Consider the following 122,594-nt stretch of genomic DNA (forward strand, 5'->3'; position numbering starts at 1 on the left):
TCCGAAGGTAATATGAACCCTCAGCAGTCTTAATTAGATAAATTAAGCTTCCAGCTTTGCAGCTGTTTAAGTGCCAAATTTTCTTATTATGTTTCTCTCTTAAGTTGCAGGAACAAGCAGAAGGATTTGATGTTCCTTGCTGAGACTGCTGAACCCTAATATTAATTTCACATAAACTTTTGAAACCATTTTGGAATTTAATAAGGACTGTGTGTTTTGTGTTTATCACTTGCACTGAATGTCCAGGATGAACAGAAGGGATGATTGGTGCAAGGAAATCCTTTCATGATGTCCATGAGAGGAAGTGACTGATGTTTAACAGCCAATTTACATTGTTTATGTTTTAAAGGGAAACATAGTGACTTTGGGTGAAATGTGGTTACAACTGGTAAGTATAAATAATACTGTTTTATAATGTTTTCTCATCTATGAGAGAAGAGCTGATCTGACTGAAGCTAGGTGGGAAAGTAACCTGTGGTCTGACCAATCAAAATTTGAAATTATTTTGTGGATATTGTTAATAAGGCCAGAGACTTTCTAACCTGTTACCAATGCCCAGCTCAAAACTCGGCATCCGTGAATGCCCTGTTATATTCAACAACACATGCAGGTTTTAATTCAATTCAATTCAATTTTATAATACATACAGAGAAAAACCTAACAATCATATAGCCCCCTATGAGCAAGCACTTTGGTGACAGTGGGAAGGAAAAACTCCCTTTTAACAGGAAGAAACCTCCGGCAGAACCAGGCTCAGAGAGGGGCGGGGCCATCTGCTGCGACCAGTTGGGGTGAGAGAAGGAAGACCGGATAGAAGACGTGCTGTGAAAGAGAGCCAGAGATTAATAACAAGTATGGTTCAATGCAGAGAGGTCTATTAACACATAGTGAGTGAGAAAGGTGAATGAAGAAGAAATACTCAAAACATCATGGGAGCAGTCTACACCTATTGCAGCATAACTAAGGGAGGATTCAGGGTCACCTGATCCAGCCTTAACTATATGCTTTAGCAAAAAGGAAGTGATCTTAAAAGTAGAGATAGTGTCTGTCTCCCAAATTCAAACTGGAAGCTGGTTCCATAGGTTCCAGTATGTTGCTTTAAAACATACAGGTTTTAAAGCAACATATGCAGCCATCCAGATAACAACTATTCAGGGATGGCAAGACAATGTCAAACCACATCCTGCTCCATAATCCAGCACCATGCCTTCATGGTATTATGACAAAAGAGGCCCCTAAAGTGCTGAGCAGCTCAAGTGAGAATGGGAAACCGTTTCGCCTTTAAAGCAGCACCAACAGGTCTCCTCAACTCTGAAACACTGCTGTTCAAAGAAGAGTTGCTTTGGTACTATTTTAATTAAATGTAGCCAAAGATGCCAAACCATGGAAGTGGGATGTCGAGGATTCGCGGACCAATCCCTTTATAGGGCATACAAAATGCTAGGCATCATAGGGGCTAACCAGCGAAGAGCTATCAAGTTGGTCACCAACACAGAAGCAGCATCGAGGTGGCTGTGGATCAAAAGAGGAGAGGCATGGCATGTAGGGTAGCGCTACCTGGACACAAGCCGGGGCTTGATCCTGGGAGAGGGGGTCTGATTGTTGAAAGACCCGAAACCCCCAATGACCCCAGGTTACATCACTGATGATGTGTCCAGGGGCACCAGATGGTGTACCATAAACTATGTATTGAGTGATCTGCTGATCACTGGAATCTACTGGAACTTACACTTTATACAACATCCCAGTTGTTTTGGGGACATTATTAATAGCTTTAATATAGATTTAAAGCTTTAACTGAAAAATACTTTTCTCTTTGATCTTTTAAAGCCAATGTTTTTTATATAGATATAGTCAAGGATTTTTGTAAAAGACATTATGTAAATAAATTATATATATATGAGATAAATGTAAACACTTTTTTTTAAAGTAATAGTTTAACATGAGCCGATAAGATGCTAATATGTTTAAAGGTTTTTGTTTTAGAATAAGGTTTAAGGAAAGTGGAACAGGAAAAAAATAGTTTTTGCTTTCAGTAGGTGGCAGTGTGCACATTTAATGTTGGTGTGTAGCATAAAAACTAAAGAAGAAGAACAAAGCAACAAGCTGCTGAACTTCTACTCAGGTAAATGGCTTCTGATTCCTCTTTTACAGCTGAGATCAAACCTGTGAAATGTTTTTTAGTTTGTGAGGGTGGCATTAGGTCACTGAGAAATTTAGAATTTTATAAGAAGACATCTGCTGTGGAAAACCAGTATGAGAAGAAATGTCCCAATGGTAGCTTTCAATCTCTATCCTCGAAAAAAGTTTGATTAATTATGTGACAGTGTTGGTCTGAGGTTACCTTCCCTTGTGTCTGAGTAAACTGTCATCTTTATTATTAGAGAGGTCACGTGATCACGTACCACTTTCTGGCCCTCGTTTATCTCCTGTTGATTGGCTTCCACGTCAGACTACACCTGTGCTCCCGTTTTCAAATGTTTACCTCATTGCATGAGTTTTACTGTAGCGGCCTGTCCTTCTTCCCCTCATCGTCTCTCCTCCGTCTGCTTTGTATTATTCAGCTCGCTGTACTAAAATCCAAATTTTGCCTCCGGTCAAAGCGCAGAATAACATACTGATTACTTCAATAATTCAATACTCTAGTGGTTCACTACAAGTTGAAACAAGGAACACTAGAATATTTAACTCGCAATCAGTCAAGTCTCCTCCATCCCTGGGGTTTTAGGGATGTTGCACGCTTTTAAAATCTAATTTTAGACTTTTTAAAACTTAAACAGAAACAACTTAATACATGTTGATAAGAAGAACAACACCAAATTGAATAATTTACCCTGTTTTATTTCTAACACAAGTAAACATCTGTTCACATTCGGAGTCAGGAGGTCCAACATGCATGTCGTTGTGCAGAAAAACCTCAATCCTCCGTCTGATAGGCCTGTTGAGGTTTTTCCATATCACATACAGTCATGTGAAAAGGATAGGTTTACAAAGGATAGCAGAGATTCTTCTGAAAACACAGTCCATTCTTACTGCTTCTGTAGGAGTTAAGGGATTACGTTTAATTAGCACCCAAGTGCAGTTGATCAAATACATTCAGTTAACTGATCATCAGCAAGTGTGAGCGCCTCTATAAAAGTATACAGAGTGTATGCTAAAACAGTGCCACAGTCTTCGTCCTAGGTGTGGACATCTCACCAAATACCCTCCCAGGTTCCCTAAAATTGTATTCTATTTTAATGCAAAATGAAAAAAGTAACATGAAATTCTTAGTCACAAAAATAAAGGAAAAGCTGTTTTCATTCATGTTTCATGCTTGACTGCGTAAATAAGCCAAGTCGTACAAAAATGAAAATATCAGTAGATGGTTGAATCCGAACACAATTTATTTAATTATATGCATATTTTTCCTTTTTGAGACCTTTTTAAATGTTTCTTCTCATTGTTTTAAAGTAATTTGATGGTCAGTCTTATTTAACCTGTAATGCACCCTTTTATGTGAAATGGCCGGGGTCTCGAGCCACGTTATCAACACTGCACATTGTACTGGACTCATTTCTTTATAGGCGATTACTAAATATCAAATAAGCTGTATTTAGTGGTTGCTGTCTGTTTTATTCAAACTGAAAACCAATGAGAATCATATTTGAATACTAGATGATAAATTGTATGTGTGTCTTATGTCATTTTCTTGCTTCGTTTAGGTCCTTCAGGTTGATGTCTGCTTAAATAATCCAAATTTTATCATTTTGAGGTTTTTTTCCAGTGGTCTCATGCTTGATTTTCAGAAAACTGGTTGTGGGGAGAAATCAATCCCCAGTCTCATGCGGATGCTGCCCAAAAATGTTTAATTCCCAACCCTCAGTTCTTCTTTTTTGATCAAATATTAATTAAGAAAAAACTTTTTTTTACCTCCAGAAGTACCTCCAAAGTCTGTGCGAGGTTAGGAGTAGTCCAGAGGACTCCTGGGCTCTTTAGACTCCGAATCAGAGCAGTGTCACAGGTGAAGCTGCTTGTCGAAGCAATGTTTTGAATATTATGATAAAAACAACATCGGATTTGAGCATTTAAACAGTTCAGTCAAACAATTGCTAAAGGTAATTTTAATCATTTGCTTTTGCTTTTTATTTTTAAGCAGAAACTTTCAGGACTTTGAGTGGTGAGATAAGATGCTTTGTGATTTTGTATATATCTTCTACTGCGCTTTCTGCCGTGGCTCAGGAGGTTGAGCCATTCAGTAATTGATAGAGGAGGCCCTGTTTATCTACAATGAAGAAAGAGCGCTGTATGAATGTGTGTGTGTATGAATGGGTAAATGTGGCTTGGAGTGAAAATCTCTATATAAATGCAGTCCATTTACCCTTTTGTACTGATTAGTCAACTGGATGAGTTTTATAGTGACAAAGTGGTTGAACTGTGAGTCATTTGTCAGTTTCCTTTAAGAAAAAAAATACTTAAATTAGCTTTTTATATTGTGTGTTTTTGTGTTTTACCACCAGGAGTCAGGTGGGAAGTGCGCAGGAGATTGACTTCCTTTTTGTTTTTCTTGTCCAACCAAAGTGTGATAAATATAAATATATAAGGCCAGTTGCTTAATGCTGAAGCAAACAGGTCATTGTTACAGTCAGCGTGGTCAGGGTCTCAACACTTTTCCTCCCTGTTCACGATAATGTTGAAATTTTCACTGCACTGCAAGCTAGATTGGTGCAAATAACCTCAGTGGCACAGCCTGAGAGATCGGTCAGCAACCTCGCAACTACCAAATCACAAGAGAAAAATCTGCATTTCCTCACCAGTTGGCAAGTGGTAGCTGAAGGTTATGGGAGTCTTAAGGTAATACTGGTCACAAAGAGACATTTGGTGTTGCACCAAAATTGTGATTGCTTCAGTTGCTAGCAGATTGCCACAGTAGCTGTAGTTTGCAGTGAAGACACCAACTTGTGTGCAGAAATTCAACAACCATCTCCAGGCAGTAGCGAAACTGTGAGGAGTGCAAATGCAAACTGGAAATGGAAACCATTTTTCTTCAAAGTAAAAGTTGTTCCTCTGAAATGTATTGGCTGCGGCAGTGAGACACAACTTTTCCTTTGAAGGCAACTCCTATATTGCATTTTTAAAAATGTCTCCTGCTGTTTAGCCAGGGGTTAGCATTTCCCCGCAATATTTTCCATGCAAGCTATAGACAACTACGGCAATATTGACATTATGACCATTGTGTGGCTTTAGATTCTGTACCTGTGTGTGCATTGTCTTTCAGATACAGTCTGTGACTTATGTCAGTGCAAAATTCTCCAAGTAAAATGAACAAAGTCTCATCAATTTTCTGTTGAGGAGACAATCAGTGTTTTGTTTTTGTGTGTTTTTGAGTATTCATTGGCCATCATTTTAACTTGTAACATTGCGGCAGACATCGCACCACTTCCTGAGCCTCGTTCTGCTGGAGGTCTCTTCCTGTTAAAAGGGAGTTTTTCCTTCCCACTGTTGCCAAATGCTCATAGGGGTTTGTCCAACTGTTGGGTCCTTTGCCTTACAACATTAATTGCCTTAAGGCGACTGTTGTTGTGATTTGGGGCAATATAAATAGTTGAATGGAACTGAATTATTGCCAACTTTGCTACTATAACTACTTTTCTTACACCCATGAATTTAGTGAGAAGTGTGACTAAAAGCTTTATTTACATTAGAGTTACAAATCAATTCTTGTAGTTAGTTTCTGCATCATATACGATCAGTTTATAGGTCTGCATTCACCCTAAGTGCTAAATTTACAATGCAATTTACATTATGCATAAGCTGCTCTTCAAAAGCGCCTTTGTTTCTGTGGATGAATCTGACTCCTAATACAGGTCCTTCTCCTTCCCTTGTTTAAGCCTTCCTTCTTTAAAATACAAGTGACATGTCCCCTTTTATAAGTCCTGTGCTCATATTTCTGCCTTCCTGTGATAACATTTACTGAAAAAATAAGCAGTTTCTGGCAGCACAAGCTCATAGCATTCACATTTGAAAATGCTTCCAATCATCTTAAAGCATGAAAGCGTCCACACCCCGTTGCTTTCAGCCTCTGTATTCAGAGTCGTGCTCCGAGGGTATTTTTGGAGCGCTCGTCAAGGACAATCCTACAACTGTGGACAAATACATGATCTTCGCAAACATTTTCAACATGTTTAGGATAAAAATACTTTTTTGTGTCTCTGATAAAGAAAAAGATCAGTCATCTCTGACCGTCTGAATGGAGGGTACAGTCACTATTATGTTGTGATTGCACAAAGCCGCATTTTTTGATAAGCCTTCCACTATATCATACTCCACACTGCCCTCTTTCCAGTCATTCTGGAGTGAAGTGGGTTGTCATGTGACTTTGCTATTGATGAAATTTTGGAAGGTGTTGGGCTCAGTGCAGTCTGCTACTGATGCTCCTGCTTTTACTGTCCTGCTGCAATTGTAAAATTGATTCCAGTGTCTGCTGAACAATAACAATGCAAAGCCAGGCACACAGATTGGTTGCTTAGCTTCCCACACAGGCAGGGAGGAAAGCTCCCAGATCTCATCTCATTCAACAAAGAAAGTACCGTTACATTTGCAATGTATGGGAGAAGGGAGACACCGCAGCAGCAGAAATGAGAGCACTGCTGCACCTCGGGGATTATTGAGAGCAATGGATGGAAATAAACAGCCTTAATATAGACTGAGCTGTCAGACAATAATCCATATGTACTGTAAATGAAATCTCTGGAGAGCTGGGAGGTTCTGATAAAGGGTAGGAACACACATATATGTACTCACATTCACATAAAGCTTAGATATATGCATGAAACACATTCCCAAAGCATAGTGAGTAATCTATGACAACTCAAGGGAGTGCTGCGTGTTTATACTTTACTATCTCATCATTTTAATAGACTGCACTGATCCCTCCTCGGCATATTTATACAGCAGAAAACATAGATTGAGTTATAGTTTGCACTCCCTCTGCACAACAATGGTAATCTCCAGCTGTAGAGACGAGTTGAACATAAGTAAAACTGACAATTTCACTAAAGGGAGGTTCACAAAAAGAGAGCATCAGTTTAAAACCAGATAAGTCTGCACGCGGCTGTGCTCCCAAAGTGTTTTAATAGTAATTGCTGCACCGTGTTCATCAAGCTCTTCCTTGCACACTTCTTTATGTACAAATAGTATTTTTAATTCGCACATATTCAACATTGTGAGTGACATCCATTCATCCTACTAAAATCCCACATTGCGCACCACTTGTTGGCAAAATACCATAGCAGTGCAGCAGTGTGCTGCAGTTTTCTTCCTGTGAAGACTACACAGTAACAGAGGACTGCTCTCAGACTGCGGGCTTACTGGTGGTTCCTAAAAGCAGAATAGAGGGCGTCGCCTTCAGCCATGAGGCCTCTCTACTATGGAATCAGCTCCCAGTTTGGATTCAGGAGGCAGACACTCTCTCTGCTTTTAAGATTAGGCTTAAAACTTTCCTTTTTGATTAAAGCTTATACTTGGGGCTGGATCAGGTGACCCTGAGCCATCCCTTAGTTATGGTGCTGTAGGCTTAGGCTGCTGGGGGGCTTCTCCTCTCTTCTCTTTCCTCTCATCCCCAACCAGTGGCGGTGGATGGCTGCCCCTCCCTGAGCCTTGTTCTACCTGAGGTTTCTTCCTGTTAAAAGAAAGTTTTTCCTTCCCACTTTCACCAAGTGCTCTTTCTAACACTGAATGGTCTTTACCTTACTATATAAAGCATCTTGAGGTGACCGTTGTTGTGAATTGGAACCATATAAATAAAAATGAACTGAAAACCACAAGAAGACGCCTAAGAAAATGAACTTTCGAAGTAAAACAGTAAGAAGACAACAGACAATTAGCAGTGAAATTGGAAGACTTACACTAAAAATGAACCAGCTCTCACTTTGGATGCAGGAGACAAACAAACTTAAACCCTTTTTTGTTTTTCATTAAAGCTTACAGTTAAAGCTGGATCAGGTGACCCTGAGCCATCCCTTAGTTATGCTGCAATAAGGTCTGGTTGCTGGGGAGCTTCCCATGATGCACTAAGCACTTATTCTACATTCATCTTTTCTTTTTCTTTTTTTTTTACTAAGAACAGCAGTACATGACACCCCATAATTTCACTTATCTAGAACATATGCAGTTTTTCTTCAGTTAATTTCAAGCTTTTATTTGTTTTGTTTAACTCCAGCTCTCAGCAACAGCACAATAACCCCACTAACCTTTTCTTTCCATCTCTCTCTTCTCTTCATCCACCTTCTCTCCTCCTTAATCTTAACCCCACCAGTCTGTCCTCAGTCTACAACAGGGTCTCCTCTCAGTTGGACATATCCAAAATACGTCACTTACAACAAGGAGTCAGACGCCTTAACCACCTGAACTGGCTCATGTTGATGTGGAGAAGCAGCAGCTCTACTCTTAGCAGCTCCCAGGTGACCAGTCTTATCAATCCATGTTTAAGGCTGAGTAAGACAGCCTTCCAAAAAAAGCTTTCCACATGTATCTACTATCTACTTCTCCTTTGAAGCGTAAATGAATGAGGTCATAGAGGATGGTGATTGTGTGCACATGCACTCAAACTGTATCAAGTCCATTAAAGTCAAATTTGTGGCTTCAAATGTGCAGATACTGTGATACAGTGTTTGTCACTGAGCTACTCGTGTCAAAGCTTTGTTATAGCACACAAACAATGTTTTCTTCTAGTAAAGTTGAAAAAGTTGCAGATGTTATGATCGGCTCTGGATGACAGCATCAGCTAAATGTTTGAAATGTAGATGGAGAGATTGTGTCTGCAGCATGATGGACGAGGGAGCAGAGAGACAAACACAGACAGATATAGACGGAGCGAGCCTGGGGAAAGCTGAACTCGGCACAGCCACAGAGGGACTCGTGACAGACAGACTGTTTCTCCCTGCTTGGCTGCTTTAATGACAGGCAGCAAACTCATTCTGCAGGACAAACAAATCACTGGGACAAACCTCGGCAGGCATCTGCTGTTACACACTGACACATACTAACAGTGCTCCCTACTGGAAAACCTGTAATTCTGCTGGGGTCTTCAATTACGCTGAAAAACCGAAAGGTTTGTCCATTTCACGGCACCCAGTGAGAGGGTCAGTGGGTCATAGTGAATGAATGGAGAGGAAAAAAGGAGACTCGCAGAGACGTAAGACACAGGTGGATTCTATGCGATGCTCTTTCCCCTGCTTCTAATGTCCATGCAGTCAATATACCTCTAAGTTATCTCACTCAGGGATGAAATTCAGCTTTTATGGTTCGTTGGGCTGAATGAGTTTTTCACCAACAAATCAAAATGAAACCGTGCAGCAGGAATGATAGAGGCGGTGAGCGGGCAGCCTGAAGCTTCATGAGAACCAACTTATCTTGAAATGCTGTTTGTTCCCTAATAGCTCTTGCTTATCGGCGAAAGTGCAAAAGAAAAGGTTAATATAACTGTTGCACTGACTTCAACATGTCATTTCAATTTATTGATTAATTGCTCCATTTAGGAAACTAAAAGAATCTTCAGAAAACTCCCATTACAGCTTCGCGGAGCTGAAGACTACACCTCAGAACAATATCTGTCTGCTCTGTGGGGGAGCCTGGATTAAACACTCTGAATTTCAACTCTGACTCAGATTCAGGGAACAAAGGTGGTTCAATAAGGAGAGATCATTTGCAAGAATTTAATATGATTTATTAAGATACAGAATTTGATTAATAAGCTATTTGACAATTAAACTCGGATTAACCAACATAGCAGAACAGAAATTATGACAGGACCCCTCCTCCCCGGAGTCCACACACTGGTGGTGGTGAAGGTGAAGATGGAGGCTTGGATGGGGATAGGGGAGAGTTGGGGAGGAGGCGGTTTGCACCAGAGTCTGGAAGGCAGAATGACAGAAGAGCAGTGAGATTTAAAACACACCGAACAGAGGCTGAGTTTGACAGCGTGAGAAAGAGGAAGTGATGTAAAGAATAGACTAGCTGCCTGGAAAGCAGGCGAATGAGTCCCTGCAGCCTTTCACTGGCTACCTGTTAGTTTTAGAATTGATTTTAAGATTTTATTGTCGGTTTTCAAAGTCTACACAGGCCTGCCTGTGTCTGTGAGATGCTCCATATGAGGCTGGCTGCTGCTTGACATCTTCTGGCGTGGCCTTGTTACTGATTCTGAAGTCTTTGCAGTACGGGCCCGATGACTTTGGACTGACCTCCCTCCTTGAAATATATTTTTGTCATTTGGCTTACCGCTTTTATTGAGTTTGAGGACCCCAGAGTGTATCTAGGTGGTTTTTTTCGTATTGTTTTGAATTTACATTGCAAATTTCAATTGTATTTATTTTTCATTTTAACTTGATATGTGTTGCTTGTATTATTGTTCAGCAATTTCTATCTTTAACAGATTGCCCCAACCCAGTGAGCCTGAGTGGAAATGTTTTAAGTTAGCCAAAGTATCCTATATTCTTGTATTACCTTTTAACCTTGAGCTGTTCAGTTTATCTCGCTCCACTTATGTTCATTACTTGAAAAAATAGTGTTTCTTTTTTGTTTGCCATAATATGAAACAAACTCCGGCTGGTCTGTCAGTACATGCAGAAGTAGCCAGCTGCATCATTATAGCCCTTTATCACCCAGAGTTTAATGCAGGTTTCATATTTTGATGGTATTATATGTGTAATGTGTGAACAAGCTATCCTATCTCTTGTGAATGTTTTTGTGCATTGTGCACATTGCACTAAACTATGTTGGTGTATAGCGTGGGATTATTTATTTACTTTTTTTATACATTCTGTCACAGTTTGTCACCCTGACCCAGAGAAATGGTGCCTTTTTGTGCCAGACCTGCTGGTTTACTCATTGGGCACTGGGCTTTTTTCCATCTTGTGATACAAAAGTCAGACCTTAGCATGTGCCAGAAACTTGATTGTGTTCATCTTAATGCAGGTTTGCAGTGTTGCCTCACAGTAAGAAGGTCCTGGGTTTGAATCAACTCTCTGGCTGAGGTCTTTCTATGTGGAGTTTGCATGTCCTCCCTGTGTCTGTGTGGCTTCTCTCCGGGTACTTCGGCTTCTTCCCACAGTCCAGAGACGTGCAGTTAGTGGGACTGGGTTAAATGGTGATTGGCTATAGGCGTGGATGTGAGTGTGGTTGGCTGCCTCTCTGTGTTAGCACTGTGACAGACCTGTCCAGGGTGTAACCTGTGTTGCCCTATGGCAGCTCCACCCACCACGATGGATGGATTAACTGACTGGTTGACTGATTGACCAATTAATTGATATGGGAGAAATGTTTCATCACTCATTCCAGTCTTCTTCAGTCTTAGCTGACTGCAGGTTTCCCAAACCTTAGCGCCTTTTCCTTTCTCCAGCATTAAAACTTTTGGCCCCTGCCTCAGTTTATCAATTGTCATTTCTTTTTTCTGCTCATCCTGGATGTTCATATCTTTATCACTGAAGGAGAGGCCACCATCTTTACGTGGCAGAGTCCTGGCCTGATGAGAGAGCTCTTCTATATTGTGCCCTCTGCTTAGCCAGTGGTTTGGTTTCCTCCAGTGTGTAATCCACAGCGATGCTCTTGGCACTTAACAGCTTGTGGAAACCTGCAGTCAGTTTAAGACTGAAGAAGTCAGTGGATGAGTTATGAAATGTTTCCCCCACTGAACAACTTCCTCTGTATCCAAATGAATGGAATACATTTTCTGGAATTTCCTTGACTTGATTAATGCGCATTTCCACATGTGGACTGTTTCTGCGTTTCCCTCTATGTAACAAGAAAATTTGTGAGTGGCAAAAGTATTAGCAGAATGAGAATGTGAACAAGAAAAGCAGCAGAGGGAGGTTTTGAATAGCAATTTACATATTCATAAGCCCGCTCGTGTTGAGACCAGTTTTATAGAATTACAGTCACATACAGTGTAGAAGATCGGTGTAGACTCTGTGATGTCACCCCCTGGTTGCTGTTGCCTGCTTGGTGTTTTGAAACGCATTGCGGTGAACAATGAGTGGATGTGGACATCACACGATCACTGGGTAGAGACTTGTGATTGTAAGCCAATTAGCAAATTCTGGATAATCCTTCTTTCTGACGTTAACAATGAGCACAATTTACAAACTGAACATTTTATTCAGCACGATGTGAAACTGTTGAATGAGCTCAAACTCATCAGGAAAGTGTTTACAGAGATCTTAATGCACAGCAAACAAAAACTGTTTTTTCTCAAAGATGTCTGTACCATTGACTGTAGAAAACATGGACGACGCCACAGCTCCCCAAAAATGAAGCCAAAACGTCTCTATCGCCCCCTGGTGTCTGGCTGCAGTATAGGTCATAAACCCCGCCTCCTCCATGTTAGTGGATGGGACTGGGATCAGACTAAAATAAATTTATTCTCCTTAGATAATTTTTTTCCAAAGATTCTTTCTTTTGTTATCAATAGTTCTCATCATGCTGATTGATGTCCAAGGGGTCTCCTTCCCCATAAGTTTGATTCTAATTCCTACCGCGGTGATGTTAAATCGGGGTGAAACGTCATCATAACAGCTTTGACTGGCAGCTGCAGTCACGGAGAAACTTGCGTATGTCTGTTCGGGAATAGCAGATAGAGCGTAGGCTCTGAGAGGAGGGCCAGCGTTTACGCTACGAAAACACGACCGAGTGTTTTAACCTGACAGCCTGAGGTGTTCTTCAGTAAACTGGACTACCTGACAGAAGGACCCGAGGCCCCGCTGCAGTTTTTCGGTAAGTTAATCGTGTTGGTAAGCTAATCCGTAACTACTGTCCTTAGCTAGGTCCTGAGACTTAGCTAAGGACAGTAGCTCATCTTAGCTAGGTCTAGGTCCTGAGACCTAGCTAGCTAAAATGAGCACTCGGCTATCGGGGTTCGTTCAGCTAATCTGTGCAGGTGAATGAACTTACTAAAGAAATCAAGAGAAACGTTCCGGGCTAATCAGTCACTAATTACTGCACTTTTATTACAAGTATTATACTTTAAAAACAACAGGCTGCACCCTGCTGCGGCTCCTGTGCAGAGCTGAATATTAAATATGTGCAAACAACAGCATGTTTTCAGTCTCTTGCCACATCTGTAAAGACAGCAACATCTTTTTTAAAAGCTTGTACTTCAGTAACTCCTCATTAATCAGGAACTATGGATTAAAGTACTGTAGTGTACTGTAATACTGAAAAAATGTAAGAGAAGAACTTCAGATCCTGAATGTGTGAGGACAGAAGAATCAGCTTTATTTCAATTTTGAGGGATAAAATTTATATCTGAGTTTGATGGTTCTGTTCTCTCTGCCCTCAGATTCAGACCTCAGCACCACCCAGTGACAGCAGACAGATCATCCAACATGTTCACATGTTAACTGCAAAATGAACTGATGAAAACAGTACAAAGGTTAAAGTGCCACATGTGCTGTAGTGAAAGCTGCAGCTTTATTGATAAAGTTAAAGACAAAAAAAACAAAAGGTTTAATCACTCGTGTAACTGTGTCACTATATATCACCATTAACAGGACCTCAGTTTGGTGTTTCACAAAGCTGCTGATCTCAGACCTGCACAGCTTCCGTTTTAAACACTTGATGTACTCAGCTGCATGAAGAGCATATGAGATTTTCTCTGACACAATTAAATAAAACCTGATGAAGGTCAAAAGTCGTCACTTGTATGTTGAACTACAAACTTGTCGTCTGGAATTCTTTCACAGTTTTTTGCAGATAGTGTGTTATTTACCATAAAGTGATTCAGAGTTATTCATACCAGAGTAACCAGAGAGGATCATATATTTTTAAATATATAACTTTCTACAGGACTGAATATAGGGCTGCCACGATTAGTCGACTAGTCACGATTACGTCGACTATCAAAATCGTCGACGACTGATTTAATAGTCGACGCGTCGTTTGAAGCTTTGTAAGATCACAAAAGACGCAGGAATAAGTAGTAGGATTTAAGAGTGTAATAACGGACTGATACAGAAGATGGCAGCACTGCATGTACAAGGATGCCAGCTGCCGTTACACTCCGAAGAAGAAGAAGAAGCAGTGTCCCAGAATTCATAGCGCGGCCCTGCTCAGTTTTCAACAATGGCGGCAGCTAGTTAGTTTTAATATTACTCTTATTAATCTTTCTGGGTCACAAAATAAACGTTTAACATATTTTCAGGAGAGAATGTAGCTGTGTAAACCTCAAATATCTGCTCAGTTTATCAAGACACCGCATATTTTCAAAAGCGCTCCGACGTTTTCGGAGACGTCTGTTACCCACTAGCTCGATAGCTAGCCGGGGGCAAGGCTCACTAGAGCCCGTGAGAACACCGGACTCCCGGCAAATCGTTTTCTAACCCACCACCGTCTTTCGCTACTCAGGTTAAACATATATAAGTCACTTAGATAACTTAAAAATGTTATTGTTTGGCCTTTTTTTAGTATTTTATTTGTTCCTGAGTAAATCGGTTTGGCTGAGATTAAAGTTATAGTTTATACACGGCTGACTAAACGTCAAGCAGACAACTGATTATCAGAAGTGTGAGATGCTCGAGAATATACTCCGGTGTCCCGTTATATTTTAGATAGCAAGGAGTTTATTAAACTTTACCGAAACAATCTGTAAATCTCATTAAATTTAATAAACTATCATCTTGTCTTTATTTTTAGTTAGCACATACCCTAAACACTTAAAACTGTAAGCTAATGTTATATAAGAGCAGATGCTGCTGGTGCAATAAGCTGTACGTTTTACGTCCAATGGATGCATGATCCGATTAGTCGACTAATCGCAAAAATAATCGGTGACTAGTCGACTATCAAAATAATTGTTTGTGGCAGCCCTAACTGAATATAATATCTTTTTGTAAAAGTCTGGAGCCTCTGGGGAGTATCCGAGTATTTATAACATTACACAAACCAAAGGTCTCCATCACAGTGTTCATGAAATGCTGGGTTTATCCATCTCCTGGATCGGGCCTACGGAGGAGTGCTGAAGATTTCCCTGTGAGGGAGCTGCTGGTGAAGATCATGAGTCCTGCTTGATCTATGCGATGAGCTTCAGTCTTCCTGGTGTTTCTTAAATGAAGTCTCCCTCAGTCGGTCAACAGAACATCTGGCACAGGACATCTGTGATGAAAGAAAAGGAAGAAGTTTCTCCAAACCTCTGGACCCAGGAAACCCAGCTTGGTCCTGGTGGTCTCCCTCACTAGTTTCTCTCCAGGGTGAATGTAGCTGTTGATAAAATATGGACTCTATTATTAAATGAAAAGAACAAATCACACTACACTACTGAAACGTTCTGCTGATGTTTTTAAAGTTTCCATGTTACCAGGCTGTAGAGGGCTCTGAAGATTTAAACAGTTTTAGATCCATTACACTCACAGTCTTATGTTAAAATCTCAAAGGACAGCATTATATTTTTGATATTAACAGTAACTCTGGGCTTCTGTGGAGTGTGCAGATGATCTCATCGCTGTCTAAAAATGGATTAAAAAAAAACAAGTGCTGAATCCTTCAATAACACAGACTATTAGAGTAACAGGTGTGTAGCATCGCTAACTAGCTAGCAACAAGCCTCCAACACAGTGCGTATGCTAGCGGCTAATCTAACTAACGAATTAACAGTAGAGTGATTTTAGAACTATAAGATGATAAGCTGTGTGTCTTTTTTTTATAACAGTGACATGGTTGTATTTACCTTAATTAAACGAGTTGTCAGTCGTGGTAAACCAGCAAAAAAAACTCGAGCAGCCGGGCTACGTAAAAAGTGTAGGGGGGCGTGTTTGCGGTCATGTCCAGCGGGTGTGTGGGCGGGAGCGTTACACAGTCGTTCCACCTCAAGTCACTACTGCGCAGACTCTGGCTCCAAATTTGCAAGATGGCAGCCTCCACAAGCGGGATATTTTGGCTTCATTTTTGCACGATGGTAGGAGGCGGAGTCGCGTCGTCCATGTTTTCTACAGTCAATGCTCTGTACCAAAAAGCTGTTTACAGTTAGAGAGGCTGCCCCCTGTTGGCCCTTAAAAGTAGTACAGGTTTAAGGCACTTACACTGTGGCTTCACTTTTCAGAACCTGAAGCTAGATATCTTCTAGCATGGTGGTAACATTTAAGCCACTTTTAAGGCATGAAGGAATTACTTTGATAGAAAATTTTCTAAGAATGTGATTTTGATGAACATACACACTTACACCGGTCAGGCATAGCATTATGACCACATACCTAACATTGTGTTGGTTCCCTTTTGCTGCCAAAACAACACTGAGTCATCGAAGCATGGTCTCCAATGGAGCCCTGAAGGTGTGCTGTGGTATCTGGAACCAAGATGTTAGCAACAGATCCTTGAAGTCCTCTAAACTGTAAAGTGGGGCCTCCGTGGATCGGACTTGTTTGTCCCGCACATGCCAGAGTTGTTCAATTAGACTGAGATCTGGTGGTTTTGGAGGTCAAGTCAAAACCTCAAACTCGTTGTTGTGCTCCTAAAACCATTCCTGAACTATTTTTTTTTTCTTTGTGGCAGGGTATATTATTCTGCTGAAAGAGGCTACAGCCATTAGGGAATACCATTTTTATGAAAAGGTGTACATGCTCTGCAGCAGTGTTTAGGTAGGTGGTACATCTCAAAGTAACATCCACATGGATGGCACGACCCATGCTTTTCCAGCAGGTTTTGCCTGAAAACCTCACACTGTGACCGCTTGCTTGCTTTCTTCCCATCATGCATCCTGGTGCCAGGTTCCCCAGGCAAATCATGCACATGCATGCTGGGCATGGTGCATGAAAACATGATTCATCAGACCAGGCCGCCTTCTTCCATTGCTCCACTGTCCAGTCCTGATGCTCATGTTCTCATTGTCACTTTGAGTGTGCACAGGGTTCAGAGTAGGCACCTTGTCTGCAGCTTGCATACACAACAAACTGACTATTCTGACATCTTTCTATAAGGACCAGCATTCGTTTTTTTGGGCAATTTGAGCTACAGTAGCTCGCCTGTTGGATTGGACCACACGGGCACACAAACAGTCTTCTCTCCCCATTGGGCACGTGGCACTGTCAGTGGTTCAGCACTGTTCCACTGCAGACCAGGCACAGTTTTGGAGATGCTATAGTCCAGTCACAGCCAATCCAGTCTGCCCTTTGTGAAACTTGCTTAAATCCTTTTTCTTACTTCTAACACATCAGCTTTGAGGACAAAATGTTCAGTTATTCCCACAATAATCAGTGTTTTTCATTTCGCTTGTCAGGGGTCATAAGGCCTGATTGGTTAGCTGATTTTTATCCTATTATTTCATATTGACGATGAAGTGAGTGAAAACCTGAGTATCAGCTGATCAGTGTCTGGAAAGGTTATGGGACTTACTGACAGGGACGATGTGCTTCTGAGGATCCTAACTAATTTTGACAAACAGCTCGATGTGTGCAGAATCACAAACTGCGGCAGTGTGAAATGAGCTTTAATTACTGCTTGTTATTACCGCTCTAACTTTATTTGCTTCACTCCGCCAAACACAGATTTGTTTGCAGAGGAACGGAAGAAGTTGTTGTCGTTGAAGGTGAACATCTGAAAGCATCTGTATTCGATGTGAGCAGGTGCATCAATTACTATAAAAATGAAGGTACTTGCGGTTGTTTCAGCACATGCTTGACCTCCTGAGTTTACCAGTGAATTTTAAGTACAGACATCATGAGATGAGCAGAAATAACAGCTCCTTTGTCTTGACATACTGGTTTCTTCAATTAAGAGCTATGTTTGCTGGAAAAACAAGAAACATTCTATAAGGGGGGGTGGTGGCAGTGATGGGATCAGCCCCTATGACTTCTGATCCAAATTTATCAAACACTTAATTAAAGCTTAATTAAATTGTCGCTACATTTTTTTTAATTAAAGAGAAATCTGCCTGAAATAAGGAAAATTAACAGTGCTTACACGCGTTTGAGAATTAAAAAACGCTAATTTAAGCTAACTGCTGCAGTATTCAAACATTTCCTGCCTTTACCTTCCTCTACCAGCTGATTGACAGCAAGAATTTGTCTCTGATGCTCCGTCAATTGTGCCACACTGAATAAGACACAACAATTATTGTTCAGTACTCACTTTAATCAGATGCTTAATAGATGGTATTGGAAGCCTGAGGAGTTTGCTAAATCAATATCGTTATCAGCACCAAACACTCTCAGCACGTCTTGAGATTAGCAGCTGACATGTAGCGCTGCAGTCTGGCTCAAACGCATCAGCTGAACCTATGACTTTAAAGAAAAACATAAAATAAAATAAATGAAAAAGCATGTGCAGTCAGTTTATGTCACTATAAATTTCATCAGTCTTTCATCGCTGCCTTGAACATGTTGCTCCTGAGACACAAGGTAACATCTCGTCTACACCTACTGGATCTCAGTTTATCTAGACAGTAGGGCTGCCACGATTAGTCGACTAGTCACGATTACGTCGACTATCAAAATCGTCGACGACTGATTTAATAGTCGACGCGTCGTTTGAAGCTTTGTAAGATCACAAAAGACGCAGGAATAAGTAGTAGGATTTAAGAGTGTAATAACGGACTGAAACAGAAGATGGCAGCACTGCATGTACAAGGATGCCAGCTGCCGTTACACTCCGAAGAAGAAGAAGAAGCAGTGTCCCAGAATTCATAGCGCGGCCCTGCTCAGTTTTCAACAATGGCGGCAGCTAGTTAGTTTTAATATTACTCTTATTAATCTTTCTGGGTCACAAAATAAACGTTTAACATATTTTCAGGAGAGAATGTAGCTGTGTAAACCTCAAATATCTGCTCAGTTTATCAAGACACCGCATATTTTCAAAAGCGCTCCGACGTTTTCGGAGACGTCTGTTACCCACTAGCTCGATAGCTAGCCGGGGGCAAGGCTCACTAGAGCCCGTGAGAACACCGGACTCCGGCAAATCGTTTTCTAACCCACCACCGTCTTTCGCTACTCAGGTTAAACATATATAAGTCACTTAGATAACTTAAAAATGTTATTGTTTGGCCTTTTTTTAGTATTTTACTTGTTCCTGAGTAAATCGGTTTGGCTGAGATTAAAGTTATAGTTTATACACGGCTGAATAAACGTCAAGCAGACAACTGATTATCAGAAGTGTGAGATGCTCGAGAATATACTCCGGTGTCCCGTTATATTTTAGATAGCAAGGAGTTTATTAAACTTTACCGAAACAATCTGTAAATCTCATTAAATTTAATAAACTATCATCTTGTCTTTATTTTTAGTTAGCACATACCCTAAACACTTAAAACTGTAAGCTAATGTTATATAAGAGCAGATGCTGCTGGTGCAATAAGCTGTACGTTTTACGTCCAATGGATGCATGATCCGATTAGTCGACTAATCGCAAAAATAATCGGTGACTAGTCGACTATCAAAATAATCGTTTGTGGCAGCCCTACTAGACAGTGAAATCAATCTTATACCTTGATGAGTATAAGTATGTATGTTCTGGTACCTCCACCAGAACATACACTCACCAGCCACTTTATTAGGTATACATTTCAATTAAATTTTATTTATACAGCTTCAAATCACAACAGCAGTCCCTCCCTCAAAGGCGCTTTATATTGTAAGGTAGAGCCTACAATAATACATACAGAGAAAAACCCAACAATCATATGATCCACTATGACATACATGCCAACCCTCCCGATTTTTCCGGGAGAATCCCAAATTTCAGTGCCCCTCCCGAAAATCTCCCAGAGCCACCATTCTCCCGAATTTCTCTTGATTTCCAACCCGGACAACAACAACAACAAAAATTAGCTCAGCGAATTCCAGTTTCCAACAATGGCGGCAGCTACTTAGTTTTAATATTACTCTTATTACTCTTTGTGGGTCGCAAAATAAACTTTTAGCATAATTTTTGGTGAGAATGTAGCTCTGTATAAACTTCAATATCTGAGCCGGCAAGAACAGCGAACTCCCGGCACATCGTTTTCACGTATAAGTCACTTAGATAGCCTATAAATGTTATTGTTTGGCTTTTTTTCAGTGTTTTATTTGTTCCTGAGTAAATCGGTTTGGCTGAGATTAAAGTTATTAGATTAAACAAAACTTTATTAATCCCGCGGGAGGGTTCCTCCGGGATTTTCACACAGTTGAATAAACGTCAAACAGAAAACTGATTAAACAGAAGTGTGAGATGGTCGAGAATTTACGCCAGCATCCGATTATATTTAGATAGCAAGGAGCAGACGGCAGAGCTTCACTCTACCGTGAGAGCTCGTGACGTAATTCTGAAGGCTAGACCGTCACAGTTTTTCAGAGAACCCGGCCCACTGAGGCCACAGTAATGACGGTGACATTTAACTTACTTTAAGTAAATAATTTTAAATAAATAAACACTGTCTCCCTTATTCTGAGGTCTCAAGGTTGGCAAGTATGCACTGTGAGCAAGTACTTTGAAACAGTGGGAAGGAAAAACTCCCTTTAACAGGAAGTAACCTCCTGCAGAACTAGGCTCAGGGAGGGGCGGCCATCTGCTGTGACCGGTTGGGGTGAAAGAAAGTACTGGGTTGGACCACTTTTTGCCTACAGAAGTGTTTTAATTCTTTGTGGCAAAGATTCACCAAGATGTTGAAATATTATTATAATATTTTGGTTGATAACATCACAAAGTTGCTGCAAATTTCCTGTTCTAGCACTTCCCAGACCACAAGCTGGTCTATTGGACTGTTGTGATTATTTGACCTTTCTGATCAAAAGATGAATACACTGTGGTTATAAAAGGATCAGTCATGGTCAGTGATGATACGTTGGTAGGCTGTGGTGTTTAAAAGACCCTATAGATGATTGTAGAGGAAAATCCCAGTAGGTCAGCTGGTTTGTAAAATACTCAGACCAGCCTGTATGGCACCAACAACCATGCCACTTTCAGAACTGTGTCGACTCTTTTAGAGGTCTTTCTTCTTCCTGAGTGTAACAGGTGATTTGCACCTTGTTGTAAACTCTTTGATCTTGACAGTGATACACCTTCATTCTTAGAATCTCAACTAGGCTGGATGTTGTGAGGCTGGATGTTGTGAGGCTGTTTTTCCCAGTCATGTGTATCTAACCCTAACCCTCATATTGAGAATTACAGTGAATCAGCTCCCAAGTACAAATCCAACTCTTTAAATCAAATCCAGATTGTTTATCGGATAGTTTTGTCATGGATTAATGAGGGAGCAGGCCTTACATGGCCAAGAAACTACTTGCCAATTAATTCTAAGCCTCTGAAAATGAAGGACTGTGCATAAAAATAGCAGTAATTCCAAAACAATTAATAGACACTTTTGTTAAACCCCTTGAATTAAAGCTAAAAAAAATCTGCATTTCAATCACATCTTGATTGGTGGATTTAAAATCCACTGATGTGATGTGGAGTTTTAATGTCTTAATCAAAGCAAAACTCAAATGTCTTTAATGAAATATTGTGGTTATAGTAACCTCTTGTTGGGATTCACTGGCAGAGTTTCACTCTTGTATGACAGCATCTGACATTGTGCTGTCAGATGCTGCTTTACTCGTCTCTGTTTAAGTCTTAATTCAGCATTCAGCATTCAAACTTATGTGTTTTCTTCCAACAAAGCCCATCAGCAGAGTGGTGCATTATATATATCTACAATAACTGCAGAAAACTGCTGTAGGACTAATTTGCACAAAAACAACCCACACTACATATTTATAATTTCATTGTGTTGTAGTTTGCTTCGGGTAAAAGGTTCATTATGAGAGCACATTTTCATTACCTGGACATTACAGTAGGAATCTCCTGCTCTCTAAAAACCAACTTCACCTCAGGCTGTAGTACTTTAAGAAAGTTATTTTTTCATTTCTTTAATGTATTTGTCCTTTAGTGCTGTTTTTAGCTGAGTGTGTGCTCCACGGTAAAGCTCTCCTGGCTCTCATACAGCAGGTTATTTTTCTCTGCTTCTCCCTCTCCCACCTCCCAATCTCATCACAGATTTGTCCTGTAATTACACATAATTGGTTTCCCGCACCAAAAATCATTCACGCAGATAATTTCTCATTTGTCTCAGTGAGAAAAATGAATGTTAGATTACGAAGAGTTGCATTTTAAATGCTATGTAGAGGCGGCTGTATGCACTTCTGCAAAATGTTTTAATGTTTTCAAATGACTGAAAACTAATCGCATATCCGATCAATCACAATGAGAGTGACAACATAAAGAGGAGTATGTTTCATTGTTTTAGGAATGTCAGAGAGATCCAAGAACTCAATTGTGTGGAAAAGATTATATTCAGTCACTTCAAAACTACAAAGAGAGGCTATTACAATTCACACAGAAAGATGCCGCAAAACTGAGGGGCAAGTTTAATTTGAGGCTTTGTAATTAGTTAAACAAAGGAATAAGTTTTGTTTTTGTGGGTTATTTTTTTCAAACATGATGAGATTGACAGTATAGGTGTCAAATTAAATTACAGCAGAATATGGTATAAAAATGCCTGCAAAAGGAAAAATGACACTTTATTTGATTTTGTTTGTCAAATGATTTGTCAGGATTGCTTGAAAAGTTCTGGATGGATTTTCATTACAGTTTTAGAGACTAAACAGTATATTTTACCTGTGTTTACCTGTGGATTTTAAATCAAATGATCAATATGAAAGTAAAATGCAGATTTTCAGGGTTTTGACAAAAACAAATACATCAACGGGAAATGAATCACAAAATTGACTGGAGAAACTACCATAATAACTGAACCCATGGATATCTAGAACCCATGGATAACACCAAATGCTTTCTTTGCTCCCTTGAGATGCTCAGCTTGGCCTTTACTGCAGCACCTTCAGTTGCTGCTTGTTTGTGGGTCTTTCTGCATTCGGTTTTGTCTTCGGACACTGAAAAGCATGCTCTACCGGAGTCAGGTCAGGTCAGGTGGCTGCGATTGTGCCATTTCTTTGCTTTAAGAAACTATTAGGTTGGTTTTGCAGTATGCTTTGAGTCCATTTGTGCTTTGAAGTACCGAAGTGCAGTTTTGCAGCTTCTGTATACAGTACAGCATCATCAATAAACAATAATTATATGTTGCCAGAATGTTGCCATCATCATGTCTCTCCTCCTCCATATTTTTCTCTTTAGAACTCTGTAGATCTGTTTTCTGCCAAGGTCTAATCTGACTTTCTTGTTGGTGACTGGTTTGCACCTTATTGTGAAGTAAGCAAAGCTCTTTTCACAGACTTAGTGCCAGATTTACTAATGCACCAAGTCTGCGAAAAGAGGGTTTTGGCTTAGAAAAAAAAGTACTGTTGATTGAATGTCAACGCGCAAAGTATGAGGAGGAGAACATTAAGCACACAAATGTTTGTGACATGCATTTAAAGTATTCCGTATTGTATCGGTAATTGTATCAAGTTAATTAAAACTCCCTCCATTCATGGGTGTGCTTAATCTTACCCCCCACACACAGAGTTAGAGGCGGGTACACCCCAAACAGGTCACCACTCCATCACCGGGGTAACAGAAAGAGGCACCCAACCACACACTCTCACTGATTAAACTTAAAAAACTCTAAATCCCAGGTGTCGAAACTTTGGACATTGCAAACATCAAGGGTTTGTGGTCCACGTGTGCGGTAAAGTCACAACCCTCGAGAAAAAAAACAAAATGACGTGTCGCCAGGTGGAGAGCCAGTAGCTCCCTGTCGAAAGAGCTGTATTTGCGCTTGTTGTCCCGTAGCGTGCGGCTAAAAAGGCAAGCGGTTGCCAGCCACCTGAGATTGGCTGTTCTAGCACTGCACCTACTGCTATGTCCGACGCATCGGTGGTCAATGGAATCTGCGCCAATGGGGATGGGTGGGCCAGTAGGGCAGCATTAATTAATGCATACTTAGCATCGGAAAGTGCCCGGATGGGTTCCGGGAGCCAGTCAACAGAGTCATTAACCTTATTTTCTCTTCAACACGCTGTACAGCGGCTGCAGCAGCTGCGCCGCTCTGGGGAGAAAGCGGTTGTTAAAATTCACCATCCCCCAAACTTCCTGCAGTGCCTTAACAGATGTCGGACACGGAAAATCTGAAACAGCCCAGACTTTGTCTGGCAACGGAACAGCACCCTCAGTGGAAATAAGGTGCCCAGGAAATCGAGAACCAGTGTTCTCACTAACCATCCTACTTTGGCAAACCATGGAAGGATGGTTTAACAAATTTTTCAGCGATGTCTGGTAAACCATCCTACCGGTAATTCTGGTAAACCATCCTACCGTTAATTCTGGTAAACCATCCTACCGGTAACTCTGGTAAACCATCCTACCGGTAACTCTGGTAAACCATCCAGAGTTACCGGTAGGATAATTTTTCAGCGATGTCTGGTAAACCATCCTACCGGTAATTCTGGTAAACCATCCTACCGGTAATTTTTCAGCGATGTCTGGTAAACCATCCTACCGTTAATTCTGGTAAACCATCCTACCGGTAATTTTTCAGCGATGTCTGGTAAACCATCCTACCGGTAATTCTGGTAAACCATCCTACCGTTAATTCTGGTAAACCATCCTACCGGTAACTCTGGTAAACCATCCTACCGGTAACTCTGGTAAACCATCCAGAGTTACCGGTAGGATAATTTTTCAGCGATGTCTGGTAAACCATCCTACCGGTAATTCTGGTAAACCATCCTACCGCTGAAAAATTACCGGTAGGATGGTTTACCAGAATTACCGGTAGGATGGTTTACCAGACATCGCTGAAAAATTACCGGTAGGATGGTTTACCAGAATTAATGGTAGGATGGTTTACCAGACATCGCTGAAAAATTACCGGTAGGATGGTTTACCAGAATTAATGGTAGGATGGTTTACCAGAATTACCGGTAGGATGGTTTACCAGGCATCACTGAAAAATTACCGGTAGGATGGTTTACCAGAATTAACGGTAGGATGGTTTACCAGACATCGCTGAAAAATTACCGGTAGGATGGTTTACCAGAATTACCGGTAGGATGGTTTACCAGACATCGCTGAAAAATTACCGGTAGGATGGTTTACCAGAATTAACGGTAGGATGGTTTACCAGAATTACCGGTAGGATGGTTTACCAGGCATCACTGAAAAATTACCGGTAGGATGGTTTACCAGAATTAACGGTAGGATGGTTTACCAGAATTAATGGTAGGATGGTTTACCAGACATCGCTGAAAAATTACCGGTAGGATGGTTTACCAGACATCGCTGAAAAATTACCGGTAGGATGGTTTACCAGACATCGCTGAAAAATTACCGGTAGGATGGTTTACCAGAATTAATGGTAGGATGATTTACCAGGCATCACTGAAAAATTACCGGTAGGATGGTTTACCAGAATTAATGGTAGGATGGTTTACCAGAATTACCGGTAGGATGGTTTACCAGGCATCGCTGTAAAATTACCGGTAGGATGGTTTACCAGGCATCACTGAAAAATTACCGGTAGGATGGTTTACCAGAATTAACGGTAGGATGGTTTACCAGACATCGCTGAAAAATTACCGGTAGGATGGTTTACCAGAATTACCGGTAGGATGGTTTACCAGGCATCGCTGTAAAATTATCCTACCGGTAGGATGGTTTACCAGGCATTGCTGAAAAATTACCGGTAGGATGGTTTACCAGGCATCACTGAAAAATTATCCTACCGGTAGGATGGTTTACCAGAATTACCGGTAGGATGGTTTACCAGGCATCACTGAAAAATTACCGGTAGGATGGTTTACCAGACATCGCTGAAAAATTACCGGTAGGATGGTTTACCAGAATTAATGGTAGGATGGTTTACCAGGCATCACTGAAAAATTACCGGTAGGATGGTTTACCAGAATTAATGGTAGGATGGTTTACCAGAATTACCGGTAGGATGGTTTACCAGGCATCGCTGTAAAATTACCGGTAGGATGGTTTACCAGACATCGCTGAAAAATTACCGGTAGGATGGTTTACCAGAATTAACGGTAGGATGGTTTACCAGGCATCACTGAAAAATTACCGGTAGGATGGTTTACCAGAATTAACGGTAGGATGGTTTACCAGAGTTACCGGTAGGATGGTTTACCAGGCATCGCTGAAAAATTATCCTACCAGTAGGATGGTTTACCAGAGTTACCGGTAGGATGGTTTACCAGAGTTACCGGTAGGATGGTTTACCAGGCATCGCTGAAAAATTATCCTACCAGTAGGATGGTTTACCAGAGTTACCGGTAGGATGGTTTACCAGACATCGCTGAAAAATTACAGGTAGGATGGTTTACCAGGCATCGCTGAAAAATTACCGGTAGGATGGTTTACCAGGCATCGCTGAAAAATTACAGGTAGGATGGTTTACCAGGCATCGCTGAAAAATTACCGAACTCTTTATAAAGGTAGAATACTTTGCAGAAGCAGTCTGCATGCCAAGGTCCTGTCACCATGGAAGTGATTGGAACACCTGAGTATATAAACTTTGACAATGAACTCACTCCATTTACTGAACAGAACATATCACCTTTCGCAGCCTCACTGTTTCGCAGATTTCTTTTAATGCAATTTTGCTTTTTTTTTTTTTTTTACTTTTTTTTTTTTTACAGTGCATTGTGTTCTGTGTCCTGATTGGCTATAGACCACAGGTGTCGAACTCCAGGCCTCGAGGGCCGGTGTCCTGCACAGCTGAATCAAGGACACAGATGTGTCTTTGATCCAACACAGCTGATTTAAATGGATAAATTACCTCCTCAACATGTCTCCAAAAGCCTGGTAATGAACTAATAATTTGATTCAGGTGTGTTGAAACAGGGTGATATCTAAAACCTGCAGGACACCGGCCCTCGAGGCCTGGAGTTCAACACCCCTGCTCTAAATCCTCTGACCTGAAAAAATAAATAAATAAATAAAATGCTCATTCACCTTTAAGCTGAATGAGCAGGATGCCTCTGAAAAGTCAGTCATTAATAGATGGGTGTAACAGCCAAACTATCGTTGGACAACGCTAACTATATCCTTTATTTTTCTAGTTTATTTTTCTAGTTTGTCACTTTGAAAATGTAGAAACTTTTTGAGGCGTTTGATAGATTTAAAGTTACCGTTACTTCCTGTTGGATATTTCCCTAAATAAGTTCATCTGCCTGTGACTCAGCACCTCATTAGGTTTGTTTTTTCAAATGATGCAACAGCTGCCTTGAAGGAAAGAAACGATTAGGAAAAAAGGGGGGGTGGGAGTTATTTGCTGGAGGATTTCTCAAGCAGTTACTGAAGCGTGGTAAAGTCCTGCTGATGTGCAGCTTGTAAAAAGTTGGGCAGGATGAGTGGCTGTGCAAATGATCAAAATCTTTGTACTTTCCAATCCATCTGTCAGACTTTCTTGTGACCTTGAATAGAAAGGAAAAACATCTCTTGCGTTTTAGTGCAGCAGTGGAAATGTAAAATATAGCATCAGAAAATATCTACAGGTTTTCCTTTATGAGTTTTTTTTGTGTTGCATTGTTGGAAGTGAGCGAGAGGCTGATGAATTCTACTTCCTAATCCTGTTGCACAGAAAATTGGCTGCAGTTCAGCCGGGAGAGCAGCAGTGGCGACTCTCAAGCTATTTCTCAATGAACAGGAATGGAACTAATCAGCTAAAATAATTATAAATATTTAAATAATTATTTATACAGCCCAAGCAGTCCACACTTCCCTCTCCCCGGACACCACTCGACATCTTTTCCTGAGGCTTTCCCAAACCAGCCAAGAGATGTCATCTCTCCAGTGTGTCCTACTGCCCCGGGGCCTCCTGCCTGAAACACCTAAAACCAAGGAGACCACTCCATGAATTGCCAGATTATCGTGCTGGAGGTCTTTGTGTGTCCTAGTTATCCCAGGAGCTATGTTGTCAGGGATAATTTTTGGGGTCTCCCAAGAGCGAACCAAAAGACTTCTATGAAGAAAATTAAAATGTGGACCAAGTTAGCTCCCCCAGACTGGGGTTACCCAGGCCCCACTTCTGAGACCTGGAAGCTACATCCATCTTTTATAGTGTCTGTGACAGGAAACTGCTGCTTGCTTCATGCCTGAAATCAAAATGTGGCCCTAAAGTGGCTCATGGTTCTGTAGCATACTCACAAAAAAGTATTTTACTACAATTGAAATGTATAAAAAAAACCTAATAATTGAACTAAATTTATTGTTAAAGCTCCTCTTTTTTTTAAATATAAATAACAATAAATAAAGTATGAGTTCAGAGAGAAGAAGCAGCAGAGTTCACCACTCATACCTTAAAGAAAATGTCCTCCTCCAGATGGCGAATATGGTTGTGTAAAAACAATATACTATGCCACAGATGTCACTGCGGCCACTTTAAAGCAGCCGGCCATGCACAGCTGCTGCATCAGCTCTGTAATTATGTATAATCACACTCAAGAACATCCTGTCTGCTGTTAGCATTCCTATATCAAATCCAGACACTGTCACTGAGTAATGGTGTCGCTCTCTGTGTCTGTGTGGGTGTCTCATGCAGGGAGAAGACAGAAAGGCAAAAGTATGTGAAAAGCTGTTGAGAAAGTCGTGATGAAACTTTTGGTTCAAATTTATTGGAAAACACAAAACCTTCAAGACACAATGTGTTTACAGAGTTGGTGATTGTTTGCCATTTATTGATCGATGCCTCGTTTGTTCACAGGAGAAACCGCACCAGTGCACCCAGCAGGAAAATGGCTCTGGGAGTACATATTACACGGGAGAGAAGCAGGAAATCCACTCGGGAGTCAAGCAGACTGAAGGTACTTTCATTCATTTTAGAGATTTTGCTTTGTTAACTCTTTTAAAACGCATCTGTCGCTCAAAATGATTTAGTGAGAACTGGTGTCCTCATCATTCTCTGCGCTCCCAGATTCTCGCTCTTTCGACCGTAAAACCATTGTATCCATTTAGACTGCAAATAAACAACCTAAATGGTTCAAACTTTTAGAATTTCTTCCAACTTAAGCATCTTTATTTGTTCTGAATAAAACTCAGGGTGGGGAGCTATTGCTTTCCTTGCTGCCATATTTGTTTGGGTCAATGAGTCTCATTTAAGAGATGAATAAATGTGGTTCATGAATACTTGCAAGTATTTACTTTGATCAGCAGCAGAGGTGCTCAATAAAAAGGGAAGCTTTCTTTATTGCTGTGGACACCGTTCCCTGTTTGTGCCCCACATCCCAGATGAAAAGGATATTTGCACTAAGAATATTTGAATTTCTGTTTAAATCAACTTTTTTCCCTAAAAAGTAAAAATCTTTTTGAGGAAAAATCTTATGCAGGATTCTTCAGGCTTGAACAAGCAAAACATGAAGACATTTAACAAATATTAGAAAAAGACAGCAAGTGAGAAACAATTTTGCTATACTTGTTATAAATAAATAATACTGGTTAAACATAGTGCAAATAATCTTACTGCTCAGGTCGATTTGACTGTATTTAATGGGGCAGAAATATGAACCTTTCATTTCTGTGAGCTGGGATAGGCTAGAGCATCGTCATGACCACGAATTCAAGAAGTGGTTTTAAAATAAATGTAATATGAGTGGACCTAAAATGAGTTTCAGCTGCATGCAGCCAGCACACACATCACGTGAATGTTCCTCATGTATGTTTTATTAATGCAGTTAAAGGGCATGCCCCCGCGTAAAGTCATGTTTCTGACTATATTCAGTTCAACGATCAGTGTTACACGCTGAACCAGCTGCTGATATTGAAAAACAAACAAAAAGAACAAAAAAAGTCATTTTAAGGGAGAAAACATTTTATTGACAGAAGCTACAGGACAAAACATGAACAGAAATGTAAACTGTTTGATAATCTGACAACTGTCGACACTCATGAGACACTGAGTTGCTCATCATGCTGCTGTCAACCTTTTTTTTTTTTTAAATGCATCCTTTTATTTTTACCCTTCTAGGAAACTTTTCTCTTAATTTCCTTAGACTTTACAGCTGATATTGCGAGTATTTACTTTGATCAGCAGTCCAGAGCGCACATTGTAGAGCCACTTCTTAATCTTTTGAACTCATAGATTTGCACCATATTCTGCTACAGTACCAAATTCATTTGTCTTTATCTCATAGGGAATAAAGATCTTATTATTTTTTAAAAAAAAAAAGCATACCTGTTATTTTTCTTTTAAACAGCAACAAATGTTTAGGAAATTATGAGAAAGTTTTCCAAGGAATAATCCATAAATCACAACAGGATTTTGTAAAATTGACGCCACTTTGTTTAAATTCAGGACAAATTAGATTTGAACTCTGGGCAAACTGCCCCGCCTATTGACTTGATGGATTTCTGTTTCAGAGGGAAAAAGGCTGTTTGTGTAAGAAAGAAAGAAAGACGGCGTCACCAGCGGCGAGTAAACACAGACACCGAGTGTGGAAAACCTCATTTCTCCTCATAGTTCTCAGAATCGATGTCGGTATCAGCTCTAAGCTGCGTCTGCTTCTCTCACAAGTTCAGACACCAAATAAAGCCAAAGTTTCAGAGTGCTTTATTTGGTGTCTGCTTTATTAATTTTAATAAAATAAATTGCAATTAGAAACAAAATAACTGAACCACAACCAAAACATTTCATCCAAAAATGTGAAGTTTTTAGGGTTGGGTTAAAGCGATCGACTGTGAAACAGACGTCACGAGGGATGGATGCAGAGGTGAAATGATTCCTGCTGAGCTTCGACAGCACAAACCTTATAAACAGCATCACATTTGGGTTTAATCGCCTAAGAAACAAACACTGCTGTGTTGACGTGATGCCATTTGCTTTATAATTTAATGCCAAGTTAGATCAGTTTCCCAGTGTGACTTTCACCGTGAATGTGGCATGAACACAGCACGTGTAACAGTGTGGGAAGGAAAACAAAGAAAATGACTGCCGCTGCAGAATTAAAGCTATTAACGACCGGCATCCTCGAAACGTGCTCATCGTTAGAAACAGCAAATTTAAGCAGTTGCACAAAGATTCCTCAAACAACAGCAGCGGGATTTAATCAGTTGCATAGCTGATGGCCGATAAAGTTTGCATCATATGCACATCAGAACAAAACTACATATTCTACCTCAAACAAACACAAATGCTGGTTTATCAATCAGTTCACATGAAAAGAAAAGAACTGACAAAAAAGAAAATCAACCCACCTTATTAGCTTATTTCTAACTCCAACTCAAAGATGTGGAGGTTTAGTGAGCCCCTCTGACTGTGAGAAGACACGACTGTGAAAGTTCCCCCTTCATAAGTTTTTATCAGTGCTGAGGAGATGCAGACTGCAGCTTTGAAACTTAAAGACGGAGCTGCTCTGCAGCAGAAATGCGTATCGCGCTGCAGTCGAAACGTATTAATCATCTTTCACAGCCTCCAATCATCCTCAGATCCCATCTTCTCTCAGTTTTAAACTAACTGCAAGCTGACTAACTCGAGGGCCATTTTACTCCAAATGATTAAACAGATAAACTGTGATTAAAAAAAATTAATAGCAATCCTGTTAATAATCTGATTCTTTGATTTAAATAGAAATTTATGTTTCACTTGCGTGAATTCTTTCAAACGGCAGCTCATTTAAATAATTTCTTTAATGAGACTTTAATGGGAAAAGCTTCCAGTTAAAAAGGCTGCGCTGAATGAAATGCATAATAAAGTCATAATTTGACTAATTACTATGCTTTTTGTTCCTGGCAGAGCAGGTCTGCCTCCAACAAAGCTTTAAAGCCGAATCTGCTAAATAAAGGGGGATTTAGGGTGTGTATTGTGCTAAATTCACAGTTTAGGAACAAAGGGTAGTGCGAAGTTACTCTCAGCACCTCTCAGAAATCTGTTTCTCATGGAAAAATGAATCTCAGACAGAATAATCGGGAGAAAAGACGCTGACATTTTTAGGCTTTCAGGGCCAAGTTGCAGTCATCCTCCTGAGTACGCCCTGGGAAGAAAAGGGAACATCATAATTAATCCTCAGTAAACAGACAATGATGCCGCGTCTGCTGTAGAGAGAAACCAGACTTATGCGTTAAGTTTTAGCTACTATCACTAAATGTTTTCAGTGGTTCTAAACAACTTTCTGATCCTGTTTGTTTGATGTTTTCTGAAAAAGCAGCGCTGCCTGAGGCTGCAGTGGCGTTCTGAAATGAAAAAATTAAAAAAAGCACGTTGTTTGTTTTGTTTTGTTTTTAAATCACAGGTGAGATGACCCATGAACACGGCCTCTGAAGAGCCTGTGAAGGCACGAGCAACGCTTCATTTCACATAGAAAATACAGCGACTCGGAGACGGCCGTATAAGAGTTAAGCTGAACCTCTGAAGAAAGCAGCATTTTAAATTCACAAATTAGTTTCAATAAAGTTTAAGTGGAAAGCTCGAGCAGCTACTCACCCAAATTTAAATCAGTTTGTCTTCTTCTTGGAAGATTTTTTCTTTTTCTGGAATAAGAAAAAAAATCATGATATTGCTTAACTGCTTCTTAGGGCTGCCACAAACGATTATTTTGATAGTCGACTAGTCACCGATTATTTTTGCGATTAGTCGACTAATCAGATCATGCATCCATTGAACGTAAAACGTACAGCTTATTGCGCCAGCATGCATCTGCTCTTATATAACTATCATTAGCTTACAGCTTTAAGTGTTTAAGATATGTGCTAACTAAAAATAAAGACAAGATGATAGTTTATTAAATGTTAATGAAATTTGCAGATTTTTTTGTTGAAGTTTAATAAACTCCTTGCTATCTAAAATATAACAGGACACCGGAGTATATTCTGGAGCATCTCACACTTCTGATAACCAGTTGTCTGCTTGACGTTTATTCAGCTGTGTAAAAACTATAACTTTAATCTCAGCCAAACCGATTTACTCAGGAACAAATTAAATACTAAAAAAGCCAAACAATAACATTTTTAAGTTATCTAAGTGACTTATGTATGTTAAACCTGAGTAGCGAAAGACGGTGGTGGGTTTGAAAACGATTTGCCGGGAGTCCGGTGTTCTCACGGGCTGTAGTGAGCCTTGCCCCCGGCTAGCTATTGAGCTAGTAGTTAACAGACGTCTCCGAAAATGTCGGAGCGCTTTTGAAAATATGTGGTGTCTTGATAAACTGACCAGATATTTGAGGTTTACACAGTTACATTCTCGCCTGAAAATATGTTAAACGTTTATTTTGTGACCCAGAAAGAATAATAACAGTAATATTAAAACTAACTAGCTGCCGCCATTGTTGTAAACTGAGCTGGGCTGCGCTATGAATTCTGGGACAGAGCTACTTCTTCTTCTTCTTCGGGGTTTAATGGCAGCTGGCATCCTTGTAAATGCAGTGCTGCCATCTTCTGTTTCAGTCCGTTATTACACTCTTAAATCCTACTACTTATTCCTGCGTCTTTTGTGGTCTTAGAAAGCTTCAAACGACGCGTCGACTATTAAATCAGTCGTCGACGATTTTGATAGTCGACGTAATCGTGACTAGTCGACTAATCGTGGCAGCCCTACTGCTTCTGCATGCAAATTTTTTGGAGAGGAAGCTTTAAGTTTTACTTTAAAATGCCTCGCAGCTAGATGAGTGCCAACACTTCTTCACAGATCTATAAAAAAAAATTTAAGCAAAGACCGAAGATTTCTTTTTCTTGTCTCTTCAAACTGTCAGTCAGTCTCATTAACGAGGGGGAAAACGTAAACGGCAGCGTACTACAGCTCTGAATATTTTAAAAGGAAGAATGAGAGTTTTCAGGAGTGTTTCTTACCCCAGAAACAGCTGGAGGAGTGTGTGTGTCTGCAGCAGGCTCCGCCTCTAGTTTCTCCTGTAGTCTGCTCTTCTCTGTGAATATCAGCAATTATGAAGTCATTTAAAGGAACTGCTGCACTTTGTGCTAGTGTGGTGTGTGGAACCCCTGCACGGTCATTTTTCCCCTCTCTGGATGATTGCAAGCATCATCTTGCGATAGTTTTCTTGCAATAGGAAAGCAGAGTTGTACTTAAGATAAACTGGGGAAAGCCAAAAGACATCTGGGCCACAGTTTCTTTTTTTTTTTTAATGTGCTGGTCATTCTTTACGGGTGGAAATATTTGCTTTTGGCTCTCCACATGGGACTTTTGCCTGCAACAAAAACCTCCTCAAATGCAATTGGTCACTAGAACTCTGACTACAAAAAGAAACCAGAACTAAAAATCTTGTCTCTTCCCCTTCTGTATATGAATACACCAGTTTCTCTTCAGAGGTTATAAATATGATTCAATATCATGTAACAGACTACAGTGAGAGGGAGTGCACTCTCAGCTGTGGCTGCAACAGCACAAATGTGCAGCTCTGAGCTGAGAGAGAAAACTACAGCAGCTACGTCTTTGTTTTAGACGGTGTATGTATGAACCGAGGGGCGACATTAATGCACGATATGTTACTAATAAGGATTATTTTGAACCCTGATTCATGCAAAGCAACAAAAATGTGAGGCGATGGCCCCACAGTGGACGATTACAGAGGTAGCAAGTTGTCCTTCTCAGACATTAATGCATCAAAAACTAAAGACGTGGTGATTTCGCTCCATCTCACCTGTGGTGAGGTTGTTGGGTTTGTGTAGCCTTGCACTGTGACTGTTAACAAGCTGACCTTTGAACTTTAGGTGGAAGCGCTGAAGAGCTCTTCTCTGTGGGAAAGCTCACCAGCCCATTTACTTTGATAGGAAGCTTTGTGGATTTTATGTAGACGGCATCTTTATGACAGTGCTTTATTACAGTTTAATGGAGTCTGTCCTGACACGCCCTTTTCTCAACCTGTGCAGGTCACTGAACCTCAAAAGCCAAAAACAGGCAGTGAGATATAGTTAAAGTCTAAAGAACTGCACACTGTTGTGACGTAGTGTCCTGAAAAACTATGCACATCCTGGCTGTCTGCATAGGAATTAAGAGGCTAAATAGCAGCTAGGTGTTGCTAATAAAATTGACTTAACTAATCAAAAGCAGTCGGTCTGGGGCATTCAGAAGTATTACTGTAATGCCACAATGTTCCCATGAGTGAACATATCCCAGCAAGTTACTTATAAGCTCCATCGGTGCAATGCTCAGAGAAACTGCAAGAGCTACAGCTCAGACTCTACAGGCCTCAGTTAGCATGTTAAATGTTAAATGTTAAAGTCAGCGCAACATGAATAGAACATGAACTTAGTAAGAAGAAAGTCTTACTTGTTTTCTTAGCAGGCACATCTTGGCTCACAGTTACAGTTGAATTTTCTGCAGCTTCCTCGCATTTAACTGCCTTCTTTTTCTTTTTCTTCTTCTTCCCTCCGTTTGAAGGCGCCGACGTATCGGCATCATCAAGAATCGCAGCACTCTGGTCATCTACCACACCGCTCTGATCCTCAGCCTGCAGCTCCCTCTTCTTCTCCTTCTTTGCCTTGGGAGGTTGGTTTTCCTTTGACGAATTTTCTTCTAGGTCAGCATGTTTTTTCATCTTTTTCTTCTTCTTTGGTGTTTCGTCCTCCTGAATGGGCTCAGCTTTGGGTCTTTTGCTTGGCTTTGGGTGAAGCACTTCCTCTGTTTCTTCTTCTATGTGTCTCTGTCTGAAAAATGAAAGTAATCCTTCAACTTTTACTGTGATCTTGGTATCTTAAGAACCTTCTGCACATACTAAAAAGCACTAACGCTAGCATGAACCTCTACAGCACCAAAACTGAAACAATGATAGCAGCACCAAGTTCTACAATCGTTTGGCTTCGCTTTTGTTTCACGTGTAGTTTTATGAAGAAATATGACAAAGATATGAAGAGCAGAAACTACTCACTTCTTCCTCCTCACGTGGTTCTGATCTGCAGGTAACTTGTTGCTCTTCATCAACCTCATCGCCATCTTCTCCTTCTTATGAAGTTTTAATCTCCTCTTCAGGCTGAGCTTCTTCCTGAGACGCTTTTTCTTTTTGGCCGAGGAGTCCAAAGAAGACTTTCCCTCTGCAGGAGCAGGCCAAAACGAAAATAAAATGCACAATTAAAGTTATCTAAAAATCACACTAGATTTATCACCACTAATGATTAAGAGTAAAGGCCACATGAAATACAAGTTCATGTCTTATTAAAGGACTTTCAGGAAAGGCTTTTCCTCTCTCTGTCTCTACCTGTGGCTTCCATTTTCTCCTCTGTGCCATTACTGCCCCCTGCTGGTTTTTCTTCAGATTGCACTGCCTCGTTCTCCTGACCTCCTTCCTTTTTCCTCTTTTTCTTCTTCTTCTTTTTCTCCTCCGTTGTCTCTGTCAGACTCGCAGGATTCTCAGCCTTCTCCTCTACTGCTCCTCCTGCCTCACACTCCTCCTCTTCCACATCTTTAGCCTTCTTCTTCTTCTTCTTCTTTTTAATTTTGTTTTCAGTGACAGTGTGAGTTTCCTCTTCCTTCTCTTCTTCTTCGTCTCTTTCCCTTTTCCTCTTCTTAGCCTTCTTTTTCTTGTCTGGTGGAGCTAACTGAGACGCCTCAACCTCATCCTCATTCTCCTGATCTCCGCCATCCTCTGTCACCTCCTCTTCTTGTATCTTTTTGTCTCTCTTTTTCTTTTTGGCAGACTTCCTAGGAAGAGGAGTGTCAGCAAGTGGATCTGGGGTGGATGCATCAGTGCTGCTGGGTGTGTCCGTGATCGATGTGTCTGCTGTTGACGTCTCAAAATCCTGTTTGCTCTTCCTTTTCTTTTTCCTGGGAATGCTGCGGTTTTTACAGGACTCGGCAGTCTCCTCAGGGGACAGCTGGCCCGTCTCTCGCTCAGCTGCTTCGTCATCTTTGACTGTGATGTTGATGATGATGGAGGCCTCTGGGTCCGATCGCTCTTCTGAAACCAACGTGACTTTGATACCAGTTGGAGTGGCTGAGAGATCACTGTGGATCCCAGTGTCCACGGGGATTTTCAACATCTCCGCGTCTCCCTCCAGCTCCGATGTAAGAGCTACGACCTCTGACGTCTGAGTGCAGAGATACATATGGGAAATAAAACATGCTGCATATACACAGTCATTACAGATAGTGCACCACCCCATCTGCTTCACCGTAAATAGTGTATCACCTCAGATTTCTTTGTCTCCTCCACGTCATCCTCCACCTCCTCTTTTGGATTTTGAGATTCACCATCAGGGTCTGAAAAAGATTATAAAATGCCTACGTTAGATTACATTTGTAGTCTTTTGTACCAGATCAGAGCTTCAAGATTAGGTACATGACATGAGACTCAATAAAATCATCTTTTTAAAATCAGTCGACAGTCTATTACAGTGGCAACTGTTTGCACAACACTGATGTGCAAACAGATATGTCTGAGCCAACAACGTAAAGTTAAGGCAGTTTTTTGGTTTGGTCATAAAAGAAAAGAAAAATAAGATAACGAGCGATTTTAAATTGTCCTGATGGGATCTCAGGATGGCTTCTGTCTGATGTGTTGAGGATTAAAGTGGAGAGCAGAGCTCACACTACGACATGTTTGTGATATATCTAACACTTATTTGATGAGCATCTCCAGTCGTATTTTTTTCTTGATAGCAGCATCAGAACACTCTCCCCCCACAGGAATCCAGCTCTGAAGCCTTTCTGCAGCAGATGTTTGGACTTGTCATAGCAGGGAGTTCAGGTCGATAATAATATTATTAACAAAAGGCTCCTTTCCAGGAATTTGTGCAGTTCAGTTAGTAAAATCCAGAGCTGCCTCCGTGTTTGACAGGTCAGAATGCGAAAACCTCCGTTTCTATTCAAACGTCATGTATCATTTTCAAATTTTGGGGTGAAAGATGCGATTGTTTTCCAGATGATTGCAACTCTCAGAGTAGTCATAACTCCGGCTTACTTAACAAGCTGTGACAAGCTTTACAAACTCCTCTGAGAAGTTACACAAGTGAGTGGCGTCGAAAAACAACTGCTGTTTCTCCGGCTTTGGCAGAAATCTGTCAAACTCTTTTACAAGTTTTGGCGTTGAATCCAGCTGCCTCGGGGTAAAAATATTCAAACTTTGTTGGTTTTTTTCCTTCAGTAAAATGGTCTAAAACGTCTGTGCTTAAACAGCCGGAGATGACGTGCTGTCAATAAAAGGAAAAAGGAAAAAACAGAATGCCTTTTTTCTCCCTTGCAAATAAATGGAAAAAAGTGAATCCAGAGTACAGTTAAATGAAAAGCAGCGACGAAGCTGTGCTTTGTTGGAAACCGCTCCAACAACAACTCCCTTTTTGGAACTGCTTTTTAATATCAGTGAATAACTTTTAGGTCAGTTCGTCCAAATCAGCAGCCATTAAATGAAAAGAGAGTCGAGCCTCACAGCTGTGCGCATCCACCACAACAAGTCCAGATAGAGCCAACATCCATCTCCCCTTCTGTTCCCGAGGTGTGTCGTCACATCACCACAAGAAACGTGTTGAGAGGCGGCTGGATTCTCACTAGATTTGCAAGATCACAACAACCTGGCGTGCTTCATGCTAGACGAACCACAGCTGATTTAATCAAATGAGTCTCCTGCAAGGAAATGGCGAACACCAAGGTCACAGCTACAGATGTGCTTCAGGTGTGACGATATATAGTTTTTTTTCCCGGTTAATTAATCTTTTGGGAAAAAAAGAAAACTGCTGAGCAAAGCAACAGGTTGAAATGTGTCTTTCTTCTTGATGCTATGAAATATCAGTGTATACACAACTGTGAGTGCTGAAATCTTTTTTATTTTTGAGTTTTTAGACCGTTTAGTCTTCTTCAGTTGAGAACGTCTGGTTTTTTCGTTTGCCTTGACTTGAGCACTTCGTGTATCACAGTTTTCAGATTCTTCAGCGGTGCAGCTGAATGAAAAACTGAAGACCTCGTGCCCATATGTTAGGGAGCGCATCCTAAAGCATATCCTACTTAACCTCAACTCTTTGTCATTGTGGCACAACAGCTTACAAAATGAACATCGAGCTGCCTGAGCTCACACTCCAAGTGAGAAGTAATGTTATACTTTTTTTTTTTCTATTGTTGACTTGTGACGAAAAAAAGATGTCCAAGTAATCATAAATACATATTCAATTCAATTTTATTTATACAGCTCCAAATCACAACAACAGTCGCCTCAAGGTGCTTCATATTGTCAGGTAGACCCTACAATAATACATACAGAGAAAACCCAACAATCATATGACCCCCTATGAGCAAGCACTTTGGCAACAGTGGGAAGGAAAAACTCCCTTTTAACAGGAAGAAACCTCCAGCAGAACCAGGCTCAGGGAGGGGCGGGGCCATCCATAACAATGTACAACAATAATTTTCACATATAAAGATAAGAAGCTATAAAGATCAACCAATTTTAGAGATTACATGAATGTGTGTAATATTTTTATAATAAATCATTTAATTATGTCGGTCATGAGCACGTGCATCTTCTCTTTGTCTTATGTAATCATATATAAGGAAATATGAATGTGTGGGTGCTCATAACTACAAATTTAGTGAAAAGTTTAAATCAATCAATCAGGAGAAACATTCTGATTACAGATACAACCCTAAGACAGATCTCACTTTTTTTCTTAAATCATCGACTTGCAGTGATTTTCATGCCTGAGCAGAAATGTGTAATTTTGAAACTCTTGTAACTGTGGAAACAAACCTGGACGGCAGATGTTATCAGATTGATTTTCATAATAAATAAAAGAAACCTGCTGCAGAGGCAGCCGCACTGAAGCCTCGGTTTCTTAACAACAGCTTGTGACTCTTGTCAGAGCAGTGAGAAAGAGACGGAAAAGATGCCATGCATTTAGGGGGAAAGAACAACCCGGTAATTAAAAATCTATTGGCTGTTCATACCTGCAGAGGGCGGGGCTTGACCGTCTCCTAGCTGGTCACTGGTTTCCAGAGCTGTCAGGCCAGAGGTGGTGGGCTCAACCAGGCTGGGCATCTGTAAGAGGTCAACAGAGTTCTTTCACCACCAGACATGACGAGTCAAGCTTTTACTTTTAAGATCTTTTGATCTTTTTACAGATTTGGTCCTTAGTTTAACTGAATTATTTAAATACTTTGTAATTGTAGTGAAAACATCAAAATATGCAGGCGCTTCAAGGCTGCACAATAAAAGCAATCACAGGTTCTGTACTCGTATCAATTAATATACGAATATGAATCAGTACTGCACCTCTCCTGCTGTGGCTTCTTCACCTTCTGGAGACTCGGCTTCACTGACTTCCTGAATGGGAACATCTGTCTGCTGTGACGCCGAAGCTTCTTCTATGACTTCTGAGGTGTTTGTGGTCGCTTCCTGGAGAAAAACAAAGCAGAAAGATCAATTTAACTTCTTTATTTTAATCCTACAAGAAAACAAAGGCGAATTAATACAGCTCATTTTTGTCAATAAAAGCTAAAATTGCACTCAAAGCCACAGTTAAGTCTTGGAAACATGGCTGCATCACTAAAGAGAAGTCAGATGGATAATGGTTTAAACGCTTCCAGCCTGGCGGCGCCGGTGCCAGCGCCGGCCAGTATCTGCTTTAAAACTCAGCCGGCACCATTTTCTGAAGTTTGCCAAGCATGGTGCACTCGCTGAAGAGGACAGCTGGGACTGCTGGGACGAAAATGAATGCAGTTTCATTTGTGTGTTGCATTTCTCGTGCACCAAATTAGATACCAGTGCAGGTGATAATCTTTAGTTTTAGGTCCAGCACACTCTCGGGCCTATGTTGATGTATGCATGCAGGCAATAATAACAACAAGAGGACTGATATTTGTTTCCAAATTTGCATTTCTGACGATTTATTGTTTTGCTGCTCTGGATTTCATGGAAGATGACAATTAAATTTAGATTTTTTTTTTACTAAAAAATAGTCTAAGACTTGATATAAACTAAACATCTATGGATGTGAGCATAAGAGGAACGAGCATAATGATCTCTGATGCATAGCACAGCAAGCATGCTGCACTAGTCTGTAAACAGAGCCAGATGTTTACAACAGTTTGGGCGACAATTAATTAATATTTGGCTGATCTGAGTTTTTGTTTACAGCTTTTTGATTGCTCATGTCCGATTTATTATTACTGGCGCTTCCATCTTCCCACATGCGAGCAATAAATCTTGCAAATACAACGCTATTTAACTGATCAAATAACATGAATTATTCATTGCTGGCTTTTAACAGTCCTGTTTTGACACTTGGAGAGATGAATGTTGCGAAATTATTATTATGGTAAAAAGTTGGCACCACAAATTCTCATCTTTATGCAAAAAAATCATAAATTTAATTTCTGTATGTTTTATTTGATCTTTTTCTTGTTGACAACTGGCACCAAATTGCTTGTTTAAACATAAATGCCAATTAAATCTGACGTTTCTGTTTCTGTTGGAGCTTCAGATGATTTAAACATGAATACAGAGATTTAAAGTGCACCGACTTGTTGCTCGCACTAATCAAGAGCAACATCAAACACAGTGACATTTAATCGCAATCTTTCACATTCCAGTAAAGTCCTAAAAAACTCACAATTCAGCAAAGAAAGGCTGCCTGCAGTGTTGACTACTGGAAGTGTAACAACACAAACAGTCCACTGCAAAATAAGTTTCAGCTGTGCAGAGGTGAGCTGAGGAGAAGGAGGCTCTGCTGAGCCAGGAATCAACAGCTACTCCCATTTTTTTTTATGAGTGTGGTTTAAGGTGATTAACATTTCTGCTCATTGCAGAGCGATCCAGTGCGCCAGGATGAAAATTAAACATCACAGTCGGCCTTTAAAGACATCAAGGTAGAGTGAGTGATGGATATGTGCTCAAGCGTCAGTCGCATGAAAAAAATTTGCGAGATATGATGAGATGAAAAGGAAAATAAATATCTGACACAAAGGTTTAAAATGAAATAGATGAACTAACCTGCTTCAGATCATCACTGCCCTCTTGATGCTCGTCTTTAAGGTCACCGCCTGAAACTGAGGCCTCAGCTGGATCGGGGGCCTCTGATTGGTCCTCAGCCTGATCAGATAACACCAGGCTGTTGTTAACCTGGCTGGGTGCAGTTATTCCCTCAGCGTCTGAAGAGGCAGAGCTCAGGCTTTCTGCCTCAGCGCACACTTTAGTTGGAGCCGACTGGAAAATATGTACAGGCAGTTAGAAGAACTTGCATCCTGCTGTTTACTCAGAATATCTGCTAGTTTCAGGAAGACAAATCCAAGACACTTGAGGATCTTTTTACTGCTCTGTATCCCCCATTTATTGGAGACTATATTTCACTGCAAATGAGGTGCTATACTGAGAACAGTGTACAGGCTTCAGTACAGCAGCGTGGCTCATTTGTGTGCTTTTTACGTTTGGGGGAAACAATGCAACAGAGCAATTTTAAATACTTGCACACAGACTTCAAAGTAAAACAATTTTTAACCTGTCGTGTCAAATATATTTGAACTGTATAGATAAAGACACCCTGTGTTTACGTCCCCTAGCATGCACAACAACAAACCCAGACATGCCTGAGAGCGATAGTCGCCTGTCAGCCTCCAATGATACTTACTACATGAAAAGCGAGCTACTTCAACAACCCCCAACAAACCACACTACTTTGCAAAGTATGCAAGACAATTGTTGCCATTAAATATGGAAAAAAACAAACTTGTTTCACCACTTTAGGCAAAAAAACACCATCAAGTACAAACAGGCTATGAAGGCACGTGAGGAGGAGATGCTAGCAACTCTTTATATGCAATCCAAAAGTAAAAATATGACTCCACTGAGTGTCGCTGGAGCACTTGCTAGCTCCGCTCCACATCACAGGAAGTCCATTTTAATCCACAGAGAGCAGATTTAATTCAACCAGCTGGAGAAAAACTACAACTAAAAGAAACTAGAAATTCTGCTGAGTAGAAACATCTTTGCTGCTAAGAATGTGATGTGCTGTTGTACAGCAAAAAGAAAGCCGCAGTGCTTTTACCATTAGACACAAAGTAATCAGGGTTTCGAGCAGCTGTCAACAGAAACCACAATGAATAGTTCGCACAGAAACACGCACGCACACAATTTGTCTCCGAAGATTACCGTTGTCACACACACACACATTCTGTGTCCACACGGCATTATCTGCTGCATCACTGGGCCAACACAAAAGACAAGACACACACACACACACACACACACACACACACACACACACACACACAGAGCAGTAATAACAACAGAGGAAACTAAGAGATACAGGACAGATGAGACGAGTGGAAATGTGTCCGTGTGTTTCACAAGCGTATAACAACAGCTACTGTCCATCTATCAGCACATTATTACAGTGGCTGGACAACAGCTATGTGTGTTCATGATGGCACTGCTTTCCTCCTCCTGTAACAACGCTCAGCACTTGATACTTACTCGAACGCTTTTTACTTTATGCTTTTAACTTTAATGAAAACTTTAAAACATAAAATCCAAGTAAAAATATTCCTACATTAATGATCATTAACATGTTGCAGCTTTATCTTTCCCTGCTTGTAGTTATTTCAAGAGTTGCTTCATGAGATAAGACTTAAATAACTTGTGTTCACTTCATGCTTAATCATACACATTTATTTATTATTAATTAGATAAGGTCTGCTGGAGATTCCTCGCCTACTTTAATTAGTTTTCAGATGCTACTATTTGAAAAATATGATTGTTATCTTCAGGGCATAGCTTATTTCAGATTATAAATGTAGTGTTTGGGTGTCAGAATGTCAATATTATTACCTGTCAAAGCTAATCTGCTACATTATACTACTGCAGAAGCAGAACGCATGGCGCCCCTTTGTGTCTGTTTACGCAGCTCTTTGGTGACAGAGCGAAGGATTATTAGCATGCAGACGTGCTGCAAAACTTTGCATAGGACCAACCACAACCACGCCTTCCTGCAGCTGCTGTTGTTGAGAAACCTCTTTTGGATTTAAGAAAACACATTTTTAAAGCTTAAGTCATGCCAGGAAATAAACTGTTAGCATCTTAGCTGAGAAAAAATATTCTCCTTCTTATCTTATCTTGTAATTTTTCCTGTGATTTTAAATGTACCATTTCAAGGCTACAGGATATCTTCTGGTTTTCTCGGTGCACGTGTTCATCAACACATCCTAAATACCAAACATTTACGCTGTGTTCACTGCGCTCATTGTTCAGTTTGGCTCTCTCATATGAAGCACACTTTAGCGATGATATAACAGGGCTACGCTAACTGAAAGTATTCCGTCTCCTTACTTTGAGAAAAAGGGGGCAAAGCTAGCACAGAAAAACTCAAACCCATTTTTCATGATATGTGAGATGTTCACCTCTTGCTCTGTTTTTGTTTCTTCCTCCTTTATCTTTTCTTCTTCCACTTCACTGTCAGAGGAGCCGGCGCTCTCGCTGTCAGAGTTTGTTGTTTGGGATTTATTATCAGCAGCCGGCAGCTGCTCACAGACACTCTCAGAGATGCTCTCTGCCTTCAGTGGCTCAACAACATCAGGCCCGGGCTCTGAAAGAGAAAATCAAATATATTTTAGACTGGCTTCAGTCACCGGTGCCAAGATTTGTAAAAGAAATAACAACAGAGTGAAAAAAAAAGGATAACTTATACAATGCAAAGTTCAATTCAGTTTTCTTTATGTAGCACCAAGTTTCCAACAACAGTTGCCCCAAAGAGCTTTCCAATGTAAGGTAAGAACCCTACAATATTAGAGATAACAGCCCAACAATCAGATGATCCTGTATGAACAAGTTACAAGACGTTACTCAGCAGCATTACTGAGGGATGTGTCAGGGTCAACCGATCTAGTAGTTACATTTCCTAAAAAGCCCAGGCGATGTGGGGAATAGAGATGGCACGATACCACTTTTTTATGTCCGATACCGATATCATAAATTTGGATATCTGCCGATACCGATATGAATCCGATATTGTGTGTTTTTTAATCAATAAAACTGTTTTTTTAATATCTTGCTGCATTTTGTATAAGTTCATACTCAAGTTTAAATAAACAACAACACTAAAGCTATTCTGTTATACCTGTATGTAAAAAATACACTGCACCCAAAATATTTCATAGTTCAGCAACACTGATCAATCTAATAAACTTAAACCTACTCCATCCTTCCTATTCTGGTATTTTAAAGAGTACTTAGCAGAAATATTAAGCAACCTAACTAATAGGGTTGCAAACTCCCAGCAAAAAAAAAAAAAAAAATAGGGAACCACCCCCCACCCTCCACCTCATGATGCTTAATCGATGTAATCAACTTTAATTTGATGCAGGGTGAAAAAAAATGCACAGAAATCAATTATTTTTCAAGAATAACTAAATAGATTCAACATCTTTCTTCAACAGAATTGCAGACTGCACAGATGGTATTTTCCCAAAGGAAGAAGTACTATAGCTTACTAGGGTATATTAGACTTAACAGTTACTATATACAGTAATGGACTTCTATACATTTTACATCAGATTAAAACTTTGGGTGTAAGATTCAGATAATTATTTATTAAAAGCTAGACATTTTAAATGAGAATAAGAAAGAAAAGTATGTCTTTGTGCCCCCTTTTCCCTGTTCATGCCCTATCGGCCCCCCTGGCTAAACTTTGCTAGATCCGCCCCTGCACAGTTACCAGCCGTCAGCTGCGTAGAAAAGGATCCTGGTGTAGAAAGTAATATTAAATAAATTCTAACAACAGCATATCAAGTTTAAACGTGCTGCTGTTGTTCAGCCGCTGGTTTCCTCTTTCTGGCGCGAAGTGGGTCAAAAACAAAGAAGAGAGACAGACTCGCCACAGAAAAGCCGATCAGCTGATCGTTAAGCAGTTTCACGATTGAAGTAGCAACAGCAGAGGGAGAGAGAGGCAGTCGCTCCATATATTGGTTGTTAAGCTTAACATGGGAACGCTTTACAAACATTCAGAGATGAACTTACACACTTGCTTTACTTCTCTCTGGGATAACTTCCTCAGAGATGAAATGCTGGTTTGGTAGCGAGGCTACAAATACACACAGCTGCTCTATCACGTGAGCACACTGCTCCGACGTGCTACGGTTATGAGCCGAGTTACACCGTGTCGCAAGTTTTGTGAGGTGTTTTTTGGATATTTAATGGATCGGATTACATTTTTTATTTCTCGCTGATATCCGATCCAGTAATTTAGGTCAGTATCGGACCGATACCGATACGTAATATCGGATCGGTCCATCTCTAGTGGGGAAGTAACAAAAAGTGTCCACTTTGAACAAAGAAGGCAAGAATCTAACAATAAACAAAAAGGGCAGATTGAAGACTGATCTTAAAAGTAGAGAAACGTGTCCGTCTCCTGAATCTAAACTGTGAGCTAGCTGCGCAGGAGAGGGGCCCGAGAGCTTCTGACCATTTACAGCAGTGAGGTTAGTAACAATAACTCGACATATGGGACACATTAGTTCAGTCATGGCAGAATTACACTGGCTTCCCATTTGCTACAGAATCCAATTAAAATTTGCACTGATTACTTTTAAATCACAGACAATCAATGGCTGTTACAGCTTCTCTGCAGTGTGTGCTCAAAGCACAGGAGCCATAATTTTACTGTTTTAGTTCCAGCGCTGTGTTAATTTCTGTTAAATTAGCTTTAAATTAGCATTAGATAAATAAATATCTCCTGATATTTCATTTCATGCATTTTCAGAAAACTAACTAACGAATCAGTTGTATGACTGACGGGTTGCTAAAATAATTAATTGCCAAGTTGTTGCTCTATTTATCTATAAAACATAAGAAAAAATAAAAATCATCATTCTCCAGAAATAGAGATCCACATAATTTAAACAAGCATTAATTAGATAATGTTTGACATTTACGTAATTAAATTCATTTCAGCTAGATGTGCACATATCAGTGGCTATATTTTATCTTAACTACTGCAATCAAACTTAAATTAAAAACATGAAATTTACTGAGTGGAGGGTTGGAATCCACATCATCTCCTCCTGGGACAGTGGAGAGTCTGCTGTCTGCAGCCTCTGCTTTGATGCTTTTCTTTGAGTAACTGGACTCTTGCGACTCCTGTTTGGCATGCTGGGCTAGGGAGTACAGTCTGAAAGACACACACACACAAATTAATTACATTTCTCTCACTGGCTATGCTTATACATCAGATAAAGCACCAACTGATGAGCTGAAAAATGCAGCCACTGCAAATCTGCAGTTCCTCCAGTGACCACTTGAGGCTGACTCTACAACTGAGTCTCAGACTCACAGATTCCTGTGTTAAAATGCCCAACTTCGGCCATGAAATTAACACGTTTACATGCTAGTATGAGAAGTATTTTTGGCCTCTGTGTATGTTTTCTCCCTTCATCACAATTGTACACAGGGCTAATCTTTATTATAAATCATTTAAATGGAATTTGCTGATGCTTAAAGTTATGGCTGTGGCCTCTTTAATTAGCAGATGTATAAACACAGATTGCTTAAGTTGATAGCAGCATGCCAAGTTTCAGCCCAGAAAGTCTGACATGAACTGGACCTCTGGACCATTTTAGTGTTTAGACCGTTTTGGAACATTTTAGTGGAGTTACATATAATAATGTAACTTTTTTTCCACAAAGTCTCCAGTTTTCAAACTGTTATAACATAACATATATCTGTATATCTCTAAGCGTCTGTGATGGAATCATTAAAATGGCGGTAAAAGCCATTGTGATCATACACTTTTGTCTTCAACCAATCTGCAACAGCCAGATTACAAAAATCAAAAGGTGCACAACCGGCCAAAGTGACATCACAACAGCAGCGCACACCAGCAGCTGATACATTATTTTTGGCATGTGCCACTGGCGACAGGGGGATGCGGTATGCATAAAAACACCATGAAGTATGATTGGCAAACTGCACTTGGCAATCATATTCAATACGTGATGCTGCAGTGGCCACATCCATCTTTTTATAAGCATTCAGGCTCAAAACATCCCAAACTGGTTTCTTGAACACGAGTTCACTGTACTCAGATGGCCTCCACAGATCTGAATCTAAGAGAGCATCTTTGGGATGTGGCGGAACGGGAGACTCAAGCCACGGATGTGCAGCTGATAAATCTGCAGGAACTGTGTGATGCTATCCTATCAACATGGAAAATCTCTGAGGAATGTTTCCAGCACATTTTTCAATCAATGTCACAAAGGATTAAGGCAGTTCCCAAAGCAAAAAAGGAGTCCCACCCGATACTGGGAAGGTGTGCCTAAATGGTCGTGAACATAAACAAGCATTCAACTTGATTTAGCTATGCTTGGAAGCAAATAGCTAGCACAGCTATAGACTACACTGTTCTGTTTACATATCTTTACTCTTTATTGGTGCAGTGAAGTAATTCAATTCTGTGTCTTTCTCCCACGGTGTATCTTTTTCTCACTTTTTTCCCCATCTTAACCCCCAACTAGCCGCCCATCCCTGAGCCTGGTTGTGCTAGAGGTTTCTTCCTGTTAAAAGGGAGTTTTTCCTTCCCACCGTCGCCAAGTGCTTGCTTACAAAGTGTCAGCTAATTGTTGGAGAGGTTAAGTGTATTCTTATTTTTTTATATTGTAGGGCCTACATTATAAAGCACGTTGAAGCAACAGGTGTTGTAAATTGATGCTATATAAATAAAATTTAATTGAATTGACCATCTTTTTTTTTTTTTTTTAAGCCATTTCTGTGAATCTCAGAGGCCTATGAACTACAGGTTTTTGATCATTTTCATAGTGGCATTAATTACAACAGGGCTAAGTATCATTATGAGTACTTATCCCTATTGAGCAGCTGTTTGAAAAGAGTGTTTTTCTGACAATCAGAGGTATCTTATATTCAGGACATAATGATGTATTTTCGTTGACTTCCACAGATTTCTGTTATTTTAGTGTTAGATTCACTTTGGCAAATGAGCTGATGTCATTCATTTAGCCATTTATCTGATGCCCATTTAATCCTCATTAGGGAGGCAGGGATTTGAAGGTGATCCCAGAATGCACTGGGCACATGGCCAGGAAATCACTCACACAAACCATACCAGTCGCATCCTGCTCATACAGACAGTGTGGAGTCCACAAATCACCTAAGCTGAGTGTGTCTCTGAATCGCATTACCTGCTGAGCTGTGACTCCAAAAAGCAGAAAGTCATAAAATGTGGAGATAAAGAAAAACACAGGATGATGAGAAATGATTTAAGTGATCAATAGAAAAGTCTGAAACGAAAACAAGCCACTATTTATGCACTGCACTGGGCTTAATCCCATTTTAGACCATTAAATGATTGTTTTTAGGTTCTTTGGGAGCCAAAGAGCCCCATCCTGTTTTCAGCTACTGACATTTTTAATCTACACATGCTCACCTGTACAGTCAGTTTTCACAGGATTTGTAGAACATAGAACAGTTACAGCACAAAGAATCTGATGTGTTACATTTTATAATTTTCCTATGATTACCTTCTTTTTGGTGACTTGTGACGTTATACATTTATGTATACAAGTGTGTAACTGGGTGTGACTTACTTCATCCAGCCTGTGTAGATATCATGTAGGGTGGAGGAGCTCTCCAGCGGTGTCTCCACCTACAACAGAACACACAACAGCCTGAGAAATGCTGTGCATTTAAAACTTGCTCAGTGCTGATTCTTCAAGAGTGTTTTCAAAATACAATTTGTCCTTCTCAGTGATACCCTGAATGTTCTCTCTCTCCTTCAGATAAACTTCCTGTGCGTCCCATAACTACATAGACAGAAGACAAAAAAAGAAAGAAAAAACACAGATAGCAAAGGGAAATAGCAAATTTCCTGTGCTGCAGGAATGCTGCCACAAGCTTCCAGATGTGAATTCATGTAAAATATGCCAAAGAAGAGAGTATGATGAATACACAATGTTCACATGGAGGAGTGAAGGATACTCGTAAGTCAATTCTAATTAGACTGCTGCTGTAACTTCATTCAGACTTTAAGGTGTTGTATTATGCCCTTTCCAGCTCTCTTTTTATGTTTGAACTCTACAACAGTATAATATTCCTTATTTTTATGTTTTGGTGGAGCCCACAGCTCATCCAGTGTCTGAAAAACCCTTCCCCCTCTTTTTAATGGTTAGGAACCAGCCTATCCAGGGTTTACCGTGCCTCTGGCATTATAACAGCTGGGACAGGCTCCAGCTACCCTGCGACACAACGCTGGATAAGTGGTTATGAAAATGAAAAGAAAAGATAAATGATATCTTATAATGAGCTTCAGCAGAGCCCCTCAGTTAATTCACTCTCCCTTTAAGCCAACTTTCTTCAGATTGGCTGTCCCCCATAAACAGAAGGTCTGAACTGCAGGTGGGTGGGGTTTATGTACATGCATTCAGACCTGTGAAGCCAAAATAGAAAAGAACTGTTGCAAACAGAGAACCCCTGTGATTCTCTGTACCGACTCTGATCTCATTTTTTGAATTTTTTTTATCATGTTAAATATGAGCACCCACCACTTTAAGTATGAGCAACTTTTGACAATGACATTTTTATCTCATAAGGTCTACAGGAAAAGCTTACATCACACCTAAGCGCATGTTTCCTAACAGACAAACTTAGGAAGAATAAGACAATAAATTATTTTTTAAATTTCCCCTGTTAAAAAAAGAAAATACCAGAAAAGTTTATTTTACAGTGTCTGGTTGCATCATAAGGTGTCATCGGCAAACTGACTGGATAATCAAGAGCTGCAGTGATTATGTCCAACAGTCCAAATACCCCAAATTCCAAAAACGAGCGAATTACAACGAAATATAGAGGAAAGCATCCAGGTCTCGTATTTGAAAAGTATGGAAGTAGAAGTTCATCTCAGCTGACTATTTAATATTAAAAAGCTGCCGATTGTTTTTAAATTGATAAAAGAATCAATTAATCAGCTAATCACAGCAGCTCCAGAAGGTTTAGATAAAAAAGGTCAACTGTTATCACTAAACACTATGAAAAGGTGATGAGGTTTTGAATGGGGCGACAGCGTGCAGCATTAGGCCGCAGGAGCAGGGCTGCTTTGTGCAGCTCCTGTAACATAATGTTCTTTTCCTCCAGAAGGCCTGAACAAGGAGCCACACGCTTTAACGCACACACACACAGGCTGAAGTGCATCTTACCGACAGCCACACTGAAGCAAACACACACACATCACATTTATATTTAAGTTGTTATATAACATGCAAGATGCGCATGTCAGCTGATGAAATCGCATTAAAAATCGTCCTTTAACTCACATTTAACTAACGTGTGTGAGCTAGAACCCAGTCTGCCGACTGCACGCTAGATATTTCACTGAAAATTCAACCCAAACTTCTTACCTGGGTAACGTGCTTCTCCAGCACCTGGGCAGCTTTCTGGTAGCCGTTCACCTTCAGGTGCTGGTGGATTAGAAACAGCAGCACGTCGTCCTCCTCTGAGGCCATGCTGTCCGACGGGACCGACTGGCAAACCGGGAAAAAGTGCAAATAATATTGACGGGTTATTTATTTACACTCCAGTACATGCTCGCTATTCGGCGTGTGCACATGTGCGCTCGCTGACGACGCCCCCCTCGAGAGGCAGCATGGGAAATTGAGTCTTGGGAAGAAAACGAAGCATAATTTGAAATTTACCAGTTTTATTAAAGAAAATTGTAACCAAAATATTAAAACAAAGCTTAAATGCATATATGAAATAGAAACATAAAAAAATTGGAAAATATTTCTGATTTCTTTATATTTTGCTAGTAAAATGGGAATTAATTGTGGTGATTTATTGAATCGTGCAACTATAAGGCAAAAATAGAGTTTGTAAAATTCTAATGAGCTGGGAAGATATTATTCTTTATGGCCACCTTTATTCTTTACTCAACGCAGCCTGAACTCTGTTGGGAAAGCTTTCTTGTCATTTCTCTAAGCTGTCTCCAGGAAGTCTCCACTCTTCTTGAAAGACATTCAAAGCTCTTCTTTTGGATGTTGGCTGTCTGTTTTATTCTGTCAAGATGACTCCATCATGATTCCAGTAATGTTGTGGTCTGGACTCTGGGGGGTCTGTGTGTTTGGGATCATTGTTATGTTGAAAAATGAAGCGAATCCTCCCCCACAGTCTGTTACAGATGGCTGACCTCCTCCATACATATTGACAATTATTCGAAACAACATATTCAAATTTGGTTTTGAAAGACCTGTTGCCACTGATTTTCAGTCCAGTTCTTGTATAATCTGGCATACTTCAGCCTTTTCTGCCTGTTCCCTTCCTTAGGATTGGCTTCTTGACAGCCACCTTTCCACTGAGACTGATTCTGACGTTTCAGCAAACAGTAGAATAAACTGAAGGGCTAAATGCATCTCTCAGCTCACGTGTCAGTTCTTTAATGGTTTTTGTTCTCTTTCTTAAGGCTGAGCTGTTTTATTAGACAGAAAGGTTTCCACTCATCCATCTGCCATTATTTGTTCAATACAAAGGTTATTATCATATAAATAAAGTAACGCGGCATTTTACATTTTTAACAAAAAGGAACAAATTTAGAGTTAATCGGTAAAGGTTAATTAATAGACTAAAGAGATGCCTAACACACTATTTAAACTGTTTTTACAAATAAATACACGGATGCTGATTTTGCTCAAGAAATCAAAATACAAAGTGAGTCAAAATCAGAATTTAAAATCCATACATGTGACTAGGATTAGCTTTTCAGTCAGCTGAATCAAAACTACAGTATGTTTTTACAGTCTGGAAGCGGAATTTCATTAATAATCCTGACCCAACACATATATTTCTTCATCAATAAATGGACTGCTTAGACCAGGGGTGTGAAACATAATGCCTGGGGACCATGAACTGGCCAGGGGAAGAGTCCAATCTGGCCCACTGTACATGAACTTTGAATTTTTAAGTGTTTTAAAGCTTTTCCTACTGATAATGACCTCCCCCATGGCCATACATACTACACCAAAGTAATTAAGTAATTAATTTTATTATTTTACACAATTACTTCTTATATGCGGACAGATTTCTTTAATTTACTACAGCAGCATTTCTTTATCAAGTAGAAAACATGAGATGCACAGTTGTAATTGTGCTTCTTTTTCCTATATTAGGAAATCTTATTGATTAAATGTAAGTTTCTTTAAAGAAACAGAAAGAGGAGTTTCACTGTGCTGACCCACTTAAGATCAGCGTGGGCTGTGGACATCGCCGGCTTAGTCAGAGAAAGTCTCAATGTTTGACTATTTGTTTACTATGATACAGCTTCTACTTTTAAAAATCAAAGTCAAAACAGACATAATGACAATAATAAAAATGATGACAATTTCTATGATTATTCATTTACCTTCTCACATTTTTTTATATCAGAAATGGACTTCAATAGCTGCAATGGATAAATTCCATTATAGGCACATTATAATCTCCATGAATTCCCAGATTGGGTGTTGATATTGTTTTATTAGAGAAATTAGGGACAGAAATTCTGTGGCTTACTGGGTGAGCAACTGAGGGAGCAGTAACAATGTCTGGCAGTATTCCTGCATGTACTGCTCACTGCCAGTGAATCAGGCCTTAATAAATCACGCACAGCCTCTTTCAACGCTTTGTTTGTTGGAAACTTGGCACAGGACGTAGCACAGGCAGAGGGTCCCACTGTAGTTGGGACTATTTGGACAGAGACAAAATAGTATCATTTAAAGAGGGATTTCAGAAGAGCTCCTTGCACCAAGATAAGAGTCTCACTAGATTTTGCTAAGATATTCTGAATAACCACCGTCAGTCATCCATCCATCCATCCATCCATGGACAAAAGTGGCACAGCTTGGAAAAACATGATTTCTCTTTTAACTTTCGAAATAAATTAAGGGGCCAAATGAAACAGCTCCAGCATGTCTTGAGTAACACAGCCTCTGTGGCGCCCTTGTTTTGTGCTTATTGTCTCTGTGGATGAGTGTAAAATCTAATATCTAAAGACATCGTAGCAAAACATCTGAACAACCTTCTCTACAAAACTTTGCCAGGTTTGAATTTAAATCAAACAAACGTCTCAATTATATAATAAAGTAACTGAGCGTTTTAAATGAAAACTGTTTCCAAATGTAACAATCCAAAGCTGGAAACAAAGATAAAAACGAGCAACTCAGCACTATGAAGACCTCATACTGGTGACATGTGTTCTTGTTTTGTAAGACCCACTGTCTACAATGTAGGTACATTTAGAAATAACAGACTCCATCTAGCACATAGACTTCTAAATGCCACCTTTCTCATATTTGTCTGCACATGTGGTCTTTAGATTTTTGGTATTATCCATTTTTTTCTGATTTTTAATAAGAGTTGAATGGAGCTTCTTTTTTTTCTTTTTGTTTTGATTAATGTAACATATTTTCCTGCCTCATCCTGAATATTTTGGGATCACTTGATCCTTATTTTGCATTTTTACAGCATGTTGCCCTAAAAGAAATTCCAGGCTTCCTGCGAGTGCCAACGGACTCCTTTTGCCTGTTTAACAGTCCAGCCTGCAGGCAGGCTGCTCCGCTTTAGTCCTGCCCTTATTCCCGGAGACACGAACAAGGTGACGGTGTCAGTATTCACACTACAAAAAACACATTAAAGCGACTTAACGCCGTTGAAAGAAACGGCATTTATTGCGGCTTTATTACCGGTTTCCATAAGCGTTAAGCTACAGAAATAAAGTCAAGAGGAGCGGATGTTAAGCAGGGAAATTTCCAAATTAATACAGAACTTAACGAGAGCTCTTACCTAAGAGTGGTTTTGTTTGTTTGTTTGTTTGTTTGTTTTTAACAAACATTTAATCTGGAGCAGTCCTTGAAGTCTTGTTATTCTGCAGCTGCACAGCCTTTAGGCAGTTTTTTTTTAATTAGTATCTAAATAAAATGAAATTCAGTTCGTCACTGGGACATAAACATGCCATAGATCAACAAACAACTCCGATAAAACTCCTTTATAACGTCTACCGACTAAATAAGATTTTTTTTATTTTTTTTTAAAAGATTTGAATTCAGGATCTGTAGCATTTAGCTAAATTTAGGTCAAAAATACACCTCGCCATATTACTTAATTATTATTTACTGCCTACTAGAGGTAAAAGAGTCCCCAACCTATCCCCAAAAAATAAATTTATAAAAGAAAATGCTGATTGCAGGACAGGAAGTTAATTCACTGTTTATCAGGAATATTTGTTTAAGTGATATAAGAGTTGTATGTCATTAATAATGCTTTATTGTGACAGTCTACAGGTGAAATACTCCTGTTGTTCAGCCTGTTGACGTCATCACAGTTCATTTACGGCCCTGCAGTGGTCACTATGGTAACTGGAGGAAGTTTCTTTTCATTCACAGCAGCAGTATTCATACAACACAGTTATAGTGTGTTAGCCTCAGTAAATAATGCTATAATGATTGTTGATGCCTTTAAAATGACTTCACGGACACGAACGGTGGTTCGAGCGTATTTTATTTTGGCGGGTCAGGCCGGAGGTGGGAGCGCGTTTCTGTGCGGCTGTCCTTCGCTCGTATTTCATCTGCGGGGAGAGAAGGCACTCTTCAGACTGGAGGAAGGAGGCTCTGGTGGAAACTCAAAGGACATGCGGCGTCTTTTGCAAACTTTTCTGCAAACCAGGCTTTCTCCGAGCTGAAGAAGAAGAAGCCGAAGGGTGAGGAATGAACTGAAGAGGAAGAAGAAGGAGAGAGAAGAGGAGGGGGGAGAAGAGCCGTTCACTCCCATTGATCCTTTTATCGAGGTATTGATTCAGGCCTGGCTTTGAAATAACACAGCAGAGGTGAGAAGAAGATGAACGATGCTGACTTGAGTTATCTCGACCTGGATATAGTCTGATACCAGACTTAATATAGTATTATTACAGTTTTATCATTATTATTATTTCTGATAAATACTGCATTTAAATATATACTAACTCCATCAAAGCAAAACTAGGCTATATAAGGTTAGTCAGAGCTTCTGAACTAAGACACTCAAGGCAGGAAAGGAGTCACTCAGACTACTCTGCTTCTTTTCCCATGAGTACCTGTATCTCAGCAGTAGTTGGAAACCAGTACTCTACAATCAAGCTGAGACAGCTGCTTTTCGTCAGCTTACATATAAAATCAACATTACATGGTCTTCTTGGCTTTCAAGTTAATAAACATGTCGTAGATGATACAGATAAAACAGTCTGAGGTTACCCTTCCTCTTAAAGAGCGCTTGGTTACAGTTTGCTTTGAGAAAAAAAGATTAGAGAGTTTAAAAAGATCCTTTTTGAACCTTGTTACTATTTAATGTCAAGGATAATTTAATATTGTTTAAACACTGGCAATTTGAGCAAGTATCAAAGAGCATTCACGGCTTGTAAAGATTATTTTACTCATCTATTAACAAGTGACTCACTCATCAGATCAGTCAAGACTGACAGCAGCCCTCAGTGTGAGCCAGGAGAGAGACACACTCACCAAGATAAAGTTAACAATGGGCTACACATCGAACAGTTGAAGAGAAACATGGCACACATAGTTCTAAAATATGTTAGAAACTCCATGAATGTGGTCAAGTATTTCACAATAAGCCATTTTCCAGCCAAGAAGTTGGACTTGTTTAAAAAAAAAGGAATTATTGTTAAAAGATGTTGTTCACAGTCTTTTTACAGCTTTATCAGCTCTGATCTTCCCTGAGTTTAAAATTAAATTCTCACCAGTTTCCAAAAATAACATTTTACCTACTGGTTCCCCCGTCCGCAGCTCAGACCTTTACTGACCCGTGTAAACAAGCTAGTTTTCATGTCTATATCATGTTTTTTCTGGCTCTGGTGGGAAGTTGAGGGTGCAAATATGCACGCAAACACGATTGGTCTGCATTTATTTAACAAAGTGAGTCTATTTTACCTTACTTAAAACAGGTATGTGCATTTTCTTGCTTTGTTTCAGCATTCGGTGAGCAAAAATGTATATGTTTATTAGCGGAAGGCCAAAATATTGTTTAGGTGAGCACCAAAAAGTTTTATATGCAGGGAAATCCTGTGTACTTTATATACCTCTGGGTAGTATAATCCATAGTAGCATCACATACGTTATTACTCAGTTTAGATTTAGATTTAAATCTAAAAATTCAACTTTATTTATACAGCACCAAATCACAACAACAGTCACCTCAAAGCGCTTCATATTGTAAGGTAAACCCTACAATAATACATACAGAGAAAAAAACAACAATCATATGACCCCCTATGAGCAAGCACTTTGGCGACCGTGGGAAGGAAAAACTCCCTTTTAACAGGAAGAAAACTCCAGCAGAACCAGGCTCAGGGAGGGGCGGGGCCATCTGCTGCGACCGGTTTGAGAGAAATGACAAGCAAGTGAGGTTTTTGAATAAATGTAGTGGAGTACTGTCTGCAGTTATTCATGCTGAGAAAGCAGGACGACTGCTGTCAGCCTGCAGCAACATTTGCATGAAATCTGCCACATTTTAAGATGGTTGCAAATGAAACGAGCATCAGCTTTTCTGTCACAATGTAAAAGGTGGAAAGATGGCTCGTGTTAGTGGTGGGATAAAACTAATGAAGGTTTAGATTGTGATTAAAGTACAGAGAGACATTTGCATCCCTTTTTGGCCATAAATCTGACTCCTGATGCACATGCTGTGTTTCCCACGCTACAGAGAAATGTGTCTTTCTTTCACTAACATCACACAATTTAAAGTGAAAATACTGACAGCAAGAAAAGTTTGAAGTCAGTGAGGGTTAACTTCATTGTTTTACAGGTGAAGGCGTGGGTGTGGTTTTGGAAACACCGTCAGCTGCTGACCAATCAACTTGTCAGTTAGGTTTTATCCTGATTAATTCCTGAAAAAGTGGTTTAAAGTGAAAGAGGGGTGTAGACGTTTACATGAACATGAACATGAACATGAGGCTGCACTGAGGAAATACAGCAGTGCAAACACAGCCATACATTTCAAGTATTAGAATTCATTCAGGCAGTTTTTCTTTGGGAACATCTGAGAAACACTAACCGGAGTTTGCCAGAAAGGTCTGATATGTGACATTAGAAAGCGCGTAACGTGCTCCAAGCATCGATGCATTCCTAAGCGCGACCGTTATCATCCAGCTGTTATAACACCATATCCCCAGTGACAGAGGAGTTTATCCCCGTTTGACACTCCTAGGGTGTAAAATGTGAAGTGAATCAGCAAATGATCAAAGAAAAATAAGTAAAGCTCTCTTCCAACACTTCCAAACGCCCTGTTTCTGCTCTCTCTCGGTTCCGGGTAATATTTTCATTGTTTTTCTTTATTTTTTCTATTAATGCTACTCAGTTCCAGAGATTGTAAATAGCTGAAAGCCCTCCTCAGAGTTTCAGCTCTCTGTCCACCAGATGGAAGTGTTTCAGATCACAGTTGCAGCCAAGTTGGCAAGACTGTCTCAAATGTGGTTTCGTGATCTACAGTCAGTCACCCCACTGATGGCAGGCTTGTGTGAATTTGTGCTGAGTCTAACATTTTTGAGCTCCTCTTCCCTGGTGTTTTGTTCGTAGAAGTTGTCGCCGTATTGTTATATTCTTGTTGTCATTCTTTCCCGCAGAGCTCCTGCTGTAAGGATGCAGGCTGCCCCTGCTGCTGCAGCTGCGGCTCTGACTGTGCTGAGTGTTTTGCTCACCCTCGACTGCCTGTCGGCTCATCGGCCCCCGAACAACCAGATACAGCAGCAGACTGACGAGACGGCGCAGAAGAAGAAGAACCAGCCGCACATCGTATTCATCCTCACCGATGATCAGGTGTGTGTGACAGAGTCGTGGGAGTGCGTTTTCTTGAATCAAAATGCTTGGCCGGTGCCACTGAAACGAGGAAACACATCATAGTATTTGCATAAATATATATTATTGGGGATAGTAATCAAATCATTCCCAAAACATTTACAACCATATGTGTGAAAGTAGCTGAAAAATCTGGTTTAAAAGCAGTGAAATGAATTAAACAGCATGCATGAGAGCAGCACAGGAGGACTTAACGCCTCTCTGAGTATAACCTCTCTGATTTAAATCTGAATTTCAATTTGGCAAGTCCGTCTCAAATGTGGTTTCACGTATCCACCGCATGAAAACAGATGTTACAGACAAGATATTCACAACTTTGGAATCAGAACCAGAACCCTGGATTTCAGGTTAGTCGGTCATAAGTTGTTGTTTTAAACTGGGGATTATTTTTAGCCGTGGACGCCGATAGCTGCAGGTACCACAGATCCACGCTCCTGTTGTGCTTTTTTAAACTCAGTATGTTGCACCGCACTGTCATTGAGGACTGTGTGTGGCTAGGTGCTCGCGTGCAGTCCTCCCAAAAAAACAACAAACAGTGAGGACACTATGTGTAAGTCAGATTGGTTGAAAGTTTATTAAAGCACACATTAGAAGCACGCACAGTGGTCAGTTTTTATTGTTTCTAAGTACTTGGTATGGTTCGACTTCTTCGTTTTCCCCACGCAGCAGCTCAGCTTAAGGATCAAGACTATCACACGCAGAAGAAAGAGTAACCCACAGACCCGGTGACAGCTGCAGCGTTTTGGCAGTGACATACACATGAATCCACAGGTCCCGTCACACTTACTTAAAACCAAGCAGATCCTCTCATGCAAACTGTAAGACATACACGGGTCCAGCCTAAAAGTTACACGGCTTAACCTTCTACTTCCCACATAGAATACTACTCTTGACGAGCAGCTGATTTTGAGATGTCTCTGTCTTTCCACTGTTTTTTATTAGTTTGTTTTGTTTTCAGTTTTTGTTTTCTGATTGAAGGAACTCCATATTAGAGTAACTGTTTGTTCACTTCCTGTGATTTCTTGTTCAGATCACATTTATACTGCGTAGCAACCAAATGTTTTGCCGCTGTCTGTACACCTCTGTTAATTTTCTTATTTCACTGTTGTTGAAATGGACTTTTTGTTAGCTTAGCTTTGATTTTGTATAATTGCTGCAAATCAGAAATGCTACATTGCCAAGACAGCGCAGGCTGCTAGGAAGCAACCATCATCACATCAGTGAGGCCAGGTGAAGTTAAGACTACGCTTTTGCAGACCGGTCCTTACAAAAACCAACTTAACAGTTAGACCAGTTTAGTACAGACCATTTTATGTGCAGAGCTGTGCATTAGTCTTGAGCCACACAAAATTTCTTTAAATGTTGGTATGAAAATGGAAAATAAATGCAGCAATATATTGAAAGGTGCAAACATACATGGAAATGCAGCCTCAAATAGTCTGCAAGGCAAAAACAGAGTTTCTACAAATCTGATGAGCTTGAAGTCAATATTTGACATCACCATCTTCATTCTTCAACACAGCCTTAGCTCTCTTAGGTAAGTAGTCTTCAGGAAAAGTTCTTCAACCTCCTTCTTCTTTGGTTGTTGGCTGCCTTTGGCTCTCCAATCTGTCAAGATTATCCCACACTGCTGCATTAAAGTTGAGGTCTGGGCTCTGGGGAGGCCAATCTATGACTGATAGTGTTGTATTGTGTATTGTGTAGACTATGCTGTTCACTGCTGTTACATCTCTCCTGACCTACTTCATTCATACTGATGACAATTTGAAACTAAATTTTTAAATTCTGAATTCACTTCACTTCTTATTTTGTTCTCCACTTCTCCTGTTACCTCGTGTTTTTTTTTAAGGACACGTTGCACACCATGGCGCGATGTGCCAAGTTTTTGGCTAATGGCGCTGTGAGAATGTCCTTGCTGGTCCAAAAATGTTTTTCAAAGATTCGGCTAACAAAATGGGAACAAATGTGTTTTGGGACAGGCTATTAGAAAGAAAGTGCCTAAAGTGAGGATTTAAAATGTTGTTTTCTAAAGTGGTCTGTTATGTGCAGACACAACACTGGTTCATCCCTTGAGTTATGTGCTGTTTTTGATGGTTAAATGATTCATAGGTCAGTGTTAAGTGTCTCAAGAAGCAAAAAGTATTGTTTCCTACTAGTACTGTAACAGGACCCAGCATCTTAAAATGACTCACAAGCCTTAAAAACCACTGTGGGGCTGAGTAATGAAGCATGCTTCTGACAGAGCTTCTCTGGAATTGTTGCAACACTGTTTCCAGCTCACAAACAAAACGGTACCATAAAAAATACAGACAAAACAAACACAAGGAAAGGTAGGCTGCACACACCTGGACCCATTACTTCCTTACAGGATACTATAGGAATCACTGAGTATATATTTGGCAAATTAAAGTGACATTCTAAAACACAAAGTCTTTGATGCAATCATGAATCTGTTGCAGGGTTTCAATGATATCGGTTACCACAACCCGACCATCAAGACTCCCACTCTGGACAAACTGGCAGCAGAAGGCGTAAAATTGGAAAACTACTACGTTCAGCCGATCTGCACGCCGTCACGCAGCCAGCTCATCACCGGCAGGTACAAACACACCTTTACTGACCTCCTACAGTAAATATCGAAAGTCTTTACATTAAATTTTGCCAACATTTAGCCCAGTCTCTTAATAAACTGCCTCTTGTACACCAATAAATATTGTTTTTTCGTTTCAGCATAAAAAAACACTTAAAAAGATCTTAAATCATTATCTTATTATCAAAACTGTTTGAATATTGACTCATTAATTAATTTATAGCGTGTAACTGCTATAATTCATATCCTCTGGTCTTATTTGTCTGGATGTACTGTCAGATTGTTCCATTTTAATGGTAAGAAATTTACAACATTAAGCTATTACCACATTAAAAAGCGTTTGAAGTGTATCCACATTCTTTCCAGAACTTAAACTACCCTGTTGATGGGTTAATTCGAAGCTTTGCGTCAGCGCTTTGAGTCTTGGCATTTTTTCCATTTTTCTTCCAGTTGTGCTTGTTGTGTCGGGTTTTCCTTTAGGATTGGTGCTCGGCAGTTATTAGCCAGCAGTTTTTATTTGTTGTGGGCAATAACTCCCCCTTTACACATTGTACTAATTGCATTTTCACCACATCTGAAGCATTTGACATTTCATTTGAAGTATATCACAGCTCACAGGGGGCATTATAGATTGAATGCTTTTTGATAGCACAATTAAATGAAATGTTCTTTGTACAGCACCAAATCACAACAAGAGTTGCCTTAAAATTAAACAGAGAAAATACCAACAATCATATGACCCCTTTTCAGCAAGCGCTTTGGCGACAGTGGGAAGGAAAAACTCCCTTTTAACAGGAAGAAACGTCTAGTAGAACCAGGCTCAGGAAGGAGCCGCCATCGGTCGCGACAAGTTGGGCTGCTTTGAATTGTTTTCTGTATTAATCTCTTTCTTGAAGGCATCTGTTTTCTGTTGGATTTTGAAACTCCAACAAGCGGTTTTTCATTCACTGCCAACTGTCTTAATCCACACTCATATTAAGACAGTTTTAAATCAGCACATTAAATTGTGGGTCATTTATTTACAAGAATCTCTTTTTTTAGGATATTATTCACTCTAAGCAGTTAAATTCACATGTTAGAGAAGCACAAGAATCACGTTAAAGAATTAGAGAGGGCTTTAAATGTGTGAAATGAGGAGGAAATGACTGCATGTGAAGCAAATGAGGTAGCTGCTCTGAATAATGCGTTTATTGATTAGGCCCTGAACTGCAGCCAGGATTAATAATGAGCTTCCCGCGTCTTCTCTGAGGCCAAACGGAAGCTCCTGCCTGAGCGGCTCGCCTGTTACACACCCACTAACAGCTCCTTTTTTCTTTCTTCCAGATATCAGATCCACACGGGATTACAGCACTCCATTATCAGACCCAGACAGCCCAGCTGTCTGCCCTCGCACATGGACACTCTGCCTGAGAGGCTTCGCGAGGCCGGCTACACCACACATATGGTTGGCAAGTGGCACCTGGGTTTCTACAGGTGAGAGGGAGCCTTCAGTATAACTTGGAAAAACATTGTTTGGTGAAAAGGCTGCTGACACAAAGATGGTGGAGAAACAGTGATGCAGTCATGATTCAGTAGCTGGACTACTTAACTTGAAGTAATCTTTTTCCATATGACTTTATCAGTTTCTGATATCATCGTGAAGGAATTTTGGCCCACTCTTCTTTACAGGAGTGCTTCAGTCCGTTGGGGCTTGCTGGCATTTGTTTATGTACAGTTGCCATGACAATGCCTTGGCATTTCTATTGGATTGGGGTCTGGACTTTGACTGGGCCATGGCAACATCTTTTTTAGCTGTTCTGTTGTAGACTTGCTGTCGTGCTTTTGATCGCTGTCCTTTTGCGTGACACAATTTGGGCCAAGCTTTAGCAGTCGAAGAAATGGCCTCACATCTGACTCCACAATACTCTGGTATACAGAGGGGTTCGTGGTCAACTCAATGACTGCAAGCTGCTTAGGTCCTCTGAGCAACCCAAATCATCACCCCTCCACCACTATGGTTGACAGCTGATATGAGATATTTGTGCTGATGTGCTGTGTTTGGTTTTACCAAATGTGATGCTCTGCAAAATGACCAGACATCTACACTTTGGTCTCGTCTGTCTAAACAACATTGTTCCAGAAGTCTTGTGGTTTGTTCAGATGCAACTTTGCAAACCTAAGCAGTGCTGCCATGTTCCTTTTAGAGAGAATAGACCTTGTCCTTGCACCCCTTCCAAACAAGCCATACTTTTTCAGTCTTTTTCTAATTGTAATCTCATTAACTTTGACATTTAACATGCTAACTGAGGCCTGTAGAGTCTGAGATGTAACTGTTGGGGTTTCTGCACCTTAAAGCGAATTTGCTGGGACTTATGGACCTATGGATTATTATGGAAGCAGTAAGGGTGCACTTAGTTGTTCACACACTACTTCTGCAATTTGACTTTGTTTCTTGTAAATAAATAATAACATGGTGTAATATGTTATGTGGTGTTGTTCAGCGGACTTTGAATTTACCGGATTTTAAAAAGTGCTAAGGACAAGATGATTTTTTTATTATGTCCACATTCTTAAAAACGTAGAACTAAAAGATACTCTGTTTTTTTTTTCATGACTAGTTAAAATATGAGATGACCCAGGACGGTCTTTCTGTTTATCTCAGCTGTGACACACTGTGTTATTAAAAAAGAGACCAGTCCCTGCCTACCTTTCTGTCTCCACACACGCTTTGGTATTATGCATGCTGGCTCACAATTATGGTTTACTTGGACTCATCATAATAGAGTCGTTTTTGTAACTGTTGACTGCACCTGTGCTTTTCCTGCTATGACAAGCAGAAGTATGTAGCATTATAAGTTATGGAAATTTACAGGAGTTGTTGGACCAAATTTGGTGTTTAAATCAAAGGTTTCACAGCTGGACCCCACAGTGGTCATAAGCAGAGGGGGCTTATTTTTATTAGTCAGAAACTAAAATGGTTTAGTTAGCCAATATATATTAATAGCTAACTATTGCTGTTAGCCATTGTACATGTATAAAGACCGCTCAGTAAAACCAATAATTTTTTTAAAATTAAAAGTGTGTACAGTGACGCATTTTTTGAGTGACGCATTTTAAGATATGATCAGTGTTGTGTGGAAACAAATCAATCAATCATATACGTCTACATATAACGCAGTGAGGCGCCTACAAGAAATGACCTGAGACCTGAAACGATCTGAGGGCGTGTCCAATAGAAATGTTCTACTGTTTAAAATGTTATCTGTAATATGTTTTTTAGAATCAGCCGGAAGAAGGCCACAGGCTGAAACTTGCCAGACAACACAATCGGTCTTTATTCTACAGTTCGCTGGAGCTTTAAACTCTCCTACGGTTGAACTGAGTTGGCATAGTGCTGTCCACTCCCTACTGTGCTTATTCTGTACAACAGACAGCATGAAGAGAAAGAAATAGCTCTCTATAGCTCTCAGGCTTGTATTACACTGGCAGAAACCCTCCAAACTTCTGTAATCAGTAATCATTTTTTCCTTTAGGAAAGCATGTCTGCCCACCAGAAAAGGTTTTGACACTTTCTTTGGTTCGTTAACTGGAAGCGTGGACTACTACAGGTAAATCACAACTATTATTATTACCTGTTTTCATGATTGCTCTCTGTCTTTTACTGTGTTTACTCCATAACTCACATTTCTCCATCTGCGTCTAGTTATGAATCGTGTGACGGCAAGGACTTGTGTGGCTACGATCTCCATGACGATGAGGGCGTAGCGTGGGGCCAGGAGGGGAAATACTCGACCACGCTCTTCACACAGAGAGCTCGCAAGATCCTGGAGAGTCATGACCCTGCAGAGAGGCCGCTCTTCCTGCTGCTGTCCTTCCAGGTACGGCGCAGAGGTCATCACATTAAACATCTTTAGAAGATGGGTTACATTAAAGCCAATCAAAAATTTTAAAAAAGGGGTGGAGGGGGGTTCAGAGGGGCCAGTGTTTACAACAGGATGTGCTTGCGTGTCATGTTTGTTTATGTCTGAATGTGAGCGCTCAGAGAACACACAGTCCACATTGAAGTGTTTGTTTGTTTGGCTTTTTTGAGACAGTTTGTTCAAACAGACTCAAAGATTTTAATTTAAAACACGCCTCCCAGATGTTTGTTGTTTACAGTTGATTTTGGATGGTTGGTTGATAGAATTTAAAAACATGTAATAATATCCTGTAATGTTTCCCGTCAGGCAGTCCACACTCCTCTAAATCCTCCAGAGTCCTACATCTACCCCTTCCGGGACATGGTCAACGTCGCCAGGAGAAACTTTGCCGGCATGGTTTCCACGGTGGACGAAGCGGTCCGAAACGTGACCTACGCCCTCAGAAAGTACGGATACTACCGAAACAGCGTCATCATCTACTCCACCGACAACGGTGCTCAGCCTTTCACGGGCGGGAACAACTGGCCGCTGCGGGGTCGTAAGGTAAAATAACTGCACGGCATCTAAGCATCTAAGTCCACATAGTCATAATAACGTCTCTCCCTGCTTTGTGAACTGCTGCTCTGAATGTGAGAGTGACAGAAAATAAGGCACAGTCAGTAATGCCTTTTTTAGCTAGAGAAGACACCCCCTGGTGGCCATTAAAAATAGTGCAAAATAGTACAATCAGGATCTTACAGTCATCTTTTATATACAGTCTGTGACCAATTAGGAAATTGCCCTTATAAGATTTTTATTTCGAGATGAGCCTGACAAGCTTAATATGGGATGTAATGAAAGAGCTACAGTCCAGAAGATTGGTTTTAAATGAGGAAACACAATAAATGGCCTTTTATCAGCTTTGTGATAATATTATTATGGCTGTAGTCTGGTTATATCATTTAATTTAATACCTACATAATAAATGTAGCAACATTTAACCACTGGTAGGTGACGTGAACAACATCGATCTCTTCTATGCAGTGTCCTGCAGGGACACACTGGCTTATGCCATTTGTGTGGATTGACATGCAGCAGCGTCCTAAGCAGACTAGGGTTGGATGATCTCCTCCAATTGTCCACTTGTCCCCCTGTGTGAGCGCCAGTAACAAATGCCATCACTGCTGTTGCAAAGCTTTACATGCGCCTATTAATGTCCCACAATTCACCCTCCGTAATGCATACCATGTGGCTGCACATGACTGTCTATAATTTATCTACAGTAGGCACAGTTGACAAATCCTGGTTGGAAAATCACCAGGACTGATTTTTATAAGTGGGATTTATTTCACTCAACCTTAAAATAAATATTTTGTTTAATAAATGGGTAAAAATATCAATAAAATACACAAACTTCTTTTAAATCAGGTAGCAGACTCCTTCTCTTAACTGTATGAGGATCAGCCGTGACCTATTTTGAGCCAGCTCAAACCCAGAAAACACGTGCCCTGCTCTACTTTGACATTTCTTTAGTCCTGTTGTTCTGCTAACCCATTCAGTCTTTTTTATATATGTAAAAATGGTGCTAAAGAAAGCTGCGCAGGGGTGGGTTGAGAAACACAACAAAGAGCTGAACTCTTTACTAGGCCCTTAAAATTCTGCAGATGCCAAATGTGAACTGTAGGATGTGCAGGAACAAGACCAATGTGCAGACGACTCACAACCAAAGTACCCAGAGGCCTTTCACACATCCGCAGTAGTTTTACAGATAACATATAAAAAATCTCAGCTAACCAAAATGGAAGAGAGCAGAATGTAATTAAATGTGCTGGCTGTGTTTCAGGGTACATATTGGGAGGGTGGAGTCCGCGGCGTGGGGTTCGTACACAGCCCTCTGCTCAGGCGCAGGAGGCGAGTCTCTAAAGCTCTCATGCACATCACCGACTGGTTCCCTACACTGGTGGGCCTGGCCAGAGGAAACATCAGCCAGGTCAGTGGGCCTGTGTCAGAACAATAACCTGTGGGAGCGTTTTCTTCTTCTTGTGCCGTTTGCTTGTACTTTCTTGCACTTGTCACCGATGTTTCTTCTTAGACAGTAAGTACGGGAGGATAAAAGTTAAGCAGCATGGAAAAACGACTCTCTCCGAGAGTGTTACTGACCATTTTATTGTGCTATAAAACAGAGAGAGATACCGATACGAGCTCTTCTGTTACTGTAAACTCACCCCGTTCAGGATCTGTATGTTTTTCCAGTCGTCTTGCCAAAGAACTCAATCTCTGGTAACTCAGCTTGCTTACTGCCTCCCCCTAATTTCAGGTTAAGTTTATTTGTGTCATTGTTAGAGATGAATGTAGAGCTCTGCCTTTATTCATCTCTGTGTTGGCCTCAGACTGAACAGTGCTACTGTAAAGCCGTCCTTACTTTTACTGTCATCTGGATAAATCAGCCGGACCTATTATGATAAGTGCAGCATTTCCAAACACTGGCCTCAAACATGCTTTGTGTTTTTGTTCGGATATAAATTACTTTCATTTCTAAGTCGGTGCAGTCTGTGTATAGTGTCCAAAAAGCTTTGTTGGCTTGATCTGTGGATAGATTTGCATTGCTGCCAGCAGATACACAATGCTTTCTTGGCTACAGGAAACATAGTAATTCAAAAAGTCAGTGGCGTCTTTTACAAGGAAATTACTTATTCTTTATTTGTGTTCAGTAAATGTATGAGTCTTGCTTCTGGTATTTTTCACAGCATACCCGTCATTACCCTGCTTTGTAATCTCTTACTGTAAATGAAATGTTTGCCTTCCGCTCAGAGCCAGGGCCTGGACGGTTTTGATGTTTGGCCCGCCATCAGTGAAGGGAGGGAGTCGCCCCGTAAGGAGATCCTTCACAACATCGACCCTCTGCACAAATCTCCAATTGAAAAGAAGAACCAGGGCGAGGAAAACTCGGGTAACTACAGGGGCAAAAAAAGGACTTTTTTTTACGAGGTGTGAACAAAAAGGTCCAGGAATGGGCACGTAGGAATCACAAGTCTTCCTCATATAAATTTGGCCGGTTTCCAGTTCGAGGTCCTCTTCTCAGGAATTTCCTGACAGTTTTTTTCACGACTGCTATTTTTAGATCGCTCCCTGAAAGTCTGACTACTTTAACTGGGATTTTACCTCAGACCTCAAACTCAACTCAAAAAAATACTCAACATTAATTTCTGTTTCAAACTCATCAAGATTGATGAGATCTGGATCTACAGCTACAGCTGAGCAGTTTTCAGCTGAAACCTCTAAAGTTTCCAAGCCGGAAACATCCCAAAGTAATGTCAGGTGAAGAGTAAGGCCAGGATCAGGCTCTTCTTTTTTCATGAATCCATTTCCCAGTGTGGACTTCTGCTGTAACGCCCTGATTCATCTGAGGGAAAACATTTAAGGGAAACAGCAAAGCGTGCTGAAAATGCATTAGTGTTTTTAGCCACGTCAACACAGTCCTGGTTCACCAGCTGGACTTACGCCCTTGCCAGATTGGCAATCCCACAGATTTATTCCACCTCCCGTAACAATGAAAATAAAGTTGAAGAATTGCTGTTTTGACACACTGGAGAAAATCCAGCACATCGCGCAAGTGCAAGGAAACAACAGGACTTCTGCAGAGTGATCCAAAATTAGCAGCCATGCTGACAAATCAATTAAATACAGTTTGTTTATACAGCACCAAGTGTCGACAAAGGTCGCCTCAAGGTGGGGTTTTTTTAGGTTTTGTATATTTTGAGGTAAAGACCCTGAAGAAAGGAAAAACTCCCTTTTAACAGGAAGAAACATCCGTCAGAATCAGGCTCAAGGAGGGGCGGCCGTCTCCCTCGACTCAGCCCCCAGCAGTCTATGTCTATTGCAGCCTAATTAAGGGAGGATTCAGGGTCACCTGATCCAACCCTAACTATATCACAAAGGAAAGTTTTAAGCCTAATCTTAAAAGTAGAGTTGACTCCAAGCTGGAAGCTGGTTCCACAGAAGAGGGGCCTGAACGCTGAAGGGTGGGCCTCTCATTCTACTTTTAAATAAATATGTAAAATAGTCTTTAAGTCTATATAATAAGCTGGGACTTGATTACTCAAGACCTGGATTCAATTCTGGACGCAGACCTGCTCGCTTTTAGTCCCCAAAACCAGCAGCAGCTCAAATGTGCTGATGCTCTGCAAGGTAAAATGCTGATGGGTTGAAAAGTTTTGCTTGAACAACTGAATAAGGGACTGAAGAGCTTGCTGCGAAGACAAAGAAGGACAAAAACAATAAAATATTAAGAAAATACAGCCTGCAAAGGCTTCATTATTGCACTTCACTAAAATAACAACAACAACACAAACAAAGAGTTAAGCACAAACCAGTCGTTCCACATATTCTGCCCCCTAGTGGAAGAGCTACAAAACAACAGTTAGCCTAGCTCGACGTAGCCTCTGAGTCAGACCAACGCACCGCCGCGCCTGTTCCTTATCTCATGCCCTGCCCACTTTGCACGTCTCTTCACCAAGCCGCTGCTTTTAATTGACATTTACTGGTTTCAACTTGCTGCTAGTGTGGACGCCTCTTCAGTCTACATTAATGTAAAAACACTTTGAGGATAATAGTCGTTATTGGTGTTTAAAGCTGGTGTTGAAAATGCTGAAAAAACAAATATTCCATTTTCTTTAATTTTTGTTCTGTTCTTAAATATTTTGAACTGATGCTCTTGAGTTCATACGTGCAAGGAATATATTTTTACTTTATTAAAAAAGGCTTAAAATGAACAGCATCAGTGTCACTTATAATGATTTGGGACACTTAGCTTTATAAGTTACACTGATGCTGTTGCGCAAAATCTAAAATTTCTTAACAGTGCTACGCCCATTTTAATAAAAGTGCTTCTAGGAAGTACTCTCAACTGAATGTTCTGCACTCAGTGACCTTTTCAAACTGGTAGGAGATTATCTTTTAATAAATGATAAGTCTCATGTCACTAAATTTACCACCGGGGTGGAAAATGTTTGTTTACTGTAGGAAATACAGAGAGAAGAGAAAGAGAGAAATATGAGCACAAACCACTATTACGGGGTAAAAAGAGGTAATTTATCTTTAATATATCCTGATCAGTTTTTGTTTTCTTTGATTTGGCAGTGAAAACTTCAAAAACCAAAGTTTTAAAGAAGGTGAAGAAAAAGAAGAAGGTTCTGAAGAAGCCACCAAAACAAAAGTTAGCCTTCAAAACAAAGACCACCAAGAAACCTCAAACATTTTCCCATCATGCCTCTAAGCCTAAATCTAAGCCCCTCTTCAAAAAGAAGCTCAAGCCTCGTCTAAAATCAAAGCCCCCACCTAAAGCTAAGAAGACCAAAGCCCACACTTGGGACCGGCCTCTGCCCAATCACAGACCGCATCCAAAGATCGGTGGCACTTCGTCAGGGTCTGGAACATCCCGTCCTAAATCTCAGCCTCCGATCCAAACCCGTTTGAAAACAAAATTCAGGAGGACCACGTCCCAGAACCAGAACCAGAACTTGCCACAGTCAAGCCGGCCAAAATCCAAGATGCTCAAACTACATTCAAAGTCAAAGTCCAAGCGGACATTATTCCCATACCAGAACAAATCCCAACCTGGAATACCACTGACCAAATCCCATCCAACCCTCCAGTTCGGGCTGGAGTCACTACAGCCCGAACTGTGGGACACTTCAGTCCAGGCGGCCATCAGAGTTGGAGATTGGAAGCTGCTGACAGGTGATCCAGGCCACGGAGATTGGGTCCCCCCACAGGTACTGCTGCATGCTTCAGAGAGCTTCATTCTACTTTTCTATTTCACATTGATTGTTATAACAAATATTTGAAACACTGATCCCCAGATGCTTCCCGCCTCTCTACCCGGTCGCTGGTGGAACCTCGAACGCTCGATACTTTACCAGAAATCCTCCGTCCACAAAAACATCTGGCTGTTCAACATCACTGGAGACCCGTACGAGCGGCACGACCTGGCAGACCAGAGGCCAGATATAGTCCAGCAGCTGCTGGCCCGGCTCGCCTACTACAACCAAACAGCCGTACCGGTTTACTTTCCACCCGACGACCCCCGAGCCAACCCGAGCCAGCACAGGGGAGCGTGGGTACCATGGGTGGAGGAGGAGGAGGACGAAGAGGCAAAATATCAGGGGGTTTACAAAAAAAGTAACAACAAGATGAAGAAGAAGAAGAAGAAGAAGTGCATGCTGTGCAATCTGCAGTCGTTCTTTTTGAAGATGAGCGAGGGGACCGTGTCCAGTCGCATCTGAGGTGTCAGCTGAAATTAGCATCAAAGACTTTCAAATTTATAAATCTTGTTTTTTATTTTCATGTTTTCACTTTAAAATATTCAAGTTCTGTTATTGTGAATAACTTCTCTTTCAGAGATATGTGACCTTTATTTGTTCGTACATGCAGCTTATTCAGCGTCAAACATGTGATCTGATGTTTCCAGCTGGACCGTCCAGAAACATAAGGCTCTTTTCACCGAGATTTAAAGGGTTAGTCCACTCAAATCACAAAAACACGTTACTTATGTTGCCTGCAGACATCTGAAATCATACCACTAGGATCATGAAAGGAAATCTTTGTCGTGATTTGGGTGAACTGGCCATTCATCATTAGCATGCTACCTAAAGGTGGTTCTAACCCCTGATCTCTGAGTCGGTGAACGCTGGTTTGTTGTCTGTTTGTTGTTTTACAGATTTGTCAACTGAAATCTGACAGAGGTCCTCATACGAGGCCCGACACCGAGTGGCAATGAGATGTGTTTTGACACTGTAATGTAGCAGATCAATTACATCAAGAGACTTAGAGTAAATATATAGATTTACAGGTTTCAGTGTACGTTTACACCCTTCATTCACTCCACTCAGCCAAATCAGGGTTTTAAAGGGACACTTCACCCAAAAGTCAAATTCATACATTCAGTGAGTAAAATTTTGCATAACTTGCCTGTCTGGGCGTTTGCCAAGGCTTAAAGTTGGCGTGGCTGTTTTGACTGACAGACGTGCCAACATGTGCTGCTGTCTGCGAGGCTAATTAGAGTCGCTGAACTGGACCTCGAGACTATATTTGTGCTTTTAGAGCGTTTTTAAAGCAATTATCTGATAATAATCTACTGAGTGGTATCGGCCGTCCAACAAAAGTTTGTGCTTCAGTTTCTGTTTGTAAAACTTGCATTTTATTTGCCTTTTACTCATATGTGCATCGTTGAGTTGGAGCCACACTGTTTATGGATGCAGCGTCTCTTCTTCACACTACGCAGAGCAGAAGAGGAGGGGCAGGATGTTAGATAGAAGAACGGCACAGAGAATCTCGTCAATTTCCCCACCCAAAAAAATCCCGTACAGACTAGACGCTGCCTCTGAAAAGCTCCTGTATTCAAACCCGTACAAAGAGTAACACATGAAACTCACCCGGTGTTTGCCTGGGGTAATGATACTGTAGCTAGCTGCACGCTTGCTTTGCTTGGTACATAAGTTCATGTGATTTGGGGTGAATTGTTCCTTTAAACAAATGTTTACATATTACAGTGGAAGTGTGTAATCATGACACAATGTCAGAAAGTTTTATTGTGTAATTTTAATATACTTTCACATTTTTTGTGACACATCCTCGTGACTTTGATGGTTTTGTCTCACTTGGGCTTTGTCTGTATTGCTGTGGCTGAAACCGGCCTCTGCCTACTGTGGTCAGTTTCAGTGTACTGCCACTGGCAAGCTTTTCACTATGATTTTAAAGCATTTCACAGCACCTTTAAGTTATTACTGTGAATATCAGAAACCTCTTACTTCACAGGATTACACAGGACCAACGCATGTCACTGACAATATCAGTAAACCAAACTGTCTGATTTTAATTTTCTTTAAGGAACAATTGGTACCAGAAAAAAATGAATTGAATTTAATTCTAAAACATCTGCTCTGCTCCCCCTGACACCAATCTAATGATCCAGTGCAGTGAAAGCTTGCACTGTTTGAGCTTACACCAGCTCCCACCTGATTATGGAGGTTTCTTCCACTAATGTGAAACTTCAGATTTTTATTCATCGTTTTTGGAAACACGGCAGAGGAAGTAAAACGTGTTACAGCGGCCTGTTTTGAAGTCGGATGCTGGTTACTTGAGAGAGAGAGAGACACCTAACCTCGAAATATTTCTGTGTATTTGCTCAAAAACGAACAAACCACGGCTGCGGCTGATCTGCAACAGTGTGCATCAGTGTGAGCGAGGAGCAGAGCGTTCCCGAGAAACATTTTAAATGCACGTTGGATTTCTCCACCCTGGGTAAATAAAGGTGAAGTCAAATGAACCTTTGTCCTTCTATGTTTACTGGAAACAACGGTGAGGGTATGTATGTTCTCATAAAATGTTTTTGTTGTTGTTGTTGTTGTTGTTGTTACAGAGGGGGTTTTTTTGTTGTTCTTTAGGGCAAGTAAGCCACCCGTGTTCATCAGGAAAACTCTTCATTTGAAATGCAGGCTATTAAAATGATTCAAATTTGATACACTATTCACTTAAAGTGTTTATATTTTAAGTAATTAAATAAATTTAAAATGCTTTTGTTGCATAAGATGAAAAGACGTGTACATGCATACATATTTTTCAATATTTCTCTGGTATGTTATCTACTCTGCACTTCTTCGCCCTTCAAATCAAGTCAAACCCAAATGATTTTGAGACTCGAGCCTTCTGTTCTTGTGCAAATGCTGCTTGTTTAAATTAGTAAACATATTCAAATCTTCAAGAAGCAGAAATATGCCTTGCATTTGGTCATTCACGAGAAAGTCGTTGCGCAAAATCTGCACAACCGCTAGGTGGCGCCAAACATTAATAATCCTGCAGATGCAGCACAGACCCCGTCTCTCGCTCTCTCCACACACACACACACTTGGGGTAAAATAGGATTTTCCACGCTCGCCATTGCCTTCCTACTTCACACTGTTTCCGCTGAGAAATAATTTAATTTGGGGCTCCTTTGATCCCTGAACACAGCTGGATTGATGTAATCCTCTGGGATTAAATCTGACTCTAAATCATGACGCAGTTTAAGCTGTGATGCTGCTGAAAAGGTTGACGTCCACAGTCACTTTTAGTACTTTAAGCACTCAAAACACAGAAATTGCTCCAGTTCATTTACAGATTTGTGATTTATGATTCATTCAGTGAGGAAAACCTCACCCCCATACAAAAAATCATAAATACTTCAACCATAGCTTCAGTCCAGACCTTTGTGTTGACTTTACTAAACATAAATTGGCCTGCATCTGAATTTCTGTGTATATGAAACAAGCTTACAAGTCTGTAACAGAAATATGGGTCTCAGAATTATCAACCACTTATGGCTGCAAATATGTGAATTTGTTAAAAGTTTTTTTGTTAAAGTTTGTTCAGTTTTCAAGAGTTTTCTCCATCAGTATAAACTCATAAAATATTTAAATAAAAATCTAAAGCCCTTGTTTTTCCGTTATAGGTCTCTCACTGTAGCTGGTGGTAGTGAAATTAAGGAACACGAGGGGAAAATGTGTTAAAATTCGAGTGTCTGCCCAAAAAATATTCCAGTTCTGTTTCGTCCAAAGATCTGAACCTTTTTCAGTTTGGGCCTGAATGGATGTTTATAACAGGGATGGAGTTACGAGAGCGTCTTCTGCTGCTACATCACTATCTGGTACTGGAACTGCACCTTTGCTGAAAAGAAGTCTCTGCAGCGGATAGTGGGGACAGCACAGAGGATCATTGGAGGCCCTCTCCCACCCATCTCCCAACTCTACGACAAACACACCATCCGACATGCGAACAGCGTAGTGAGGGACACTTTCCACCCCTCACATGCACTGTTCTCCCTCCTTCCATCTGGCAGACGGTTTCGCAGCATCAAAAGCACAACAACCGGACACTGCAAGAGCTTCTTCCCCCAAGCAGTCAGAGCCCTCAACTCACTACCACCAAAGGACTGATATACACATACACCTTTACAAACACCTTAAAATACTCACCAAAAGACTCAAAAACAACAAAAACTTCCATCTTGCACATGTCTTCGTCCTGTCTCGTCTACAATATCCTGGTAATAACTTGAACCTGGTATTCAGTACCTACTGGACAATCCACTTTGTATAGTCTCTGTCCTGTCTTTGTTTATTGTACAGTTAGTGTTGTATAGTTGTCATTATAGTATTGTATAGTTAGTAATTAGTACCTCTTTATCCCTTAATTTTACAGAAATTTAGCATGTTAATTATTTGTAATTCCTAGTTTTATGTCTCTTGGAGATATATCTTTTGTATACTTATAAATATAAACAGCATTTTAGTACGCTGTATACTGTGTATACTGCTGTATTGACAATAAAGCTCTTGAATCTTGAATCTTAACTACTGCTGCTTTTGATAGTTGCCACCAGAAACACTTGTCAGTTAAATGACTGCTCTTATTTTATAAAGGTCTAGAAACCAGTTGGCAAGCAGCTGGCAAACACTGGTCACTAAAAAGTGTATTCCCTGAGGCTTGCAAGTAGATGCTGGCAGCTGCTGTGAAACTGGTTGAGGGGTTTTGTGATCCAGTGATAACTAGTCCTGACACAAGCCAGTCAGAAGAAGAGAGTTGGCATAAAGGGAGCAAAGCAGCTTGTTTCACACAGACGTCAAACTGAAAGACTGCAGCAAGGCTCAGAGTAAACTGTGAATCATACAAAGCTACTGTAGTCCAACAACAGAAATAAAGAGCTGGAAATGAGTAGGCTAAGCCACGTATATTATGTTTACCAGCACTAACAGACGCTTCTCCCTCAGCTTGAATGAGCGCACTCATACATAAATAATGCACTCGCTCCTCTCGCGCCGCCTCTGTTTCTCTCACCTCTCACACCTTGACTTAACAAGTTTACATTAAAAATATCTCCTCCTTCTCGCCCTGCCTGTCACGCTCTCGCCGACATCCTGCATCATCGTGAACGTAATAATCCGGTATTCATCCCGCGCCCCCCCGCTGGGAGCCAGAGGAGTGTGAGCTCCACAGAACTGGAGCATGTGGGCGGCTGTGAAATCAGGATTCCCTCAGCACGGAGCAGCTTTTTAGACACTTTCTGCTGACACAATGAAAAACTCATAATTGAGTTCTGTTCTGTGGTCGCACTGACATAAGCCTTGCTTTCTACTTCTTTACAAGATTAAAAAAGGAGAAAAAACAGAAAAAGGGAAAGACGGCGCACAACCGAGATGATTTCAAATGGTACAAAGTGGCATTTCAGCGCATTCATGAGTCAGATTTGTGACTTTTTCAACATGACATGTATTGCAGGATCAGTCTGACATTAACATTAATACTGATGCCACACCACCTCCTCCCCCATCTCTTTGCAAAGCTCCCGTTTCATCTTTTCCTGCTTTACTCTCAGTGTCAACCCCCTTTTTGCCCCGCTGTGGCAATACTTGCATCACCCACTTATAAGAACTGAAAAGCATCTTGAGTCTTTAAAAGGAGCTGCTCGTTATAAATCCCTTGTATTCTTACCTCAACTTATGAAATTATTATAATACAAATGGTGCAGCGTTTAAACCCATTATCATTTAAATTACATTTCCTTTTTTGTGGTTTGTTTAATTTGCTGCTGAATGGGCTCAGTTTGCCCACGAGGATGGTTTAAGTTTTCTCTTATTATTTGAAGATTTCATTGTCTTTGCTCAGACACAGAACACCGTGTACTCTTTCTAACAGCCGGCATGGTTTTTCAGACTGAATCTGTCCTTGAAAGGCCTCGGTGCACTCCCAGAGAAGAAGACCGTCCGCTAAACCTGTGCTGCTGCATTTCACACTTCCTGAAAATAAAAGTCACAGAGTCACATTGTGATTGGTCTCATTGAAAGTAAGCCAGGTTTCGTCTTCACCTGTGGGAGGATGAACGCCTGAAAGCCACATCTAATGATTGGTCCCAAGTGAAGGTTGCAAGATTCAGTTGCCTAGGAAACCCCATAATGTATTTATCGCCCCCTCATATGTCAGTCGGTGGCAGTCACTTCAGTCACCCATCTCAAAGGTCAGAAAGGTTTAACTTGGGATCGCTGACATTCATGATTGCTGGTCATTACATTACTGATAATCTCATAGAGAAAACTGGACTTAGCTCCACAGTTCAGCCGAGCTGCCAATTTTTCCATGACTCCATACAAAAGATAGCCACCGTACCATCACTCATTGGTTAGAGAAGTCTAGTTTTGAACTGACTTTACCATTTTTGCTGTCACCATCTTGCTTTTTTGAAACCAAACATCAGGAGCACGCGACTGTGAAACTAAGTGGGCAGTGATGGTCATGTGTGAGCCTGACTTAATGCATCCATTTGATCCTTTTTGACTGATAGTTGTTATAATTAGGAGGTTATGTTGTACTGAACACAGCCTGAAACTGGCAGCCGAGACCATAAACTTATCAGGTTCAGTGATGTCACAGAAAGCAGCAGGAAAGGGTTGTTTTGTGAGATCCAAGCACCTTAGGACAACAGTGTTTGTGATTTGGTGCAATTTAAATAAAATGTAACTGAGTTGAATTGAAGAGATCCAGCTACATATATATTTTCTTATACTGCACGTGTCTCCCAGAGAACTTTTGGGGGAGGTTTTCTAATTTAATAAAGGTTGAAAAGTCACAGAAAGACGTGTAGCAGACTGAAAAACATTTGGCTCCTCCTTCGATATTCGGTTCTGCTCCGTTCTGATCTGCAGGAGACTGAACACCTGCTGCTGCTTTTCATCAAATCTAGTTACTTTTGACTCAACAAGACGTCGTAAAATGTGACTTGAATTTAGCTTTAAACGAGAGGTTTTTGTTCATTTGAAATAGCGGTTCATATTTATAAGACTAAAGCAGCGTTTTCTTTTAGAGAAATGATCCCTGTGTTAAGGGTTCATTAAAAAGTCATACCTTTCAGCTAGGTCCCTGATAAAGATGATGTGCAGGTTTTGATTCTTAGCCCACTAAAATGACGAAATTTAAACATTTACTTATTATTCCATGAATTTCAAAAAGAAAAACTGCTGAAGATTTTATCTGACTTGTTTCACTTGTCACAGCAGCGTGCACCACTGTAAGTGTCTCTTATCAAGGATGAATGAACATGTTTGGCCTTCTAAACAGTTATAATGCAAAAAGACAAACATTTACCACATGATCACTGCTAAACACAAAGGAAGGACTGCAGCGGGACTAAAATATCTGCAGGGTTTTTTAGCACTGCTGCTGACATTTTCAGCTGCTCCCTCATTTCCCAACAAGTCGTCACAGCGGATTTGCATGTTTGACTTGGCACAGGTTTGACCCTGGATGCCTTTCCTAAAGGAATACTATCTTGTGACCCCCCTGAGGCTGGATTTGTGCCTCCTCCCAGTCTTAAAATGTGGATCTTTTGCATGTAAGGCAAATGTGTTAACACCTGCACCATAAAGCCACAAAAGAGCTCACATTATGTTAGATTTCTTCTAGCTGTATCCAAACATATTTAGATATCATTGTTACTTTCCAAAACATGCGAGCTGCAATGCGGCATTATTGGAGGTACCGATGGATACTCCACGGTCAAATCAAAGAACAAAGACTGAGGCAGTCCCACACTTTGAAGTCAGACTCGAACGAGGTGATCCGACTCTGCAGACAACCTTGATATCATTATTTGCCCTCTGACTCATCAGCCTTAATGAGCTGGCCTGTCCACAATGTCTCCACTGAGGGTGTCTGCTGTTCATTAGGGCTCCCCGGTAATTGAAAGGCACGACTCTAAATGAAGATATGATGGAAGCTGTGAAAGATAAAGACAGAATACGTGCAAGCCAAGAGCAGCGATAATGAGGCCGGGGTGTGAAAGCGTCTTTGTGCTCGGCTCTCCTTGGCTTTGATTGGGAGCCACAGAAAATAACCTTGATGATGAACGACACAAAGCAATGCCATCATACTCTTGTTTACTAGAGCAACATTTACAGCGAGAGACAAAAGTGCTGTCGATGAAATCTGACAAGTTTTTCATTGTATCAAAACAGCCAATCGCGACCTTCATTAGCTGAGTGTCTTTTCAGCTGGTTTACCATGAAAATGCTTTGGTTAGAGACCAAGTGTGTTTTTATGGTGATATTTTAATTGTCGGTCTTGTGAAAAGGTCAAATACACCTGAAGGATAGAAGTTCAAAAAGCTCAAAAAGACAAGATTTTTAAATGAGGCTGTGGATTTCCTAAAATAGTCGGTCTTAGCACATACTGTATATGTCTGGGTCTATTTCCAGCAGTGGATTCACACACATTCGGTGCTCTAATGAGTGGAAGACTGTCACTGCAAACATGTGCCTCACTGCTATGTTAGAGGATATCACCTCTATGAATCCGAATATATTCATATACCAACCTTATTTAAGTAACAAGTAAAGAGGCAAATACATCTTTTCACAGTTTTGTTCCAAGATTCTGTCTTGAAGCTCTTCAAGTTCAATTCAGCAACTCTGTGTAATTAATAGACTGTATTTAAAAAATGGATGTGGCCACTGTGACATTACATACTAGTTTTAGATTCGGCGGTTTTAAGCGTCAGCGTTTTCCGAGCCACCACGTCGCTGTTTCGGAGCCACAGGTGACCATATTTGATCGATCAGGCGCCAACTTATCAGCATGAGCCAGCAGGCTTGGTTAGCCAGCTGCATCCACATCTGGTGTTGGTGCTAAGTAACAGTGTGAGTCACAACTTCTTGGATGGGGTGTACCACTCACCAGGCTCTATCAATTGTTCCTTTATGCCAATAAAGTTGCTCTAAATAGCATCGAACAAGGTCAGGATGCAAATAATCCACAGTAAGAGTTCACTCAAAACCCCTCTTTGTACCAGGCTAAGCAGGCTTTCTACAGGGAGTGCAGAATTATTAGGCAAATGAGTATTTTGTCCACATCATCCTCTTCATGCATGTTGTCTTACTCCAAGCTGTATAGGCTCGAAAGCCTACTACCAATTAAGCATATTAGGTGATGTGCATCTCTGTAATGAGAAGGGGTGTGGTCTAATGACATCAACACCCTATATCAGGTGTGCATAATTATTAGGCAACTTCCTTTCCTTTGGCAAAATGGGTCAAAAGAAGGACTTGACAGGCTCAGAAAAATCAAAAATAGTGAGATATCTTGCAGAGGGATGCAGCAGTCTTAAAATTGCAAAGCTTCTGAAGCGTGATCATCGAACAATCAAGCGTTTCATTCAAAATAGTCAACAGGGTCGCAAGAAGCGTGTGGAAAAACCAAGGCGCAAAATAACTGCCCATGAACTGAGAAAAGTCAAGCGTGCAGCTGCCAATATGCCACTTGCCACCAGTTTGGCCATATTTCAGAGCTGCAACATCACTGGAGTGCCCAAAAGCACAAGGTGTGCAATACTCAGAGACATGGCCAAGGTAAGAAAGGCTGAAAGACGACCACCACTGAACAAGACACACAAGCTGAAACGTCAAGACTGGGCCAAGAAATATCTCAAGACTGATTTTTCTAAGGTTTTATGGACTGATGAAATGAGAGTGAGTCTTGATGGGCCAGATGGATGGGCCCGTGGCTGGATTGGTAAAGGGCAGAGAGCTCCAGTCCGACTCAGACCCCAGCAAGGTGGAGGTGGAGTACTGGTTTGGGCTGGTATCATCAAAGATGAGTTTGTGGGGCCTTTTCGGGTTGAGGATGGAGTCAAGCTCAACTCCCAGTCCTACTGCCAGTTTCTGGAAGACACCTTCTTCAAGCAGTGGTACAGGAAGAAGTCTGCATCCTTCAAGAAAAACATGATTTTCATGCAGGACAATGCTCCATCACACGCGTCCAAGTACTCCACAGCGTGGCTGGCAAGAAAGGGTATAAAAGAAGAAAAACCAATGACATGGCCTCCTTGTTCACCTGATCTGAACCCCATTGAGAACCTGTGGTCCATCATCAAATGTGAGATTTACAAGGAGGGAAAACAATACACCTCTCTGAACAGTGTCTGGGAGGCTGTGGTTGCTGCTGCACGCAATGTTGATGGTGAACAGATCAAAACACTGACAGAATCCATGGATGGCAGGCTTTTGAGTGTCCTTGCAAAGAAAGGTGGCTATATTGGTCGCTGATTTGTTTTTGTTTTGTTTTTGAATGTCAGAAATGTATATTTGTGAATGTGGAGATGTTATATTGGTTTCACTGGTAAAAATAAATAATTGAAATGGGTATATATTTGTTTTTTGTTAAGTTGCCTAATAATTATGCACAGTAACAGTCACCTGCACACACAGATATCCCCCTAAAATAGCTAAAACTAAAAACAAACTAAAAACTACTTCCAAAAACATTCAGCTTTGATATTAATGAGTTTTTTGGGTTCATTGAGAACATGGTTGTTGTTCAATAATAAGATTATTCCTCAAAAATACAACTTGCCTAATAATTCTGCACTCCCTGTATTGCTCTAAATTTTAACATGGGAGTCAATGTGGACTAACTTACTTCCTGAGCCAGCCTAAAGTGACAACTACAGGGAAACTGCATTTTTTAGTAATTCCATGTTAGCTAAATGTTTCATTTTCTTGGTTTAATATTATAGATTTAATCACAGAATGTGGCAACAGGGGCTCAATGAGCCAAAACTGAACACCGTTTTCGTTTGTTTTCTTTCAGCTTTACTTTTATTTTTTGCCCCGATGCCAAACCTTTTGAAGTAAACCTCATTCGAAGCATTCAGAGTCGGTGTTCACCGTCCATCTGTGTTACGCTGCTGCTGTCTAATAAGTGACCATTTGTATGAGATTTATGAGGGGAAATTCGTGGCTTTATTAAGAGTTAGCAAATCATTGACTGAATGACTTATACTGGCGTGTCCACATGATTACACAGCAGAGCTTTGCTCACACTGTATAACAAACACTGAGCTATAATTTGTCTTTAGAAGCATGAAGGCGCCGGCCACTGACAAAAGTTATGTGAACCCCTCTGTGGGAGAATTACTGCAGTTTGTAAAGTTAAACAGTTTCATGAGGATTCATCTGATAGTTGCTGAGTGTCTTTATGTGTCCCAATATTTGCTGTGATGCAGAGAGTTTACTGCTAGTTTAGACTTTCACTGACTAAACAAAAGTCAAACACTGACTCGGATGTGTAACTGAAACGTGACTTACACGAAGGTGACAAAACTACTGAGCTGTAACAGAAGTCTGCACAGCTCCCACAGTGGTGCTGCCATAGTAACAGAAATCCAGAGCTGGTGAGCTGCTTTGTGTTTGCTGTTTCACACCCAGTGAGACTTCACAAGGTCATGTGGGATTTTTCTTTGAAAAACTTAAGAAATTTGAGCTGTGAGTTACTCCCACTGTGATCTCAGGTCAGAGGATTTGATGACAAACACACTGATGTGGTTGTTTACCTCTAAATCAGGCACAACTGTGGGTTTGGATGAATTTTTGTTTTTTCAAGGTGTGTTAAAATTGACCTACCATGCTTTTTCTTATTTCATATATACACACTTCTACCTACATCAGTATATGTGTGAGTACTCAAACTTCAAACTGGTCTAATGTAGCTCTGATGCAGTTTTTTTTCTACTCATGGCTCTGTATGATGTCACTGAGGGACTAAAATGCCTAATATGGCCGTCTCATGTATACAACTGCCTCTTAAAGGGAGGGTGAAGGAGCTTAAAACAGCTTCTTACAGACACAGGTGCTGCACTGAGGCCCAGTATGAGATAAATCAGGACTATTTCGAACTGCGACTCATGCAAAGCTCCTCTAACCAGGCTCACCGATAATAAAAATAGCTGGAAATGAGCAAAAATAAGTTCCCTTTAGTGTTTTATTTCAGACAAAGTGGCTATTAACACTGCAATTAAAAACATTACATGCATGGAGATGAAATATATTTAATTGCCTAAAAGTTTCTCGGTGCAGAATTCAATCTTTTGTTTATCAAGCTACTATTTCATGCAGGGAGCTGTTTTCTGGGAGTTCTGATAAAACCGCTCACCTGCACAGCACCAAACAGGAGACAGAGATAATTAGAGAGTAGCTCATAATGCAGAGGAGAAATCAGCAATTAGCTATAGGATGCATTTCCCTCAACAGTCAACTGAGGTAAAAAACAAAGAAAAGCGAATGAGGATGGCTTTAACAATCCCAGCAGGGGAAATGATTATTAGTTCTGAGGCTACGTGATGGAAGCAGGACACCAAATCAATTAAAAAGACACAAAGGATATATAAATTAGCAACTTAATGTAATGTGAAGAATATGTTGATCAAATATTTACTGTGTTCAGATCACAAACTCAGTTTAATTCCAGTCTTATTAAATTGAATCTTTAAAAACTTGAGATTTGCCGTGAAATTTGGGTATTTTTTTTGTATGTTTTTTTCCTCAAATTGAAATCACGGCTGAGTCTTTCAGCAGAAAAAAATCAACATTTTACTGAAAAACATTCTGGGCAGACCTGTAGCAAAACTGGATTTCTTTCAATAACGTGGCAGGAATCAGCACTTCTTCAGTAAAGCTCTTTGAAGTGATGAAAATTGCTCAAATTTCCAACAGGTTGCTGTGGTGTCTAAAAACTATTCTGTCCTTTTTATCACAGCTACTCAACATTGTTAGAAAATCACAAATTACAAGCCGTGCTTTGTGCTTTTTCTTTGACAGACTTTCGTCACCAGTATTTGATGACTGGAACTGGAAACAAAACAAAAAAAACAGAAACATCCTCAGAGTGACGCTGAAAAAAGTAATCAATGGATTTGTTTCTTGTAAATTAGCTTTAAAAGCTCATTAAAAAACGTTGAGTTGATCCAAAACACCACAGCGAGAGTACTAATAGAGACTCGGAAGGAGGACTGTCTTCTTTTCTTTCTCCTTCTCTTCATTTTGGACCCTTCAAATCTTGAAGCACTTCACTGTCAAACTACAGCCTCACATGTGATTCCTTGAGTTTCTTAATGGGAGGCAGACCCTTGGATTCAGGAGACAGACGCTGTCTCTAGTTTTAAGATTAGGGTTAAAACTTTCCTGTTTATAAAGCTTATATTTAGAGCTGGATCAAATGAGCCTGAACGACCAACCCGGTTTGATCCGAGCTTTCTTCCTGTTAAAAGGCAGTTCTAGCTTTCTACTGTCGCCACTCACAGTCTGAACATTCAGGTTGTCTCTTTACTGTATGAAACAACAAGTTTGTTATAAGTCACAGAAAATATCCTTTTGCTTTTATTGTTGTAAAAAGATACATGTCTATAGCTGATAGTGAAAAAACAGGAAACTTTATGTTATTTAATTGCTTGTCTATTACTTAATTACTTTGGTGTAGTAAGAATGGCTGTGGGAGACGTCTCTATCAGCAGGAAGAATTTATTTCCTCCTTCACTTCTTCCAAAACCGTCCAGTGGGCCAAATTAGACTCTTCCGGGTCCAGTTCTGGCCCCTTGGCCTTATGTTTGACACCCCTGCAGTAGACTATTCTAAGAATAAAATTAGGACTGGCTTCACACAAAGGACCAATCTGAGTACGTCCTCTGCCTTAATCTTCAAGCTGAAATAAATCGTTTAGTGCAAACTTGCACTAACCACTTCTCACAGATAAAGCCAGCCTCCCACTAACATCCCAACCCTTTGCCTTTCCATTCTTTCACTTTTATTTCTTTGCATTTTGCTGAACCTCCGCATTGAAACTTTGACTTCAGCCACATTAACCACTTTCGGCGCATTTACTTTGAACTAAAAGTGAAATCGTGCAGCACTTTACTGCCTCGGTACGCACACTTTTCCGAGACCCAGTATCAGGTCACATCCTGAAAACTGTCTTGCATTTACGCTTCATCACTTTCTATCTTTTTGAAACAAGCAATTACAGGAGAAAGATCTAAATATGATCAAGTCAGTCGCACAGCAAAGGCAATCTCTCTCTGGGAGTTAGACTCCGCTGTGCTCGTTTACTTTGCAGCTCTTATCGACTTTGCTTTTCCCTCTCTAAGAAGTAGAATTTACATTTAAATGTCATCGCTTATCCTGCCCAAATTACTGCAGTGAATAGAAGCCACGAGTAAACAGCAACACTATGTCTGGATGGCCTTTTTTTCTTGCAGGGGGAAATAAATGTATGTTTGCCCAAACTTTGATTTAATAACTGTGTGTACTGCATTACTTTTCCTTGCGTTTTAGTTGTGAGCCACCTTGATGTGGAAAAAAACCCGGTGAAAAACACTTCATGGCCTACGCTCACTACACCCACACGATCTGCTTTATTTTCAGCTTTAAACACCAAAACACGGCTCAGCCACCTCTGCCTGTTATTCAGTCAATGAATAAAAGGGACACACGTGGGCACGAGGCACAAAGAGGAGAACTAAACCGGTTCATCAGGGTACAGTCACCTAACAGTAAATGCAGCGGTTTGGGGAGGGTGGATACCTGTAAAGCTGGCTGTTATTTTTAGAGGAACTGAAGACTTGAACTACAGTTTGCGTGATTTGAAGAAAAGTGCAGTGGAATTAAAAGCTGTTATAATTATAGCGTCAGGGCTCTGCTGCACAGGTAGGGTGGGGTTTTAGGTGATTATGAGGGGGCTCAGAGGAAAGCTCCACACAGACACAAGTCAGCTGATACGGTTTAGATATCTGAGCAGGATTCATGCTGGACGGCTCTAAGGTGAGGTGTTTTGGGTTAGAGTCCCAGCAGCAGTTATTCCTCTCAGCTGGGTCTGTATTTCACTAGAAGAAGAGGCTGAACGGAGGGCAATCTGGGCATCTCTGCTCGGATAATTTTGCTTGGGTTTATGTCAGCTGAAGCCAGTTCTCTAAGACAGGCCTCACAGACCCTGGTGGTGTGTCAAATCATAAACCCTAAACCAGATGGAAGAGAGGGTTAGGGTCAGTCACTACTGGGTGCTGTGGCATGGTCTTGAAATCTGAGGAAATCTCCACCATCTGTGAACCTCTCTGTGACTCACAGACGCCATGTTTGGAATCAAAACGGCCCCCATTTTGTTGGTAATATTTGCCCTGAGGGACGATGTTATGGCATCATTGACAGAGATCTGGGTGTTTGTTAAAAAGCAGGATTACTCTAATGAGGGGGCATGTTTTTACCCAAACCTAATCAGGTCACCTTTAGTGGCTAAACCTAACCAGTGAGTAAAAGTGAAAGAGAAAATAATTCAGCAAGAGGAAAAAAAAGCCAAACAAACTGTAAAACGGTCTCACAGGGGCAGGAATCAGCGTCTCCTGGCTGACGAACCTGCGCTGCCACGCTTCCAGGCTCCTGCTGCAAGCTTTGCAGGTCTTGGATAGAGGACCATTTTCTCACCACAGCTGACACTGCAGCGGCTGCTGCGTCAGAGCATCAGTGCCAAAGGACGACACAGGAGACGGTAAACTGAACAGCAACATATAATGTCCCAGGATGATAACATGGCGCAGCTTCAGCTTTAAAAAAAAAAAAGGGAAAGATGGCTTCACGTTCTGCAGTCACAACATTAAAATGGCCAACTATGGATTATAAGGGAACAGAATGAGACTCCCCTTATTCTGCTACACAATAGATAGTAAAAATATATATGTATACATTTTACAGGGTTGGATTTTTTTTGAGTATTTATACTCTGTGGTATCTAAACCTAGAGTTCATTTTGAAGCTACAATAGTCGTCCCTTCATTTTTTCTCCTTGTACAAACCAAAATGAATAAATGTCACCAGTGACTTCTTAGAGGAAGAGGAATTGATCTTTTTTTTTTAAATTTAATATAAATTTTTGAGTGAATCTTTTGGAAAAGTGTTTAATGAAACATACATCATAAGGCTCCTGCCACTGCAGGCTGCCACTGTGCAAGCATTTTGAAAACTAGCTTTATGCGTTTTAAAGTTTTATCACTTAAACGCTTTACTGGAAGTGCCGAGTCGGCAGTTTCATAAACAACTGGCTATAAAATGTGTGGAAGGAGCAGCTGCCAGCCTTCTTCCAGCTGCAGCAGGGGTGTCAAACATAAGGCCTGCGGGCCAGAATCGGCCTGGCCAAAACTCCAATCCAGCCCACTGGACAGCTTTAGAAAATGTGAAGGCAGGCATTTGAACCTTTAACTATATTTTCATACGTTTTACAGGTTTTCCTATTGATAAACCCCCCACTCCACCCCAGCACCATTCATACTACACCAAAGTAGTTAACTAATACATAATACACACAACTCTAGAATTGCTTTTTTTTTTTTACAAAGCGAGTTCACAGTGCAAAAAACCTTGTTTCCATTAATTCACACATTTGATAATTACAAGAAAGTCTGAACTACTTGAATCTTGTGCAGTTTTAAACATTTACTCTGTGGTTTCACTGGTCCGGCCCACTTTAGACCAAAGTTGGCCATTTGTGGCCAACGATGTAAAATGAGTTTGACATCCTGGATCGAAGGTAAATATAGCAGGACACTATTAATCGTTCTCATGAAACTGGATCAAGTAGCTGAAGCGGGAATATTCAATGTTTCCATTTTTATATCATAATTTCATAACAATATATAATAATGGTCATTTAAACCCAATTCTGCAGAACTCATTGGTTAAAGCAAGTTAACCACCTCATTATGTAGCTGAATGAAACCATTAATGGAAAAAAGAAAAACAAGAATATCACCTCTAAGCACTCATTTTTAGTCAAAATTCCTTTTAAAAACAATAAGTTTTTTGGTGTCAAAGTAATAAAAGCATAAAGTTTAAAGATTATATCCTTATGACAGGATATGATCGAGGACAGTCTCAAATTCCAGTTTTACTGCATTGTCATTTCCCAACTCTTTCCAGTCCTTCGATAGCTCCAACACCACCGTGCTGGTGCTACTTAACAATCATCCCACATTTCACCAGTTTAAAAACGTACGTAGTGTTTGCAGCAACACAAAAATGAGTGGGAAGAAATTCACGGTAGACTGAATCTGTGGGCTGCCAGTAACAAGTCCCTCAGAGATGCTTTTTGTAAGGCCAAACGAGAAGTTTGCATCGCCCTGGATCACTAAAAACATCAGCAGAATTCATCCCCAGTCTTTGATTATCACATAAAATTAGCTGTTGGTTAGGATTTGTTTACTGCCAGCAGTAAAACACTAAACCACAGCAGTAGAAAGACTACAAAGTGGTCATAACTTTAACTTCACCACTACCACGCGGTGCGTTTAGGGATGATGAATGCCCCCAGCAACTTCTGCAGTCTGTTGGCAAACATACGAATTTAAGTAAAACATCTAGCAGTTATAAAAAGTTGTTTCAAAGTAAATAATACAAATCAGTTCTTGCGGCCCACCTGCAACAGTTTCACAGCCCACACTTTTAAAATCACTGAATCTACACTAGTTTAAGTCGTGTCGAAAAAGTCATGTTGCTCTTTAGTTCCTTCTCTCAGGGTGTTCATCTAGCTTGCATGAGGAATTTGGACGGTTCATTAAATGTTCACACGTAGGAGGATTACAGAGTTTGTCTTGTTCGGCCCACCTGAGATCAAATTTGGCTCCTAAACTGAAGCTTCTTCACACAAAGACGCACCGAAACCAGAAAAGTAACAAAAACAAAGGAGACATGTTGGTCGAAACACATAATGCCCTGGATTTTTATTTCATTTTGTGACAATTCAAGAGGATTCTTAAGTCTTTCCCATGTGTGTGAGTGTGTGTGGTGGAAGGGTTTACAAAAACAAAAGGGAAACAAAAAGTCATGAATCAACTGGGCCATTGGAATGGGCATTGGGATTGTGGTACAGACAAAGAAAAACTACAAGTAGCCTTGTTCAGTACCAAACTCTTCACAGAAGAGAGTGATATTTTTTTTTTTATTGATTTTTTTAAAAGTTTTTTTTCTTTTTTTCCCAAATGAAGGCACCCGATAACTTGTGGTTCATGGCCTTTCAGCCTTCTGGAGTTTTAAAAGTAGAGAAAACTGTTTCATTTCTTTTTTTTCTTCTCTCAATTGATACATGTTCCTTATTATACAGAAGCTGGAATGATAATAATGTCAGTTACTGCATTTTTTTTTTTTTTTTTTTTTTTTTTTAAATTACTCCCTTATAGTTTCTTTTTTTTGTCAGAACAAGTAACAAAAGAATGAAGTCTTTCATGGGAAAATAAAGAAGGGAGATACAAAAATATTTGTTTTAAAAAAAAATGATAAGGGGAGGGAGGGGGGATTATCCTTTAGAGAAAACTAAAAGTAAATAAGGCCATCTGGTAGAAACCAGAGGCCAAAAATCATACAAAAGCAGCATCAATTTAAAAAAAAAAAAATAATAATTATAATATATAGTGCTTAGATAAGTCAGAAGCAGCAAAGTCTTCTGGGAAAGTCTTCATCCCCATTGTTTTGTTACTTGTCTCAGGAATAATATATGTATGGAAGAGCTTTGTGGAGACTGATTTACCCACTGACAAACTGATGCCTACAAACAAACAAAAGCCCCTTTCAGACATTTCAATTAATCTGACGGCATCTGAACGTGTTGGCTTGGCGTCTCAGTGACGCACACGGGCCACTTTAGATCGTCTGATTGCGTGAAGTCACGTCACTTGCACTAGATCGCATCTGTGCGCGATTCCCCTGCGTCTCTGTGAGCTGCGTTAAACACCAATAACATTTCATCTTTATTTTTAGATTTGTAATGAGATTAAAACATTTATCTATGACGTATTTTGGCCGCTCCCGATTCAGAAAAGCCCTCGGCTTGTGTGCAAGGGGCAGGTGAGTACAGCACAGTCAGCAGGACCCACAGACTCAGATGTTGGTCAAATAAACATTCAGAAGTGTGGGCTGCACCTCACACAATACTAATGACCACAAATGTAATAAGTCCTTGGTACACGTGGCAACCACAGCAGCTCCCCCCCATCACCGCCCGGATATGTGTGAGTGAATTCTGAACGACAGTGCCGTCAATTTAAGAGACTGATTGAGCCGAATGCGTCACATCACGTCTGAAAAGGGCTAAATACACATCTTCTACTGCCCTGCGCCTTAATCTTTAACGAACGCACGTCTGCGTGGATTTAAACAGACACATGGGAACATCCAACAAAAACAGGTGAGCCCCCGGCCATGTTCACAACATCCAAAAAGAAAAAAAAAAGAAAAAAGAAAAAAAAAAGAAAAAATAGTGGGGACTTCTTTTTTGTATAAGTCTACCTAGACACTTACTACAGCACAGGGAACTGATGAAGGATACAGTGTATTAAAAAAAAAAAAAAAAAATTTAAATGAATGTGGGGGGAAAAAAACCTCTGTAAACACGGCACAATAAATAGATCAAACAGCAGGTTCCGCACCATGCATGTGATGACATACATTTTTCTGTGGTATAACTTTCACACCCCATACTCGCACCAGTTGCAGTTTGTCGTTTTCTCTTTTTAATTTTGATTTTTTTTTTTAATATCGAGTGCAAAACATCACAAATGAACAATTCTGTATTCAAGTAATGTTATATACAAGAACAGGGGTGGGGAGAGGGGTATTACAAATATGCAGTACTGTACATATAATTGCCATATTAAGAATTTACAGAGATCTCCTATTAACAGTAACAAATGGGGGGAAAAAATGGGAGGGGAGGGGAAAAGAAATTGTACGAGACGAGCATTGCAATTAAGTCCCAAACTGTTGCTATGGAAACCCAGCCTTGCCGTGCTCAGTCCGCCACCACTTGCATTCATGACTAACGAATGATGCATAGCACCTTAAAAAAAACAAAAAACAAAAACAAAAAAACACAATGGAGTCACGTTTCCTCAGAGCGGTGTATGAGAGGCTACGTAACCTCCATGGCCACTGTGTTCTCCGTTAGACTGTTCAGTGCTGGCTTGTCTTGTTCATGATTCTCCCTGAGGGTAAAAGGAGAAAGGCACACTGTTAGCACAGACAGGCTAGCATAAACCTGTTACTTCAGTTGTCTTAAAATTAAGCACAACAGGCCTGCTTTAAGGCCAAACAATGTTTTTACTCATGCTTCTACAAACTACAAAGCAACAAATGAAATCTAAATGACAATGTGCTACCTTTCAAAATACAAGCACAGAAGTGTTTGATAGTGATTAGACGTGTTATTTTTGAGTAAGATGTAGGTGAAAGGTGTCGCAAAAGACGTTTTCAGGTTGGCTCTATAAGGTAAACATTGACAGGGAAGTAATGTCCTGAGCTCAGTCATAAACATCTCAGTACACATCCAATCTATGTTTTTTATCTTAACTACGCACACCCAAAAATTCTGTGACATCATCTTGCACAGCTGCTCTCACACTGATGAAAACCTGTCCCAAACCAGACACATGAAAAGATGGCACAGGTGGCAAACCTTTTACCAAGCAGTCCTATGCTTCACATACAAAAGTATAGTCTCTTTTTTGGTCCATGTCTGAAAATAAGTCTAACATGTCATCCCTGGAATATATCTGAAGCAGACAAACAGTTTGTCACACAGCAGAATGACTAAAAATGTGGAAGCTGGACAGCTAAACTACAAACTGAGCTCACAAGAACATGTAAACTTTGAGAGCTGCCAACTCTGCTGGTAACTCAGTAGGTTCATGCTGGACTCCTAAAAAGGAGTAATGTTGACGTTTTCCTGTGATTTTCTACGGCCTTAGAAAATCATTTCACCCCTAGAGTGTTTTCAGTTTTCCTCACCTGGGCACTATGTCCAGCGGCGAGGCCGAGGCTGTAGTGACCTTGGGTTTCTGACAGTTGGCGGCTGCTGCGTGGGCGAGCTTTAAGGCGGATGTAGACATGGTGGTGCTCAGCGTCCGGGGTGTGGGGATGCGCTTGGTGGCGGGAACACTCAGCCGTAGGCTGTTGTTGTTATTTCCCAGCAGGACCTGAGTGGTGGCGTTAGTGGTAGTTGTGTTGGCAGGGTGTGTGGTGCCATTGTTGTTACTGGTAGCAGACGTGGAGCTGGTGGTACAGGGGTGGAGCGAGGCAGGTGTCGTGGTAGCAGTGGGAGGAGCCGGCGTGGCAGGGGACGGGGACGCTGTGCTCAAGAGGTGCAAGCCCTTGTAGACACCTGAAGTGGGTGGGGTGGGGTGGGGTGGGGGGTGGTGTTGGAATAAACAGGATTTGGAGAAGAAGTTTTAATTATCACCTGATTTTTTGGTTGTTTGATTTGTTTTAAAACCCTGCACCTCTTATGAATTTGAAGCACTGAATATGCACAGTAATTTGAAGTTGAGTACACAAAGTTTCAAAGCAGCTTTTTTTCCCCTCCCTTCAAAGTGTGAATGATAATCCTTAAAAATGAGATACTGTAGATGTGCACACAGGTTTCAAAGCCCCTCATTCACTTAACAGAAACTTTAATTTAAAAAACTTTGACAACGAAAATTTTTAAATCCGCTGCGTGGTGGAAGGTCATGTACAAGCAGGAGTTTTTTTCCTTTTCACCAAATCAGTATTCAAAGAAAAAGTCCCTGATTATCAGAGTTTGATCTGTGAAGGACAGATCCGCTTCCATCTCCAGATTAATGAAAATTCCCTTTTGTCACTTTTCTCAGTTACGTAGCAAACACTCCTCCGTGAAGCGGCATCAGTCGTTGGGGTGTTGCAGGTTTTGTTGACCTTTCATTGTGCTGCCATCTGCTCTTTTGTGCTGATGAGTATTGAGGGCGTTAGTACTATGATTACTTTTGTCCCTTTGTTTGCTTTGTATTTTCACTGTCACTGTACTTTAACAATTCGGTAAAGTGGACGTTTCATTTTAATAGAGCTGTTGTAAAATAAATAAATGAAAAAATAAATAAATGTAGTTTTACTTTTAACATACAAATAACTAGAATTAGAAGCAATAAAAACAATACTGGGATCATCAACATCATTATACCTTTGTTAAATTCAACAATAGTGATTATAACATGAGCCATCGAAGCTAAGAGGCTATTGGGCAAACCAGTGGTTGTGTGGGAAGCCGTTATACCTGAGGGGGAGAGGACGCCATTGACTCCTGGTCCTAGCTCCTCCTTGGTTTTCAGAGCCAGCAGTTGGTCGGCGGTCACAAGGGCCGAGGCGGCAAACTGAGCACTGGCCTGGTCCAATGTATTTGCCAGGGTCTGCCAGGAGACCAAGAGTAACAGGTTTACAAGAGTCTAAGATTACGGGGGGATCAATCAAAATATATATATATATATATATATATATATATATATGTATATGTATATGTATATGTATATATATGTATATAAAAATTGACATGACTGTCCGCTGCTGGACAGCTGATATGCACACTGACCTGTGTGCTGTTGGCAGTGGTGGCGCTGTTGGCGTGCTGTTGCTGGACCTGCTCCAGCTGCTGTTTGTGCATCAGGGACAGCTGCTCCTGATGCTGCTGGTACTGTTCAACTGTAAAAGCTGAGAGAAACAAAAACAGTGTTACAAACTCACAATCATAAAACAAATAGATCTTCTGACACAAAGAATATTTGAACCAAGTGGTGGCAGGTTGGCATTAAACCTTAAACCCAGGTCAAGACAAGTACCACATGATGCATACGGAGCCTTTCAGATACACTGTCTATGACACATTGTGCCTAATGTATTGCAATGTATTGCTTTTTGGGAAGTTTCCAAAAAGATATAAACTTGGTCAAATATTTGTTTTCAACTGCTTTTTGATCAATAAAAAACATATTTGGGAAAGAAAAGTACGCAGCTCCAACAGTCTGAGTCAAACAGCAACACACAGACAACAACTCTGTCAACTCACACCCACTCAATATGCCTCGTTTGATAAGCCAGCAGGGAAGCAAACAACAGTGAGTACAACAAAGGCCTAAGACTTCAGTCATGAAGGAGCATCTTCAGTCTCGGATTTTACTGTTATGCTGCAGACCTTACTGCAAACTGTGCTCAGGAATAACTGAATGACCGAACCAGAAACCAATTCACTATGAACAAAGCAAAACCACTACATGGTTTCCTGAATTATTTTTACCACCTTATGGGCACAAGTGAGTTTTTAGTGATGCAATGCATTCTAATGAAAAGTCAGACCAATGTTTGGTAATGAGTACATCCATTTACTATTCAGGTTATTTCTGGTGGCTTTTGTACTACAATAAAACATTCCAGCTTTGGTTCACAAAGTATGTGTGGTAGGAAAAGAAATAGTTTTGGCCATATTCAGGTAAACACAGGGTACTCCAGAAAATATATTCTCAGATTTCCTGCCTGACAACTGAGGTTTACTACAAAGCAAGGTTATACAGTTAGCAAGTTAAAAGACAGTTTTTAATGTAACAGGCGGCTCTCTCAACCAGGCTAAAAGTATGACTGCATTTCAATACAGATCGACTTTTGTAGGAATCCACTTTATATATGCAATCAGTTGAGCCATATGTCATGAACGTCAGCAAATATCGCCCTGCCAAGGCACAACAGCATAAAATGTGCACCCAATAAATGCATGAATATGTTTTCATACTTGGTCCTAATTAGCTGCCAAGTCCATTTGCATTGGAGCAAATTAGTCTATTTATAGGATGTTATTAGTGGCAAAACTCAAGTCAGTATTTAATCTGAAGTGATATCCACATCTACGGCTACGGGACACTTGATTAATAGATTTAAACTGATTAAGTTAGATATTAATGGCATCATTGAGATTGGCATTGCAAATTAAATAAAACGGAACAATTTCCACCTAGTGTAAGTTGAATATGACTCAGAGTCAAACTCCTTTATGAAACTAGTCATCTCTGACTGGGTTTTTAGGTGTCGTAGAGCCAAAGAAAACCTGAACATGTTTTGGTGGATATTTCATGCACCTAGTATTTGAATCACAGTTGTTTACCTGTAGATAACATGGCCTTAAGTTTTTCTTCATTAGTTTTTGTATTGACAAGTCCTCATCTCATGTCTTACAGGCATTATGTGCATCAGTGCATTATTGATGTATCTATTCCCTGTGTGCTTTTCACTTCTCAGTTTCATAAGATCCACGATCTGCGTACATCTCCAAGTCACAGCTCGTCCTGTGACATTACCTCCATCTGGAGTGCATGTCATGTTTATTTCTTGAAATCTAACACCATCTAATTTAATCAAAAATCAACTACTTAAACACCAAGTGCAGCTGTTACATTTGCTCATACACAATACATATTAGTAGAGTTTCTTGAAAGATCTGTGTTAATTATATCCATCTTTCAGGTTCTCATTGAACCCTTTTCTGGGAAAATCAATAAGCAGCTTGTTTTTTCATGCACATCAAAACAACTTGTAGTGATATTAAGACACCTGCCGCCTGACTGCCCTCACAGTAAAACCACCAGGGACCTGTGGGATTTTGTCTCTTCGTCAAATCCATGCATGTCATGAATTCATTTAACAAATCCAGCTTTAACTGACACCTTAAGGAATGAAAGGTAGATTGTATTCATACAGTGTTACCCCCAAAGCAACAGCTGTGCTAGATAAACAAAAAAAATAAATAAATAAATAAATATAGAAATTATTAACAGAACTAGCATTGGTCTTGCTATTGAAGCACAGCCACAAAACAAAGGAATCCTGATGAAAATCTATGAAATAAAAAGGTGCAAACATTCAGGTAGGTATTCAGGTCACACTTGGACATGTGTCCTCAACAAGCCACTCATTTCCAGCTGGCGACTCACCTATCACCGTTACTTTTTCGAACTCTCCAAGCGAACGGCATCCATGACTGACATACTACTGAAAATTCTCTTACTTTAAATGTTTACCCATTAGCAACGAGAACCTTCCTGCTGGCCTACTCCCAACTCCATTGCTTTGGATTGCAAATTGGAGGACAGTCTTTGTTCTGCTCTCAACTTGAGGACCAGGCTATCCAGAACATGCAATAGGATGAGAGCTAGTTCAAGTGCTGACATGCCAAAACTACCATTTCGTTTGTGCAGACCTTATGAAATAAGTCTGCATTTGCTTCCTGTTCGCCCTGACATATACCTAGCCCAGCCCTGACAGCAAAACCCGCCACAATAAATAAAAATATGGGAGAAAAACTGCATTCCGACCTCAAGCAGCTGAGGGCTGTTTTCCAACGGAGTTTTATACAAGTGGAATTCTTTGAAACCACAGAGGAATTAAAAGGACATTTTCCTTCGCTTTACTTTTCAGACTGAGAGCTCTCTTTTATACTGCCTGATGAAAAACTGCCAATTACAAACAAACCACTATATAGCTAACAATATCTAGCACTAACTAGCTGGTATCTCACCGTCTCCATGGGTATAAAGTTATGAAACCAACACAGCCCAAAGAGAACACATCAACAGTGTCTGTCTACAGTCAGATAAGCCACCTACCAGCAACGGGTGTGGGTGCAGGGACAACCCTCCCTGGACGTTGGGAGCCAAAGGGTTGCCCCCGGCGGTGGAGGCCGAGAGTGGGCGCTTCAGGCTTCGGCTCAGCCTCCTGAATAGAGGGTGGGCATTGTCCAGCTCATGTAGTGGTAGTGTCCGTGGTCTAAAGTGCCTCCATCGGCACGACTTTATATTCAACAGTATCTGACTGAGGTCCGTGGAAGTGGGGGAGGATGGGGAAAGAGAGGAACTGAAGGAGGAACTTCTTTCTGAGGTATTTGTTTCTGAGGTACTGGCAAACTTGTCGGTGGCCGGTGCGCGTGAAGTAGTTGTAGGAGTAGGAGGAGGAGGAGATTGAGGAAGAGGCAGGTCAAGGATGTTTGGATCCAATCCATGGAAAATGTTGTCAAAGTCTGTGTATGCTCTGTCCAGCAACACCCTGAGAGAAGAAAAGAGGGAGAAAAGGGTTTAACAACTAAAAGTGATAAATTTAGCTATTTTGCTCTGTTGTCATGAGATATCTACACAGATGAGACAGATGAGCATAGAATGTAAAGCTGGATTCAAATGCCAGTACTTTGCATTAAGTGAACTCACCTGCCGCCTCGTCCCACGCGCCGTCGAGACATGCCCAGGCATCGTCGTGGCATGGTGAGTGTGGTGAGACTGTAGCGAAAGCGAGCTTCTGCCAAACCACCCTCCCATTGTCCACACCACGGCCAGCTACCCACCCGATCTTGACGAGCCTACGAAGACAGACAGGACACTTAAGTTCACCTTTTCCACTCGTTCTTGCAGTTCTCTGGGTTCAATACAGCTGACCTGTGCAGTTTAGACTCAAGCTGCAATATTATCAGTGAACTACATGCCCCAATATATTGACTCTAATACTGGATAGCACTGTTCAAGTTATGTTCACAACATAGTAAGGGTTTCTTTAAACACATGATATTAATTTTCATTATTCATTACACAAACTAAGGTATTCTAAAGAACAAAAGGTTATGTTCCTTACAGCATAGTACTGGCAGCCTGCCTTCCTGCGAAAGGCATAGGCACCATCTGGGTCGTTTTCCTCCTCTGCTTCCGATGAGCCTGAGTGCAGCTGTGGATAAGAGACGTCAGAGGTCAGTGTAAGGTCAGCTGAAGAGGAGAAGTTATAGTACTGAAGTCAGATGCCTTTGTTAATTTTTTTATTTAAAAATAAATAAATAAAACATGGTTTGGCAATTTTGAGAAGATTCTTGAAGACAAAGGGCAGAGTTTAGCAGCGGTAGCACTCCTCATCTCCACAAGTGGAGACAAGAGTCTGTAGTGCCCAGCCAAGTGGCTGCAGAGACAAGAGGGAACAGAGTTTCCAGTATGTGTTGTACTTCATAATTAAGCAACAGAAGACAGATTTTGTCCTTTTGTCACTATTCAAAAAAAAAACAAACAAAAACAAAGCACAAAACAACAATACGTTGTTGTTTTTTTGTTTTTCTTTTTTAAAACAGTCAGAGTCAATTTCAGAGAGTGGAGGATTATTTCTGTCTCACAGCCAAGGCTGCTGGATTACAGTTGTTTTGGGCAAAATTTAACATCTTTTCACTGACTACTTCCTCAAACTTTAAAATGAAAAACAAATGGAAAAAATAAAGTGAAGGCGGAGGAGAACAAGGTCATCTAGTACAAAGCAAGGCTCCGACTTGGAGGAGTTTGACTTTCTCTGTCACAGCATGTCTGCGAGTGCAGACGTGTATGAAGAGCGTCCAGGCGGCAGCACACCTCCACTCCTCAGGAGGCCTACACAGTAGCCAAAGGGCAAGCAAAAAGACAAAACTGGCTGCCAACTGTCACACACTACCCAAAATGGACCAGGTGAGAGACACTGATCTGGAAAGAGAGGGAACTGCAGGCAGCCAATGAGAATCCTTTTGAAAACCTTTCAAGTTTTATTCCCTAAGGACTTTTGTTTGTTAAATTAAAGCCCAGATTCACTCAAGCTGAACCGAGTACTGAAACAGCTTTTATGCAGTTTTACCGTGATATTTTTTCCTCCCCTTTCAATGATTATAAAATGAGCCTTGCTGTGCCTATGACAGCAGCAATAGGCTCCAGCCCCCGGTGACCCTGCAGGTTCTACAGTGAAGCAATTGCCTGGCAGTGATTCAAATCTCAGTTTGAGTTTAGATCCTAAAAATAATTTCTAAATATATAAATGTTTGATTTAATTCATAGCCCTCGTTAGCATCCTTTGGGTTCTGCACCTACACAACTCCCCATCAATGTTTTCTGTTAAGCACCAAACAATATGCAGCCAGAAAAACATATTTTCTGTTATCTGATCAGTTTTCATGTAGAGGAAGAAAAAGAAAAAGCCTAATACAGACAGGTGGCCTTCCCTCCCCCCATTCTTCCTGCTGTGTAAAGACCTTACCTGTTCAGCAAGTTCTTTTGGCTTTGTAGCTAATGAACCTTATCGCAGCATACCAGCTGCTGCCATTTTGTTTAAAAAACAAAAACAAAAACAAAAAAAACCAAAACCCCATACCATTTCAAAACCACATAAACTGGAAATAACCCAATAGCAACATGCAAAAAGTCAAACTAGAGGAAAAAAAGATGTTGTGCAATGAATTCCTCTGAAAGCATACAACAAAGGAGGAAAAAAATCTGGAGCTTGATCTGCGTAACATGCTTGGCTTTACATGAATGAGCGCATTTGCTTAAGCGTGCAGGTACCTGGGAAAAGGGCTCATCATCCGAGCTGGGGAAGTCGTACTGGTTTAGGTCCTTGGCGTTGAAGACAACCGGACCTGTATGGTGGGGTGTGCCTGATGATGGTGGCAGCACCTTCGGCTTCTTCTCATACTTCCTCTTCTGCCGGGGAACTTCTGTCTTCTCAGGCTACAAGAGGGGCCAAACTTAATGACACTGCACAGGAGCTTTAAAGTACACCTTTAGGGACCTTTTATCTTGCGCAGTATTCATCTTAAAATATTTATTATATTAACTTTTCATACCACCATTTTCACTTTTCTTTCTTGGTTGCACTTTAAGCAGGCCAGTGGTTTAAAAACACGACCTGCAACAATGCCACTGACCCTGATATAAGCAACTTTAACTAATTCATCAGATGTTTTTTTTCCCCTTTTTTTGTAAGACTAATTTTTCCTACAGGCTCACCTTAGACTTGTAGTCCTTGAGGTCCATATGGTCCTGATGTCGGTACTGGTTGGTGAGTGGGACCAGGGGGATGATTTGTGGCCTCACCAGTGCCCTTTCAGCCAGAACTTCCGCCATAACCTCACCACCAAAGTCTGACATGACATTTCTGCATGAAAACGAGAGGATAACTTCATAAATCTAAAGCTGAGGCATTTCAAAGTCATTTAAATTGGCACAAGTCCACATTTTAACCCCAAAGTACACCAATGGATGGGGGGGAAAAAAAATAAATAAATAAAAATGTAGTAACAAGTGAATAAGAATCTGCTATGAAGATGCTTTAACTTATGTAGCAACATCCTGTGGGTGCAACGTGGAGGCTGGCTTACCTCTTCTCAAAAATCTCCAGTGTGAGGTGCAGCAGCTCTCGCTTGCTCTTCTCCCTCCTCTTGATCATTTCCAGGATTGTGACAGCTCGGCTGAGATCTCTGCGAAGCTTCAACATCTTCTCGTACGAGGCCTCATCGTTTTTACGATTCTAAGATGTAAAGCGAAATTTACAAAAAAGGGAAAAGAAATACAAACAATCCCCAAAAGCAACACTGATTGTATAAGACTGCAGAAATGCAGAACTAAAAATTAGCAATAGTAATTAGGAGCACCGACCTTCCTAGTTTGCATCTTCTCAGTGCGTCGTCGGAAGGCCACGTAAGGGTCACTGGTGCTTGAGCCGTCCCGTTTCTCCTGCTTGACGGTGGGGATGAGAGAGTTGGCTTTGCTGTTTTTCCTCTTGCGGCTCCAGTAGTCAAAGACCTCTTTGATGAGCTCATCATCCTCTTTCAGCAGCAGTTTGGCCTCAGGAAGACTCACAGCCTGCGAGGGCAACAAAGGAGATAAATACAATCACGTTAGAGGGCAGTGAGGGTGACAAATCTGACACTGCCTACCATCAGTGGTTTCAAGTCAGTGTTACCAACTAATGCAGTCTTAAAAAGTTCTTTAACCGGTGAATCTCACTTTGAAACAAACCTGATATGAATTTGTCTGCAAAACATTTTTTACAGTTCTAACCTGCTGTCCACTGCCTTTCTCCAGCCGGTCAATCATTTCCTCAAACTGCAGGTAGCTGATCTCCATCTTCTTTTTCAGCTTGTTGACAAAGGCCTCATCATCTGAGTCCAGGTCGTAATCTGGCTGCTCTGTGTCCAAGCTGAAAGCTGCATGAGGGAGGCAACAAATAAATAAATAAGTTTGTTTTTATTTAACTACAAGGAACGAAACAAAGCATTTAGATTGTTTCTGGACAAGTTCACACAGCTTGCTTTGGTCTCACTAAAACATACAGACAAGATGCAGGTAACACGGACTCATTCAGTCCAGCATCTGTTTGGATTCCAAACAGTTTAACGTTTATTCTAATGCTAAAAAAAGAGAATCAATTTGATAAAACGACATCGGAGAGTTTTGTACATGGGAATATAACCAATTATTATTATGGACCAAGCAGCAACAAAACACCTGCTGCATAAAATATATAATCCAAAATTAAAGCGTTAACTAGAATAAATGAGTGTTCAGCAGCTGTTGGACATGAAGGCTGGGGATGCACTGGATGATTATCAGGCTTAATTACACCAGATTTGCCATTTCAGACAACTGGAAGGAAGGGCTGTCTGGAGACCGAGTGGAACCAATGAACAGTAAAGATTATCTGGGTTTTTGTTGTAGAGTGTGGACACAGTGTGTTACGCCTACTGCTCCCTTTTCCCACCTCAAATTTTAGGCCAATCTGTTATATGCCATTTAAACATCAGTACCACCGAAGCAGTTTCCATTCAGAAAGCACTACCAGGATGCAACCCTAAAGCGATGTGGCATCTGAACCGCCCTGATGCACAGGAGGCAGGCATCAACCAATCACCATAAGTGACCATAAACATTGCTTTGGGTCCAAAATGTGCGTTTATGACTGTAAACTATCTTAAATCTGAGGCGGCCATAAAACTGCTTTGAAAACCTGCATCGAAGCAACGCCCTGACCAATTGAGAGTCAAAGCAGATAGATGCCCGTGTACCACTTAAAGTGGACATGAAACACTGCATGTATAAAGTCTAAGTTACACCATGGATCCCTGCTCCTAAAAACAGATACGGATTTAACATCGCCTGTAAAGCTTTTAAGAAATACTTAAAGTTAAATGTTTTTAAACATGTTAAGCACCATCTTGTGCCATTACAGAACAGCAGTAAGTGGTTCTTCCTTGTTTGGCTAGCTGCATTGAAACATGGAAGTCTGTTTATTGTTAGCCTGTTTTGAGTCACCAGACTGACAAAAAACAACACCACCACCACCAAAAAACTTCCCAGGTAAGTATGTAGCAATTCAAACATCACCTTACCAGGGATGTTACTGGAAAAAAATATTATTGATGTCACTGGTAAGCCTTGAAGTGGTCTGGACTGAATCCTTTAGCAGGCTAAGCCACATGGTTGATACCCTAGCTTGATCTTACTGATCTAATTCTGGGCTTCTCAGGAGGGCCATAAATGCACCACAGCTTCACAAAGAAAACAAATACAAAAAAAAAAAAAAAAAAAAAAAGGAGTCATTTTGAGTTCATTAACAACAGAATCTGAAACAAATTTGCATTCTTGTAGTTTGTCTAAAGCCAAGGAGTCTTATCTCAGACATTCAAATAACCACATTTATTTTGCCTGAAACCTCACAGCCAGCTGCATTTATGCAGGCGCATCTGACAAAATCAAATTAAAACATCTATGCTAACTGAACTTATACCTGCAGTACAAAATGTGCAGATCAAAGTATTCGCAGTTTCAGCTTTAAAATGAAACCCTCACTTCAGATTTAATTACACCAATTCACTTTCATCTTGAGATGCCAATTAAAACAATAGATGGGCTAGATGGTTATTGAAGAGTAAAAAGACAAGTTCACTTTCAGCCAGGGCCATTAATTTGAAAATTTTAACATTCAGCATCTTTGCACACAACTGACTTAAATATATAAAAGGTTTTTATATGCATGGAAAATGGCAGGCGTGCTTTTGTAGGATTTTAAATACTTTTGTATAAACACTAAACTTTCGAGACTAAGACTGATCCAAACTGGGTTTTCTACTTTTCTACAACCCATCCAAGCCTCAGAGAAAACCTTGAAATTAGTCTAACTAGACAAAACATGTCATTTGATAACACTGTATGTTTCAGGTACAGCAAATTGCTTTTCTTTTGAGAAATAATCACAGCAAACCACTTGTGACGCAGCCATGGTTACTAAACGAAGCCATGTAGCAAAATAATTTTCTTCAATTTCACTACTGGAACAGGCAATCTCGAGTTCTATAGAAAAACATGACAACTTCAAGCAAACAAAGCGTAATGCCAATAAAAATGATAAAAGATCTCAATCACCTAAATTGGCTGGGATCATTTTACACTCTAAGTAGCAGCCAACTTTCTACTTTATTAAGTGGCTTGCTTTCAATATCGGATATATTTAAATGTCAGTTCAGGTCACCTTTCCCCCCTTGCGTCTTGGAAAAACTCTACGGCTACAGAGCTGAGGGGAAAGTAAATCTAATAACATGAGTGACAATTTTCAAATTAGAAAAGCAAGTAACACTGATGTGAAATGTTCAACTCATTGCGGCGTATAATTTTTGCTCGGCAAGCCCCCACGTGTCATTTAACACATTTGAAATAAATGAAGGGAACGCCATTATAGGCTAATGAAAACAACTGGGGCCCCTAATCTGCTACATCACACTCATTTTCTCTGCTTTCTGCATCACAAACTTTCCATTAGAGAAGCCCACTTACGCTGTATGTGAATTAGCTGCTTTGGCATCTTGAAGTCTCCAGGGTAGAGGGAGTCGTAATAGGTGATGTTGCTCTCCGCCTCCGGTACTGGGATGACCATGTTGTCCCGCTTCTCGCCATAGACCTGCTGTGCCGAGATGGCCCGCTGGAGATGGTGTTCCTAAAAGAAACAAGGAGACGAGGTAAGGATGATGTCCTCTTCAAAACAAAACTTAGCAAAGTACTTTTCTTGAAATCAGCAGGCTGATATGAAGGCAAGAGACAGAATATCAATGCTGATGCTTTGTAAACATTGTTAAAAGCAACTATCAACCGATATGATCGCCAAGCTGGAGGACAGACATGTCGAGTTAGGTTTAAGGCCATTTTAAAGGTTTGTTTTTTGTTTTAACTGTAAAACGTCATCCTTAGAATGCTTTGACAATGATAAAATAAAATATTAGGTTAATTTAAAAAAATAAAACAAACAAAACTCATGACATCAGCGGAAAGAATGCTTTGTGAAAGATTTGGCAACGGGTTAATTTGCTTGTACCTTGCTAGGCAAACACACAGTATTAAATTAACTATGGAATAGAAATCCATACTCAGTGGATTGCATCTAATCAGGCTCCAGCTTCTGGGATACTTAACCTAACTTTAAAACTTCTGATATAGCCAGCAGATATTCAGGCATGAATTTCTGCTTCTGTTTGCAAACTCCTAATGTGATTGGCCGACTCAAATGGAAAGAACTAAACATCTCATCTAATGCCTACAGAATTTACATGCAGAAGTTGTTCATAGAAATTAGACTATTTACATTTTAAAAATATCAACATTTGTATGGGTCAAGTGATAGTATGGTCACGTAATACTCTCATATGCATAATTATAACCTGACCTTGCCTGTCCAGAATTGTCAAATACAAGGGAAACAGCTTCAGTCGATCATCTCATTCAAGCATATTTTAACCAACAGATCCCTCCATAAATACTTTTAAATACTTATTTGTATACCTCATTCAAAGCTAAGCACGAAAGGGCTACAACAAAACAAAATACTGAACAACAAACTTGCGACCAGTGAGTCTATTACTTACAAAAGAAAATGGGCTAAAATGAAATGTGATATCCTTTACACACAGAGCTGTGCAATCAAATTTTAATTGAAATTACATTGTCTTCATGGGAATAGTAAAAACAAGATAATCAAAACTATCACTGTGCCATATCACTTGCAATAATTGTCTTGTTTTCCCTTTAAACACGTCCTTTTACTTTTGCCTCAAGTCCAAAACAAACTTTCCAGACTTGGAGATTCTGTTCATTTTAATTCACCCTTATGATTCAAATGGAGGGGAAAAGTAAGGCCAAGGAAATCTGCTTAAATAAAAGTATCCAGACCAAAATAATTGCATTTTTCTGTAATCAAGATACCCCAGGACCACATTAAAAATACACATCAATTTGGACAACTGCAGTAATATTCTCTTGCATGCAGGCATTACTGGAAATTCTCAGTGTGGTATGGTTTTGGCTAGCAGGTTATGCACTAGAGTAAGCCAACCCCAGCTACTGGCACACAGTCTTTGTACTTGGGAACTGACAGGTTAAAACTCAACCAACATCCAAATGAACTGGTTTAATTCTAAAACACACTTCTATCAGGCGATATCTAGTAAAGCTGAAAGCTGGGGTGACTGTAAAGAACTTGTAACCCTGCAAACTGAGTTCCAGGAGGAAACCAATGACATGCACAAGCTCCAAAAATGACAAAACAAACACACTCCTTGAACACAGCTAACTGTTAGTCTTCTACACAGCTCAGTATCAACATAAGCATCAGTGCCTGCTCACGCTTACTGTGTTGGAAAAGTTGATCAAAGACTAAAGACATTTCCTGTTTATTTTTTGTTTGATGTCAGCGCCACTGAATGAGTACATTTTATTCAGTGATGAATATATGTTTCACATACAGTCAAAAGAGATGGAAGCCAGTTTAAAAAACATTGGCAACAGTTAGTAGTGAAGTGAAACGCATCAGGAAAAAACAGGTCACCAAATAAGTTTAAATTATTATTATTACCTGTGTGTCTTTAAATCACTAGCCAAACATTATGTGAAAACAAAGGATTTGTTTTGGTGCTTTTGTTTCTCAAACTTGACTGCAACTCAACTACCTTTAACAAGCCTTTATTGTAATTTGGACTTAGAGAAATATGCTCTGCACAGATTAAAATGAAAATCAACACTGAAACTCACACTGGAAACTAATTCAAACTAAATTTAACCGAAAACAAAAATTCAAACATACAACACACATATGTAGTTTGGATCCTAATAAAAACAAGAAATGACCATTTGGCTCTAGAAGTACAAGTTTTAGCTAAATGATCCAATCATTATCTTGAGAGCAGAAATGGAGGCTAACATTTTTTGCCTCATGACAGGTAAATAAGAGATGGAAGCCTACTGCTGCCAAGATTGCAAGCTTGCTGAGGGAATAAGCAGGAAAGCAGGAAGGCAGGCAGACAGGCTGCAGGGCTGACTAACTGGTTTGCTGGCGGGCTGTTTGTCTGAAGAGTCAGAGCTGCAGAGCCTTTGGCCCAGAGCCGGGCACCAAGCCACTGGCAGGCATTTCGTCAACAAGGCAGCATGCTGCTGGCCTCGTACAACAGCTCTCCGGAGAGAGGGTGTGTTTATCGTTTTCCCCGCGGCTGTCAGACACACAAGAGTCGTTTGGGGGGGGGGGGGGGGGGGAGTATTAATGCCCAGAGAAGGTTGATAAAGTGAATGAGTCAGTAACTGGTCCGTTATTCAAAGCAACTGAACTTTGTCTATTGCCAAAACAATCCCTAATAAGTCCGTTACCGTTGTGTAATCACATTTTTCCTAGCTTAGATGGGCTTTGGGAGGGTGACCACAGTTTGTCAGGAATAAATGCACCAAATCTGTGATAACATGCTAACACAAGTGCATTTGTTTTTACATGACTGCACAAAAAATGTTCACAACTGGGCTATGAAGACAATGAAGGGCTGGGCTACTTTAAACGAGCTTTTGGTATTTGCTTGTGATTCGGGTCATTTACATAAAAGTCAATTTATTTGAGTAATTTGAGTAAATGAGCCCGGCTTAAAAAGGTTATTTAATATTAATTTTATCTGTTTTTATGCATTTTAAAACCTTGTTTTTGGTTCTGATCATTTGAGAAGAAAAACGCTCATGCTTGACTAACTGAAACTCCAACGCTGACAACTGTCCTTCAGCTCTGGTTCAAGCCTCTTGGGAGGTAAAAGCCAAAACTTCCTCTCTGCATGAAAAACCCTGATAATCCATAAACAAATTCTGAGGAGGAAGTACTGAACGGCCACATTCAGACTCAGCCAATTGGACACCTAGTCCCCCCCCCCCCCAAGACATCAGCTGTGCAGATAACGCTGGAGCCACTGCTGCTTCTTTAGTCACCGGATGTGTTTGCATTTTACATGCTTCCATCTGCCCAACATGTACCCTTGGGTCTCTAAGACTCCACTAGAGTAGCTCTGCTTGAGTCAGAGTTCAAAATAATCCTCATTTATTGTATACTTGACCTCGGTGCAGCATGCTTATCCTTATCAGAATCATGTCATATGCCTGCCTCAAAACTTGTCTGATAGGCTGAAGCAGATGAGAGTAGAAAACACTGCACATACGCTAACTGCATTACTTCAAAGATTAGCTTAATATATATACTAATATAATATTTAATATGAGCATCCACCATTCAAAAGCATAACAAATCCCATTTATCCAGCTTAGCTGACATATAACACATTTCCCAGTGTTAAAAAGCATCAGTGTGATGCACCACCAAGCTTGACACACAGAAGTAGAGACCCTGCAACATGTGCACTAGTTAAGTGATCGAAACATTAACATGAGAAATGTAACTTCTTAACTTGGTATTCTGAAAGAGGCAAAACAAGCAAAAAAAAGATCAATTTTCTCTTTACAACACCAAGCTTTGCCATTTCAATGCACCAGAGTTTTTAGTGTTATTCAGACTCTTACAGAGACCTTGAAACATTACTGCTCTACCACATTGAGGGCAATCTATACAATCTCATATGGTCTGCAGTCATTTATTATTTAAAAATAAATAAATAAAATAAAAAAAAATGCAGCAATCCGATGAGAATCATCTACAAGACAAGACTGCAAAATGTGGAATAACCATCATAACAAAACTAATTATTTTAGAGATGCTTTTCAGAACTATCCAGTCAAAACTACCAGTGGAAATAAACAGAGATTAAGGTGATTTTTATTCCATGAAAAACATAATTTTGGTGAATTTTCAAGTGAGTGTCCACAGTGGCTGCTTTTTCACAGGTTTTAATCAACATCTGTTTTTACCAATTAAAGAAACAAATTTGTATTCTAAATAAATATAATTATAATGAATGATTACTCATACCTGTAAACAGCAAGTCACAACAAACAAGATAAAAAATCTGAGGAAAGCAAATTTGACAAAGTCTGACCTTCAATTTATAGGTTTGTGCTGTCATATGCAAAACTTTCAGTCTACAGTCCTAAATCTACTTTACGGTGTCCCAGAGCAGTGTTCATCACCACCATTTGCACTTTTTGGGCCCGACAATATCCTGCACAGTCTGTTTAGTACACCCGAGGCGAGCGGTTGTCTTTACATTTATCGTTGCCATGTGGTGCTGCGATCTGTTCTGAGGATGCAGATTCAGCCAGAGACCCCCCCCTTTCCTAATAGCCTGCAAACATAACCCAACCTGACTGGAGTATACTTGAAAGACATTACTTATTTACTTTGTGCATTTCAATATAAAGTTTCATTCCATTTTAGTTTTTAAAAATGATCAAAACTGTAACATTTCTATTAAATAACCTCTAATGTACTCATAAACAGTGTGTAATATCATCTGCTAGCAAACTTGTTCTGTCTAATCTTGTTATGCATTTGACTGGAGAGCCACCACAAACATAGTTTGCCTTATAAGTCATCTTTAATTTGAAGATCACAAAGAGCTCTTTCAAACTATATATGCCCAAATAACATTTTCATCATGTCTTTGTTACATCTTTCTTCTACTTTATTTCCACCTTTTCCTTCTCACCTCAAGTGAGATCTTCTGAACCGGTTCTAATAAAAAAAAAATAAAATAATAAAGAAGTCCAGAACTTGATGTTTATTCCTCATATTGTTGCAAGCTGGTTATAAGCTAACATCACACCAGCTAGTATTAGCCTTGCGTATCCTAAAAAAAAAATAAAAAAAAAAAAAAAAAAAAAAATCACACTTTCCCTCTGAGAAACAGTTTAATTAACATTCTCAAATCATTTAAGAGTTAAGTGCTCCATGTCCAGTGTTAGATCCACTTCAAAGTTTCACTAACAGCAGCACTCGCAGACAGAAAAGACCAGGATATCCTCATCTCACCCCAGTATTGTTGTTCATTGGCTCTTTAACTCATGACTCCTTTCACAAAGTTTTACAGCCTCCTCAAGAGTAAATAGATGTGAAACAAAGAATACTGATAGCTGAGGTAAACCCACTGCAGATGAACAGCAGCCAGAGTTTATCCTAGAGCAGCCACTGTAGCTAAAACTGGGCAGGATAAGAAAATAGAATTTAGGGTACTGTAATCTACCAAAATCTAGTGGTCAGGTTTTACACACTGTACCTTTAGGTTTTTCAATTTTATTATCTAGCATTGCATTATTCTAATTATACTGACCAATTAGAGCTCAACTGCTGGACTTATTCTATTTTGTGACATACCTGCCTTACTTTACTTTCCATGTTCTAATGGTTCTAGGTTTATTTTAATGTTTCCTTATTTCTTTGTTCCACCTTTTTAAGTTTAGTTTAATCGCTAATTAATTTGTGCATTTCCTTTGTATCAGTCTTACAGGCCAGTCATTCATCTGATCTGCACTAACCTGCATGAATGAAACCATACAAATACCTTTTAAACATGCACCATATGCCACCCCACCCCTCTGCACTTCTATACGTCCATGTTCCCATCTTATTCCAACTCTGCTTCCGGGTCCTTCCGTTATGAGGGAAAACTTTATCGACTAAACAGCCTTGAGCAAAAACACATCGCCTGCCAAATCTAATCAAGCAACGTGGTTGTTTACTTTCCTGGCTGTGGTCATTTGCCTGACAATAAATAAACTCAGATTGAGATGAACAGTCAGAATACAGAGCATTAACCGATGCCCTCGTACACACACACTTGCACTCGTTTCCTCATATACACAGAGGAGTCCAGAAATAGTCCACTAAAATGACCACATCGATCACTGTCAAGTCTGCTGAGCCAGCCGTGGCCTCCTCCACCTTCTCCAGTCTCGCCTCTGACAGCTACTGTCCCCGACACTGTAAATGCCACTTAACATGATGGACAGCCGCAAGGGACAGTCTGGTAAGAGGCTGTTGAGGGATGCTTAGCCACAGTACAAAAGCAGTTTTATGCAGCGTGTGTGGGAGAGAACGATATTCAACACCAAGAGTAAAAGAGGTGGGAAAGTAATGGCAGCTACGAGCCTGGGTTTTTCTCCAGTTGGTCAATTCAAACTCTGTTGGGCAGTTTGTAAAGTAACAAGCAATTAACTGAGCAACTTTCCATCCCGCTTCACACATTAAAAGAAATGGGGAGTGAATTTGCCTCGGTCCAGACCTTTGAATCGCTCCAATTCAGCCTGCTCTATAAGACGATCCAAGTCTTTGCAACTTGAATGCAGCCTCATAAGTTAATAATGCTGTGATAATTTACCAACCCCCAACCCAGTATAAAATGTGCATAGTCACCTTCCGGGGATTACTATGCACATGAGCCAGATCAGCCTGCATATAATTAAGGCAAAGTACTTTTTACTTTGCTTGACAGAGATTGATCCATCTTGTGAGTATTTTTGGCCCTTTGATAAACAACTCACTTGTTCACGCTAACGTCATTAGCCATTCCCAGATCCAAATGCTCTACAATGAGTCCCCACCAAAAGTAACAGATCATCCAAATTCTTTCTACTCAAATAAAATGATCAGTGTGGCTGTGCCCAGATGTTATTATGAAGTTTGATTTTCAGGAATCCATTAAGAGAGGGGTTACAAGGTTTAGTTAGAAGAGAATTAGCTAGTTAGTTGACATCTAATGATGACAGACCATTTTCTAACAGTGTTAGACTTAGTAACTTAGTAGTAAACATATAGCTCTGCTTTGGAAGTACATTAATAAAGAAAACTAGTGATGTGAGGAGGGTTTGTGAATGTGGGTAGTTGATGTAAATGACTGGTACCTCCTGCCTGGCTCATGTTACCCGAGGTACAGAGCTCGGGTTAGGTTGACAAACAGTTTAAAAACAAAAAACAAAAAAACAGGGAAGATGCAGACTGAAGATGTTGACTGTCCCCAACGGACAAGAAAGCTTGTAGGAGCTGACAAACAAGTTATGTGCAGTGTTAAAATAAAGCCGCTAGCTAGTGTTAGCCATGCTCTGAAAATTGTCACACCAATGTTATGCTACATATTTTAGCAGCATCTAAACCATGTTTTGGTTCATTCACAATGTGATTAGTGTTAAAATCCCTTAAATTCAGCTGGAGAGGGAGGAAAACCAAACAGAAAAAGGCAGAACTAACAGGAAACTGCAAAGATTTCTGTCAACCAGACTCATTGCCACTGTACATGGACTGATCATGCTTACATCCCTTGAATGACAATTTTAAGCCAGGACTGTAAATGCACACAGCAACTGTACATTCGCTGTTTGACTGTTTTCTTGAACTGTTGAACTGAGCAGACCTGCTTTACATGTATAGTTTACACACTCATTCTTTAATTAATGGGTCACAGAGTGAACAATTCCGCAGGAGTTGTTACCCATCTGGCAAACGTGCCAACTCACTGGCCTGAAAACCCTCCCTGGAACCTGGAGCACAAACACGTCCAGAACCAATCTGTCAAACGGAAAGTGAAACAGCTGACGCAGGAAGCTATCGAGTGGACATCCTTTAGCCAGTAGAGACTTTGGACAGGTGACATGCCCCACTTTCCCACCCAACAAGGTCACAAGCAACAAAAAAAGGAAAAAAAAACCTGGTGTCCCGCCAGAGCGTGTGGCTGTGTGTATGTACAAGAAGCGTGTCTGGAAAAGAGGCAAAAACAGATGCCTGTGGGTTCCCAGCAGGGCTGCAGACACTGACCTCACTTTCACCCAAACGTAAACACGAGACAAAGTGTCTGGCTCCAAAACAAACACGCTACACGTGCTGAGGGAATTTCAGCAATGACAGCTCTTTGGTGGATCTACGCTACCAGAAATACACAAACACGCAGAGACCGGCCTGTTGGACAGAGATACGACGTTTGAAAGCGTTGACTATTCGTGTGCCAAGCAGGGTTACAAGCATTACGAGGTGCCCTGTTGCCCAAGCTGAGCAGAAAGATGGATATGGAAGCGCAAAGTTGTGAGTTCTCAATGTCATGAGTTCAGCTCTCAACTTTTGCTGAAGTTACGAGCTGGTGCAAAGCAAGTAGAGTTGATAATTCAGTTTAAAACCTTCCTGATGTGCCAGATTTTCTAATTCATTTTCAGTATACTCTTAGGGAGGTATAGTCTCTGCTCAGAATTGTATACATTTAAGCTGTTGAGCCATACATTGAACACCATCACCGAAGGAAGCGGCGCAGGAAAAATGTTTTTAATGCTTGATCCTACCTGCTACCTGGTATGTTTTCCGCCTGGAAATGCAGCTAATAAAAAACAAAGACGAATGCTTCGTCTATTTCAAGGTCATTTATCACCAAGTATATTGAATCTGTGGAAATAATTTCACTGGCTACAACCTAGAGTGATTTCCACATCACTTTCATTGAGCTATGGGGCCGAGTCAATCCCGATGCACTCATGTTTAAATGTACAAAGTCTCAAAGCTCTAATGTACAAGGAGGAGGAGGGGAGGTGCAATAAATGGGAAGCTATTGCTTGATAAATTTACAATATCAATCATTTTCTGCAACACTGCTTTAATGTCATTTTTCTTATAGACTGATCTTTATAACCTCCACAACCTGTTCACTTGACAGTGCCCGACTGTGCAGAAGAAGCAAATGATGCATCAACCACTCGCTTTTATGAGTGTGTGCACAGAGCCTGGAGCAGAAAGCCTGGGTTAACAGAGAACGTTGATATAAGTTACTGCTGTGATGCCCGTCACCTCTGATTGGGCTTTTAGGCTTTGTTGAGTCAGGATAATTAACAGGGTTGTTTTTTTCACCCACACAGCTGAATAATTTTGGTGCTGTCCAGAGGAAAAATAATTAGGACTGAATTTTTAAACAACTTGTTTGTAATGAGCATTGAATTTACTCAAGCTTAAAATTAAGTTTTGTGCATCCAACGGTGATTTCAGGTAACAAATTGTCCTAACTACATGTGGACCAATCACACTTGTGTGCATAGCTACCCTCCAAGAGGCCCACGTGGAGCCAGAGAAAATCTGGCTATGCTGAACATACTATGCAGCGTCTCCCTGCTCGTTTAGCAGAGCATCAGACTACCAGCACTGCATAGTCTGGCTTAAACGATCCGAAGTGAAACATGCAAAGCTGATGCTTTCTCTGAACACTTTCAGACTGCAGAAAATAAATCCAGTTTTTGCCTTCACTGGGTCAAGCACATGGCTAAGGGAGAATAAAGAAAAAGGGACCACGTATCCCTGTGCAGATTAATGAGCGTGGAGGCAAAACAAATAATATGTGCTCCTACAAAAGCTAAAAATATACACCAGCAGCAGCAACTACAACAACAACTCAAAATACATTTCCATCTCAAGTCTGACGCAGAATTCATAACAGACAGCTCCAAACACGGAGCGGCTGGCACGCAGCAGGCCTTGGCCTACCTCTTATGATAATATGACTGTTACATAACCAAGCACTCCAGCTGAGCAGAGCACAGACTTTGAAGTGACAGCAACCCCCACCTCCTCTCCTCCTTCCTGCCGCCCTGATCTCCTCTGGAGCGCCACGTGCCGCTGGTCTGCCAGCCCGCTGTGCCATCTGACACACTGAACCCCTGACACCGAGCCTCCACAACACTGGCTGCAACACACTTTGCTTGAATAATTTAGGAAAAAAAGTATCCAACACAGATCCCTGTAGAGATATCCCCCTCGTGTACTCAACCTTATATTTAAACATCAGACAAGACTGCTGGGTAAGCTGTACAGCAGACTCCTCAGAGAAGCAGATATATTGTTTAATACTCCCAGGATGAGGGCACTGCTGTGTCAGACTGCTGTATAGTAAATTACATAAAAAGCGAAGAACAGGAAAAAGAAATCCCACAGGGTGCATGTGCTTTACAAACACCCCCACCCTATTTTTGAAATAATCACAACAGCCCTGTGGGATGCAGCAGGAAGCAGAATTTGTCAAGTTACTTGCAGGGACATCAAACTAGAAAGATAAGTTTCTCTAACAATTATCTGCAAGCTTTCATGAGTTTTGAAAAGTAACAATGTTCTTATATGGATAGTCAACTATCAATGTACGTTAACCAGAGAGATGCTCATCCCACAGTGGCTTTCCTGTGGAGTAACAGGAAACACAAAAAAATTTAATTAAACATATAAACCCAAGCACTTTTAGGTAATTTAAACTATCTTTTCTGGTTTATTTTGATGTTTAAATATTCCTTCTATGCACAACTGAATATCACCACATTGCAATGAGAGATGCCGGTGACAGCGCCTCTGGAAAATTGACAGCATTAACATATTACAGAGAAGCATCTTCTTGGTTAGAGTGACAATAAGTTATTTACCTGTGTGACTGCTGCACATGCAATAACTTAATTGCAACAACATATAATAACAAACCCACAGCTTCCATACTAATAAACGAGCCGGGCTCGCCGTATGGAGAAATCATCATAAAAATGTGGCACCAGCAGCTGCATTCATGACACATAAGGCTCTGTGCAGGAAAACAGCAAGCAAACATTTACATCAAGTAAATGCAAGACGAACACCGCCGTGTTTTCTCCAATGCATGGCCGCCTTGTTGACATTTCTGACTGCTGGTAGCAAAGATGCCACATAATCTGAAATCACTAGCTCCCCCTTGCCCTGGTCTGCTGCAATTACGCCAACACAAGGCCCCGTCCTGACAGACGAGACAAAATGTCGGAATCGCTCAGGTCACATGACTCCTTTGTACTCAGAAAATCACCTCACGCACAAATATGCCGGTCAAACCGGACAATTTTTTCCAATAACGACACAAAGCATCCCCGCTTTGCCCAAAAATCCGTCTTAGCCCCGTATATGAGCCGTTTGCGGCACAAAACCGTCGTGTTTCTCCTGAGAAAATTGGCGGCCATTTTGTGAAAGCTTGCGCAGAAAAAAAGAGGGACGCCTGTGATCACGTAAAAATGAAACAAAACGTATAAATTCATATTTTCAAACGGTTAAAGCATACCGATTCCTCTTCTTTCTCCATCCCCGTCGGCATCTGCGGCACTGCCCGGTTAATTGATGCATATTCGTGTAGGTCGGGTAAATCCTCACAACGGAAGACGGGTAGTGGCTTGGAAGCGTCCAGCGCCCGTGCCCGAAACGACAATTTACTCATTTTTCACAATTCGAGGTGCAATATAAATCTATCCGATCTCCTAATATTCACAACGGTACCGAGTGGAGCTTTCATGGATGTTTCTGTGCGGTTAGTCTCTATTCTAACGTTCGAATGGTTGTAGCTTGTATTTAGGGCGTCGCCAACGGAGCCGGGGGAAGGCCCGGATCTTGGTCGCTCTCTCTCGGACTGTTTTTTTCCGACGCTCCGCTCCCTACCGTTGGTTCAGTGCGCCATGGACAACATGGCGGACATTTAAAACTCGTTTGCTCTGTTTCGCTCGGAGCGGTCCAACCCCCAGTTCGTGGACCGACCATTCCCACACGGTCCCGAGCGCTTGCGCGTTGCGGGGGTAGGGGGAAGGGGGCATTTCTTGCAAACTAACTCCTTTTCCACACATACACATAAATTATTGAAATAAGCACCGGGAATGGCCGAAATGTATATCGTAAACTAAAACGAAATAAAATTTCAAATAAATAAATTAAATGACAAAAGTAAAGGTGTTCTATACTCCCTTTAAAAATAGTAATTGAAAGAAAATAAAAATGCGATTTTAAAAACTTAAATAAAAAGTGGGACTACTGGAATAACAGGACTACGGTTAAAAAAACAAAAAACAAAAAAACAACAACAACAAAAAAAAACACTGTCAACTGTATTTTGCACAACAAATAAAAAAAAGACACCCCTATTTAAAAATGTATATAATATATAAACTATGGAACACAAAATTTCGATGAATAATTTCTACTTTTGAAAAAAAAAAAAAACACTTAAAACTTTTTAAACAAATTGTAAACAAAGTTTTTAAATAAAATTAATTTGAAAAAGGTATTTAAATTAATATTGCATGGTGTACATTTTCTCTATTGTGCAGTATTATTGTCATGGGTTATTTTATTGCTGCTTCTATATTTTCTTCCTTTTAATTTTGCTGTTGTAATAAAGTGAATTTCCCAACTGTGAGACATACAAGCTGTCTTACTGCAGTGTATTTTATGCTTTGGTTAACAAAATTAAAGACAGACTAACTGCAGGCCAATGCAGCTAACAGATAACTGTTAACAGAGCTGAAACAACTACAGTGATTCACTACAGCTTATCAATCTGATCTGATCAACAGCCCTGCATTTATTGGCAAGGACTGACAGTGTCATTTAATTGTATTTTTTCCACTCAAACCTTTGTCATATATGAAGATGAATAAAAATACTACTAATTACTACTATACATTGGAAGTCTTACACTATAGTGTATTTAATGCTTTGATAAACACTACAGGAGGCACAAAAATCTTAAAAATAACTACAGTCAACGCCTTAAATACCACAGGGTAGAGACAGCCGTCCCTTTGAACCACACAGAAAGAACAACCCTGATCCACTGAAACTTATCACTCTGATCTGACCACAGCCCATCATTAAAAAAAAAAAAGAAGAAAGAAATGTTTATTCCAGGTGATACGCCTCACCATGTGAACACAACGCTGCCCTCTTCTGGTCTGACAGGCAAAGGTTCAAATCACCAGCATGCATGTTGGCACTCACTGCCTGCCATTTCTCTGTGAGTGCATCACAAACTGTGTGCAGGGCTTTGAGTGCATATATTTTTATATGTATAGGTTAAAAGCTTAAAAGTGACAATGCTTATCCCAGCAGGCTGAAGTTATGATGCTTTCAGGGTACGACTAGCACAAAGGTATGGCTTGAGTATGCTACCCAAGTGAACCCCCACCACCAAAAATAGAAACAAATAAACAAATTTAAAAAAAAAACAAAACAAAACAAAAAAAAAAAAACAACAACAACTCACACCAAAGCCAAACACCTACAACATTCATTTAACATTGTTACCTGTTGATGGTGGTTACATGTTGCTTAGCCAGGGTCCACCCAGGGGAACTGAGGTTTTCTTTTCATCATCAAATCCTTAGATGGTGCCATGAGGACCTGCAAGCAAATTGACAACAGCAGCAGGGACATTTAGTCAAAAACCTCAGGCTTGATGAGTTTTTCACATGTAGTTTAAAAGGAGGTTTAGATCCTGGTGGTCTGGGTGGAGCAAAAACAAAATCCACCACCTGTTTGTAATTGTCAGAAGGGCCTCCTGGTCTGGCCATTCAACAACTACACCTGGCTGTGTTCATGGGTAACACACAAAGGCACTCAAATGTACCAAAAGGAGTTTATTTGTGCACAACAAGGGTTTTTAAACTGAAATGGCACTTTTATTGAACATTTTCCAACAGGAAGATCTGCTTCATATTTGTTGATTACTCGCACATTCTTGCCCAACAGCACACAAAATGCAGCATCTGCAGCTCCATATTCATCATCCTTTGTCTGATATATCTACTATCCCTTCTCTGTACACGTCTAAACCACCTCAGACTTGCCTCTCTAAGGCTACGTTCACACTGCAGGTGAAAGCGCATCAAATCCGATTTTTTTGACCCTATGCGACCCATATCCGATCATGGTATGACAGTTTGAACGGCACAAATCCGATATTTTCAAATCCGATCTGGGTCACTTTCGTATGTGGTACTGAATCCGATACATATCTGATGTTTTAGAAAGCGACTGCTGTTTGAACGGTCATGTCGCATTAAATCCGTCTTTTATGTCACTGACACAAGACAGACGCCAATTATTAGCGCCGGAGAAGACAAACGAGAAAGCACGGCGGCCATTGTTAAAGCACGGGCTCTCTTTTTTTCCTCAGCGTCCTTCTTTCTCCAATTAATTTGTCAAAATTCTGTCGGTTACAACTGTGCAGAAATTGATAGACTGCTGCAACAACACCTACTAGCTCTGTAGCCGCCATTTTTACTTCCGTAAACAGAGCGCGTTGTGTGTGACGTCTTCTTTTGCGCATGCGGGTCGATTTGAGGGCCGTAAACATTTTATTTGTAGTGTGAACAACCAGACAAAATTTGATAAAAAAAATCGGAATTGAGCATTAAGACCTGCAGTGTGAATGTAGCCAAAGTCTGGTCACTCTAAACAAGAACTTTAGCAACTTCAACTCTGCAATTTCCAACTCGGCTTCCTCTCTTTTTGTCAGTGCCACCGTCTCCAAACCATAGATCACAGTAGGTCTTGCTACCATCTTGTAAACCTTCCCTTTCACTCTTACTGTCACGCTTCTTCCAAATCCACTACATTGTGCCTGCACTCTCTTCTTCACCTCTCTTGTGCACTGTCTCTTGCTTTGGATGGTCAATCCCAAGTATTTCAATTCATCTACCTTCAAGTACCTCTGCTAGTTGCATCGTCACTGTTACACCCATCTCCCTCTCATTCACACATGTATTCTGTCATGTTCCAACTAGGGCTGCCACGATTAGTCACCTAGTCACGATTATGTCGACTATCAAAATCGTCGGCGACTAATTTAATAGTCGACGCATCTTTTAAAGCTTCGTAAGATCATGAAAGATGCAGGAATAAGTAGTAGGATTTAAGAGAGTAATAACGGACTGAAACAGAAGATGGCAGCAATGCATGTACAAGGATGCCAGCTGCTGTTGAACACCAAAGAAGAAGAAGAAGCAGCAGTCTCCGGTATCGTAGCTGTGTCCAAATTCTGGGGCCGCATCCTTCGGAGGCCGCGTTTCTAGGCCGATTACGTGACAGCGACGCGACAAAGGCTGTCCAAATTCGAAGACTCCTCCAAATGCGGCCGACAGATGCGTCCTCCTTTTCCACAGATTTGAAGGATGGGTCGGGTGTATCCTTCGTGGCCCAACCTATCCCAGAATTCATAGCCCAGCCAATTCCAGTTTCCAACAATGGCTGGAGCTACTTGGTTTTAATATTACTCTTTCTGGGTCAAAAAATAAACTTTTAAGATATTTTCAGGCGAGAATGTAGCAGAGGAAACTTCAAATAGCTGCTCAATTTATCAAGACGTAACATATTTGCAAAAGTGCTCCGACCTTTTCGGAGATGAGCTGACCGGGAGGTCAAGGCTCACTAGATCTGGCGAGAACAGCGAACTCCTGGCACATCGTTTTCAGACCCCCGCGGTCTTTCACTACTCAGGTTAAACATGATTTATAAGTCACTTAGATAACTTAAAAATGTTATTGTTTGGCTTTTTTCAGTGTTTTATTTGTTCCTGAGTAAATCGGTTTGGCTGAGATTAAAGTTATAGTTTTCACACAGCTGAATAAACATCAAACAGAAAACTGATTAAACAGAAGTGTGAGATCGTCCAGAATTAACTCGAGTGTCGTGTTATATTTTAGATAGCAAGGAGCAGATGGCTGAGTCTATTTAACTCAACCGAGACAATCTGCAAATTTCAATAAAAGTTTGACTAGTCAACTATCAAAATAATCGTTTGTGGCAGCCCTTGTTCCAACCGACTTTCATTCCTCTTCTCTCCAGAGCATACCTCCACCTCTTCCAGGCACCTATTCTCACCACAGATCACAATACTGTCTGTGAGACTCCTGACTGACCTCATCTGTCCATCACCAGTTCAAGACAGAAGAGGTTCAGAGGCAATCCCTGAACCCATCCATCACTCCTACTGCACACATTCCCACCTCTCTTCAACCACTCTTTTCCATACCTTCATGGCATGGCTCATCAACTTTATCCCTGTGTAGCTACTGCAGTTCTGCATTTCACCTTTGTTCTCAAAAGTTGGCATTCTCACATTCTCCAAGATTGTTTAACACAATCTGATTTAAAAGTCCACTTGGAGTCCCACAAAGGGGGTTATCGTCTCGATAAGTTAAACCAGGGTTTCACAACATAGCTGTGAGCGTGTTCATGTGAAAGAGTCAGTGTTGGGAGTATTTGATTTATCAAACATGGACGGGTTTGCTGGCAGCAGTGTGCCTGATTTTATAAAGTTAGATAACACTACGATATTAGAATAAATATAGAGAGGTTAAAACACAAAATACAGGCTGAAAGTAACACAGCTGAAGGCGAGTCCACTACATGTTTGGGTACGTGTGTGAGGAAAAGCATGAATGTCAAAGTACTTTAACCACTTTGGCCAGTTAGACTGGAAAAAAAACTACAAAAAACAAACAAACAAAAAACTGAAATTGTTATAAAAGGGTTTTTAGCCAAAAGGAAAAACCAGGAAATAAGTTTCTTTAAGAATGCTCATCAGGAAAAGAAAAAACCTTCAGACACCTTAGAACCTCTTATTATCCACACACACATGTCCAAGGGATTTCCAGGAATAATAATTCTGTTTTCTGGAGAACTGACTGATCAGTAGCTGGTGAATTCAAATCTGTTAATCTCTAATCTCAAATTTAGCCTGCTTCGGAGCTGGTTAAGTCTGCAGTATATGTTACCATGGTGATCTACACCGTTAAGCAATGAATCACCTTTGTAACTCTTAAAACATCATTAACCCTAAAGCCTGCTTTGTAAACAAAAGGCCTCAGGAGTGTCACGGCATCCTCCACCTTTGAATCTAAGCACTTCTGTTTATCCAGTGAAACATTTCAACGTCTACTACATGTGGCATCATCCAGTGTTAACAGCAGGCTGACATTTTATGAAGGTAAGTAGGTAAGGTACTTACCTTTAATGCGCAGTAAAGTGTCAGCAGACAGACAATAAGTGTTTTAATATAAGTGTTTGTTTAGATTAAGAGGATCCCTAACCAGTGATGAATCTACATGTTGGACTTGCATGTCTCTCCATCTCGCCTAAGAGGAGGAAATCTTTCTGCAAACAGTTGCAGTCTGACTTGGACTGACTGCAACCACTCTCTAAAACATTGTCAAAGGTTTGCAAATAATTGCTATGCAATCTATAAATGTAGACAAATTGACAGCATGTTGTCATCGGTCTGAGTCACAATTCGAGGGAACTTGACTCTTATAGAAGAGGAAGGCTGCTTAGCACAAAGTTAATAGTTAAATATGATTTTTTGTCTAGATGGACAGCAACACTATGCAGTTTTCAATGATTTATACCTGGAAATTGCTGTATTATCAGAAACCGATTGCCCTGACCCCATTCCATCATATGGTAACATTTATGGTAGGTTTTGGTTACAGTGTTGGTATGGTTGACAATTTCATTTGGAGCAAAAAAAAAAAAATACATAAATTATTGAAGTGAGATAACTTTATCTTTGGATAGAACATTAACTTTGAGGACATAGTTTGCACTTGGAAAAAAAGGTGATAAATCATAATATATGTTAGTGCAATACTCTGCACATCATAGAATATTCATGTTATATTAATTAACAAAGTATTGTGATAATATGATATTGTGGGATGTCTGGTGAATCCCATCTTTACTAGCGAAGGCTAAAAAGCAACTTTAGAGAGAACAACTCTGACATTTATGTCTAAAACAAGAGTCATGGGAAATAGATCAGATTTACAAAGCATATTTTGGTGCCTACCTAAAAGGAAATTCAGTTTTATTTATCAAATGGTAACTATCTGGGATTCACAGTAAAGCCTTGTACCGTGATGAAGTGTGTTTTTTACTGTTTTGACTGTAACCGATCTCCCTGCTGTACGCAAACATACACACACAGGAGCCCAATTCATTTATATTAAGAGGCACAGCATTACTGTGGTCATTGACTCCTGCTGTGACACATGAAACCACCTTCTACAAGATTTTACTTGGAAAAAAAAATGGCAGGCTACATTTAAGATAAAAAACTGTAAAAGCTACTTGCATTTGTCAGTACTTTTATACCTTATTTAATGATTTCTTAAAGTTTCTTATAAGCAGTTTATTTGGTATAAATTGTAAATGCAGTGTCAGTAATATTACAACGCTCGATAGTTTCCTTCTCTTAGATATTTCACCTTTTATGCTGCCTGCCAGTGTCATGAGGTTATGACTAAAATATGGCTAGTGGGACATGTGCATGTTTTTAGGTTTTGAAATGAATAAAGTCTGTGTAATGCAGTTATTATAACAGCTGCTGGATGTTTTCCAAATTAGCCAAGCCCATATTAAGCTGTATTGGAGAATAATGCCTTGAAATCTTCTTTAATTTCCAGAAACCTTGAGCAAAGGCATTCTGAGGACAAGGCCGCAAGTGCCCTGTGGTTATGCAAAAATGACAAGAGCTCGAATGACATATTTTAGTAAGTTAAGTTTGTGACCTTGAGATTTATACTTCTAAAACATCTAAAAAAAATACAAAAGAGACGACCTCAAACTAAATACATTACTTTCATACCTCACATACTTTGGGTCAGCACACAACACAGAAGTGCCATGTGGGTGGGGTTTGTCCCACAAAAAGTTCACATAATCACAGGAAAACACGAGAAGTATTGTCCTCGTCTGATTTACATCCCGTCTAATGCAAAAGATGAAGCAACCCCAATACAGTTTTTATCCCAAGCAGGCCTTTATTACTAATTATTAACTAATAATGACAGCACAACTAGTCACCATGAGGCAGTTCCCATTTAAGCTTCATCCGGCCAAGCAGGCCTGGACGGTCAGAGGTCTTCCTCTGGCTGGATGTTTTATGAAAGGAGCTACTGTAGGTTAGATAATAC

At 40.5% G+C, this 122,594-nt stretch overlaps 3 protein-coding genes and 1 long non-coding RNA gene across 7 annotated transcripts; 2 read left to right on the forward strand and 2 right to left on the reverse strand.

The window, feature by feature from the left end:
• The first annotated feature begins 2,037 nt into the window (after positions 1-2,037).
• LOC102081129 (uncharacterized) lies at positions 2,038-32,326 on the forward strand. Of its 2 annotated transcripts, XR_270095.2 has the most exons (4): positions 2,038-2,125; positions 8,297-8,441; positions 28,622-28,721; positions 32,142-32,326. It is a non-coding gene; the product is annotated as an uncharacterized LOC102081129 (long non-coding RNA). The 2 variants fall into 2 exon arrangements; XR_001224625.2 differs by lacking the exon at positions 8,297-8,441.
• LOC100699928 (ABC transporter F family member 4) lies at positions 30,076-51,408 on the reverse strand. 2 transcript variants are annotated; one of them, XM_019348313.2, is made up of 15 exons: positions 51,173-51,408; positions 49,367-49,425; positions 46,799-46,938; positions 44,174-44,358; positions 41,772-41,984; positions 40,053-40,175; positions 39,728-39,818; positions 36,984-37,054; positions 36,054-36,882; positions 35,727-35,889; positions 35,129-35,505; positions 33,694-33,767; positions 33,488-33,534; positions 32,333-32,379; positions 30,076-31,883 (listed from the first exon to the last, which is right to left on the reverse strand). In XM_019348313.2, exons 1-13 carry the CDS (start codon positions 51,275-51,277, stop codon positions 33,505-33,507), a joined length of 2,460 nt encoding a protein of 819 aa, XP_019203858.1. In that variant the 5' UTR covers positions 51,278-51,408; the 3' UTR covers positions 30,076-31,883; positions 32,333-32,379; positions 33,488-33,504. The 2 variants fall into 2 exon arrangements, with proteins under 2 accessions (XP_019203858.1, XP_005476841.1); XM_005476784.3 differs by lacking the exon at positions 33,488-33,534.
• A 3,769-nt stretch (positions 51,409-55,177) lies between these two features.
• LOC100699661 (arylsulfatase I) lies at positions 55,178-74,581 on the forward strand. 2 transcript variants are annotated; one of them, XM_025900047.1, is made up of 12 exons: positions 55,178-55,584; positions 58,411-58,603; positions 61,102-61,241; positions 62,556-62,705; positions 64,745-64,819; positions 64,915-65,089; positions 65,438-65,674; positions 66,954-67,100; positions 67,922-68,060; positions 70,250-70,884; positions 70,972-71,395; positions 71,543-74,581. In XM_025900047.1, exons 2-11 carry the CDS (start codon positions 58,427-58,429, stop codon positions 71,392-71,394), a joined length of 2,298 nt encoding a protein of 765 aa, XP_025755832.1. In that variant the 5' UTR covers positions 55,178-55,584; positions 58,411-58,426; the 3' UTR covers position 71,395; positions 71,543-74,581. The 2 variants fall into 2 exon arrangements, with proteins under 2 accessions (XP_025755832.1, XP_005476845.1); XM_005476788.4 differs by having other exon boundaries at positions 55,178-55,623; positions 70,972-74,581.
• Positions 74,582-88,698: 14,117 nt separating this feature from the next.
• On the reverse strand, positions 88,699-115,399 carry LOC100699390 (enhancer of polycomb homolog 1). Its single transcript, XM_025900048.1, is given in 15 exon segments — positions 88,699-90,983; positions 91,786-92,158; positions 93,065-93,197; positions 93,377-93,487; positions 93,490-93,495; positions 96,435-96,870; positions 97,029-97,177; positions 97,447-97,536; positions 99,156-99,320; positions 99,600-99,747; positions 99,971-100,119; positions 100,248-100,454; positions 100,653-100,798; positions 103,422-103,581; positions 114,917-115,399. Coding segments are annotated over 15 exon segments (2,499 nt in total). The 5' UTR covers positions 115,070-115,399; the 3' UTR covers positions 88,699-90,910.
• Between the last annotated feature and the right edge of the window lie 7,195 nt (positions 115,400-122,594).

Source organism: Oreochromis niloticus, linkage group LG18 (genome assembly GCF_001858045.2).
Source record: "Oreochromis niloticus isolate F11D_XX linkage group LG18, O_niloticus_UMD_NMBU, whole genome shotgun sequence".
NCBI lineage: Eukaryota > Metazoa > Chordata > Actinopteri > Cichliformes > Cichlidae > Oreochromis > Oreochromis niloticus.

Coding starts and splice junctions, on each gene's coding strand:
- LOC100699928 (XM_005476784.3), bottom strand. CDS start 51,277: ATGGCCTCAGAGGAGGACGACGTGCTGCTGTTTCTAATCCACCAGCAC. Junction 39,819..40,052: donor AAGAAGCCACAGCAGGAGAG/GTGCAGTACTGA, acceptor GACCTCTTACAG/ATGCCCAGCCTGGTTGAGCC. Junction 35,506..35,726: donor AACCACGTGAGGAGGAAGAA/GTGAGTAGTTTC, acceptor TTCATTTTTCAG/ACAGAGACACATAGAAGAAG.
- LOC100699661 (XM_005476788.4), top strand. CDS start 58,427: ATGCAGGCTGCCCCTGCTGCTGCAGCTGCGGCTCTGACTGTGCTGAGT. Junction 65,090..65,437: donor TCCTGCTGCTGTCCTTCCAG/GTACGGCGCAGA, acceptor GTTTCCCGTCAG/GCAGTCCACACTCCTCTAAA. Junction 67,101..67,921: donor CCAGAGGAAACATCAGCCAG/GTCAGTGGGCCT, acceptor CCTTCCGCTCAG/AGCCAGGGCCTGGACGGTTT.